This window comes from Sylvia atricapilla, chromosome 19 (assembly GCF_009819655.1).
Source record: "Sylvia atricapilla isolate bSylAtr1 chromosome 19, bSylAtr1.pri, whole genome shotgun sequence".
NCBI lineage: Eukaryota > Metazoa > Chordata > Aves > Passeriformes > Sylviidae > Sylvia > Sylvia atricapilla.
In genome coordinates, this window is record NC_089158.1 from 2,433,515 (window position 1) to 2,553,607 (window position 120,093).

The 120,093-nt window shown below is 46.4% G+C and overlaps 1 protein-coding gene across 1 annotated transcript; it reads left to right on the forward strand.

The window, feature by feature from the left end:
* Positions 1-19,114: 19,114 nt before the first annotated feature.
* TNC (tenascin C) lies at positions 19,115-91,940 on the forward strand. Its single transcript, XM_066332469.1, is given in 30 exon segments — positions 19,115-19,266; positions 42,321-42,907; positions 44,452-45,672; positions 47,228-47,491; positions 48,465-48,580; positions 48,658-48,814; positions 49,403-49,672; positions 50,701-50,886; positions 51,656-51,745; positions 53,030-53,293; positions 59,307-59,476; positions 59,478-59,709; positions 60,543-60,545; positions 62,295-62,564; positions 64,476-64,748; positions 66,047-66,319; positions 69,017-69,283; positions 70,847-71,119; positions 72,536-72,808; positions 77,321-77,443; positions 78,640-78,783; positions 79,973-80,092; positions 80,606-80,749; positions 82,375-82,505; positions 83,466-83,598; positions 85,426-85,577; positions 86,624-86,720; positions 87,289-87,450; positions 89,199-89,362; positions 90,578-91,940. Coding segments are annotated over 29 exon segments (6,546 nt in total). The 5' UTR covers positions 19,115-19,266; positions 42,321-42,444; the 3' UTR covers positions 90,689-91,940.
* The last annotated feature ends 28,153 nt before the right edge of the window (positions 91,941-120,093 follow it).

Consider the following 120,093-nt stretch of genomic DNA (forward strand, 5'->3'; position numbering starts at 1 on the left):
TGACAGGAAAGGAACAGCTCTGCTTCATATCCCCTGGGCTTCCTCAGAGCAGATTTAAACACTGCAGGGAAATAACAAACCCTGCAGGTCCTGCGGGAACCCAACTCCCACGGGCAGGGGTGGTGTGGGGAGGGAGCAGGAATCACTCAGGGATTTGGGACTTATGGTCTCCGCTGCGTGCAGATGTTGGGAAAACTCCCATTCCCTCCAAGCAGGGAGAGGAAAGTGTGGAGAGGCTCTGCTAGGAGAGCTGCCTCCTCCTCCTCAGCGCTCAGAATGCCTCACAGGCAATACTCCTCACAGGAGCTGGGCTCTGAGGAGTTATTCCAACACACCCATGGCAGCGGTAGGCTGGAATTCTGTGTGCAGTCAGCAGGGTCCTGCCTTTAAACCCACATGTGAATGTGCTTCAAAATCCCAGGGTTGTGGAAAATGGGGGTTTATGGAGTTGATTCTTTCTTTTTGACACTGAACTTCATTCTGATTTGATCCCTGAACAATCCCTGATTACTGAACAATCTTGGTCAAATATTGTCCTCAATTCCACTGGTTTTACTCGTTCCTTGTCTTACTACAGCCCTGCTTTAATCTGTTGTGTTATGGGCAGAGGACCTGAAAAGTTGGAAGAAATAAAGGACAGATAGCAGTGGATGAGGAAACTCAGGCACAAAGAATATGAAATTATTTTTCTGTGTCTTGGAGGTTATCAGGGCATTTATTGCAAGATTGCCTTTCCTCATCCTCCTGAACTTTGATCATATGTAATATATTCTGCTTTATTGATCTGTTTTGCCTTTTGATTTAACAAGGAAAAGCAACAAAGAAAGCACAAGTAAACCTGAAATGGATAAAATCTTTACACTGAAGATGTAGCATGCCATCCTCTGAAGGACCTTTCATCTAAATCCTGGGAAGCTGGATTACCACTACAAGGAATTACAAAGAAATACTTTTATCTGAAAGTCAAGGCAAGGCGAGGAGTAGATACACAGGAAAATGTGTGACTCCTTTCAGGGCAAAGCTTTTTTTTTGTGAAAAGCAGCAAATTTGGTTCAGGGAATTCCAGCACTACTTTTCTCTTCATCTTTATGAGAACTCACTCTTTTCTTGATTTCTCTCCTTTTTTTTTTTCCCCTCTCTGAATATTGTGAAACTGAACATTGTGTCATACTTTCAACTGGAATCCAACAAGCTGAAACTTTATTTACATTCAGGATCAATGAAAATAAATGCAGCAAGCCAAAACCTTCATTAAATGGCAATTTCTGTGTCCAGTGGGCAGAAACACAAAGAAGCAACAACTGGAGGAGCTGCTGAAATCACATTAGTCTATTTATATTTAATAGCTGTATTTAAAAAAATATATTCTTATCAGTAACTAGAAATACAGGACAAAACTGAGGAGGGTAGAGCCTAAATCTCTAAATAGATATTGTGAGAAAAAAAAACTGGCTGCTGCTCCTGTAGAGTCAGCAATGAGGCCTCAGGTCTGTTTAATTTTCTGTGAGGAGAATGAAATGAGAGTGGACTCAGAGCCTTCCTCTTCCCACCCCAAAGTTCTCTTCCACTTGTAAATAATCTAGGGGGAAAAAACTTAAAGCCCTGGGCCCAAAAGTTAACCCAGAGTTAATCCAGTTTGATCTGTGCCCTTGGAGAAAGCTCAGGTGTGACACTCAGAAGGGGTGACAGGCTGGGTGAGAACCCCCTCAATTCAGGAGGGGCTTTCTTAATTAAACCAGGAGAAAACCTCAGCAGCTGCACCAAACACTGCAGGTCCTGGAGCTCTCACAGGACACCAAGGAAACAAGAGTCGTGGTGAGGTCCTAAATGTAAAATATACACAAACCCTGATCTGCAGCTGAGGAAAATTGGCTGAACTCTCTTTGAGCACAGTTGAAGTGCGTTGCTTTATATTTGGTGGAGTTCTCTGCATTTTGGCAGGGCAACAGTTTAGGCTCCCTGACACACTTAAGTGTGGATGGGTGGATGGAACAAAGTATGATTTCATTCAGCCAGTTGTAAATATTTATGAACACAGCCATCATTGGTAGGGAATGCGCTGTTCCTTGGCATTAATAATAATGGAAAGGGCAAACATGGCTGAGGGTTGTGAGGCACATCTGGGGCCAGTGAAATTGTGTATTTCCCCAGATTTCTGATACCTTTGTGAAGCTCTAGACAGGTGAGCAGCTTTGCAGTGATGTAGATGCTCATTTCAGGCTGAGGATTATTCCTGTGTTGATATGAAGGTACTGAAGAAACAGAAAAAGTGTTTGGGGTTTGTTGAGGGCAGGAGTTTGATTTCAGTGATGTGTTTGTTCCCTGCCAGCTCTAACGATCTACAAGCTTCATTCATTCTTGTGCCTGTGGCCCCAATGAGCCAATGTGACACCAGTGCAGCAGATTTGGTGATGTGGTTGTAGCTGAATGTGTGTCTGCGAGCTCAGGCTCTGACAGACATCAGGAGATGATGCCTTGGGGAGGCTGAGCTGGAACAGAGACTGGACAGAGCTGGAGGTTAAAGTAGGGCTTTATTGAAAGGCCTTTAGGATCCACCTTGGGCAGGACAAAAGCCTGGCCAGGGCTACACCCAAGATGGACCCAAAATGGACACAAAATGGACAAACGGTCAAAAGATCTCACACTTTTATAAGTTTTGGTCCATTTGCATATTGGGGTTTAATTGTCCAATTCCAGCCCCAGGCTGTGAGGTCCCATCCTGCTTGCCCCTCCCTCCAGCCCACCCTTGTTTGTGCCTTTGGGCTGAAAGTTGTCCTTGGTGTGCAGCAGGAGAAGGATTTGTTTTGTGTCCCTGCTGTGTGCAGAGCTGAGTGACACTGACTGTGAGCTCAGAGCTGCACCCCTGGGCACCACAGAACATGAAAATATGAAAGCTAAAGCTTTAAGGCATCAAAGACATTAGAAAAAAAGTAACTTTTACCTTAAAATGTGGGAAAGGATTGTTAAGGTTGGTTCGTGTGCTTTTTGAAAAGCTGATTTTTTTTTTTTTCCAGATATGTCCATTCCAAAGAAAGTTTCCTTCTGGTTCTGCCTTGCCCAGAAGCCATACATTCCACACAAGCCTTGAGAAGTGCTGGAGGGTTTGGTTTGGCTGAGGATCCTCCTGGGTGCTGGGAGCTCTGCCACAGACACCCTGTGCAGCCTTTTCTATGTCGCAGGGTGGGCACCAGGCAGAGGATTTTGAAAACTCAAGGAATAGATTTATGCACAATTCACTGTTTTTCAGGTACAACTTTGAAACTTAGCCTTGATTTATTGCAGGGAGGATTTTCTGCTGTTTGCTACACCAGAAGAACAAGATTTGTATCCCAGCTCATTTATTCTTTCTCCTTTATGAAACTCTCTCTACAAATATTTCCATCTTTCACTGCACGACTCCAACACTTTGATACCTTTTTGCAGGAAAAAACTGCCACAATAACCTGAAGCAAAAAAAGCCCAAACCGAACTGAACTGAACCAAACCAACCCAAACCGAACCAAATCAAACCAACGCAAACCAACCCAAAACCAACCCAACCCAACCCAACCCAAACCAAACCAAACCAACCAAACCAAACCAAACCAAACCAAACCAAACCAAACCAAACCAAACCAAACCAAACCAGACCAAATAGAACTGAACCAAACCAGACCCAATCAAACCAATCCAAATATCTTCCCAGCCTGGCACCTTTAGAGCCAGGTTTGTGGGCACAACTCCATTTGTGTGCTCTCCTGGAGTTCAGACGGGTCAGTCTCCTGCCACCCCTGCAGTTCCAGATGTGCTCAGCTCCTTGGCTCGGTGTCCCCTGGCTGCCAGAATCGATTCCTGCAATGGGAGCCCGGGAAGGATGTCACCCCTCATCACCCTGTCACCTTTTCCAGAGCCATCCTTCAGCTCCCAGCCTGTCCTGCAGCACCTTCCCGAGCAGCAGCTGATTCCTGGATGTCTGGGCTGGATGAAGGGCCTGGCCAGAGCCTGGCCCGTGGGAGTTGGTGGTAAACATTCTCACGAAGGGCTCGCTGTCTGTCACAATAATTTGCTAATCTGTTTATAGCTGGGATTCCTACAAAATGAAATCAGTCCCCCATATAAGCCTCTGATCCAAATGTCTCCAAGAACTAGACTTGATGCCTTTGATGAGATCACTGTGCTTGCTGCTGCTTGACCCCGTGACATTGAGCAATATCCTGCCAGGATTTATCCTACCTTGGAGCTCACAAGGTGTAAGAACAATTAAATCCTGCATCCTGTTACCTTACTGCAAGAGAGCTCTGAGCTGATGATGGCACAAGGTTGTCTGCCAGACACTGGCTTGCAGTAAATGCTGCTCAGACAGTGGAAATGGGAGCAAAGTGATACTTGTCAATACATCTGAAATTTGAGAGAGTTGGAGAGTTATGGCAGGGGAACCACTGGGAGAGGAAGGGATTGAGACCAGCCCTGGGAGAGGGACCTGGGGCTGCTGTGGGTGAGAGCTGCAGCTGCCCCAGCCCTGAGCCCCCTGCCCTGGGCTGAGCCCCAGCCTGGGCAGCAGGGGAGGGGATTGTGCCCCTGTGCCCCTGTGCCCAGCTCAGAGCCCAGCTGCAGAGCTGCCCCAGCCCTGGGCCAGCACAGCAAGGACCTGGAGCTGCTGGAGAGATCCAGAGGAGGCCCCAGGGGGATCAGAGGGATGGAGCAGCTCTGCTGGGAGGAAAGGCTGGGAGAGCTGGGAGTGTTCACCTGGAGAGGAGAAGCTTTGGGTGAGCTCAGGGTGGCCTTGCAGGGCCTGAAGGGCCAACGGGCAAGATGGAGAGAGAAGATTGATCTTCAACTGCTGTAAAAGGACCCTGCACTGAACTCATTCAGACCCCACCTGTGCTGTCTGTCCTCCTTTTGGCCTGCAAAACAGAGAGCTGATAAACAAAAACCATCAAAGGGCAGGGTTTCCAAGTGAGCTTCAAAATGTGTTGTTTGTATAGTAAAACACATTAAAATAAGATGAGATTTTAGCACTGGACTGTCACAGTCTTCAGCAGACCCTCAAAGGCATCGCCAGTTGTAGCCAAATCCCAGCAGCACCTCCTTGTCACAGCCTTTGTCTGTGTCACTGCTGGGACAGCAGCAGAGGAAGTTTTATCTACATTTTGCTGTGCAACTGCATCCCACAGACGTGTTGGGGTGTGTGAACAGGACTCTTTTGAGCAGAGATCACAAGGCCAAAGATCCCTGTTATTCCAGGACAGGGCTCACCTGGGAGATTCTGTGAAGGAGTTGATGCTACAGAGCTCAAGAAATCACTGTCAGTTTAGAGGGCTTCCAGGTTGCTGCAATTTTTTCCACAGGAAAAATTTTTAGAAAATTTCTGCTACTCTGTTATTTATATTCTAGGGATAAAAAGGGATGAGTTTTACAAGCTGTTCAGAGCTTTAAAAAGATCCATATTTATTAGCAGTCCCCAATTCAGCTGTCATGTTCCTTTCTTTGGTGCTTAAAGTGAGTTTGGGAGTTCTCAATAACTCGAGGGAAATCACCCCAGCCAGGCAGGAATGCTCATGAGAAGAGGAAAATCCCTAGAAGTGAGACAGGACTCTGCACAGTGCAGAGCTGTCCTGCCTGCTCTGACAGAGCTTAAGGTGCAGTCTGGGCCCCTGGCAAAAGGAGAAAGCACTGCCTAGAAGTCACTCCCAAAAATATTTTACTTGCTGGGAGTCTCTGGTATTTGGCAAGTACCTTTAGCTTTTATTTTCTCTTTTTATTTGAAAGAGCCAGACACTTCTGAGGAGCCTTTGGGGATGTCTGTACTGCAGGTCAGTGCTGGGAGAGAAGCTGAACCTTGGCTCAAGTGCAGACAAATAAATTCCCCAGTTCTGGGGTGCCTAAAAAGGGCTTTGAATACTCCTGGGGTTCTGAAACACACTTGTGATGTGAGGCAAATGTTACTAAATAGTCTGTACTGTTAATAAATAGTAAATATAAATATAAATACTTGTTAAATTTTTGTTAAATCAAATAGGTATTTGATTTTCTGTGCCTTCACACCTGTTCAATTCCAGACTAAAACCAGTTGGCATCAGCTGCTCTCACAATTTTTAATTTGCATTTTTCCTGGACATCAAACCATGTTACATCTTTCAAAGGGAGTAAAGAGGCTGCAGCTGACTGGAAGATCAGCTGTGTGACCATGGTGGTTTATGAACACCTTTACAAGCTTTTCTAACCTTTTCCCTCGATCCCAAATTCAGGTTGAGTGAGGAGATAAATGGCTGAGGGGACAGAAGGTACCAAGGACCTGCTCCTCTACCTCTCATTTCCACTGCAGGCAGGATCAACCAGAGGGGTTGGACAGCACAAAGAGTGTAAAATGAACAGGGAAGGATTTTCTCTGACCAGATTTTGGCAGCAGTCTGGTGACAGCTGCCCATCCTGGACAGGTTTGTCCAGGGCAGGAGAGGGATTGCTGGGAGAGCCATTGGTCCTGGGGGTGACAGAGATGTTGAGTCCATTTCTAAACCTCCTTCCTCCTTGATCTTGCTAGTTTGTATGCAGGCCTTTGCTCCTGGAAAACATTATTTCTGTGGATAATGATGCCAGGATCTGGTGAGGGACACTTGAGGCCTATGATATGATATTCTGGATTATCCAGCTCTGGGAAGTCATATGAAGAGCCCAGTGGTTTCTAACATGGTGGTGTGCCCTCAGACTTGCAGGACCTTGGGGGTGTCACCTCCTATCGTTTGCCCACCCTGTCTGCGGGATGGATATCTTCGGTTTTCCCCACCAAGACCTGACTCCAGGATGGATCTGTGATCAGGAGCTTTCATCTCTGGAAAAATAAGTCATTGTCGTGTTTATGTAATCTTCAAAACCTCCGGTGCAATTAGCATTTAGCAAGGACAAGAAACCCTTCAAATTATGCTCAGCCAGTCTCTGAGGAGAGCTGGGGGTCCTGCTGTGCCCAGCCTGCCTTCCAAGCCAAGCTGACAGGGGGCATTTGCAGAAAGCTTTGTAGAACGGGCCAGATTGTTGACATTTCTCCAAACAGCCCTATTAACCTGTGCAGGAATTTGAGATCCCCACACCCCCAGCCCTCAGGGTCTCTGAGCCACGTTCCCAATGATGGCATTATTCCTATTCCTGAGGTGAAAAAAACCACCCCAGCAACGAATTCTGTCTGGCCTGTGTTTCCTCCTCCTGTACAGGAGCTGCACTTCTGCGTTTCTGATGTCAGATCTGACCATAATCAGAAAGTTTCTGTCTCCAGGTGGAATTCAGTCTATTGACACAGTTGGCTTTTTGCAGCACAGTGAAACATTAACCACTTCCTCTCCTCCTCCCAAACTCTTGTCCTGTCATTTAGGGGCAAAACTCATTTACACCAATCAAAACCTGAGTAATGACATGTTTTCTCAGCGAGGCTATTTTTGACTTATGCTCCCCTAAGAGCAGAATTTGCTCCTCAGTGCTCTCCTTCCTCTCAGCCTCTTCCTGCCCAGTTAAAACATTGGGATTATTGTAGCTCCCACATTAAATCCCAGCAACCTGGAGGTCAGGGAGTCCTAGGCCGTCGTGGTAAATATATCAGCTCACCCTGAAATAGATCTGCCTTTCATCAGATTCTTCTTTAATGAGGTAAGAGATTTAATTTCACAGTTAAAAAGCAAAATGAAATAAAGGACATGTGATACATGAGCAACTCCATTAGACCCCGCAAGGAAATGGGAATTGCCAGACCAGGTCTAGACAGCAGCACAGGCAGCGTCTCTGAAATGGTTAATTATGGAACAAAGAGCTCACTTTGAGTGCTGCCTTGAGAGGAATCCCTCAGTCCAGGGCCTGCAGAGAAAATTCCTGTTGCAGTAAGTGCATCCCATTCATTCTCCCCTTGGCAAAGTGCAGCTCAACAGAACCAAGGTGAAAGGACTGGAACCAGAAAGGGAAAGTTGAGTTGGATTTTTCTGGGCATTTCTTTGCTGTTGTGCTTTCTTTTATTTTTTTATACACAGTACATAAAGTATTAATTCTCTGGATTGCTTTCAGAAGAGAAATCCTGAAAGGCTCCTGTTGTTCCTCAGTATTGCTCTTACATTGACTGCATCCTTTTCAGCCAGCTTCTGGACAGGACATGAGTTAAGCTGCAAAACCCAGAACATTCTGTATGTTCCCTGCTCTCATTACTGGGCTGTTTGCTTTTGTCTGTCAGTCGATGTAAAGAATGTAAAATCATTTTTTCCTCTTTTACTGTGGGTTATTTTATTCATCTGTACCACAGCACTGGAACAGGCACAGGTGCCAAGAGTCACGTCCAAGATTTTATTTTAACAACTTCCTCAAGTGTCCATTAGCCTGCAGATGCAAATTGCTTCACCAAGGCACTACTTGTTACTTTTTCTGTACTTATTAAATCTCATTTCTGGAGCTGAGACCCCCTGAATCCAAGTTTCTGCTGTCTGAGCCAGCTGCTGAAAGGAGTAAATTCTATTATTTTGTCCTTCCTCAACTGTAATGTCTTTAAACAAAACTGAGAGCCCTAGGGAAAAACAAAAGTCATATTTTTCCCAATTCCTTGTCTGGCTGCCCCCTGAGGAGCTCCTTACCTGGATGTTTTTCAGTGTTGCAGAACTGTGACATCTCCACTAAACAGGACATGGGCTTGCTTATACCTGCTCTCACTCCTGACTCATTAAAAACCTCTATTAAACCTGCTAATTGGAAGTGTTGGAGTGAGCAATGTTGCACTCACACTGCTGTGCCAGAGGCACAGGGCATGCTGCAAGGGTTAACCTGCCCCTGGCAGAATTCCCTGCCCCGAGGTCAGGAGCAGGGATGGGATGGGATGGGATGGGATGGGATGGGATGGGATGGGATGGGATGGGATGGGATGGGATGGGATGGGATGGGATGGGATGGGATGGGATGGGATGGGATGGGATGAGGAACAGGTCATATAAAGATCCCTTCAGGCTCCTGGGGGACCCTCTCTGTGGGAATCCTCAGCTGAGGGAAGAGCAGGGCTGAGCAGGTCCTGTGGGCACTTGGTTGGCCTGAGCATCCTCTGCTCCAGAGGGAAACGTGTTCATTGTGGCTGCTCCCAAGGGTCTGGGATGCTCCAGCTCACTTCCTTATAATCTCCAGATCCCAGAGGTGGGCTCTAAAGAGGAGGACAGTGCATTTCCTTGGAAAAGGAAACCCCCAGCCCCATTTGGCAGCTCTTTGAGCACACAGTATCTTTGTAATTGCCAAATGTTTTTCCTCCTTGCCTTGGGATGGGCAGGCAGGAGAACACCTGCGGAAAACTGGGAACAAGTATTTGTTTGCAGGTAACTGAGACAGGCAGCAGCTCTCCTGCAGAGTCCACACATATCCAACAACACAGCCAGCCAGCCGGGGTTGGGATGAAACTTTCACACCTGTTTCTCCAAATTCAATCATAATAAAACAAAAAAATTCCATGTGAGCTCAAAGAAGGCAACATTCCAGTAACGCTTCGCTTTTACTGACTGAAATTTCCCGTAAGATGGGCCTCTGGCTATAGTGTGGAAAATGTGTCCTCACTCTCTTCCCCCAGCCCTGGGCAGACCTACAGACACTCTGCTGGGCTTTTGTCCCTGCCAGGGCTGCCCTGGGCTTGGGGATGGCTGGTCCCTGGAGTCTCTGGTGCCACCAGTGTCCCCAGGAGCACTGTGAGTGGAGACTCTGTGTTTCTAAACCCTGGGTCACTGCGTTACACAGCAAATTGGGAACAGACTCTGTTCATGTAGAGAGAAGGGGGGGAGAAATGAAAATAAAATAAAATCCAGAAGTCACAATACGATCAGAGAGATGTGTGTGAAGTCCCCAAGTGCTCCTGAACCTTGGCCAAAAGCCAGTTTGAAATCCCAGACTCCTGATGTGCCGAATTCCAAGTTTCCCACCCCATTCCTCCTTTTTTTTTTTTTTTTTTTTTTTTTTTTTTTGTAGTTTATTTTCATTTAGCAACACATAGTGAGATACAAACTTTGCTGTTGCCACGCTGAGGCTGTGGAAAACTACAGTAGGAGGCCCTGGGCTGAATTTGGCTATAATTGACTGGAATTCATGACATGAGAGTATCTTTTGTTGGCTTTACAGAATGGAATCACTTCCTAACAGTAATGAGCAATCTTGGACAGGATCATTTTGGGATAGTAAAGCTCTGGCTGTGACACCAGAGCTTCTAAAACTCCTTGCACAACGGGCTTTGTAAAAAGCTTTTAGGAGAGAAATAAAATATTTGGAATTTGATACCTGTGGGGGTTCTGACTTCTCTCTGTTCTCCAGACATCAGTTTGAGCCTGGTGGGAGGCACTGTCTTTGCCAGAATAAATGCAGTTTAAAACAACAGCAGCACGAAAAACCCTCATATGCAGATATTTGTCCTAAAAAACTATTTTAGATGAAAGCACTTAACTGTGCTCTCACAAATCAGGGCTGTTCTGGAGAGGAAAAATTAAATTAGAGATCTTATTTACAGCAGCAGGAACTGGGCTTAGTTTTTTTGGGCGGGTGGGGTTTTATTTGGCTTTGTTTTCTTGGTTTTTTGGGGGGGTTTTGGGGGGTTTTTGTTTGTTTGGGGGTTTTGGGGGGGTTTGGGGTGGGTTTGTTTTTGAGGGGTTTTTTGGTGGGTTTTTTTGGGGGGTTTTTTTTGTTGTTTGTTTTTTTTTTTTTGTTTTTTTGTTTTGTTTGGTTTTTTTTTTTTTTTTGTTAGATCCACGTTTTAGTTACATGCTTACCATTTGATTAGGACAAAAAAACCTCCTTGATTTTACCCCTATATGACAAGACTTTTCTGCTCTGTCTTGGCCATTTTGGAAGCAAAAGTTATTGTTAAATTATTGACACTGATGTGCAACATCAGCAGGGAAATTACAAAAAGGAAATGTCAGTTCTTTTGTGACAGAACTGGTGCATTCAGTTAACTCTAATGCTGTAAATGAAGTTTAGGAGGAGTATTTGTACAATACTATCACAGCACTGGCACTCAGACAAATGGGGATAAAAGGATTATATTCAGAATCACAGCAGTTTACATGATGTCTATTGTTGCACTGTCATAAAATCAACCTTGTTTTAATGTGCAATGATTTGGATTGTTCTCTCCTGAAGGTTTGCTTTGTGTGCTGGCTCTGAAACAAAGATAAACTGAAATGTGGGCTGGGAAAGGTGGTGACGAGCAAGAGAGAACATTTAAACTAAATTTGTGCTTGTGTGTTGATGTTGAGAGAGCCTCAAATTTGTGAGGAGGTCACAGGATGCTGCTGGGGTCTGGAGAATGCAGGGAAGGCAGTTGGTGTAGGGAGAAGTCAAGCCTTATGCTGCTTTACTCTGGTGTATATTTTTCTTTTCCTGTGCTATTTGATGGGCTCTGCTCTCAGTTTAAGCTGGATGTGAAGAACAAAGGGATTATTCTGGGCTTGGTTACAGACTTACATGTTTTTGCTCAATTCATGACAAATTCATGACAAATTCTCTGTCTCGTTATTCTTTTATTCCTTCCCCTTCCCAGTTCTTGCCCGGTCTGGATTTCCAAAGGCCCAGGAGTGACGTGAGCAGTGAGCTCACACATCTGAAGAAGTCTGGGATTCCAGCTGTGTTTAATAAAATCTGAGTTAGCTATAGAGAATGTAAGTAAGCTAAATCCCATCTGCTTTGAGGTTTCCCTTTGGTCCCTGAAGAAGCCAAGAGCAGGATATGAGCAGAGGTGTCCGGGCTCCTTCCGGAATGCTGGGAAACAGGCGAGGAGGAAAGGGCTCCCTCTGCTCCTCTGCTTTGGTGATGGGACTCTGCAGAGGGCAGAGCCAGCTCCAGCTCCCCTCACTGCCAGGGGAACGGGCTCAGAGCTCTGGGAACACACAGCACCTCCTCTCCCCTTGCTGATCCACAGAAATCCCAGATAAATGGGGCAGCAGCGGGCTCTGGGCTGTGCTCCCCTCCCTTCAGCCCTGCAGATCAGCAGCTGCTCAATCCCCACATTTCTGAGGGCTCCTGTCAGGGAGGGGGATAACCATGAGCTGCCTCTTGCCAGTGCTGAACAGTTTGGATGTGATATTCCAGATGGGAAGGGAGAAATTCAGGTAAAAAACAGAGGAGAGAGGGAGAAACTACTTTGAACTTTCCACTCAAAATCAAGATTAAGCTGGGAAATCCAGTGGAAATTCCCACAAATCTGCTTTTCCTTGACCATGTTTTTTGTCGTATTATCACTCAGTCAGGAAATAATCAGGAAAATTTAGCCATAAAAGCCTCCTTGTTAGTAATTAAGGAAGCCCAAATTCTGTTTTAATTACATGCATCTATTGTTCCAACAAGCTCCCTGCCCCTGGCATACTGCTCTTGGACATGAGGTTCTGCGTCCAGAGTTTAGTTCTTCCTTGGAAAAGTAGAGATCAGCTCTAGGTTTCACACAGAACTCTTGTGCCACTGCTGTGCTCACTCAGCTCTGCTCTGCCATTCCTGGGACCCCTTCAGCTCCCGCTGCCCGCAGAGCTGGAGAATTGCAGAGCAAATGCTCAGTTCTCCATCAGCCACATTCCTGAGCTCCCCTGATGTCTTCATCTGCTGGATGGTGAGCTTAAAGATCCTTTTTTTCCCCTGATCTGTGACCATGATTTAAGGCTTTAAAACAATTTTTGATTATGTTTTGAAGACTAGAGACTTCAATGTCTAAGGGCAACACAAACAGGTTTTTTAGTTATTTGGGGATTTTTCTTGTCTTCTCAACCACACCTAGATATTTTCAGCACTAGCAGACAGCTTCCTCCTGGGGGAGATTGGTTACTATAAGGACAGACAGAGAGACAGGTCCCTTCTGCTCTCATTGGAGTGAATTGAATAAAAATTGGAGTGAATTGAATAAAAACCATGAGATCCCAGATGGGTTGAGTCGGGAGGGACCAGGCTGGATGGAGCCCTGCTCTGGTGGAATGAAATGAGCTTTAATGTCCCTCCCAAGCCAACCCACTCCGGGGTTCTGTGGATTTCCATCACATTTTCTATCAAATGGATGTTCAGGTGTGCTCATGTCTGTGTAATTATCCACTCTTTGGTCTTCACAAGTAGCAGGAATCCTCTTCCCTGTGGGGCACAAGCTGGTTCTCATCTTATTGGAACAAGTCTCTTCTGGAATGGATAAGAGCTACGGGGTTTTTTGCCTCATTGTTTTCCTTACTTAAGCTCCAGTAGGGAAACTGTGCCTGCAAGACATTTAGGGATATATTTAATATGATTAGCTGCAATCTTGACACCAACAATCTTAAAAACATGATTGCAGCAAAGTGCATGTAAGTATTTTGGGATGTGGAGAAGCACTTGAACATTTTTATAAACCCAAGCACTTAGAGGGTACAAATTGCTGTGGCACAGGAGAAAACCTTTTCAGCAGCTGAGCTGTTTTCCTTGTGCCATTTCTGGATTAAACACTCAGGAGTGATGCTAACGAGCTGATAAAGCTTTACACCAACCCACAGAGTTTCACTTGTTCCCCCAGTCCTCAGGGATTTGATGTTCTCTTCCTTGTCAGTTTTCATACCTTGGTGCATAGCCAAAGCCATATTCTGTCTCATAAACTTCTAATAAATCTACTGCAAAGCTGATAAAAGGCAAAGAAGTCCCTGTGTCTCACTGAGTCTGACACCAGCAGTTTGCATGGAAAATATTTATATACTGGCATAGTCGTCACTGTCTATTTATTTTTTTTAATTTTGATTTTTCTCGAGGGAGTTTTGCACAGAGATTTTCTTTGTAAATGTTTGTGCTATCACTAACAACACTTTTTTTTTTTTTTTTTTTTTTTTTAATGTCTGGTGATTATCAGTGTTCTGATGCCTCTCTTGATGGCATCAAATGACTTTTTATGGATCAGGGCAAGAGAGGATCAAGGTCAGCTGGCAGCCAGGTCCCACTCTCAGGGATCCTTTGGGATACTGCTGTGATCAGAGAGCTGGAAATCATTTCATTCAACACCAATATTTGCTCAATTCCTGCTTGCTTGTCGTTAAACTTGTGGCCTTCCCAGGTGGGCAGACACAGGCAGGACATTCTCAGCTCTTTGGAGAGGGGCATTTGTCACAACCCTTGGGGGATCTGCTCCCCAACAGCTGCTTCCTATTTCTTCATTTTCCCTTGGGAAATACCCTGACACAAGCAATAAATACAAATAATAGAGGAAATTTCCTTCTGCTTTTTGGAGAACATCCCTTGAAAACTCCAAAATTGTTGAGTATCTTTTTCTTTGTGGGTTTGTTTTTGTTTTGTTTTAGTGTTTGATGTGATATTTAATATATCAGTGAACACTATGAGGCCTTGCCTTTACAGTTTTTTACGTCTGCAGCAGTTTTAAACTCACATCTTCAGTCTCTGCATTTTAGTGGGCTCAGACTTCCCCAGGGTTAAGAATGAGCTTCTGCATTCTCTGATCCCAAACCTGTGGCCACCTCCTAACACGGGTTGCAATTGTCAGGATCAATCCCTCTCCAAATTAATGTTGTCCTCAGCATGGGAGCCTGACCACTACTCATAGTATTTGGGAAAGCTTTATTAATATATAATTATATAAAGTATAATTGTATAAATTTGTAAATGAGGGTTTTCACTGGAGAAGTGGCCAAAACTCTGCAGTGTTTAGAAGCCCTTCTGAGTCATCTCATCAGGGAAGGGGGAATATTGGTGTAGAAATTACGTAAATTATTGTAAATACGTATTTAAAGCAATAATTGGGAAGTTTTCTGGGGGAGTAACTTGAAGTGTCTTGTTTAATAGCGCTGAGTGGTTGCAAGGAAATGGTCCCATAAAAATCACTTTGTTTGCAAATAATTGTCAAAGATGAAGCAGCAAATGGTTTTCTGCAAATTCCTGGGAAATCAACAGCAAAGAAGCAGATAAGGTGGTAATCAAGAGCCCGAGTTTTAGCAGGATTGCTGGAATATTGCTCAATATGAACCACAATTACCTGAGCTGTATTTGGCTACAGCCGTAGAGGAATGAAGGCAATGCAGGTGGAAAGACAAAAGTATTTTGATCTTGGTTCTGTGCCAGGGAAATCTTGTGAATATGGTCTGGAAAGACAGAAAATTTAGGGAAAGGATACTCAGTGAAAAAGGATCAAAGAAATTGACCTAAAATTATAAGAATGGGAAAGGATCTCAAAGTCTCCTTAAGGATCAGCCCTGTGATATCAGAGTCTGTCTTTAAATCTTGAGTTTTCCTCTCGCAGTTAAAGGAGTTGTTCTGAGCAGGATGATTTCCTTGGCACTGCTCTCAGGCTTGGCTGTGCTCTGTCCTGCCCTGTGCTCACATTCCTGAGGCTGCCAGAGCTCCAGGAGCCTTTGGACAGGGGTGCCCAGGGGATTGTTGGGGTGTCTGTGCAGGGACAGGGGCTGCACCTGGACAATCTGTGTGGGTCACTTCCCACTCAGAATATTCTGTGATTGTCTGGTTCCATTACAACATGAGTTTTCTCTGATAAATATATTTTCTTCCATCCACATGCAATGAAGGCTCCTAAAATCGTTCAAATCTTGTTATTTATGTTTCAGATGTTGTATTCCAGTGGCTCACTGCATTCCCATCCGTGTGCTCCTGAAATTGGCTGCACTCTGTACATGGCAAAAGATTCTCATGCTCCTCTAAGGGTGCTGTTAATTCACGTTGAGGTCAGCTTTCACTGTCAAATATGCTGCTACAAAGCAGATTATTCCTAGGGCTGGGTGAACCAGCACAGGTATTACATTGGAAATAAATCTAATTACCTGTGTTGTAACAATTCTGTCCCAAGGTAATAATGAGGAGGCTTTTTACGTTTCACTAATATTTCCCCAACAATTACTTGGTCTCTTTTAGGCTTTCATAAATATCAATCTGTTCCTCGATTTGTTTATAATTTATGACTTTCCACAGATCTTTGAATTTCATCCCTAACACTGACTTGCAAGCACATAAACCCACAGCGACAAACTCCAGCATATTCAGCACAGTGTTAATTTAATTCCTTCCTGTTCCTTTCATTAAAAAAAAAAAAAACAATCAATTTCTATCCACATTCATCTGATGAAAGAGGGCACCGCAGGGCACAGAATCCAGTGCTGGTCCTGCTCGTTAGAGATCACAACCTGGAGCTAACTCTCTGATTAAAATACATTTCCCCTGTTCTTTCATGTTATCATTTGTTTCTGACTCAGTCAATGGTTCAGTGCTTGCCACAGACTGTGATTAAGGATGGGTGAGCCCAAAAAAGATGTAACAAGAACAAGCCTGAGCTCTTACCTGGAACTTATCTCCTGTGGCATTTTTATTTTTTTTTTTAAGTCAGGTAAGTGGGTGGTGAATTATTGCAGAAGAAATTAGTTTAACTTTTGATTCAGCAGCTGCTGGTGGAAAAAAAGGCCTTAGCAAATGCTCCCAAAATAAATCCCACAAGTTGCTTCCCAAAGTTTGGTGTTATCTTGTGGCGACTCGTGCATATGGACAGAGAAATAAAGTGTTTTGTAAATGTTTGTGAAAGAACTACTGAAATAAGAGACAGGGAATGGTTCATTGGATGGAGAACTGTCATTTCCTGAGTCTCATTCTGATTTTATTGGAAAAGCTGTATTACATCTCCCATGCAGGTTTTGGTCTTGAGTGCACACTTCATTGCATTATAAATCATCCTTAAATCACAGAGTATTCTGAGCTGGAGGGGACATGCAAGGATTGAGTCCAACTCCTAAGTGAAGGCTCAAACACCCTCAGGGTTATTTCACACCCTGAGCTGGGGCAGAGCTGGCCCAGGCTGGCTGCAGGACCAGCTGGAGAAGATTTTAGGAATTACACACAAAAATTGGAGACCTGCTCACCACTGCATTCAACAACCCCACTGCCTCTGAGGTTGGTGGAGATGCCCAGAACAAGATGTTCTTCTAAGAAATCAGAGCTCAAGGAGGGTCCAATGCCTTTAGCAGGAATTAAATAACATTTCTGACCCTCTTTCCAGTAAAGCTCATTTCATCTCTGAGAGCACGACTGTTATGAAATGCAGCATTTCACAAAATGAATGCAGAAATTGGAAATGGATGTTCATATTTGGAAAAGACTAAAATTTGCTCCATGTGCTGGGGAAGGGAGCTTGGGGTGAGCTCAGTGATCTCATCAGACATAGGAGCAGGCACACAGGGGGTCAATGTTACACAGGAAAGCCACAGAAAGAAGGTTTAATTAGTTCAGTGGGCAAAAGAGCTCTGTATATTGTGGTCTTCTAAAGTGGTCAGAATTTCAGGGTCAGGGATTCCCCCATCCTTTTCTAGATGTGTAGGATTGGTAGTGCTGTGGAGGAGCAGAAAGGAAAAAGCTTCTGAACCACACAACTATGGAATATCCTGAGCTGGAAGGGACTGAAGGGATCACCCAGCCCGTGTCCCTGCCCAGACCTCCCACCAATCCCACCCTGGGCATCCCTGGCAGCGCTGGCCAAAGGCTCCTGGAGCTCTGGCAGCCTCGGGGCCGTGCCCATTCCCTGGGGAGCCTGGGCAGTGCCAGCACCCTCTGGGGGAAGGACCTTTCCCTCATCTCCAGCCTGAGCCTGACACAGCTCCAGTTGTTCCCTCCCAAAGGGACGTTTCCTTGGAGCCAGCTGGGAGGAGATGTGTTCAGAGACGAATATGACCCAAAATTCCCAGACAACCCATTTTTACCCTTACGAGCATCTTTGCTCCTGAGGAGGATCCCAGAGGTTTGTGTTGTCGTTGAGATGTTTGGGTCAACCTTGCTTGCTAAACCATCCAACAGAAGAGTGGTTTCACCTTTTATCCTGGAAGGCAAATCTAAATGTTCGAGATTAATTTTCCTCTTTCCTCTTCTGCCACCACTTCCCAAAAATAGAACCCAAAGGAAAGAGAAACGCAGTGCACAGCGGGCTGGGGGACAGGTGGGGCGAGCCAGGATTTTGGGGTCAGGAGGAGGGAAATCGGTGCTAATTGAGAATCTTTTACCTGTGATCTTCTCTTTTCTGCCACAAGGCTCGGGTTCAAGGGTCCCCAGAGGCAGCGAAGAGCCCTGGGCAGGTGCCAGCTGGGCGCTCTGTGTGTCACTGAGAGCCCCGGCTCAGAGCAGCCCTGAGCCTCGCAGGAGCGCCCGGGTTATCTGTACACACAGCCAGCCACGTAATCTCCTCTTATCTCATCTGAGAGGAAAGGGAATCCCTCCTGTGTTGTCCTCTTCGGGCTTTTATCTCTCCTATTTTAGTTTGGAGGGGTTTTTGTGGTTTGTTCTTGTTTGGGTTTTTGGGTTTTTTGGTGGGTTTTTTGTTTGTTTGTTTTTTGGTTTTTGGTTTTTGGTTTTTTTTGGGGGGGGGGGTTGGGTTGTTTTTTGTTTTGTTTGTTTTGTTCTGTTTTGTTCTGTTTTATTTTTTTTTTATTTTGGTTTGGTTTTGTTTTTGTTTTTGTTTTAAATACTCAGGCTACGACTCTGCTCATTTTTCTCCTGGATTCCCCCCTCTTCTCCCTGCGGCTCTTCGAGCAGGAGGGCAAAAGGATGCAAAAGAGATCACAGGCTTGAACAGATGGGAACACGCCAGATCCTCTGTTTGCGTAAATCTGAATTTTGCCATTGATTCCAGTGGAGTGGGGTCTATTTACCCCGACATTAAACTCATCAATTTCTGTAGGAGTCCCAAGAATTTAAACCCTGCTTGTGACTCCCCTGACTTTCACGTAAGCTTGCTACTATTTCGCAAGGTTAAAATAACGGGGGTGAGGGGATTAAAACTCCTGATAATGCACTCCGCTGATGCTGTAGGGAAAATATTCCGCTTTCTGAGTCATTTGCCCTGAGCTGACTTTCTTTTTTGAATGGTTCAGGGGGTTTCCTTCTTTAGCCATAAATCGCATGCAAATTCCTTGGGGTGTGTGTGTGTGAGCCCGAGGATGACAGCACGAGTGTGCCAGCGTGTGTGTGCGCCTCAGAAGCCACGCCAGAGAGAGAGAGAGAGGCTGTTCCTTTAAAGCAAAACCGAAAAAAAAAATTGCCTTCAGGCGTCCTATTACAGTGGAACGAGCCAAGGATCGGGATTTGCAGCTCAGCTATATAAACCCGGCAGAATCTGGCTGCTGTGGCCAGTTTGCCTTGCTGTCAAAGCTCGCAGCCCTGCGCTCGCACACGGCTCCGGACAGCGAAAACTCCGCCGAGTTTTGACAGGACGGCAACAAAGTCAGGAGCGCCGGGCTGCCTTTGAACACCTATTTATTTCATGGAGGCTGCTCACAGCGGGATCTAAGCTCTGGCACAGTGTCTGAGGTAAGTCTGCTTCCTCCCTGAATTGAGGAGTCGGGAGCTGCTCTCGCACACAAGCCCGCGGTGCCCCCGGCATCCCTGGTGGCTGTGACCAGCAGGTGAAGGGGCAGGGATGCTGTCAGGAATGATTCTGGATTGGAGCATGCCTGCCTTACAGCCTGTCTGCACTGCTCCGTGTAATGGTGTCAGAAATGTCTCTTTGACATCCATCCCGCCCGATGAATGAATGGAGCAGCAGCCGGCTCTGGGTGCTCCACATCCACACGAGGCAGGGTAGGAAGGCAGATTTGGGATTTCCTCTTGGCTCCTGGAGTGCTGTAAAATGTTTTCCCCATCCTCACCTCGAGAACCAGGCTAAATCCATTGGCAGGTTTTAACCCTCCCAAGCAACTCTTCTGTGACCTGGTGGGAGCCCTGGCCCTTCCTGCTGGTCATTTGCTGTCCCCACACTTTTTTTTTTTTCTTTTTTTGCCTTTGTCACCTTCGCCCCGCCTCCACCAGGCTCCAGTTTCTTCTAAAAGTCCGGTAATATTAGCCTGCAGTGGGGAGCAAAGCACAAAGGGAGATTCAACTGGTATTTGATTACCAGTGCTTGGCTGGGTGGGTTCTGGGAGCAGGAGGTTGAAATTCTCCATCCTCATGGAAAAACAGAGGCAGCGACTCCGTGTCTCAGCTCCTTGCTCCCTGGTGCACTGAGATTTTCTGCATGACTGTGTCTGCACTTACCAGCGAGGCTCAAATTGGCTTAAAAAGGAGAGGCTGGCTGGGAGAAGGTGAACACACTTAGATTCATTTAGGAGCTCAACCCACTCACTCAAGACTTCGTGTTACATCACCTTCGCAGAGTTTTCCCTGACTGATTTTCTGTCTGGCTACTGGGACAGAGAGCTTTTGGCAGTTAATCTAAACTTCTGAAAAGTCTGTCTCATACTATGGAAAGGAATGTTCAGATTGAAGTGATGGGGATGTGTTGCATTACACAGTGGAGATCTAAATTTAAAAAGGGCAATAAAAATATTTATAGAAATCTTATTCATGAAAAAACAGAAAACAATGAGGTGGATGTGATTCTGTGGTCTGGGTAAAATCCTTGCTGTCCAGCTGTTTGGTTTGATTTTCTCTCTTGGTTTATTTTTTTAAGACCACATTAAATATTGGGAATTCATTTTACACACTTCCTGATGAATGTTACATGTGGGAGTTGTTTTATTGTGCTGGGTTTGTGTATTTGCCTTTTAAAGCTGTGAAATCGTGGAATGGTTTGGGTTGGATGGGACCTCGGAGATCATCCAGCTCCAGCCATGGCCAGGGACACCTTCCACTAGACCAGGGGTGCCAGAGTTTAAAAATGAGGTGGACAAGGGGGATTATGGACCATCCTTTGAATCCTAGGGAAACCTGCAGAAATGTGATGTCTTTTGGGTTGTTTCTCACTGGTCCAGGGAAAGCAGGGGCAAATTGAATCTGAAGAAGTTTGACCAGAGCAAAGTGTTTAGCCAAGAGAAGATAACTGGTCTGCCTGCAGCTCAGACAAATTCCCCTGGCAGGGAATTAGGGAAGCAGCTGGGAGCGCTGTCAGGGTGCTCCCAGTGCAGGAGCTGCCCCGTGCTCAGCAGGACGTGCACCTGAACGGAGCAGAGGAGTGGGACAGGAGTGACAAGGGCTGTGCCTCCCATCACTGACCCAGCCACAGCCACACTCCCAAATACCAGACTCACATTCACTTCCCATATTTTTTGCTCATTAATTTTGTCCTCTGGCTCCTTTCAGCCCAGAGAAATTTCTTTGCGAGTCCCAGCCCTTAATCCTCTCGCTACAGTTACTTTATCAGTGCTCCCAGAGCAGTGGAAGAGCCAAAGGATCTCCTGGAAAGTCCCCAGACCTCAGATGGGAATGTCAGGTCTCATCTGGAGAGAAAGCAGAAATTCTGCCAAAGAAACCCCTGCCAGGTACACGGTGGTCATGGGCACATGGAAAAGACAAACGACCAGACCCAAATCTCTTGTTGAAATAGTGATGCTTAATGAGGTTAGAACTTACTGGGAAGGTCCCTAAACACAGCCTAAAATGTGCTCCACAAATTCTGAGTAACTCTTAGCTGGAGACTCTTTGAAAGCCACCCTCTTTTATTATCCCAGCTCTTTAAAACTGGATCATTTCTCCTCAGTATTCACTCAAACTTAACTATCATGTTGCTATAACATCATTTCTGAAAATGTTTGACGTTCAGCTTATTTTTCATATTAGTGCTTTTTATGAAATATCTAAAAAAAGCCAAGGACTATTCATGAGTGAAGATGTTCTGCTTGCTATAAAGAGACTGTCAAAGTTTGTTCTTGAGCATTGTCTCACTTCTTGATAAGAAAATGAGATTAAATGGCAGGGTCTCTGCTTTTTTGGGACTTTCTCATCCTTTTCAAGAGTGAGGCAGAAGTAAAAAGCAGAATTGTCTGCGAAACAGTGATGCTGCTTTGGAGCCAGAGCTTTAACCCCTTCATCCCTCCTGGCAAAACCATTTGGAAAACCAGCTGGGCCAGTTCTGTTTTCCTGGTAGAACACCACGGTGCCTCTGCCCACCCAGCCTTGTAGGATGTGTCCTGAGGTTTAAGTGGTGCTGATGGCATTTGATTGTCCTGGGCTGGACAACGGGTGTCTGGTGGAAACGATGTAAGGGAGATAGGGTTTCCATCCAGTCCTGTGTCCCTTAGAGAGCCCTGGAGGAATATTACCTTTGGAACGGAGATTAATGCTTCGTTATCAGCTACACATTTACCTGTCCAACCTCTGTGCCATGGGAGTCCAGAGTGGTTAAATAATTACTCTCATTTGAAGCCTGTGACTTGATAAATTCCTCCTTGGCCTCGTGCCATCGCAGTCTGCTAAGCTGAAGGGCCACTGACAGTTTTAAGGTCTAGTGGCTCATAAAACTCCAGGCTTAGGAGTGGATGATTTACATCCCTGGAAAGCTCGAAATCTCAGCTTTCCAATAATAAAAGGGATTTGTTTTGAACTGTGTCAGTTTGAGATACAGGGCTTTGAGACTGGGATCTGATTTACCAATGTGTGCTTTCTCAGACTTAATTACTGGTGTGAGTTTAGCACATCCTGCTCAAAGACTGAGCTCTGATCTAACCCTGTGCTTATAAACGGCAGAAATCTGAAACTACTGTAAAATGTAATAGCTGCTCTTAGTGGTTTTGAGGAAGCTGCTGATGTCATATTGCAGAAGAAATTGTCGCTGAAGTGGGAAACTAGGGAAGACAGCAATTGAAGTGAAAGGAGTTAATATTTTGTCATCTAGCAGGCTCAGAAATCCTCAAAACTGCAAACAATTATAGGATTAGTAACTAATGAGTTCTGGACAGGAAACACCATAACCTGAGGTCAAGAGCTCAGAATAAGGGACATGTACAGATTGCTTATGAGTTTTTAAGAGGCAATACAGTTCATTAAACTGCTTGATATTGAAGAGAACTATTTGTCCGTGGCTTCGGTTGGTTGATGTTGTAATTATTGCTCCAGCACTTTAGGGCCTCACTGTATTAGATGGAGTGAGAGGTTTTAATAAACGATGTTCTTTGTCACAAAAGCCTGCAATTCCTTTTATTAATTATTCCCAAAAAGTTCTTTTTATAGTGCAGAGAAAAAAGAAATAGGAAGGCAGTTCTTTGAGGAAGGAGACTTCTGGGAAGCAGAGAAGTGAACAACCCCGAGGGACAACCTCAAGCCGTTGCCATTTCCACCGAGCTCAGGGATTCTGCGAGTGTGAAACCTCCCCTCTCTCAGCGCTCCCTGTCCACTCGTGTGTCTGACCCTCTGGCCAGCCAGAGCTGGACTTAAAAGCCTTCCACATGTGGGAAAAGTTAGAGACTGGGCTTTGTTCCAGCTACTGAAATCCCTCAGTGCATGATGTAACCCCACGGTGTGGAATGGGCAGACTGGGAGGAGCAGTCAGTGGGATCCTGCCTGACAAGAGGTGGCTCTGGAGCCTGCAGGAAGTGTCTGGCCATTGAAACAAGGAGTAGATGTAGATCTTTCTGCTAAAAGGGCAAAGTTTGAATAATTTAGTGTCACTTTTTAGCATTGTATGAAGGATAGATGTGCCCTCATTACTAGAGCTGTCCTTAATATAAGATTTTCCTGGATTTCTAAATGCATCATTTCTCTCTCCTACATGTGGCCTGTCCTGCTGCTGACCAAAAACACATCAAAAAACCTCCACCTATATCTTCAGAGAGTATATCCACATGTAGAATTTGAATAATACTTACTAATACAAATTATACCTCCCAACACACCCCTCCTGAACCAATGTGAGACTTCGCCGCTCAGGTTGGCGAGCCAACGGGAAATAACTCCCCGTTTATGTTCCTGCTTGGCTTATGCATGAGCCAATCACCCAAGACAAATCCATCCTGAGCTGATCCCGTCGCAAGAAATTTCCCCAAGCTCCCATCCTTAATTGTCTGCCGTTTCAATTAAACTGAGGTGGGATGGTGCCAAGTTTTTCAGCACTTCCAACGGGAGAGCCCCGGTGCCCAAATAGGCGGCGGCATTTTGTATTCTTTGGGGAGCGGAGGGCAACGTTGCCAAGTTTGCATTCAGTCATCCATCACATATTAGCCCACTGGAGGTCCATTCTTCCCGAGCAATGGGGGAGCTCTGCTTCCTACTTTGAAAGATTACTCAGACAGAAAGCCCTTTCCCCAAACCCAGCCCCGCACAGCCCAGAGAAAGGGAGCTTTTCTTCGGGCCATACAGGCGCTGCCTTTCCAAACTCCCCACAAAAATCATATTGTTTCATGCTCAAGAAAACATATTCTCCTCAGCAACTGAGGAGAAAGTGCAGGGTGGTAGGACAGAAACCTTAAATACAGATTTGGTTTTTTTTTTCCAAAAGTGCTAGCTTGAATCCTGGGGTCCACAAAGGTCTATTGTAGTGGCTGCCTCTTCCCATGGCAGGCTGGAGCACTGGCTGTGTGTGGAGAGATATTGGCCAGGAGCCTCCCAGGAGGCTGAAACTGAGAGCCTGGGGAAATTCCATCATGATGATTTGGGCTTTAACTGTGCCCAACATGCAGCAGGACTGTCTAAGCTCATAAGCCTAAAATTGCAAATGCTAATATTGTTATGGAATTAGGATATTTACCAAAATATTAATCTAAACAGTCTTGATTCTTCTTTAAATTTATCTTCTTTTCCACCGTTCTGGCAGCACAAAGCTAAAAGGGAACATAAATTTCTTCTTCAGCTTATACATGAAAATTAAACTGTGAGATCCTTTCCTTGTGTGCCCACAAGAACTGGCTAAAGAGTTATTTCCACCATTAATGAAAGGCTGGAAAAGGGCTAAAAAAAGCTTTATTTCCAAGACATGAGTTCACTTTCCATTGCCAAGAAATCAAAAGGCCTGGCAAGAGGCAGATTTTGTTGGTCAGTCTGGGGTTTATCTCGGGCACAGGAGGCAGGCCAGCAAGTGAGAGAGGCTGAGGACTCCAAGGACTCTGGGGACTGTGGTTTTGTGCCTCTTTGCCGTGATGAAAAGCCTTTATTTGGACAGGAAAGGGTCACTCTCAGTGTGTGCTGAGCACTTCAGCACCAACCCTCGGTGGTTATCTCCCTCCTCAGGATTGCATCTTGTCAGGGGCTGTTTGTTGGCCTCTCAAAAGGAGCTCAGTGGCCACTTTGCAGTGGCTCTTTGTCTCTCCTGGTTCCTTTGGAAGGCCAGCCTCTTTTGGATATGCTGAATCCTCCTAAATGGCCTCTCTGTGCTGTGGGACAAAGGTCTATGCCAAGAAAGATATAAAGGTAGCTTGTGATCTGCAGGCAGCCCATTCCTCTTGGCCAGAGCCTGTGTAAAGCATATTTTCCCTTTGCTTGTGGCTTGTACTTCCCTCCTGCACTGCTTGTACCACAGTAATTCAGGGCTGACTCCTGATGAATGCTGCACACTGTGGGCCACAAGGCACAGCAGAACGGGATACATATGAAGGGAAAGTTCTCAGATCATTTTTCTTATTGAAGGATTTTGGCCATGTAAACAGTTTCCAGGAAAAAAAAATAAACAAAACCAACAAACCTCTGGCATTTCCCATGGCGAGCCCTCCTTATGAATGTCCTATCTATTTTTGCAGTTTGGTGGCCAAGTGGAGTGTTTGGAGGAGGATATACCACCTACAAGCCAGGGAATTTATATTTCCACTGCCAAGTGTTAATTATGATGTCGACTTAGCCACTTTACAGGTTAGCAAGTCAATCACAGGGAGCCAGCACTCCAAGTGCTGCAGCTCCAGGCTTGATGGAAAGCCTGCAGCACCCAGACAGTGCTGTTCTCAAACACATCAGCATTAGTTGTGGCTTTATTTGTCATTCTCTGGCTGTTGCTTCATATATTTTATTTTTCTTAGGGAGAGCACAATGGGATTTGCCAGGGTTGCCATCAGAAACAAGGAAATTCAGTTTATTACCACCAGCCATGTGGCAGGGACACCTTTTTGGTTGTTCTGATCCTTGACTCTGAACAGTTTTAGAGATGGGGAATCCACAGCCTCTCTGTGTTAGATATGCCCTATATATCCTGTAATCCTATGTCCTAATATCCTAGTAATAAACTGAAAAAAAGGACTAGGGGGCTTAATTTAACTAAAAATTAAATTAATTTAACTGAAAACTGAGTCTGTGGTGTCCAGCTCCACGTGGGAGAGAGCTTTTCCTGCTGACAGGAGCAATATGGAATCCCCTTTGGCACGGGGTGTTGAGTGTCCATACAATACACATTGCCTTAATGATACCTTTTTGCACAGGATGCCTTGGGCTGCTCCAGTTTGGTCCGTGCTCATATAGGTCAGGAGTGCTCATGGAGCAGCACAGGGACAAAGCCAGGCTGCCAGAGGGGAAATTAGAACCCACGGAGCATTTTCCATGCCCAGAGTGGCCCTGCATTGCCTGCAGTGTCCCCTGTCTCCTCCAGGCTGCCCTGCTGAGGGGATGGGTTTCTCCTGGGCAGACTTGAGGGGCTGCCAGCCAAATTCTCATGTGACACAATGGCATTGATTTCACTGGGGATCTGGTGCTGGATAATTGAGCTGCATGTCCCTCCTTTCACCATCCCACGGCTCAAATTGCTGCCAGCCAAGGCTCCAGCATAGGCAGGGCTCAGGTCACCGTGGGTTAAGAGAACGAGGTCAGGGTGGTGATGGTGGAGGTCTCTCAAGCCTCCCATGAATGCGGCAGTGCCCAATTTGCTGACATTCGAGGCAACAGTGCAGATTTCTGCCCGAGTTCAGTCACTAATCACTGCTCAGGGCTGTGCTCATGGCTGTAATTTCCATTACATTACATAAGTGCCTCTGCTTTACATCAGAGCACTGCAAACATCCCCAGACTGGACTTTTCAGAAGCAGCCTCCTCTCTTTTTCCAAACGCCTTGCACTCAATTTGTCTCATATCTTGTGCCTCTCATTTGTACTTCACTTTGCCTTGCCAAGCCATGGCTGATTTCATTCCATCTTCTCCTCATTATGTGTTTTGCTCTGCTCTGAGTTTGCTACCCTTCCCTGGGCTGCCAAAGATGCAAATTCTTGATGCTACCACATGTGACAGAACTAGGCCAGGCAGATCTGCAACCCGGGGGCGATTACTGGAAGTCAGATTTCAAGGAACTCCTTCTGTGGTCTTGTGAGATAGAAAAATGTGAACATTCTTGTGTGTTTGAGGTGCTAGTACCAAGGACAGAGGAGCTCCAGCAGGGAGGAAAAGCTGCCCAGGGAAACTCATAATTGGTTTCAAAGCAAGGAACTGCCTGGCGAAGGGTTACCCATCTGTTTCCTCGGCTCCTTTTAAAACCGTGCCCGAAGTCTGCTAATGACAGGAGGCAAGGAATGATAATTCTGGTTCCCAGGAAAAGTGCAGGCTTTTATGGCTGAGTCCTGAGTCATTTGAATAAGTATATGGTTAAATCAAAGTAAAATTATAAGGCACATGCAAATATTCATAACGAATTCTGAAAGTATCCCGCTGCCCACTGACCAATATCATCTGCAGCAATCCCTACAATTAAATACTTTCCCTTATTCCAGACCAATATAAATGTAAATTGTTCGTGCTCTCGGTTACAGCAAAGCCATTAAAAGGGAAGAATTCCACTTCTCTTGCCTCTGTACGTGACATTCCTCCAGCTAAAATGATTTTAAATATGGAAAAGTGTGGGGCTGGGTGTGTGGAGCAGAATTTTGGCTCATCTCTTGCTCCTGACCTCCAGGAGAAATTTGAAAAACAGCTTCCTCAGAGGTGCTGTACAAAGCAGTGCTGTCTCAGTGCCTGTTCACTGTGTATTTGTTTAATGTGTCAGTAGTTTATGGTTCTTATAAATGAGCTTTATTTCTATGGCAGAGATTTCACCAATATTTTTGGTAAATGCATTAATTTGGCATCTGTTTTTTAATTAGCAGATCAGCTATTCCGTCGCCTATTGTTATTATATTTATCAAGAGTATTGATGCCTTATTTCCTACCTCTCATTATCAGTAAAAAAGGTGACGTTTGATACCTAAATCACGAAATTGTGAAACAAATGACTCTGGCCAAGTTCCCACCTCCAGGACTGGCTGCTGCTTTGTTCTCAGCAACTCCGGCTTGGCACGAAAGGAGTGGGAAGAAAATTCCGAAGTTCTTGAATTTCTGCTCTTCCCATCTCATCCCAAACCCACCTAAAACTTTGTGAAATGGGCTCTGGAAAATTTATGGGTGGTTTTGGAAGCACCAGCGTGGAGAAGGGGCTGGAAACGAAGGCGGGCTTTGTGTGTGGAAGGAACAGGAGTCGCTGTGTGATTCATGCGAGCGAGCACACGAACCTCACGGTCTGAAACTGCATCAGCAAAAGCCCTCAAAGTATTTCAAAGCGAAGCCTCCAGCGTCTACCCAGAAAATAATGAGCTCCTGACAAAGTGTAACTTGGCAGAGAAACTTTCCAAAGACAAGTTTAGAAAACCGTAGATCTTTTCCAGCTCCGCGTCTTTGCTGCGAGGGGGAAAAAGCCAAGAGCCCGAGCAAATGCTTTTGCTATTAGCAAAGGCTTTATTAAAAGGTGCAGGACGTACTTCAGAGGCAGGAGTGCTTTCTGCTGGGGGATTATGCTCAGGAGCTGCTTTTGCTTCGAAAGGGGGGATTTTATATTGGAAAAGGTGCTAATTGAGGCTGCTGTGTCTGTGGCAGCTCTGCCCGTTCAATGTCCCGAGTTCTGCTGGTGCCTTCGGAGAGTGATGGGTGAAAGTCACTCCTGTGCTGGAGATGCAGACAGGAGGTTCAGGCAGAAACCAGGCAAAAGGGGGGTGTGACCCACCCACTCTGCTTTCCATGAGTCCTCCGGGTGTGTCCCATTCCTACAGCTCTGCTTCTGTGGTTAGAGCAGAGCCAATTTTTCTGAATCCATAGTTGCCTTTGCTCTTCCCATCTCTGGTGTGCTCTGCTGTTTCTGATCCACAATTCTTGTCTAGGCTGTATCTGCCATGGACAGATGATGTCTGATACTTTCTCTTCCCCCTCTGACAGCTACAGCAAGAACAGAGGTTGCTTTACAGATGTGAGAAAAAAGTATTTAGCAGATGGCTTTTTCTCCCTCCCTTCCCGAGTTTGTAGCAAATTGCTCCACTTGGCTGATTGCTGCGCCTCCTGCCAGGAGCCTGAACGCAGCTCCAGAGCACCCCACTGACCTGCTCGCTTTGTTTCTCTTTTCTCAGCTCCCATTTCCAGAAATTGATGCTCAAGTGTCGGAGCCCTTAACAAAAATCTAAGTTCCAAGGGCAGACTGAGCTCCCTGTTAACTTGTGCCTCAGCCCAGTGCCTGTGGGTTAGACCACCTGGCTCTGGTGTGAGCTCTGCCATGGTCACCTCTTAGAACGCTGTTGCTTTTTTGTTTGTCTTGGTTTTTTGGGGGGTTTTTGGGGGTCTGTTTTGTTTTGTTTTGTTTATATGCAACACATTTGAATGATCTGCTCTATAAAATAACCAGGCTGTTTCTCATGGCTGGTGTAAAATTCCTCCTGTGGTAGGAGCTGGATAAAGGATTCTCCTGCACCTCCCATCCACAGGGGTGAATCACTTGGATTGCGTAACAGCAGCAAGCATTGGCACACCAAGCTGCAGGAGGACCGTGCACATGTGTGGGAATGATCCCTCTGATCCCATAAAATGTCCAGAGATTAAAGGACTTTCAACTGATGTAAGAGAATGAGCTGGACTCGTGCATTTTTGGTCAGATGCAGATTTTTCTCAAATTCTCTGGTGTCTTTCTCTGTGGGTTTTGGTAACCTTGTAATTTATTTCCATGGATTCATCTTCTCCTTGTGGTAACAGGCCTGGCACATCTTCTTGACTTCAGAGTAAAGCTGCAGTTTTCTATTGTTTCTCCAGAATTTCAGGCAGTCCTGTGGCTCTTGTGCATTTGTGCTGCATTTTCTTATTCAGAGCAAAAGATTTCAGAGAAGCAGGGAATGACAGAATGGTTTGGTCTGAAATGGACCTTAGAAGGGACCTTAAAACTCATCCCATTCTACCACCTCTACATGGGCAGGGACACCTCCCACCATCCCAAGCTGCTCCAGCCCCAATGTCCAGCCTGGCCTTGGGCACTGCCAGGGATCCAGGGACAGCCACAGCTGCTCTGGGCACCCTGTGCCAGCCCTGCCCACCCTGCCAGGGAACAATTCCTGCCCAATCTCCCATCCAGCCCTGCCCTCTGGCAGTTTGCAGCCATTCCCCCTTTGTCCTGTCACTCCAGGCCCCTGTCAATTGTGTCTCTCCATCTTCCCTGTTGGCCCTTCAGGCCCTGCAAGGCCACCCTGAGCTCACCCAAAGCTTCTCCTCTCCAGGTGAACACTCCCAGCTCTCCCAGCCTTTCCTCCCAGCAGAGCTGCTCCATCCCTCTGATCCCCCTGGGGCCTCCTCTGGATCTCTCCAGCAGCTCCAGGTCCTCGCTGTGCTGGCCCAGGGCTGGGGCAGCTCTGCAGCTTTCCCTTTCTCTCCTGCATTGCAGGGATAACACTCCAGCCTTTCGCTTTTTAATGATGCATTTTCTGACAGTTTTACAGCACTCCTCAGGAAGATGTTTAATTATGGAAATGAGGATTTGACAGCACCTTTCCTGTGAGGTCCTTGGAATATTTAATTCACAGGGACACAAATTGCCCCTCTGGGGTTTTACCAGGGGTTAAACAGAGGCACAGCTGATGATTTGTGAAATAATTTCAGAGCAGGATGCCTGAGTTTCAGCCCTCGGTCCTAACCATGGGGCCACACCATCAACCCCAAGGTTTTGGGCACTTTCTGGAATCCCTGCAGAGAGCACAAGGTTTTGTGGCAATTCCATGGGTCCAGCTCTGCTTAGCTCCATTTCTCTTGGTATGGAAAAGGAGACTTGGGGATGGCAGACCCTCAGTCAGGAAGGTTTTATCTCAATCTTTATTGTTGAGTTGTAGTTTTTCCAAGCCTGGGGAATCCATTCATTGGGAGACCTGTTCATTCCCACTTTGCAATGACACGTTCTGTGCCTCACCATTCCACTGAACTCTAATTCCAAGGTGAACACATTCCTTTGGCTGCCCTATTGGTTCACCTCAAACTTTATTCCAATTTAGATTTCCCCACCATTCAGCAGACTCCCTGGAAGGCCAATCTGGCAATTTGTATTCCCAGATTACATGAAGGAGAGTTTGCCCTCTCCAGAAAGTTCCATCCTCACAGCACCACAATCCAGGGCTCTGTGGTAAAGCACAGGTGAGCTCTGTGCCCCCTTTGCTGTCCATCACCTTCCCCAGGTCCCTGCAGGACAAATCCACAAGGAATGTGCTCCTTTCCTTATGCTGCATGAGAACCAGATTCAAAATCACACCCACACTGCTGGAAATGTTAGCTGAAATACCTTCTAAAAAATGAGATTACTCCAAATGAGCATTTGTTTGGCTTTTCCAGCATTCAGAGTTTCACCTCCTCACATCCTAAAGGGAATAAACCTAATTGTAAGAAAAACCTTTTGCTTCTTATAGATGCAGCTTTTTCATTTCCTGGGCTTTACACCTCTAAGAAAGAGCAACATAAACCATGAGTGAGACATTACTTCAGCCATCCTGTTTCAGGCTGCATTATTCCCTTGAACTCATTCAGCAGCATCCTTTTTGCATGGTCTTATCCATTTTTTTTTTCTCCAATAAAACCAGGATTTTTTAAAGCATAATAATACACAAACATATTTTTAGTTGCTGAGAATCCCTGCAGTGACATGGGTCAAATCTACCAGCTGGTCTGACATGTTTGGGAGGCACAGGGGAAGTGGAGTTGTCTAAGACGCCAGAGCAGCACCATCAAATCCCAAACCTGAGAAATCTCAGTGTCTGTCTCCCATGCTGCCCCTCCCCAGCTCTGCTCTCTTCCCTTTCCCCACTCTCCCGAGCTGTTTGTTTTACATCTCCAGCCAAGATGAATCCCAGCCAAACATCCTTGGGGGGCAGGAGGGTTGTTATTGATCCAGAGCTACAATCCTTTGGTGGATAACGAGCAGGATTTGTCTTGGGAAATAGAGAGTCCCTGTCCTTGGAGATGGTAACAAGCTGAAGGTAATTGGGCAGAGCAGCCAGCAATAAGGAGCCCTCTGGCTCCTGGACCAGCAGGTTTGATGTATTTTGCTGCCTGAAAGTTCAGTTTGGTGTTTAAAAATGTGCTGACACGTTTTACTCCCCAATGGGCACAACTCTGAGCTTTTTGAGGTGGGAGTGAACATGAGATTCATTCTTTTTTCTGTCCTGGGGTGCAGGAGAGCACGAGCACTGTGGGTTCACTTTCATAAATTTTCACTTAGTAATTGAAGGCCAGGCTGCTCCAGCTTTTACTAGCAAAACGAGGAGGAATCCTTTGAAGAAATGATTGAGGTGGTTATTCTTTCAAACAGGCCATTTGGTTCAAAGCAAGCCATTACTGGTTTCAAAGATTTACAAAAAAGATTTGTCAGGGAATTTTTTTCTCAAGAATAGGAACTCCTGAAATGCTGCTGACTCCCTCTTAGTTTCCTTCTTGCTGAGTCTTCAGAATCAAATGACAAATGGCACCTTTCAGTGTGTTGTGAAAAACTTTCAAGCAGTTGTACCTGTTACTTTATCATCACTTGGCTCCAGTTTTTTATGGAGATAACTTTTACACTATTTTTTTTAACATCCAATGGAGAAGACGATGGAGGAAAATAGTGAATTAAATTATACAAAATGAGAGGAGCAAAGAGAAATATTTTCTTCTAATATAGGGAACCACTGATGCCATCAAATAAGTTATTTGAAATACAGAAAACATTCTAGTAACTACAGCAGATATCATTTATAAATATCCTTGGGTGCTTACAGAGAGATCAGTGTGAATCAGCCAAGTCTTTCTTCAAGTCAGACAGCATCTGGAATCCAATTTTAGTTTACCTCCTCCATAAAGGGTTTTGCTGCTGAGGGTGACTGCTGGGTCACTCCTGAAGGGAGAGGTGTGGGGTGGTTTGTACTCTTTGTGCTGCATTGTGGCCTCCCAGGTGACACTTGCCACCTGGACAGGTGTAACTGCTGTCTGCCACAGGGCTGCCTCTGTAGAAATCTCCAAAATAGGTGAAGATTTTTGTTCTGTCATCTCAGAACAAGGAATCAGTTTCTTGCCCCCCCTTTCCCATCTTATTCCTCCTCTCTTTGCCTGTCGGGCAAAATAAAAAACAAAAAATCACCCACAAAAACCCCACAAAAAACTCCCCAAACTCAATTTACTTATTCACTTCTCAATTCTGCCTGAGCCTGTTTTTTAAAGACCCTTCTTTTGTGAGGTTAATCAGATGCTTGATAAGAGAAGAAGCGTTGCTAACTAGCGGGCTACAAAGCAGCCCCTTGAGGGAACACATGACCTCATCCCCAGGATTACTCCAGCCCAGGAATTCAGCCTCCAGCACACCCAAAATAAACCTTTGCAGGGAAATGCTTTATCCACCTCCTCTTGGCTGGGCATAGGCTTTGCCAATGTCCTCCTCAGTGGCTGGGACGGAAGCCGTATGGAAATTCCGATTTTCCTGCTCCCCAGCAGCCTGCCCTGCTGGCTGCAGTTGCCTTTGGGCCACTGCCCGGCTGAGCAGCCAGCCCTGGCACAGGAGTGCACCCATGGAGCAGGGCTGGTTCTCTCTCCCAGCCCCCTTTGTGTGCTGGGCTTTTGTTGGATGCTCGGAGCCTTGGCAGGCGGTGGCGGCTCTGGGGTCAACACAGAGCTCCCCAAACTCACCCTCTGCCAAAAAGGGGCACAAATCCCTCCCTGATGGATGGGAAGTGACAGCACTGCGTTGTCTTGGTGCTCTGAAGGCCTTTAGCACCTGATATTGGACAGCACCTATATCCCAAGGGTGTCACCCCGCTCAGGAGGCTGGAGGGTTTCCCGACAGGTGCTTTGGGATCTCAGTCTGGGTGTCAAGACTCAGCTCCTGCTGCCTCTGTGATGAAGAGGAGGGTGTGGTGAGCATCTCCCCACCTGGCACACTTGCTGGACCAGGAAATGCAGGGAGGACTGCTGTAGTTCTTGAAGTAAAATGAACTAAAAGGCGATAATACCCTGTCACATCCCAAGCTGAGGGCCTGGTTTCAGCCCTGTTATCCCTAGTCAGGAGCTCGTAACTATGCTGGAAGGCAGCACATCTGTGGCTCACACTGAGATGTATCATTTATTTGTTTCTAATTATGCACATCTAGCAGCAAATTACATGAAAGATTAAACACCACATTACGAGTGTGGTCTGATTAATTCTGCGCCATGCTTCTCACTCACTCAGCAATTACCTTCTCTCCTTTTTAACACGGATAATTTTATTAAATCTGGCAGTACCAAAAATGAGTTAAGAGCTTTGGATCCCTGTTTTTAGTGTGGTCTCTCCCCGAGGCTGACTGCCTATATATAATTATTACATAATGCCACGTTGGATGCTTCTCATTTAAACAACAGCTTAAATAGCTGCAAGGCTCTGACATGAGCCAAGGCAAGCTGGGACATCACAAGGTTCAGCAGATGCCACTTCCTTTGGGCTCTGCTCCTCTAAATGTGAATTTTTCATTGTGCTTGGCATACCTGTTGGAGACAGATGTTACAAAGCCTCGAGGTCTGAGTTTATTCTACAAATAATTGGCCTGAAGAGTAAGTTCTGCCCTAAACACCAGGGTGATGGTGTCAGAGCAGCTCTGCTCTGGCCAGATACCATTTCCAAAGGTTTCCTTTGCCCTCTTCACCATCATTCTTGTCCCCACCTCTGACCTGTGTAGAGGGTGACTGATTAAACCTCATTAAGAGCTGTAGCCACTTGGCTCCTCTTATTTGACACACTTAGGGTTTCCTCTAATCTAGGTGATGTATTAAAAGAATTAAGATGTTCTAGCATGAAGAATGTAGAGTTTACGCAGACAAATTAGGAGCAGAGGAAACCTTTTCGTAGGGGTAAACTGAAGAATCTTTCTAGAGCAGCTGGAAATGTAGAATTAGGAAGTTTAGTTATTTGTACTTTGTTTAGACTTATTAGAAACCAGGGTGAGAACTGGCAGGGCTGAAATGGCAGAACTGAGGGATGATCTCAGCTCTCCCAAGCCCCAGCTCCCAATTCCCACATTCCTGGCTCTCCCCTGCTCCTTTGCTGCTGATGGAGCAGCAGTAGCAATGGTACGTTCAGGCAGTGTTTCTTTGCTTTTCTCATCATCAGCCAGGTAATTCCTAAGGAAGATAAATCAGCAGAGTCTGTAGGACCCAGAGACTGGAAGGCACCTCTTGGTTGCTGAGTTCCACATCCTGTTATTGCAGGCACCTCGTCACATAATCTGTTTTTCACTTGTTTAATTATTGCGTGTTTTCAGCAGCCATTTTCTCCCAGCTGTATCTCTGCCAGCTGATTTAATTTTTCCTTTAATTCATGAGATTTGCTTAATATATTCAACATTTCATTGATCAAAGGTGTCACTGATACTGCAATAAGACCACCTCTGTTCCCTGAATTTTTACTCTGAAAAAGAGCCAAACTCATTGTTTAGTTTGGAAAGTTCTATTCTCTCTCTGAGATCTTGAACAAGGATAGACCTGGAGAGATTTTCCATGGCTAAGAGGACAAAGCTTCTGAAACAAAAGTAGTTTACAGTGGAATAATCATGCTAATTTACCTCAAAATAGTCACTGTACAACAGAAGGTTTAGTCTCCCATGGGTCTCCTATGCTTATCATTCAGAATTTAGCAGAGCTCTTTCACATTTTTATGGATGTTGGCTTCAGTGGGTTATTTCTCCTTCCTCTTTGTGGCACTGTCATGCTGATGGCTTTGAAATATGAGCCTTTGCTCAATTCCAAATTGTACACAAAGCAATTAATTAAAATTCCTTCCCAAACAGCCCTGGCAAAGCCCTGTCAGTGCTGTTTTCCTGCCACGGTAGAAAGGGTGGAGGCTAAAATGCATCCAAGTCATTTTATTTCAAGATGTTGTACAGTATGATCTGTGAAACAGAGACCCCAAAACAGGAACATCATCTAAGAGCTGTGGCCAAAGGTGGAAACTGAACTGGAGTGAAGAGTTCAGGCTTAACTGAGTGATATTTATTTAATGCAGGACTTCAGGGGCTGCATGGGGCAAAAAGTACCCATTAATTGTTTTAATTGCAGTTCTGTGAAAGGGTCTGAGGTATAAATGCGATGACAGGACCTCTCATAGGATTTGAGATACTCTGAAATTCCCATTGTTTTTATGGCTAATTCCAGTGGCATGGGCAAGGCGCTTGGAATGGAGGATGGATAAATTCTGGGCTGGAAAATTCTATTCTGTGAGAGCTGAGGGATCAGTCCTGAGTTAACTGTGCAGGGCAGTTCCCATCCCTGCACTCAGAGTGCTCCTGGCTGTGTCTGCCCTCAGCCCCACTGAAATGTGCAGTGCCAGCACCAGATGGGACACAGATGGCTGCCAGGGTCACCCCGAGCCCTGAGCTGTGGCTGCTCACCCACATCAAACACAAACTGCTGGTTTGCCCTGAAATGAAAAGGATTGAAGTCACAAATGCAGGCACATCCAGAGCAGAATGTGCTTTTTTAATGGGCTTTAAGGGCTATAAATGCCTTCTGGGAGGTGTTTGAACCACTGTGGTGGGACTCAGCACAGCTGCATCAGCTTCCTCTGACTTGCAGTGGGTAAAATACCTCAGCAAAAAGGGTCCTGGGGAGTTTGGGAGTCCCAGTGTCAGGCTCTGCATCTCCCAGTTTTCCATATTTTAAGTGGAGGAGTGTGCTTTGTTTATCCATTGTAATTACAAAAGCTTTGGGAGAGGAGGCTCTTTGGCTTCCTCCAGCACATGTGGATGCCAGGAGGCTCCTCTTGTGGGGCTGTGGACACCACTGAGTCCCTTCTGTGACAGAAAAAGTGGATTTGTGTCCCTTGTATCCCTACACTTAACTGCTCTAGTTTAACTTTTAAAACTCCCTTCCCAGTTGTTTCCTCTCTGCCCCTTTATCCGTGGAGTTTTTCCAGAGGATGCTTTCTTGCTTTTTCCCTCTTTTTTACTCTGCACTCCCACAGACAGCCAGATTATTTTGGTTAATGCTTATCTCCCTTTATAATTGGGTGGCAAAGGCTTTTGATTCAGCCCTTTCACATTTTGCTGTTTATTAAAGGGAGGTCACTGAGCCTGGATCCATAGTTTTGTGGGGGCTTTCCAGATGTGGGATTTCTTATCTAGAAAACTGTGGAGCATTTGCAGGGTGTTTATTCTTTATGACCTGGCCATGGAGGTAGAAATGAAGTTGTTTGAGTATAAATTAAAAGTAAATCCTCAACCCAGAACCTGGATGGATTCCTGCTTATCACTCTGCACCTTATCTGCTAGAACCACTGAAAAAAAGGCAGTCAGCTTCCTTCTGTCCACTGTGAAAGTTGTGACCCTCTTTTCACCTCTTCATACAGCCAATTGAAGACTTCCAAGAAAAATCCCGAATGATGAAAATTTTCATTTTGGAGTTTCACACCCTCAGGGCCTGCTCATATCTGTGGGGTCTAATTGGGGTTGAAACAATTGCCACACCTCTCTGCACACGTCGGATTTTCTGAATTACTCTAAATTCGGCTGCCTTAAAATTCCTCTCCTTAGGATGTATCCAATGTAAATAAAGAATAAGAGAAAAAAAAAAAAAGGGGGGGGGGACAATTTGGCTTTGATCATTTCTGCCGAAAAGATTCATGGCTGATGGCTTGGGACTGTTATGAATTTCTGCTCTCCAATGTGGTTTAATGCAGTTTGACCTGCACTGAGTATCCCTGCTGATTCCTTCACCCTGTTGGAATAGGGAATGGAAAGAAAACGATTTTCTGCAGTTATGAACGTGTGAAAACAGCAGTGAAAGGTGACAAAGCCAGAGCTGTTCATGGTTTGGCCCAACACACCAATATTTCCCCAGTCCCCCTGCCCCTTGCTTTGAGGGCATTTCAATCGACTCCAGACTCAACCCGCTCCTGCTGGAGAAGATTCCCGGAGCCTGGGGAGTCACATCCTCTTGGCAAACCCCCCCAGCACCCCGGCCTGGAGAGGGTGCATCTTTGGGGCCTTGCCTTGTGAAAATTCCCTTGCAACTGGTCTCAGTTTAGGGGTTCTGTGGAACAGCGCTGCTTGTTATTCCTCTCAGAAAACGCCCCAATTCCCGCTGTCTGCAGAGAGGGAATGGTCCAGCTCACGTCAAATCGCTGCCGTGGCTCTTTGTGGCAGGAGAAAAGGAGAAGGGCAGTGCTAACGTGGTATCAGAGCATCCCTACCAGCCCTGCTGGGCCTTGGTGGAAACTCTGGAAACATCAAGTTTCTGCAGTTGACAGATCACAGAAAACTTTTTTGAGGTTAGTAATCGACAAACCTCAAAATGCTCCTTGTTGTGTTCCCTGGAGAGGGTTTTGGCTCTTCTCCAGCTCAGTCTTCCTCCCTGTCAGAATCCAGCCCGCTGCTATTTTACCCAGATTTTAACAAGATGTGCTTGAATCCAGTATGGTGCTGACAAATATTTGATCCCCTCCTGCTGAAAAGTTGGAAATATCTGCTGAGACAGGAATTGTTCCCTCTCTTTTTTCCCTCTGCCATTTTTATGTCTAATTTCCAAGTCATGACATGTAGAGGATGTCTGAGCAAATCTAATCAGCCTTCTGCCTTCGTTAGGAGGGACAGCTGAGATCGTTTTTAACACCTCCATTCCTTCCTTGCTGCAATCTGTTTTGATTAAAATTGCACAGGGCTCTCATCTGCATATTTATCATTCCACTTACCCACAAATCATCTCCCAACTCTGCCACTCCTGAACGTTCAGGAGAGACTGGAGTGCTACCCCAGGACTTTAAAGTATGCAGACATTAATTTAGTTTCTCACACCTGCTGCTTTCCAGCAAATATGGCTTTGGGGAAGGGAAATATCCATGCATTAGGTTTGCTTAGTATTCCCCAGCAGTCAGGATTCCTGGGGGGTTTTTTCAAGATTGATTGAAAATTTCCTATTAAGAAACAAATTTCTAATTAAATGCAAAGGTCCTGAAAAAGTTCTGATGCTGGGAGGGAGCCAGGGGAAGGGGAGACGTCTAAACAAAGAAATAACCCTTTTTAATAACATTTTTCCAGCTTTTGACAGCCAGAGTGTGATGTGCTTTCAGATCTTCAGATGAAAGGGCTGCAGTGGAAATGAAAATTATTCCTTCCCTTTGTGCTATTGACAGTCCATCTTACCTCTATCACATATTATTAAGTGTATCACCAGGCAGTGATCAGGTTTTTAAGGAGTGTTTTCTAGAAATATCCTTTTTCTGCTCTTCGGTTAAAACCTAACTTTTACAGTTCATGTTCATATAAGAAAATCCTTCTTTTACCTGAATTTCTTTTGGCCCAGCTGGTACTGCAGAGATGCTATGATTTGCTTCTCAATTAATAATCTCTGTTTTTTAATCAGATATTTAATATATTTATCAGATATTTAATAGAAACCACAACACTTTTTCTTCTTCTTTATATTGAGATTGTGCCTTGGGAAGCAGGAGAGCAGAAAATAACTCTTGAGGAGGGTGGGAAGGAGCCAGTGACCAGATTGGGAGGACACGAGCCCCAGATTTATTGTCCTGCATGACAAGCAGAACATTTTGCAGCTCATCCACATCATCGTGCCCAGGATTTTTGTAGTCAGGGTGGCAGGCAGACCTGAGGGCACAGCTCATTAGGATGAGAGATGTTCCATATTAGACAAAATATTTGTGAAAATAGACACTCTCTGGGTCATACAAACCTCTCAAAGTCCTTGAGAGATGTCAGACATCACCCAGCTCCTCTTACAGACCACTCATGTTGGGAAGGGTCATTTTTTGCCAACCTTTCCTGCAAGACTTTCAGGTGCCCCTAAATAATCCAGCAGCTGATGTCTGCAGGGAAAACATCAAGAGGATTTCCCCAAGAGGCAGGTTTAAAACACAATCTACATGAGCTGTTCTGAAGGGGGGACAAGGGGAAATGAAGGGACAGCAGAGCCTGGCAGTGACTGTGGCTTCATTCCCCTCCTGCTCCCGGGTGGTCGATTGTGTTCAGAGCTGTTGTTTGGATATGTCTGAGGAGCTGGGGCTGGAGAGAAGGATGTCCTCTTTGTTCTCCCAGCCAAGACCATGGCTAATGTATAAACAACTGGAGGAAGGTGTCTTGTTTTGTGGATGTCAGATCCAGGAGCGGAGCTCAGCTAACCATGCTGGGCCCTTGGCAGATTGGATGGAAACACTTGATGGGGGTGAATTAGCTCAAACATCACACGAGGTGTCAAAGCACAGGGGTCACAGAGCAGGCTTGGAATGCTGCTCCTAGACCACCACGACGTTTCTCCAGAAACCTCCAAAGGATGTCAGCCAAGATACATTCATTCTTCCAGTATCATCTATGAGCTGAGAGGTTTGGCTCCCTTTAATGCAGCAAGTGTCCACTCAGAGTCCTGGTATTTGTGTGGCTTTCATCAGTAGTGAAGGTGACAGTGACAGTGGCCCTTGCCAGAGCAGGTTTTTCATTTTCCAGGCATATTAAAGAAATCACAGTTTGCACCATGATTAAGTGATTTGTCAACTCACACTGGTCAGCAGAAAAAAGTGCAATTTCCTTGGTAATCCTGTAGGTTGGGATTTACAGAAACCATAAGGAAATGGATGCTCAACTTTCACTAAAATTCAGTGAGAATGAGATGCAGAGCTGCCTCCAGTTTCTTCCATTTTCCATTGGTGTTCCATCTGTCAAGCAGCCTGTCCCTTTAATGACTGCTTGAGGGTTAGGCACCAGTTTTAGCAGTATGACCTTGTCCTGGGGCAAAAAGGTGTATAGCAGCACATGGAATTGCACAGGAAGCACTTTGCAAAGCCCAGGTGGGAGTGACTAAAATCTCACTTCAAATACAATCCTGAACACACTTCATGAACTAGCAGCCCAGTTTAGGGATTGAGACAGAAATGAGACCTGTACCATGCCTGTCTCTGTTATTCTTAATTAACAAGTTTGTGATCTCTTCTGGTACACGCAGAGCTTGCAGAAATATTTGAGCAAATGGGGTAAGTGTTAGAGATACCTTAAAGCTGAATGGTTTTCCATAACAAGGAAAAAGCCTTCCCTGCTGCTTGTTTGCTTCTGATTTATTCCCCGGTAAAAAGGGGCGAAGTTTGCCCTTTGTGAGCTCAATGTTTCCTACAAAACCCACTAAACTCCAGGGAAGTGTCTGATGTGTTATTGTCATTCCTTCACAACAGCAGCTGGGATAGAACAGGAAAAACAATCCCTCCACTTTGGGGGAATCAGAAGGGTGGAAGAGGCTGGTCTCTCATCTGACAAATAAATTAGCATCAAAGCTATGATGTTTAGAGAATAAATTGCTGTTTCCTCCATTCACTGGTATTTCATAGCTTGCAACCACCGAAAGCACAGTCACTGATCTAACCATTAAGCCAAGCTCATCTGGGAGTGGGAAGGAGAACAAATGCTGAGATGACATTTATTAGGTGTGCTTGTTCAGGGAGTCCATTACTGCTTTGGCTCCTCACTCTACGTGCTGAGGGGCTGATCCTGCATGGAAGTCAGTGGATGTCCTTCCACTCCCCTGGCTCACTCCATTGAAAAGGAACATGCAGAGACTGAGGAGGAAGAGGAAATATTGGAGCTAATTGAAAAGAATGAGTTGCAGGAGGAGCTGTAGAGCCCAGCCAGGTGCTTGTAACTGTACATGAGTTATTGTGTTATAGCTGAGGAAAGATCAGTGGGACATGCTGCCTGATGGAAAGGGATACTGGCTGCTAAAAAGGCATTTTTACACATGTAGTTTTATTGCTGTCTCTGTTGTTGGAGTCTCTGCTTCTCTTGTGTCTCACTACTTTTATACTGAAATATCTCTGTAATACAAGCACTGACACCAGAACCTTCCACCTGCAGAGAGCTCCATTTATCTTAATGCTCTTGATAAATCATCATATAGTGGAACTTACTACAGAGCTACAAGCCCTAGAGTTCAGATTCCACAGCAATCTTGGAGTAATTTAAAATATACAGAGAAGAGGTGGAATCAGCTTGGTGGTGTTGATGCACCTCTTGAAATGTCTCAAGTTTCTTACATGGTCCAACCTTGAGCAGCCTCCAAGCAGTGGAGGGGTGAAGGAAATACAGAATTTAATACAGAATACATATTTATTTTATCTACCTCTGTTTTCAGTTGGGCTGAAACTCAGAAGGCATCTTTGCCCCAGTCTTCTGCTTGAAGGAGTTAAACTTTCTAAAACCTGCTGTGTTTGCTCTAACCTGGAAATAACATTTTTCTTCATGTCTGCTGACATTTCCTTCAGAATCACACTGAGATCCTGGAAAACCCCTGCTATTATACATCAGAGCAAGCTCAGCAGCTTGGGTGCAGTGTGATGGTCCTGTTCTCTGGGGATGCAGCACACAAGGAGAGTCACACCCTTGTTGCATGGTGCAGCCACTGTTAGTCCCTTACACTGTTCCTTCCTCTTTTAGGGAACAAACGCACCAGGAAAGAAAAGGATCTCCAGTTTGGTTTGGCCTGGCTCTCCAATTTCTGCTGCAGATTACAAAGCAGACCTAAGCCTCTCTCAGCCTCGAAAGGGAAGCAGGCACCACAATGGGACTCCCCAGCCGGGTCTTGGCCTGTGCCATCCTCGCTTTGCTGTCCCAGCACGCCTCTGGGGGACTCATCAAGAGAATTATCCGGCAGAAGAGGGAGACTGGGCTGAATGTGACCTTGCCAGAGGACAACCAGCCTGTGGTTTTCAACCATGTCTACAACATTAAACTCCCAGTTGGCTCCCTCTGCTCCGTGGACCTGGACTCGGCCAGCGGCGACGCCGACCTGAAGGCGGAAATTGAGCCCGTCAAGAATTACGAGGAGCACACGGTGAATGAGGGCAACCAGATTGTCTTCACTCACAGGATTAACATTCCCCGCCGGGCTTGTGGCTGTGCAGCTGCCCCAGACATTAAGGATCTGCTGAGCAGACTAGAGGAGCTGGAGGGGCTGGTCTCCTCCCTGCGCGAGCAGTGTGCCAGCGGGGCTGGATGCTGTCCTAATTCCCAGGCAGTAGAAGGTAAGGCAGGCTGGGGAGCTGCTCTTGGGGGAAATTCTTGTGCTGGCTGTAGATGTTGTTCAGAGTGATACTCCAATCTGCTTCAAGAATGAGCACAAGTCAACTTGTTAATTTGAAACATAATCAAAACTGGGAATGTGTTTGGCCAGCGTGCAAAGTACATTCATTCCCAGTTGCACGGATTTATGGATCTGTGGGTTAGGAGGTGGCCTGGGACCCTTCGTAGCTGTAGCACTGATCATGGACAGCACTTGGGCATGGTGATAATCTGTGTCTGAGTTAAAGTTTAAAACTCACACAGTCCAAGCTCTTGGCTCCACTTTTTGTCCCCTTGAGAAAGCTGCCAGTGTAACCATTTTTGCTTCCAAGTTTTCTTTAGTAGAGACCAATAAAAATACAGCAGCACATAAGGCAATAGACAAGCAGAAATAGTTACAGAAGAGGGAAAAATCTGTCTGTCTGGTTGATTTTTAAATTAAGGGAAGGGGCTGGTCATACAAGAGAAGAAACACAAGTCTTCTTCAGAGCAATGTGTGTCTCTGAGCTCAGAGCAGCCTCTCGAGTTGCTGATACAGCAATGACACAATGCGCTGCCTGACTTTTTGTGTTCTGGGGTGAATGGATGAATGCTGTTCCATGGTGCATGCCCTAATGAAGCACTCAGGAAAGCTGCTCAGTCAGTGGAAGAGGATTTTGAGAAGGCAGGAGGAATCCAGCATGCTCAATTACCAAGTCACTGGCAGGGGCTCTTCCCTGGCATTAGAGCGAATTAAAGCTTTCGCGGTAAAGTAGATCTAGCTGGAGAAAGAAAGAGAGATTCTCATTTAAAAACTTTAAAAACCGATGTTCTGTAGGGAACTAGAAAAATCGGAGCTTTTTTGGGTCACGTGTGCCACGCTGGCCTGAGGCATCCTAGTGCCATGGGAGTAATTGACACAGCCACTGCCTCTTATGAGCCTGGCTAGCCTAAGCTGCTGCACCAACTGTGCCAGGGGTGATAGGGGCTGCCCCAGGCCCTCTGTGGCTCAGGCAAGGAAGGAAAGAGGGACTCTTGTCTGCTGTGTCCAAGAAAGGTTTATTCCAGTTGGGAGGACAGGGACAAGAGCCCTGAACAAAGGGGAACATGGGCTTTTAACTGGAGGAGGTATGAGGGGTGGGCACTGAACACAAACTAATCCGGGGAAGCCATAGGAGGACTCAGTCAGGAACAGACAGATAAGTAATCCAATCATGGGGGAAGGGAGGGGGGTACATAGCCAATGGCTTATCAAGTGCAAGAGAATTTTCTAGAGGGAGAGGATGGGTTCAGGGAGGATTGGCAACTGGGTAGGTGTTGCTTAGGGAAGGGACCAGAACAAGGGGCTTGAACATAGATAAGACTGACAGGGGAATGCTCAATGCTTGAGGTTGGAGGATACCAATGGGAGGCAGGAGGAGACTTGAGAGGTACCAAATAAATAAAGAGGTACTGAACAGTAAAGGAACTTAAACTGATTAATTAACACACTACCACAAGTAATGAGCTTTTGGGATCGTTGGTACAGGCCGCCTGGACACCACACCCTACTGCAGCGGGCACGGCAACTACAGCATCGAGATCTGCGGCTGTGTCTGTGAGCCCGGCTGGAAGGGCCCCAACTGCAGCCAGGCCTCGTGTCCCTCCGACTGCAACGACCAGGGCAAGTGCGTGGACGGGCTGTGCGTGTGCTTCGAGGGCTACACGGGCCCCGACTGCGGCCAGGAGCTCTGCGCCCAGGGCTGCGGCGCCCACGGGCGCTGCGTGGGCGGGCAGTGCCTGTGCCATGAGGGCTTTGTGGGCGACGACTGCAGCGTGCCCCTGTGCCCCCACAACTGCCACGGCCGCGGGCGCTGCGTGGACAGCGAGTGCGTGTGTGACGAGGGCTACACCGGCGAGGACTGCAGCGAGCTCATCTGCCCCAACGACTGCTACGACCGCGGGCGCTGCGTGAACGGCACCTGCTTCTGCGAGGAGGGCTTCACCGGCGAGGACTGCGGGGAGTTCACCTGCCCCAACGACTGCCACGGCCAGGGGCGCTGCGAGAACGGCCTCTGCGTGTGCTATGAAGGCTTTGTGGGCGATGACTGCAGCCAGAGGAGGTGCCCCAGCGACTGCCACAACCGCGGGCGCTGCGTGGACGGGCAGTGCGTGTGCCACGAGGGCTACACGGGCGAGGACTGTGCCGAGCTGCGGTGCCCCAACGACTGCCACAACCGCGGGCGCTGCGAGAACGGGCAGTGCGTGTGCTATGAGGGCTTCATCGGGGAGGACTGCGGGGAGCTGCGCTGCCCCAACGACTGCCACAACCGTGGGCGCTGCGAGAATGGGCAGTGTGTGTGCCATGAGGGCTTCATCGGGGAGGACTGTGGCCAGCTGAGGTGTCCCAACGACTGCCACAGCCGCGGGCTGTGCGTCAACGGGCAGTGCGTGTGCGATGAGGGCTACACAGGCGAGGACTGCGGGGAGCTGCGCTGTCCCCACGACTGCCACAACCGTGGGCGCTGCGTGGAGGGGCGCTGTGAGTGTGACAACGGCTTCACGGGCGAGGACTGCGGGGAGCTGGCCTGCCCCAACGACTGCCACGGGCGTGGGCGCTGCATGGACGGGCGCTGCGTGTGCCACGAGGGCTTCGTGGGCGAGGACTGCCGGGAGCGCTCCTGCCCCAACGACTGCAACAACGCGGGGCGCTGCGTGGACGGGCGCTGTGTCTGCGACGATGGCTACATCGGGGATGACTGCTCCGATGGTAGGTGTAGTGGCCCTCTAAGCTGCTTCCCCTTGGGCCATCCAACACTCCCTGAAGCTTCTCTAGAGAGCTGGGCCCTGTTGCTGCGTTTCCAAATAGCAGGATCAGAGAGGTGCAATGACACCAGTAAGCTCTTGGCATCTTGAAATATCAGGGCTGAGTAGTGTAGGAGTTTCTGGTGACTTTTGGTGGTCATCAAGACAACAGGCTGCTAATGGTGTTGTAGTGCCTTTGTCACCTCTATCTCTGCTCCCACCACAATGTCACTGGTGCTGTAGCCAGCATTGGCAGGGATTTGTCACCAACACCCTTTGGTTTCTCATAGCACCTCTTTCTGCTAGGAAAGAAAAAAAGCTGAAACAATCTGTTTTAGCAAAGTAGAAAAGGGAAATGTTCCAGACATTCCTACTACACATGTGTGTGTATATATATCTGATGCTGTTGTACACCACAAGAACACAAAGACTTCAGAAGGCTGAAAAATGACTTCTTTTAGTCTTGGGATATGTATCCCTTTTTATACTATTCTACAGACCAATTTGATGGGTGACAAGAAGACAAACTTCTTCAATCACATTGGTCAGACAGAGGGACATCAAGAAGAAGCTCCTCCTAGGGAAAGAATGTAAACATGTCTCTTGTTTACAGAAAATTCCCTGGGAAAGGAATTTCAGAAAATCAAAACATCTCAGGCATGAACCAGGACAATATATATCTGTATCTATATCTATATCTATCTATATCTATATAGATATGGATGTATGTCTATTAGATCTCACAGAAGCTTAAGAGGAAAATCATGGGATCAGCTGGAGTGGAAACTTAGCTATAAAGTCACATGCTTGGTTTCCCACGACCATTGACTCTATGGAAATTGATAGAAAAATTTTGGCATCCTGATAATGACAGGCGATACACCATAAATGAGGTAGTTTTCTTTAGTAGATCCCAGGGGAGAAATTGTGAAACTAAATTTTGGTAGAGTAATCAAAGAGTACTTTGGGGTTGGGAATACTGTAAAGGACAATGAATACCCACTAAAAGAAATTCCCATCTTTCATCTCTTCCTTCTGGAAGGTGCCTAAGCCCTGCTTTGCAGTCTTGCACAGGTAGATCTATTGCAAGTATTTACTGAAATAATAATGTTTTATGTTACTTTGGAAAATCAGTGCAGATCCCAGGACTTCTAGCTCTACAATCATTGGCAGTTAAATTAAACATCTGTATCCCTTGGGATCCAGCTGTAGCAACCTTGTGCTGCAGCCATGAGAGGAGCAGCTGGAACGCAGTCAGCCAGAGGTTGTGTGCAAGTGTGAGAGCAGAAATTGGCCCATGGCTTCTGGAAATGTCTGTAGTCTCCATCAGCTGAGCATTCCTTTCCTCAGCAGCTAATTTGTGGGACATGCCTTCTCCATTCCCTGCGTGCGAGATTGAGCCGTAGCAACCGCTCCTGGGAAAATGTGGAACTGGGCAAATCATTATTTCCTCAGCCTCGAGAACTTCTTATAACTTGGGTTTGGCTTTTTCTTTTTTTTTTCCCCCACCCCATTCCCAGTGTCTCCTCCAACTGAGCTGACTGTGACCAACGTGACGGATAAAACTGTCAATCTGGAGTGGAAGCATGAGAACCCCGTCAACCAGTACCTCGTGACCTACGTCCCCACCAGCAGTGGGGGCTTGGACATGAATTTTACTGTGCCAGGAAACCACACAGCTGCCACCATCCATGAGCTGGAGCCAGGTGTGGAGTACTTCATCCGCGTCTTTGCAATCCTCAAAAACAAGAAGAGTATTCCAGTCAGTGCCAGGGTGGCCACATGTGAGTTTAATATTCCCTGTGTTTATCCTTTTGTCTGCTCCGTTTGCATCCCTTTTTTGGGGTGTTGCTTATTTTGTATTTTCTGTTTTCCCTTCGCATGTGTTGACTTGTATCCCTTTTTTGGGGGTATTAATTCTGCATTTTCTATTTTCAGTTCAGACATATTGATTTACATTTCTTTTTTGGTATATTATTTCTTTTGTATTTTCTGCTTTCAATTCAAATGTTGGTCTGGAAAAAAGAGACTTCTGCACTTCCATTTTCTACTTTTTCCAGCACCAGGAACTGTGTTAAAAGCACAGTTTACAAGCTCTTCTGCTCTCAATGTCTCCCAATATGGGGTTTTTGTGAATTAAGAACCTTAGCTTCTTTATTAAAGTGCACATTTCTTTATTATAATGTTCATTTTAAAAATTCTGGTAATTTTTCCTGAGAAAAAAGTAAAAATGTAGCAACATGTAAAAGAGCAATATGAAATCAATCGGATACAAACCATTTTGGCTAAAATGGAGGCTATATTTGTTTTACTACATCTTACCTTTTATCTCCTTGTCTGTCCTTCTGTTGTTCATCTTCCTTCTCGTTTTGTGCACATCACTGTCATATCTAAACATCCCAATAGCAAAGGATGCTCTTTGACTTCTGTCACTGAGCTCATTTCTGAAGAACTGGGGCAGGATTCAGCTCTCCTGACTTCCAAAGTCAACACCAAACTTCTTCTAAGAGGGCACAAAAAAGAAATTTCGAGGGTAAAATTAATTTTATTCTAAGGTGACACATAAACCAGCTCAGGAAAGTCTCTCCACAGCCACAATAACTGGATCTGAGGAGAATTTAACCAGAAGAGTTCAACCACCTCAGCTGAAGATCCCCACCTCACAGATATTTCTAGAGGTGGAAAGATATCCCAACCTGGTCCCTTATTTATGGGAATTTGCAGCCCATGTGAGAATATCCCTTTCTTCTGCCACAGATCTGCCTGCCCCAGAAGGTCTGAGATTCAAATCTGTCCGGGAAACATCCGTCCAGGTGGAGTGGGACCCTGTGAACTTCTCTTTTGATGGCTGGGAGCTGGTCTTCCATAACATGGTGAGGAAGCAGTTTCATGTATAGAGTGAAAAATCCTGGATTTCTTTCTTGGTCACTGATTGTCCCATGTGTTCCAGAAAAAGGATGATAACGGTGACATAACCAGCAGCTTGAAAAGGCCAGAGACATCCTACATGCAGCCAGGCTTGGCACCTGGGCAGCAGTACAATGTGTCCATCCACATAGTGAAGAACAATACCAGAGGACCAGGACTGTCCAAAGTCATCACCACAAGTAAGCACAACCTGTGTTTGCTCTGGTTTTAGCTGGCCACCAACAAAATATCTGCTGTTTGGGTTTTTTAATCTAGAGAAAGTCAAGTTCTACACTGAGAGTTAATAGTTGGGGGGAAAGGAAATAGTGGAGTTGTTAATGAATACATGAGGAAACAGTAATTCTTCCCCACATTACCTGTTTGAAGGAGAAAGGAAATTTATGTCCACCTAGAGGGTAGCAGGCAGTATGAACTTTTATTCCTTTTTCAAGACATACATCAGCAGGAACTGGAATTTCTCACTAGAAATTGTTTCATCCTGGTGATATTTGCATAAAGGGTGTGTGAAGGGGGGGGAAGCTCTCAGGGTTCCTGCTTGTCTTTCTCCTGGCAGCTTCTGATTTGAAGGAGTTTTGATGGATTTGCTTCTGATGGGTCGATTCAATTTGCAGCCTAGAACTATAGGAACCAAAGGAAGGGCATAAATGCGGGTACTAATTTTAACTCTGTTCTGAGTCACCAATTAAAGGCATAAGAGAATATGGGTGTTTTACATGGCAAGATTTCTTTTAAGAGCCCCTTTTCCGCTCTCTTTTGCTTGGTCACAGAGCTTGATGCCCCCAGCCAGGTGGAGGCCAAGGACGTCACCGACACCACGGCTCTCATCACGTGGTCCAAACCCTTGGCTGAGGTTGAAAGTGTGGAGCTCATTTATGGCCCCAAGGACACTCCAGGGGACAGGACCAGCATTGGCCTCTCTGAAGATGAGAACCAATATTCCATTGGCAACCTGAGGCCGCACACAGAGTACGAGGTGACGCTCGTCTCCCGCCGAGGGGACATGGAAAGCGACCCTGTGAAGGAAGTCTTTGTCACAGGTGAGGGGCTGCCACAGGGACCTCCCATCCTCCTGTGCTGTTTGTGTCTTGTTGCTGGAGTGGGCAGTTACTGATCAACACAAAATCAGCCCAGTTTTAGAGGTACACGAAAGAAGTAAAAAATTGCCTGTGCCTTTTATGTCTTGTTGGCTCATCAAAATACTTAAACCACCCCATAATAATCTGAATGTGTTTTAAAATTGGGTATTAGGTTATTTTGTCTCTTACCCTAAATCCTTATTCGAATAGCAAATTCCTCTGGATCATTTATGTGTCAGATGAGCTCAATATCTTCCATAGTTCCTGCTCCATCTTATTTCTCTCGGCATAATTAGTTTAGAAGCAGAGAACTGGGTTTTTTCTTCTTCAGTTCTGCAAATATTTCCTGCCATTCTTTTATAAATTTACTTTGCCCCTCAGTGATTCTGGACATGTTTTTGAAAAGTGTGGGTCCTTTAGCAGGTTATCAAGACTTGATGAATTAAGAGAGCTGTGAATTACATACCTTTATGTCTTTTCATTCTAAAATACAGTTGTTATTTTGGAGCAGGATTCGAGGCTATTGTAGGTGTGAAAAATGAAAGCTCATTGAATTTCTTTATACTATTCACTTTTTTTTGAGCTTTAGAGTTCCTTCCAGCAGTGAATGCAAGATGTTATTGAACAAAAGTTTTAGAGATGAACAGTTCTTTTTTTTTTTTCCTTTTGAAAGCTGAGGTATTTCTAAAGGAAAGCAGTATTTTCGTCCAAGTATGTTTTTCCACAAACCTATTTTTATAACAAAAGCTAATTATTACAAGTAAAATGTTATTTTTGTCTCAAGAGACAGAAGTTAATTTTTTTGAACTGAATCTGGTGATCTCTGCATTTCATGCCAGAAGAACTCTGGTTTTTTTAGTTAAGATATAACAGGATCATGTGAGAGGAAGTTTTATGGGTCATTTCACCTTCTGAAAAGTGCTGTCACAAGAGACTGCCGTCAGAAGAGAAATATTCTTAATTATTTTTTATTGCTTGGTTGACTCCAGACCTGGATGCTCCGAGGAACTTGAAGCGGGTGTCCCAGACTGACAACAGCATCACCCTGGAGTGGAAGAACAGCCACGCCAATGTGGATAATTACAGAATCAAGTTTGCCCCCATCTCTGGGGGGGACCACGTGGAGATCACAGTGCCCAAGGGCAGCCAGGCCACAACCAGAGCTACCCTCACAGGTAGGAGGATGGAGAGATTGTCACTAATGTCACATTGTTTTTGTCATCCCAGGGCACAGGACATGGAGAAAAAAATGTCCTTGTGGTCACCGTACATTAGAGGGACCAACAAATCCTGAGCGATCTCAAGCACATTTCTTTTTGGGACAAGAGGTTTCAAATTTGAAATTAGATTTTAGGAAGGAATTGTTTCCTGGCAGGGTGGGCAGGCCCTGGCACAGGGTGCCCAGAGAAGCTGTGACTGACCCTGGATCCCTGGCAGTGCCCAAGGCCAGGCTGGATGGGATTTGGATCACCCTGGGACAGTGGAAGGCATCCCCGCCCGTGGCAGGGGTGGAATGGGATGAGTTTTTATGCCCCTTCCACTTCAAACTATTCCATGATCGTATGATTTGGAGTGGACTAAATTGAATTGAAAGCCATGTGAAATGGATTTACACACCTGCAGGTGGATAAGCAGCCAGCAGAAAGTGTGTAACCATTTCACTTCCATGTGCATCCCTGAATCCAATGAGCCAGTTCCCCTAATTCTAAGCAGCTTTGTGGAAGTTGCTTCTCATCCTAAGCCCAAAATGCATTTTCGTGTGCTAGGGGTAGGATTCACTGCTGCCAGTTTGCAGCTTGTCAGCCGGAGGGTCAACAGAAACTTCAATTCTCTGCATAGAGGAAAGCAGATATCTTTGAATCCATTCAGCCTTCCTCATTCCAACAAATGCCTGCAGGCATATTCCATGGACAAGAACTCATATTTCTTCTCCTCATCTCATAGGTTTGAGACCTGGAACTGAATATGGCATTGGAGTGACAGCAGTGAGGAACGACAGGGAAAGTGCTCCTGCTACCATCAATGCTGGCACTGGTGAGTGTCCTGACCCCACCTGAGCTCTGGAGGAGGCAGCAACTCAGCTGGAGCCACCCTTTCATTTCTAAGAGATACTGGAAGAGATAGTTTAGAAAGTTTCTGGCTTCATTTTGCTACATTTCCCCCTAAGGAAATGAAAAAATTCCCACAAAGGTCATGATCTCTGAATCTGACTTCTTTTTCCTGCTCCTCTTGATGTTCTGGGAATTTCATCTCCAAGTGAGCTCCTTAATGATAATCAGGCTTACACTGATCACTCTGGCCATCCTCTGTCTGTGAGGGTTTCTGGCAGGAATGGTGGCCAAAATGTTGATGTGACCAAGAAATGTTGCAGTACTCCTGCCTGACCTTCCAACCCAGAACTTTTCACGCAATTCCCCCTTTTCCCAGGCAAATTATCTGAAGGCTTCACTTCTGCCTCTCGATTGTAAGTGGGGGGAAATTTGTTTTGGTTTTGTCTGTAAAGGAGAACATCACCATCCTCTACCCATTTCAAAAGGTCCCAAAGGTGGGCACACCCTGAGCTGCTGCCAGACTGCCAGTGGAGGTGCTCTATCGTTAGCATTCAGGATGGCTCATGTAATCACACAAAGAACTCTGTTTTCTTCAGAGGGCTTAGAGCAAAGTGTATTGAAAGATAGATTATTTTTATATAGAGTTTGGGTACAATGAATAGGATTGGTCCTTTAGGACACCACCTTTTTGTAAACATTTTTACCAGCAAACAAGTTGGGAAAACACCAGGTGTCAGGAGGACAGTATTTGCAGGGATTGTTTTGGGTCCCTCCTTATGACTTCCCAGGTCAGACTGAGAGAGTTCTGTCCTTGGCTTTCTCCCACAGGCTTCAAGGCACTGCCTGGAGCCTAAGAATCCATTTTCTGACCACTGTCAGTTCCCACAGTGTTCCACTAGTGTGGACCCAATAGTTTCTGAGCCTGAGAATTGCTGAGCTCTTCCCAAGGGAAACTTTTCAGCAGTTTTCTTTTCCCCAAAACAACCTTGTGTAAACAATATTCCTTTCCCATAACAGGAGTTGTTTGCTATTTGTTTTATATAGCCACTGGGAAAGGTGTCAGCCCTATGGACCAATTACATGCCTTCTTAACACAGGATGTTATAAAAGGGCTGAACGAATTGTAAATAAACCTGATTTCTGCTGCCTCCTGATTGGAGTCAAGCATCTTTATTTCGTGTCCTATTGCGACACTCTAGAGGCACCTGAAAAACCATCTCAGGGCAGTTCAGAGACACCTCAACTTTGCTTTTGTCTCATCCTGTAGATCTGGACAACCCCAAGGAGCTGGAAGTCAGCGAGCCCACGGAGACCACACTGTCCCTGCGCTGGAGGAGGCCGGTGGCCAAGTTCGATCGCTACCGCCTGGTGTACACCGGCCCTGGGGGCAAGAGGGGCGAGGTGGAGATCCCTGTGGACAGCACCTCCTTCCTGCTGCGGGGGCTGGACCCCGGCACCGAGTACACCATCAGCCTGCTGGCAGAGAAGGGCAGGCACAAGAGCAAACCCACCACTGTCAAGGGTTCCACGGGTGAGTCACGGCTTTTGGTGGTCGGTGGGCGAGGACTAGCCCAGGCTTCACCTGGTTTCCTAATCCATGTCTGGGGGCAGCTCTGCCAGCACAAGAGAGGGAAGGATAGCTCTGTATTTCCCTCCTTACTGTGTTCACCTCCACTGTTTCATTGTTTCCAATGATTTCTTGCTTATCCTTTGAGAAGCCTCACGAAGAACTCATCCACTGGCCTTGCGTGATGTAGAACTCATTCTTTGTTTTAGTCCAGGCTGGGTATTTTTGTACGTCATGTACTTCTAATATGTTTTGCTTTCTACAGAGAAAAAACTAAGAGGAAGAGCAACCAGAATGTGTTTAATATTGTTTGTTCCTGCCTAATTGATTCTCTTCACAGCAGGCCATCATCTCTCAGCAGGACCAGTGGGGCTCTGATGTTCCCCTGTTTCAGTTTTCTCATCCAAAAGTGAGAAAGGCTCCTGCCCCAATCTGGTTCCAGCCACCATTTCCACTGGGTACTGTGACTTATATTTGTCTCTTTCTGCCATCTCCATTTGTGCAAACCACTGACCATTATCAGTGATTTATTTATCAGTAACAAGGTTTTATACTCTATGAAGCATTCTGAGCCAAAGTGTGTTGCATAGAGAATTAGATCTCAGTATAGAGCACAAGTAAGTCCTGAATCTTTTGGTTTCTCAGCCTAAATCCTGTGAGGCAAAGCCTTAACAGGTCTAAGCAAGCAGAGATGGTGAAATCAGAGTCAGCTGGGCTACAGTTATTGTCCTTAGCAGATACCAAGGCGTTTATCCTTTCTCCCCAAAGACCATCTGTGAGGTGAGCACATGCCAGGTGTTGTAGATTTTACAAATTAATAATTACAGCTTAAATGATCAAAGCTGGGTTCATATTCCCTGGCAGTGTTCACACCAGCACAACCTCTGAATGCTTTATAGATCCAGTAAACCATCAGAGAGTTACATGGTCTGGAAACCATCAGCCCTGAATGAGTTGTTTGATGCCTAAGTCAGGTCTCTGTCCAGTGCAGGGAAAAAAATTGGGAAGCCTTGAGGCACATACAGCAAAAAGGAAGCTGTAGGTTCGTGTGGCAGGAGTGAGCAGGCTTCAATTTTCCACTTTTCTCTTGGAAAAGTTCTCCCCTCAGCTGGAAGACTGAGAGGTTTCAAGGAAGTCTGCAGAGATGGTGAAGAGGCAGAACCAATGTGCTGTGGAATCTCACAGCCTGGTCTTTGCAGCAACAGCCCCCAAAGCTTCACAAAGTGAATTCTTTATCCTGTTTTACCTTCTAATTTTTTTTTTTCTTTAGAACTACTTTCATCTGGCCACTGTATTTGTTTTATGTCTTTACTCAGAGCACCAGTAAACAAAGAGGGCTCTGCACTGGGCTCCTGGGAGCAGCAGTTGACATAACCTGGCTCTGTGACCTTTCTCCTGCGTAGGAATGGACAATCCAAACACAGAGCACAGGCAGCAGAAATTCTCTGGAAGCCTGGGCAGTATAAGTGGTCTCTCTGCAGTTTGCTTTTCCATCTATCCTCAAGCCACTCCTCTTTATCCATGTTCCAGCTCTTGGGAGGTCCCAAGTGCTCAGGCTAAAGCCAAACAATCTTGTTTCGCCCTCTCTAGTGGAGGCAAGTTGAAACATTCAGAGCTCATGAACCTCTAGCAAAGGACACATCACAGAATCTTCCACGGTACAGGATGGAAGCTTCTGTCTCTTCACAGGGAGGAAGTGCAGCTCAAGTGACAAAGTAGTTTTTAGCTGATCTCCTTAATCCTGCGCTCAAGGGATGGCAAAGATTACAGAGTGTAGTTTGCTAAATTTTGCTGAAAAGGCAAGACTGAATATTTCACATTTCTGTTTGCTTGTTTGTCTCTTGTAGCTCCATGTAGTGTAACCCTAATGCAAGCGTTGAGTCTTGACCCAGAGGAGCTCCCTGAAATGAGTAGTTTTGCTCCAGAAGCTTCAGGAATGCAGGAGAATTCCGTGAGGGACCTTGCGGTCCTGAGGGGAACAGACCACACGGCTTTAGGTTCTTGTGGTGTGTGAATACAGGAGCCTGCAGCAGTTTTGGGCTGGAGCACACGGAAGTGTCACAGCAGAGCCCTGCCTGCCCAGAGAAGCCCTGGGAGCTAGGACTGACAGCCTCCAAACCAACACTTCCTATAAAACCAACCTTCTATTGGCTGGAGAGCAGCACCCTGCTCCCCTGGGAGCTGTGGCTACAACAGGAAACTTCTTTCTGCTCTTAGTGAAGGTGTCACAAGGGTCCCACCTGGCTTTGCATGAAGGTTTGACTCAGCTATTAAAGAAAATTAACCATTTTACTCCTTGGAGGGGCCTTGCCTTGAGCATGTCCCCCCAGATCAGCAGCTCATCTGTAGGGTGAGCACGTAGCCCAGCCCTGGGCAGCCCAGCACTCAGACTGCAGCTTTGTTCTCTCCTGCTCTGCTCCTGGAAGCCTGCCTGCAGAGCACAATGTGGGGCCTGGAGCAGGCTGGATGGCCACACATCAGCCATGAGAGGCCTGGGGAGATAAATGAGTGAGCAGTCGAGAAACCAAGAGCCAAACTCAAATTCCTCTGCTGAAGGACCCAGATTGGGCAGCAACTGTTGATGAATGGTGGATGTGATACTGTCTTGCCTCTGGAAGTGAGTTTGTACAGCAGAGCACGGCTTGCAGAAGTAACTTTTCCGTTCTGCTGAATGTTTTTCAGAAGATTTATGCTGTTTACCAAAGGCCCTTGTCCATGTTGTGCGTCAGCCCCTCTTCCTCTCCTGGCTTCTCCAAGGCTCAGATTGCGCCACCATCTTTATACAAACTCAAAGAAACATCAGCAAGAATGATTAGGTGAGGCAGTTCCATGGGAAAGTGCAGTGCTGACCACTGGGAAACTAAATTTGCCAGTGAAGATTGTCCATTTGTTCTGCTGAACAATCCTCTTTGGGGAGCACCTGGCGCCTGAGCTCAGGATGAGGATTTTTAGTGGTTGCTGCTGCTCCAGTATTTCTGGCTTGTGATGTGCTGCAGTGGTTTCCTCATGAAATTCAGACGTGCATAGGCACTGCAAGCCCAGCTTAACCTGCTGATTTAGGTCTAGCTAAAGGGGACTAAAAAGAAAATCGTGCTGGGTCATCATGTCACCATCTCTCACATGAGAGATTGGGAAAGATTGGCTGAGAGCCCACCTTGGGGAATAATATAAAATCCCAAAATCAGAAGCAAAAAATAACACAGGATACTGCTTGCTCTGTCCCAAGAAGCTGGGGATATGTCCTGGCAGCACATGAGCATCCTTTTTAGTAAAACCACCGGAGAAACATTCCAGTGGAATTCCTCAAAAGGCCAACACCACACTGCAGACATATTCAGCCTGGAGATTTTACCAACAGATATTGAGCTATTTCCTAAGCTGACAGTAAGAAGTATTCCAGCCTGGGAAGGAGTGGATGCTCATTATCCATCCAGTTCGCCTTTCCCACAGCTTTCATCTCTGTTCATTCATCTCACCACTGAATCATTCTCTGGCTGTCACCCACCCACCTAAAGCTCCCAGAGCTCTCTGTTTTTCCTGTCCATCTATTCCCCTCATTGTTAAATCAAGGGTTTGAGTTCCACTGTTCTTGTTAGTCTACAGTTTATTTTCCAGATTTTCCATCATGTGTTACAGCATTCTGCCTGCTAAACAAACAGCACTGATACTGTCTGTGGTATCAGAGTCCTTCCCATGTATTCATATAATTTTCATTTTTCTATTTCCTGTTTGTTTGTACACAAATCCACATATCCCCCTGATGCAAACGAATGTAAGGTGGGATATATCTGTGTTAATATCTGTGGTAGAGGGAAACAACTCCTTTTCACCCACAAATTCCTTTGTGGAGTCATTAAGCCCAAGGTAATACTCAGAATTTCATGCCCTATGTTCCATGCCCAACCTGTACATGGCAACCTCCATGCAGCTGCCAGAGTTGGCTCAATAAAATAAATCCACTTGTGAATCCAGCAAATTTCTGGATTCAAAGCTCACACAGGTGGTTGATCCCTCAGGGTTTTTTTATAATGCTTGAACTGCTGCTGCATTTTCCATCCAGATTGGAGTAACTAAATCCTTGTGTGGCTGTGCTAGAACTGGCACAGAAATGTGGGGTGGTCAGGGACAATGAGGGACAATGAGGGGACAATGAGGGAAAGTGATGGAAAATAAGGGAAAATGAGAGGACAGTTTTGACTGATCTTACACAGGGTTTTCTCACACACCTTCAGTACAGCAGGAGTGTAAGGACACCCTAATTTTATCTTGCCTCCTGTATTTTTGAACGTTTTATGTTCAGTTTCCAGTTCAGTGTTGAGTTTCCCAGGGGACCATCCAGGCACGGAGCTGTCCCTGTGGGATGCACTGCTGCTCTCCTCCCCGCTGGGCTGCCCACTCTTGTCCTCAGCAGGAACCCTCCCAGGAAAGCCCAACCACCTCTGTGCCTGTTAACTGGGCAGCTTTTAGACTAAACAAACGCCAGTGCTCCTGATGCCATGATTTCTGTTCCCAGAGCAGGAAATTCCTGCTTGGCACCTGCTGATGCACGGGCAGCTCGGAGTTGCAGGAGGGTTCCAAACTTTCCTGCTTTGTTCCAGGAGCTGGGCAGCCCTGGAGCAGTCAGATAACAGTGCTGATGGTGGTTCACTGGGGAAGAGGAGGTGATGACAGTGGTGACCATTGTAGCTGTGCTGGTGTGATGCAAATATCATCATCTCCAGGCTGCAGCACAGACAGGGCTTGTTCAGCTCATGGCTGGGCTGGTTTGAGGGCTAAACCTAAATCAAGAATGTCAGTGACACATGTAAATATAAATATATATATATTATATAGATGTAAATCACCCTTTGCCTCACAGGCTTCTCTCCCTCCTGGAGGTGAGCAGAGAACAATGTTTTCACACCTGTATTTGACCTGAGATCCTATTTACAAGATAACATTTCTGCATCTCTTTGAAAACATTTCTAATTGATTTTGCCCCTCTGAAAATGTATTTCTTTGTGATGGATGTGTGAATTGGGGGACATGTAATGAATCCTGAGTACATATTTGTGCTGAGCTGATGGATGGTGCTCCATGACTTGCTCTCTCCTTATTGAATGCAAGTGGAGCATGAACTCAAGGAAGTCACCGAGGTGTGAAATGATGTGGGTTCCCACTAATGAGGAGATAATTCTGCATGTCAAAGAAATCTCCTGCATGGGGCCTTGAGGCTGGGATCAGAAACACGTTCCCTGTGATCTCCACAGCTCTCAGATTTCCAGGATCTGACTGTTCTACAGGACACACGCACAGATCATTGGCATGCTGAAGGCCAGGGCTTTCCCCTTTCCATTCCTTGGGATCTCTTACAAGAAATATTTGTGAAGTTCTTTCTATCCTAGCTTTTAGCCAAGAATGTTTGTCCCCTCCACTTTATTCTGCATGCATTGTAATGGATAACGGATTATAATGGATAAGCCTGTTTTTGGTAGGCTATGTGGAACCTTAGCATGTTTCTGCTGTGATTTCTCAGGCTGGGTCTGGACGCATTTGTGATTTTTGGCATGAATTCCCCTCACGGTTTGTATAAGGAGCATTCACTGATGGGTGTAGGAAAGACAAAGGGCATGTTTGGATGCTTGGGGCTCCAATGTGATGTAAATGAGCAAAGTTTTTTGGAGGTAATCAAAGAGAAGTGATTTCCATCAGCTGAGGCAGTGCCAGCTCCCTGCTGGAGGCATTCCAGCTCCTCTCTGTTTGCTGGTGGCTGCTCTGGATCTGCTGCTCAGGGCGGCTCTGGGAGAACCAGGCTGTGTGTCCTGATGCTCCCTTTGCTCGAGGCCTGGATTCAGTCTCCAGCACCAAGAGAACTCCTCAGTTTGCTTTGTTTTCAGAGCTCCCAATGCACAGCACATGGAGCGTGTTGGAGCAGCTGCTAGCTGTTGTTTTGGGGTTTTCAGCAGGAAATTTTAACTCGCAGTTTAGCTCTGTTTAGCATTTCTGGTCACCACACCTGGAGAATCAACCAATGGAACAGCATTTGGTCCTCCCAGCTCTCTAAGGTCCCCCAGCCCTGAGCCTCCTGCTCTGCTCTCAGTGCCCCCTCACCTGCCCAGCTCAGAAGTCACTGGGGCTCTTTGTGACCTTAAAATTACCCATTTAAATTATTTCCAGTGGTTTCACCCTGTCCTGGGCAGCACTGAATGAGGTATTTGATCAGTTCCTTATCACTCTGAACAGCCTGTCCATTTTAAACAGAATGCAGGAAATATTTTTCCTGGGAAATCTTGGAGAAACAGAAATTCCCAATCTCCCAGGTGGCACACAATTCCAGGTTAACACTGATGGAAGTACTCAAAGGCAGCTCTCTGGGTCCCTGGAAGCTCTTGCTGCTACAAGTATTTCCCATGGATTCACAGCCTTGTATTCCTTTTCTGCTCCAAAATGCAGAGTTTCATTTCCATGTGGCTTTGGACTGGATTTTAGGCTTTTGAGTGATGCTTTTCCTCTTGGATGGTTTATTCTTCCTTTTGCATGGGATGAAACTCTTACAGCTGTGGGATAAGAGCCTTGGGTGCTGCAGGACAATGCCCCATGCAGTTTTTAAGGTGATCCAGCATCAAATCTCTTTCCAAATCACATGCAGAGAGAGGCATTGATGCATCTGCTGCTGATAAGGAACGTGGGAACAGAGAGTTGCTGCAGGTGCTTGTCTGGATTGTGCTTAAATGCAGGAGGAGTTTGCAGCATTGGCATGGATGTGGTAATGTCAGAGAAAACAAGATTGTGACACATTGGGAGCTCAGCTTTCCAAAACTCCCACCTCTTACCCCTATTCCATTAATTTCATGAGCTGAGTTCAGGGCTGAGTTCAATAATGACCAAAGGATCATTAGCAACAGGGATTAGTGTGAGCTTGGATCTGGAGAATAAGGACTGTACTTGTCCATCCCTCAAAACCAAATTCCCAACATGAGCTGAACTATTTATGCAGAGACACAAAGATTATTTCCCAGAACCAGAAGGGTCTCACCTCTCTATGGTGCGTTCTCTCTGTTTTGTTTTGTTCTTCCTTAAATAAGAAACATCATCCCTTGATCTTTACCATGACACTGTGATGGCTTTGCCATCTGTGTTGGATGCTGAGTGGCTGAGGATTTTGGAGGTGCTCAACAATCCTGTTTGGTGCCCAATTCCACGAGAGAGTCCCTTGGCCCCTGGAGAGCACGAGAGGGTTGTTTGTGTTTCTGTCTCAGATACACATGAGAAACAAACAGCAGGAAAAAGGGGCTCTGCGTCTTGGAGGAGAACAAAATTGAGCATTTTTAGAGAAATCAGAATTGCTTTTAACCTGTGATGGTTCCTGCATTACTTATTATAACCAAGCTTCTATTAGAAAGATTTAACTTACTGTAACTTTAGTTTCACTTTCATTTTAGGGAAATGTATTTGTTTTATTTGTTTCTGTTGCCACCAACAGATTGTGATCTCTGATACAGCCAATTCCCTTTCTGTCCTGCTTTCTCTTTTCCAGATAACACTCTTACTTTGACAGAATTCATATTTTACCTCAATGAATGTCTTTTCTGTTCCTGATAAGGGAAGACAGCTCTGAATGAATGCATTTCTTTTATTGTTGTTGAACATTGTCATCATGTCATAAACAATCTCTTTCCTTCTAACAGGATGGGAAAAGCTCAGCAGAACTTGTGTTCCTGAATTGTATAGTAATTTACTGATTTGTTAATGAACTTTCCCAAAAATCATTATGATTTATGAGTGCTCAATCTCTGAAAATCCAGCCTCAGCTGCCTGCCCAAGGCTTTGAGCAGTCATGCAATAATCACTCTGGTTTTACAGGGAGAAACTTTCTATGAGGGATGCTGCTGAGCCTAAATTTCATTTATTCCAGGGCCCCCTTAGCTTTGGTATTGCAATATGCATGAAGCTGAAGTTTACAATTGACAAATCAGACCCATTTCCCTTCATGCAGCCTCTCTTACAAATTCTCAGTCATACAGAATACCATTATTCAGAGACACTCCGTTCTTACTATGGCACTTACATGTCAGCAATTCAAATAAATCAGAAGGGTGCTAGAAAATCATCAGGGGCCACAGGTCAGTGAGAGAGCACACAGGAGTTCCCAGGTGGAAAAACCAGGCGATGCTCTCTCATTTTCCCATCTGGCTGTTAATGTTAAGGAATCAGTTGTATCTCCTTTGTAACAAAGAATTTCCCATTCCTGCCCAGCACATGACCTCAGCTTTCAGATTTAGCAGCATCTCAGTTACCTCTGATGGCTTCCACCTCCCTTGGCCACCCCTGTGGGGGTTTGCCAGAATGTTAATTTCTGTGAATGAACGTTTTGATTTTAGATTAATATCAGTAACCCTGAAAGTCCTGTCTCCACCCACAGGAAGGTTCTGTGAGTAGAATAATGTGCTAAAAAAAGACAAATCCATTATAGACATGGAGAAATGGAGGCATTTTCCTCTTCTTTATTGTTTTGTATTAGAAATAGTTTGGAAGCATAAGCAGCATCCTTCAAGTGGATGCAATTAAAAGCTCAAATATGTGAATCCTGACTATTTAAACCCTTTGCTACCCTTACAGTTAATTCAGAATGGCAAACAGTGAGTAAAGTTGTTATAGCAATACCTACTTACCTCATAGGGAGTTGTAATTAATGTTACAAAACACTCACAGATGTAAGATTCCCTGTGAGCTGCTGTCTGTGAACAGCCTCTAAATATGTATTTATAAATATTAGAGCATTCTCTCACTGTCCTGTTTTGCCATGTCTCCAAAGTGACTTTATTGAAGTTATTTGAGGCAGCTGATAATGCAGATATGGGGAGGGGAGGAATCTCTGTGGCCCTGATTAGATGTGAAATTCATTAACACAGAACCTCATTAAATAATCCGACATCAGCACCACCCTGCAACCCAAGTAACAGACTGACTCTCTGTCCTTATGCAGAGGAACCTGAGCTGGGAGAGCTCTCAGTATCCAAGGCTGGCTGGGATGGTTTCCAGCTCACCTGGGCAGCAGCAGACGGGGCCTATGAGAACTTTGTCATTCAGGTGCAGGAGTCTGGCAGCCCCGAAGACACCCGCAACGTCACAGTGCCGGGGACACTGAGCTCTGTCAATGTCACCGGCCTCAAGGCCAGCACTCCTTACACCATCACCCTTCAGGGCCTCACTCGGGGCTACAGGAGCAGCCCCCTTTCTCTTGAGGCCACCACAGGTACCTGTCCTGCAGCCCCACGTTCTTCCCGACAGGGATGTGAGCCGCGGCTCTTGGGAGTGCTGGGCAAGTCCTGCTCTGCCTCAGCCTGAGCTCGTCAAAGCTTGGCTGAGCATCCCCGCCATGGAAATGCCTCGTGGGCAGGCTTTCCAGAGCTTCAGTGCCCTGGTGCAGCCCTTCTCTCCCTGCTTTACCCCAACCCCTGCCTCAGAACAGCTTTTTTTTGGTTTTGTTCTCTTTCCTCACTTACCTGGCTGACACTAACAGCAAAACCCAGCTGGATGTTGTACCTGCTTGGGAAAGGCCAGGCTGCCTGGTAAAATTATAAAAATCTTTCCTCTATTAGCCCAGGTAATCAAAGCCTGAGAGTGGGGTCAGTTTTTACCCTTCAGAAGCTGCCTCTGAAATTCTGCAGCAGCTTCTATGTGAATTTAGACTCAGTGTGCTTAAGTTGTGTGCACCTGACTCAGGGCAAGGACAAACTCCTTCTGTATGTTCTCATATAGTAAAGGACACAAATTAATTCCTCATAAGTCTAATAAAATACATTCAGCCATCTAAGATCATGAACCAGTCTGATTGGTGTAAAAAAGATATAATGTAAAAGATCAAATTCAGCAGAACTACCCTGGCATAAAACTGCCCTGAAGGGAGGCAGGTGAGCTCTGTGCTATCAGCAGCTTGCATGAAACTCATCAAGAGCCCCAAAATAATTTTCTGGCTGATCATGTGAAAGGCAACAGTTTGAAACAAGAGCTTATCACAGGCTTTGACCATGAGAGATAGATGTGTATTTACATGTCTGCTGCATGGCTCTCTGATCCTCCAGGTTTTATGATAACTGTAATGAACAGTGTGAATTAATTGGCACTAAAGGGGCACCAGTGGCCTTTCCTCTAGATAATTCCTTGTAGATAATTTCTTCTGCCTCTGGGCTCCCCTACAGCCGTTTCAACCTCCTGTCCGAGAGCTGGCTCATGCCAGCTTCCCCCAGGCACACATTGCCCAGCACTGAAAGGGGTGAGAGCACCTGTGAGAACTAATCAGAATTAAAGCATGAAGGGCAGCAGAGCTGGCTCCTTTCTGTGGTGCTTTAAGCAGCCTGGCTTGGGCAGGAATGTGTGTTGTGTCCCTGTGGGAGTGCTGAGCTTTGAGAGTCCTCTCTGGGAGCAGATGCCCGTGGAGAGCAGAGCAATGTGCTGGACAAAAGGACAGAGCAGGAAACACATCATGGGTGTCCTGCCTAAATATGCAATGTGCATATTTAAAACAGTAGAAAATGCCCTGCTGAGGTTTTCCCTTCCCTTTCTGGGTCAAGCTCAGCACCCAGCTTTTCAAAATCTTCCCTTCTGGGGGCTTCCAATTGTTAGAAGAATCTGAACCTTCCTGTAGCACTACAGGGATGTCTGCAGAGAGGAAGAAACCCCCAAGGCATCTCTCCCTGTTTTGCATTTTGGCTCCAGCTCCAAAATTACAAGCCAGCTTTCATAGACTTAAGCTGAAAGGGAAAGTAGAAGAGTAAACAAAACACAAGATTTTCCTTTGGATAAAGCAACAGCTTTGGTTTTAGCTTGTCCTAAAACTGGAAGCCGTCTTTTCCAAATGCCCCAGGGGCATTCAAAAAAAAGTCCTTTTGCATCTGCTTTTATGCTCAGACCTCAAAGACATGGCTGCTCCTGCAGGGAAAGGGAACTAGCCATAGTTGTAGATGTTATTTTAACTTTTTTTTCCTTATCTAACATTTTGCGATGCTTTTGTTCGATTTCCTTCCCTTAGTACCTGTCTGCTTGTAGCAAGCTTTTACTCACCCCCTGTTCCCCAGCTGGGAGTGCTGCCAGCATGGCAGAGAGGAGCCTTTGAGAGCAGGAGGAGTCGGGGGGCCCTTCTGACGGGTGTTGTTTCCCTCCCCAGGAGAGCAGCCCGCCGTTGCTGAGCTCAAGGTTTCCGACATTACCCCCGAAAGCTTCAACCTCTCCTGGACAGCCTCCAATGGGGACTTCGACGCCTTTACCATTGAAATTATTGATTCTAACAGGTTGCTGGAGCCCATGGAGTTCAACTTCTCAGGCAACTCAAGGACTGCTCATATCTCAGGGCTTTCTCCCAGCACTGATTTCATTGTCTACCTCTCCGGGATCTCTCGCGGGTTCCGCACACAGGCAATCAGTGCTGCAGCTACCACAGGTACACAAAACCTACCTCAGTGCTAACTCGGCTTTTCTGAACTCTTCCTTACAGGTTGTGCCCCCTCCCCTGCCCTCAGCTGCCCCAGCAGCCCACCCATTTCCCTCTGCCTCTACGCCTTCCGAGGAGACCAGCCGGGGACATTGGGAGCTGGGCATGTTGAGCCACCCTCCCATCCAGCAAAGCCAGGCAGTCACACCGTGCTGGGATTTCATTCACACAATGAGTCTGAACATTAAGGTTGGGGCAGCCTCTGAGGCAGATGAGAAGCAAAGAGAATATCCAAAGAACCAAATGGGAGATGATTACTTTTGTTCATTTTTCAGCCTGTGTGAAAGAGTAAACGAAAGACAAGATTTTCCTTTGGATAAAGCAACAACTTTGGTTTTAGCTTCTCCTAAAACTGGAAGCCGTCTTTTCCAAATGCCCCAGGGGCATTCAAAAAAGTCCTTTTGTTTCTGCTTTCATGCTCAGGCCTCAAAGACATGGCTGCTCCTGCAGGGAGAGGGAACTAGCCAAGAACCCAGTGGGAGATGATTCCCCGCATTCACCTTTCAACCTGTGTGTGCGCCTGTCCCGCAGCACAGAGCAGACACAGTTTCTCTCAGACAAGCTGATTTCTAGACACAGATTTACCCTGATTCTCCCAAAAGATGTCAGGCACGTTTCAGTCTGTGCCAGCACAATTCTGCAAGGCACATTCACTGCTTGAATTCAGCTTCAATTATTCAGGTTATGTTGGGTGAGAGATTGAAAAGTCCATCTGAGTCGATGTCAGAGGATGGAATAGGCAGGCACTGGGTTGTTGGCACGTTGCACATTTCAAGGTTTTGCAGCTGACAGTTTCCCCAGAAAAGACAGGGAAGTCAAATGTTCAGCCTGAGAGTGGGAAGGGAGGACTGGACTACAAAAACATTGTTATTGCTGGCAGATAATGGCTCATGTTGTGATTGTTTTACACCTCCAGCACATTTTGCCCCTCTAGGAAAAGTTACCATAGTGATTTGTCACAGGAATGGAGTAACGTGGTCAGTGACAGCAAGGTGTCAAATCTCAGCTATCAGATAATATAATATCAGTTTCCAGCAGCAGCAGACTGAGCAGCACAGCTCATTTGATGATGGGTGGCAGAGCCAGGGTGATGGCAGGGGCATGGGGAACACAGGGAGACACAAGGCTGGGTGACCCTTGTGACTTGTAGTCGTGCAAATTCAAACGTCTCTATTAATTTATTTTATTTTATTGCTTTGGCTTTTAATAACTATGATACATTTCCATTTTTTTTTTTCTTCCCATAGTAGAGGAACTTCTCCTTAGCAAACTCAGTGTATCAAATGCTACCTCAGCCAGCCTGTCACTCACCTGGGAGGCACAGGACAAGGCCTTTGACCATTTTATTCTGGAAGTCAGGAACTCTGACTTCCCCTTGGACTCCCTGGTGCTCACAGTGCCGGGGGACTCCCGGCACTCTGTAGTGACCAACCTCAAAGCTGCCACTAATTACACAGTCCAGCTCCATGGGGTAATTGATGGGCAAGGTGGGCAGACCTTGACAGCCATGGCAACCACAGGTATTTTACTGTTTCACCTTCCAGGTTTGCTTTTTGTTCTCCTTTCTCTTGCTGTTCACTGAACTGCTCTAAAACGTGGCTCTAACTCATCGTCGTTCCCTCGGGGAGTTATAGGGAAGTCACCATGAGGGGAGGCTGAAATGCACTGAGAGGGCTTGCAAAAAGACCTGCAGCAGTGGAAAAGGCTGAAAAAGTGCCCCCAGCATTAAGAGAACCAGCAGTAAACCGTGATGGTTTCTTTATATATACACACACCTCTCTGCAAGTTCAGTGTATATATAACTATTGCCTTGCTCCAGATGGTTCGTGTGTTTCACTCAGCATCTTTGCACTTGATCTTGAATGAAGTTGTTCATCCCACCCCGACTTGCTTTGCTGGGGGTGGGAGAGAGACCTTTGTGTTGTTCTCAGCCTGGAGAGGCACCTGCATGTCAGTTTTGTCCTCCTTAAACCCAAGTGTCTCCTGAGGCATTTCCATCTCTGGTGGGCGTTTCATGCCGCATGTGAAATGACCAGCCCAAACTGCATGGAGTGGTCTGGCCACCTTCTGCTGGTTCTGGTGTTTTTTCTGCCCAGGACTTTTATGTTCTCAGCACAGAGCAGGGCTCAAAAAACAAATCCCCCTTTTTCTTGGTGGTCAGCCCAAATTCCCTTTTCTTGGTCACTCTGTCCCTTGTCTTGCTCCCTTTGAGTCTCCAGGGCCTGTCTTGTTTCCCTGGGTGTCAGAGCTTTTCCCGTGGTGGTGATGGTGATTCCAGGATGGCAGGAGATCACTAAAGACTTGCCTGAGGATGTGACTCCAGCTCATTTTGCATGTAGCATTCCTGGGAGTCAGGCTGTCATGATGGGAATGCGCCTGACCATGGATGCAGGTGGCATGTGAAGGAATGTGAATCATGCCAGGATGAGGTTGGAAGGGCTCCCTTTGCCCTCTCTGAGCTGCATGTGGGGCTGAGGGCTCAGTTTTCCTGGGTTTTCCACCCAAACCTGTTTGCTTTGTGGATATTTTCTCATCTCCTTGCCTGCCTTCAGGAGCACCATGGTGGCACCTTCCCTGCTGGCCATGAAGGCATCCATGGTCACTGGTTGATAGCATGACATCTGTGACATCTGTGTCCTTAATCGGGGCCACTTCCATTCACCTCTTCCCTGACAATTCCAGAGAAGGAGGCGGATTATTGTTTAAAAATCATTTTAAATAATGAAGGACAAGACTAAAGGTTGGAACATCTTGCAGCAGTTCTTATTTTAGCAAAGAAAAAGGTTTCACTCTTTCACCACTCTCTGTTGGTGGGATCCCCTCTCTCTGACTTTCCTCCCAGCATGGATCACTTTTCCATCGTTATTTTTCTGTGTCTCACTGGCTGCATTTCTCAAGGTGTTCTTGGTTCCTACTCAATTGGCAACGTAAAAAATAGAAAATCAGCCCAGAGAGCAAACACAGGGCTCTCTGACCCTCTGACTGTGGGGTCGTGTCGGTTCTCTCTCTGGGCTTTAATGAAATTTTAATGATTTTTGTGCTAAGTGTAAGAGGTTTAAAAGAGAATGGGTAAGGAGCTCTCCCTCTGCTGAAGGACAAGTTTCTCTCCTGGCAGGATAGAGAGAATTTGAATTTCCTCCAGCAGAAATGGAAAGTTTTTGCTTCTTAAAGAGGTGCCCTGACCGCTGAACAGTCAGGAAGGAGCACAAGAGCAGTGTTGTGGGGTTTATTGTTCATTAGACATTCTCTGATTGTGCCTAATCAGAGGATGAGGAACACCTTATCTCTGGAGTCCAGGGAGGTTTTGGCCTGAGATTAGTGCTGAGATAATCCCTGTTAGGCCTGAAATCCCTTATAAACCTCAGGGCCCAAAAATAGCAGCATCTACAACTCCAGGCAACAGAAACACCAAACACAACCTGGAGTGTGGTTTCAAGGATTCTTGCCTCAATCCTACTTTCTCTATTTTGGAATTGCTGGGGGTTTGTATTCCCATCCAAGTCTCAGTGTGGGATTCCTGCAATTTGGTGGTGGTGATGCTTCTATAAACCAGGCCCACATTTCATTAAGGAGGTTGAGTTTATTTAAGAAAATTTATTGAAAAAAAATACAAACAAGTAATAAAATATAACAAAATATATAAATAAATAAAAGTCAGCACTAATTTCAGTGGCTTCTTTCCAAAACCTGAGAAAATAGCTGTTGCAGTGCTGCTTTTAAAAAAAAACTTTTTATATTTTATTTTACCTTACTTTATTCTATTTTACTTTATTTTACTTTATTTTATTTTTTATTTAATTTTAATTTTATTTTATTTTATTTTTATTTTATTTTATTCAACCACAGCAAAACAAGATTAAGACATTACTTTGTTAAAATATTATTTATGTTAAAACACTTATTTTATTTTATCTTGTTTTACTTTATTTTATTGTACTTTATTTTAATTTAATTTAATTTTATTTTTTATTTTACTTTATTTCATTTAAATTTTATTTTAATTTTATTGTATTTATTTATTTTAATTTTTATTTTAATTTTTTAAAATTTATTTTATTTTATTTTATTTTATTTTATTTTATTTTATTTTATTTTATTCAACCACAGCAAGACAAGGTGCAAACATCATTTCTGAGCCCCCACCACTCGCCCTCTGCTGATTCCCTCACCCCCCTGGACTCAAGCCGCCTGCTCACGTGTGTTCCTTTCTCCCCCAGAGGCTGAGCCACAGCTGGGCACGCTCACCCTCACAAACGTTACCCCCGACAGCTTCAACCTGTCCTGGAGCAGCCGCGGCGGCCCCTTTGGCACCTTCGTTATCCAAATCCGCGATTCCCTGGCGGCACGGGAGGTGACAGTGCCAGGGGACACCCACAGCGCCCACATCTCGGGGCTCACGGCTCACACTGCCTATGACATTCACCTCCGGGGCACCACCCAGGCAGGTGTCCCCACTGAGCCCCTCACTGCTTTTGTCACCACAGGTACCTGCTCCCAGCTTCGGGCTCCCTCGTTGGCTCAGGGAAATGTGTGTGCCCACGGCACACGGAGTGCCTGGCCAGCAGCCATGGGTTGGTTTAACAGCTTGGTGCAAGGAGGGGTCAGAACAGGAGTGATGGCCTTCAAACAATTCCCTGGAGCAGGAGTAGTTTAAAGGCAGTTAAAAGGCCAAGTTGGATGGGGCTCTGAGCGAGCTGGGATAGTGGAAAGTCCTGCCCTTGGTAGGGTTACAACTGGCTGAGTTTAAGGTGCCTTCCAACCCAAATTATTCTGTGATTCCATGATTTGGTTATTCACACCCCTCTGGAGCCTTTCGCCCATGCCTAATAATCTCTTATATCTCCTGAAGTTTGAGGGAGAAATTTGGCTAATGCTCAGCAGTTCATCAGACAGGACTGGCCCGTGGAACATCTCCTGTCCCAGGATGTTCCCTCCCAGGGACATACCCAAAACAGGAACCTTGGAGAGTGCTTGATTAGAAGTAAATAAGATGCAAAAAAATCTCTAAAATGAGTACTCAAATGCGTGAATATTAACACATGAGGACATCCAAATGATAATTCTTCAGGGGGAAATTTTTATGCCAAACTCTAACAAAATCCATTTCAGCATTGGTGAAATGTCAAAAGCAAACCTCAAGCCCTCTCCAGGAGGAGGTTCTGCCTTTAACTAACTGGTATTTTCTGAAGTGAGTGGAATTTTGAGTGGTTGGAAGATTGGCTGAATCAGCTCCTGAGCCCATAGAGCAAGGCTGGACAAATACTGTAGAGAGACACAAGCAAAGCCTGAGATCCAGGATCAAGGGCAGGGCTTAGCAAAGCCACCTGCTCCTCCTATTTGACTTGTCAGATTTTGAATGAGCAAAGTACATTGAGAATCTTGTGAAACTTTGGCCTTTTTTCTTGCTGAGACTTAGTGGATAAATTTTTGAAGCATTTTCTACATCTTTCACTTTGACAAATGTCACACTGATGTGAAAAAGACTCCTCAGTGGAATTTCTTTAAGTTGTCAACAGAACACAGCAGCAGCTGATTTGCACTGGCTGTGACCCTGAGTGATTAATGTTCCTGTTCTGGCACCTCTGGCCCCTCCAGCACTGAAAACTAAAGCTGGAGATATTCACATGGAATAGGTGAAGAAGTAAAATACAGGAGTTGTTAGTGCCCAAACTGAGGATCGTCCCTAAAGCACTGATGGTGGAGAGAAGTAAAAATAATTGAAAGATTTAAGTGTAGCATTTCTAAAGCAGTTTTGGTGATAACTTTCTTACAGTCCAAGGGTAGAAGCAGAAATGTGCTCACACAGGGAGCTTGTGAGGGGTTTTGATGAAGCTTGTGAGAGGAGGTGCTGAGACACCCTTGAAGAAAATTCAAAATTGACCTCCACTGAAAATCCTCTTCTCGTGGTTCTTGGCTATTGAATCCACACTAGGGGGAAAAATGTGATTTTTGTTTGGTGGAATATGTGACTCTTTCTAATTTGCAATTTTTTTTCACTTCTTTTTTTTGTGTATGTGTGTGTGTTTTTGCACCTTCCCTTCTTTTAGAGGCCATGCCCCCACTGGAAAACCTAACAGTGTCTGATATGAACCCCTATGGGTTCACAGTGTCCTGGATGGCATCGGAGAATGCCTTTGACAACTTTCTAGTAGTCGTGGTGGACTCTGGCAAGCTGCTGGACCCACAGGAGTTCCTCCTTTCGGGAGCCCAGAGAGAGCTGAAGCTTAAAGGCCTAATTACTGGCATTGGCTATGAGGTTTTGCTTTATGGGTTGGCCAAGGGGCACCAAACAAAGCCCCTGAGCGCTCTGGCTGTTACAGGTATTTCAATGTGAGCAAATTGTTCCCTTCCACTCTCTTCTTTCTCTCTTTCCTTCTCACACGGAAGATGTTTCGTGCAAACCTTGCCTTTTGCATCCTCCTCTGCATCGTGGCTCCACGTAACTCCTTATGACTGATGGGTTCACCAGTGGAATTCTGTTCCCTTTAACTTGATGTTTCCCTCTGAGGGATCCTGTGGAGGAGCATGTGGGGGGCTGAGGGGTGAAAGTTCCTTATGGTCTTGCAGGTACCTCTAACAAAGTCTTGAAAGAAGAATGGCTGCATGCAGAGCTCGTCTTGTTAACAGCTGGGCACATCAGCACTCTCCAACAGCATCGTTCTCCCATGTTCCAGCCATCAGGACCTTCAGGAGGAGCCATGGACTTCTTCCCATGGCTTCCTCTCTTTCCCTCTCCGTGTGGGTTCCACCCACAGTAGGATCATTGCCACCCCAAAGCTGGCACCTCTCTCCTCAAACCAGCTCATGCTTCCAACCCCATCAGAGCTGCTGTCTTCCAGCAGCACTTGAGCTTCCTTGGGAAACCATTGCAGGCTGATTGTCCAGCCCCAGCCCCATCAGTTCTCGTCTGCACATTCCTGTCTGGGCAGCAGGGAAGCTGGGGGGGATCTGGTAGAAGATTTGAGGGGAAATGAATAGGATTGGCTGTGTGTGGAAGGAAGGATTGCATTGGAGGGGCTGTAGGACATAACCACTCCAGCAGCATTTCTCTAGGTAATTGTGCCTGGGCATAATGAGTTAGAGGTGTTTTGCAGGTAATTAATAACTTGCAGCCCTTGGGATTGTTCTGAATGGGTTCATTAACTGAAGGCAGCAGCTCTTGCAGTTAGATTGAAGGGTGCTGTTTAAGAGAGGAATTTTCATGATTCTCCTTTGCTGTTCATTAGCACAGTAAAGAACTCATGGGAATAGAAGCATCACAGACCCAGAAGTGCATGAAATAAGGGGTTTGCATGGAGAAAAAGAGTTTTCAGTGGCTTCTGTGTTGTACTCCTAGCAGAGGGAGGCCTGACAATGTTCCAGACATGCAGTCCTGTAACAAGAGCTTGTTTTTACTGGCCATAAAGGTGTCACACAGGTAGGGAGGGAGAAATGCCCAGGAAACTCACCTTTAGCATGTGTAACTCTGCATGTGGGAGACAAACTTGTGTGTCCATGCAGGAGTCTGCTGTTCAAGAGTGAAAGTCGGAATGGGCCTGCACACACTCACATTTATCCTGTTCTGTATAACACTAATATTTATTATTTTTTTCTTTTTAATAGCTGGCAGATTGTTCGCCTTGCTTTGAACTGTGGTCGGATTCTTGAAGCGTGCTATAGCCAGACCTCGGGCAGGTCTCTGATCAACTGATTAACAAACCATTTCTTTTCCCCACTGCTATCTTCTCCTTTTTTAGAAGCAGAACCCGAGGTCGACAACCTCCTGGTTTCAGACGCGACTCCAGATGGATTCCGTCTCTCCTGGACTGCAGATGACGGGGTTTTCAACAGCTTTGTTCTAAAAATCAGGGACACCAAAAGGAAATCTGACCCCCTGGAGCTGATAGTGCCAGGCCATGAGCGCACCCAGGATATAACAGGGCTGAAGGAGGGCACTGAATATGAGATTGAGCTCTATGGAGTTGGCAGTGGACAACGTTCCCAGCCCGTAAACACAGTAGCATCCACAGGTATTGTCTTTGCAGTGGGAAAAGTGTGACATTCCCTGCTCCTTTCAGCAGCTCCTTTTCACAACCAGCTCATGCTGTTCCAAAGGTGTCCTGAGCTGTTTCCCCTGCATGTCCCTTGTCCAAGTCACTGGCTCAGTGTGGTGTGGTTATTTGTGATCAGTCTCAGCTTCCCAAGCTTCGTCACTGTCTATTTAATGTGGTTTAATTGAATTACTTTAATGATCAGGAATTAGGCAGCAGAGTGTGGCAATTAAAACGCTGTCTTTGAGGGCCAAGAAATATTGTCTGTGCATCAGCCTTTTTCAGTGATTTTCTGTGCCTAATTATATCTCAGCTCTGCACAACAATTTTCCCCCCTAGGAAAGAGTTATGACAAAATGAATTTACCAGAGCTATGGAGAAGTTTATTTATGGCTTGGCCAGTAAAGGCCTAAGCACCATTAACTTAGACTGATCCTACCAGGAGCAACATGTGCTTGGGAATTCAAATTGACTTGAGTTTCTTTGCAAAATCAAAGCTTTGATTCAGGTTCATAATTGAAGCGTTTCAAATTTTGGCATTTTCGAATGAAGCATATATTTTTTTTTTTCACACCAAAACCATAGTTTCATTCTGAAAAACATTCAAACCTGAAGTATATAATACAATGTCTCATGAGCCAGATTTGGTCTCTAAAAAATGTTGAGCTCACTGATGTCAAAATGTGGTAATTTGAAATCAAATTGATTATGGGAGGAAAGGAAAAGGATGGGTAGAGGAAAGTGAGGAGAGATCTCACTAGGGGCTGCAGCTCCTCCCGAGGGGCAGCTCCAGCTCTGCTCTGGGCCAGGGACAGGAGCCAGGGAAGGGCTGGAGCTGGGCCAGGGCAGGCTCAGGCTGCAGAGCAGGGAAAGGTTCTTCCCCCAGAGGGTGCTGGCACTGCCCAGGCTCCCCAGGGAATGGGCACGGCCCCGAGGCTGCCAGAGCTCCAGGAGCCTTTGGCCAGCGCTGCCAGGGATGCCCAGGGTGGGATTGGTGGGGCTCTGGGCAGGGACAGGAGTGTCACTGGGTGATCCTGGGGGTCCTTCCCAGCTCAGGATATGAATCTAAATTCCATGAGTGAGGAAACCAACAGGAATGCCTAAAGGAGGCATTTGCCAGCCAGCACCCAGGAAAAGGGCAGCAACAACCCAGTGCTGAGCAGCTTCTCCTGAAGCAGCCTCAGAGCCCTCATCCTCCGCCCTGCTGCCTGTGGGCTCAGCTGCACTGCTGCCACCACAGCCCTGCAATAAACAGCCATGCAGCAGAACATGCAGCAGCAGCCCCCCTTGGGTTCCTCACGTTGACTCCTAATGGAGAGGGATGTTTCAAGTCCTCTGCACTTGTTAGCAGCATGTCTCCATCCTCTCTGACTCCCGGGGGCTTTAAGGGAAGCCACTGAGAGTTGTCATTTTCCTCATGACCATGTCCCTGGGCAGCCCGGCAGGGAGATTTAGCACATGTCACCTACTGGAGCCAATAGCCCAAGAGATGTTTGTCAGCTGTAAATAGCCCATGAACAATGGACAATAGAGCCACAAAACCCCAGCTAAATAATTCGGGCTGCAGGTTACACCACACTGGGTGGTTGGCTGCCAAGGCAGCCGACTAATTTCTTTTTTAGGAGTGGATTATTGCACAAACATATGGATATTTATAGCATTTCAAGTGTGGTTGCAAGGAAATATTTCTGTCCCTGAAGAGGGAATTTATCCACTGCTGCTCTCAGAGTTGGAGTCTTTTGGAAATTTATCTGTAAAATCTCAGTTAAGGTGCAATTTAACCCCCACTGGGAGATCACAACACATCTATGGACCAATTAATATCCTTGTGGGAAGTGGGAGCCTCATGCTGCTCCTCTCCTCTTCTTCCAGTGGTGTTTTGCCACACTGTGACAGCATTTTTTTTTTTCCCTGAGATGATCACAAAACACTTCACATGCTCTTGATATACGATAATGCAACCTGCTGCTGCCTGTTGATTGGGAGAAGAAAGCCAGGGAAGAAATTCTAGTCTTCTAGGAATAAAAGAACAATTTAAAAAAAAATCCCTAAAAAAATAGCTGCTCTCAAGTACCATGAGTGATTTAGCAGCCTCTCAGAAGAGTTTCCTGTTTCTCATTCGCCTCTATGGGGATGATGCTGGAGGATAAAGATAATTTGCCTGTGCCTGCCCAACACGTGAGCTGAGGTTCTCAGTGAGTGCCAGCTCAGGAGCATGCTGGCTGCTTTCTATGCCTGCTTAAATCTGGCTTTCAGGTAGCCCAAGAAGATGATTTCACTCACTTCTTTTTCATTTCCCTGTGCTCAAAGGTGCAAATCTCTCCATCTCTGGGGCTCATCCCGGGACAGATGCTCTGATGGTCCATTATGTTTATAATTGCCAGGTTCTCTCCCAGGAAAGCTGCAGTTGGGGGACTTGGGGATGTGGAGAACTCACATCAAAGCTCTTCTTACTGCTCTTTGTCATGCAGCTCACCTGGTGCAGAAAACAAGCCTGAGGCCCATGGAAATGTGCACAGCAAATGGATTGGGGATTTCATTTTCTGGGAAAGGCTGAAATTCTCCATGTGTATGAAAACCAAGTGCTGGTCCATCTCTTTGGTCTCCAAAATCACCCCTAACCTTTTTCTTCAGCCACTCAGGCCACCTCTAATGTAAAGCAAAACCAAAGTGATTTTTATTTCTCTCTCTTTCCCACATATCAGCAGCACCTTTTTGTGCCCCGTAGCTTTTCCAACCCCACATTGCCTCTTTTCTTATCTGTGATTCTTTTCTTCCCTTGGCTTGTCCACGTGAGCAAACCCCACCAACACAACACTTCTGGTGAGCTCCAGAGACAGAATTTACATTTCTCTCGGGAGCTCAGTTGTTTTTCTTTCCTTGCCTTTCAGTTGATTTAGTGCCCTGCTGCTTTGGGGACACATGGAACAAACAAACTCTGACTCCTTTCCCGCAGGCACGTTCTTTCCGAGCTATTTCAAGCCTAGTCCCTATTTTTTTTCCTTCCTCTTGCTCCCCCTTCCCCTGTCTCCACTCCTCTTCATGTGGGTCTCCTTTGGGATCTCTCCTCTTTGTACCAATGGCCTGCTCTGTGTGTGCTGTTTTGTTTTTTTTTTTAACACCTCAGGGTTGTTTTGGTTGCAGCCAAAAAAGCTGGGAGCATTAGAAGTGAGGTGCTCAATGTAAACCTGGAAGTGGCAGCTCCCTTTACCACATCCCTCCAATGCCTTTTCCAGGCTTGCTCTGCAGGATCCTAATCAAGCCTCCAACTGGAATGTTTCAGAGACACGTTGGGTTTAAGTTTGGGTTATTTTTAGAAAAATCTGGGCTTTGTTTGCCCAGCTTACTGGTTGAATTTACACGGGCAAGTGCAGTGCTCAGGTTTTGACAGGCAAAGGCTGAGTTTTATGACAAAGAGCTGCACTGGAGCCACAGGTGCCTTCCTCATGATGGTTGTACTTGGATGTTCTCTGATGGATGTGCTTGAAAGAAAAATCATGGTCTCAGAGATTCCAGGAGGAAAATCTTGTTGCTTCTGGTTTGAAGCCAACAGAAGTTCCAAGAGTGAGTCCTTGAGAGGAGCCTTGATGGACTCCCACACCCGAATCTCCTTGGAGCATCCTGCAGTAGGAACTTTATGCTCAGGAGAAGAGATCTGTCCATGGCTGTCATTGCTGTGTGTTACAGAGGGCTCTGGGACTCAGTGGAAGGCCTAAGAATCCTCCAAGTGTAACTAGGGTAGAAAAAAATCTTAAAACCAGCATCCCATGAGGAGCAGGATGTAATTTCTGTGCACGTTCCTCCCTTCTTTTCTACAGCACTAAAATCTCTGTTATTCCTTTATGTAGATACACGTTGGGTATTTTTAACCTGTGCAATACTGGAATAATCCTGAAAAAAAGGAAAATTTGGACTAAAAAGGTCATTGCTGTAACAAAACCCTTCAGTTTTGTACCCCCTGCACTAATGTTGTTTGTCTCTGTAGGACACAAAGGAAAGATATTAAAGATACTAAGACTCTAAATATTTCAGAAGGCAAAGAGCATAAAAAGTTTGATTATCTAAATTCTTACTACCTTTTATAAGGTGTTACAATACAGATTTAAAATGGTTGGTGAATAGAAATGAGACCTCTCTAATGCCATTGGTTAAACCAGAGAAACAGCAAAACACCACCTGGAGAAAGATGGTTTGGAGAAAGGAGAGTTGTTTGCCAAGATTGTTTTGAGAAGAAACTGTCTTGAGAAATTTTTCCTTGGGAAAAAGTTATCAGCTGCCAATAGGCTGAAATCTCTCAGACACAGAAATATCAGGCCCACAGTTGTTAATTATGTATATTATTGTTAATATTGTTCATATGAGCAGAACATTGACAGCATCAGCTTGTGGTTTAGGGTGATAAAACAAATCAGTTTTCCCACACCAAGGACTCACAAACAAACGATTTACCTTTTCTTTCCATGTGGTGTGTTCTCTGCTCTCCCCTGACAGTGGTTGGCTCTCCCAAGGGAATTTCCTTCTCTGACATCACGGAAAATGCTGCCACAGTCAGCTGGATCCCCCCTCGCTCCCGCGTGGAAAACTTCCGCATCTCCTACGTCCCCGTCACAGGAGGTGAGCAGGGACAGGGGCTGGCAGGGACAGCAGGAAGGGTTTGCTGGGCTGCCATCCCTCCTTTCAGGGCATCTCCCAGGTGATCTTGCACAGATCATCTCTTTTTTTATTTTTTATTCAGGACTGAGGATGTGTAGCCATCCACGTCCACATCCCATGGGCAGGGTTTGTAAGGCAGCCCAGAGGTGGATGCTGGAGTGGTTGTACTGCTAAAAAGTCTTTGTCTGAACATCCTCAGCAAGGATTGGTTTCCAATCTGTCATTATTTTATAGGCATTTCATGAGCTGGGCACGCTGGAAAAGATGGCCCTTAGAAATAATAATCCTAATCCATAATTATAACAATTTTTAAAGGCAGTGATTTACTCAGTGCTCCCCAATGTTATCTCGTTCTGGTTTAGTGTTCAACTGCAAACTCTTCCTCTACTTCAACCGATTTTTAACCTAATTTAGAGACATCTCTGAAGGGAAACAGCTAAAGAGCAAACACTAAACACATCAGCACCAAAAAAAGTCCTGCTATTGACTGAGACAAGGAAAGATTTAGCTTTTTAGACAATATAGCCTGTAAGCACGTGTACAGCTCTAAATACAGTGGTCCCACAGAAGAAAAGGAATCCAGTCATGAAGTTAGGCACTTGTCTAAGTGCTTTCCTGGAATAAACCCAGAATTTGGAGTAAGTGCTAAGTCTTCAGCCACACACAAAGCACCTTTTAAAATACAGTATCTTTATTCTAAATGAGTGGGGGAAAGGAGACTCTCCCAGCCCTCCCCACAACCAGGGCAGATCTAAACTGCAAGTCCCATCCTCAAGGTGTCTGAACTCCCATCTAGAGACTGCTGCGGTTTCTGCTTACACCTTGTCTGGGAAATTGTCATTTTCTGAACAGAAATCACAGGATGGTTTGCACAGGAAGGGATCTTACAGCTGATCTCATTCCAACTCCCTGTCACAGACCGGGACACCTTCCACTAAAAATGTTCATTTTTCTTACTGAATTCAAACCAGTGATTTAGATGTAGGTGTCGTGGCAACAATATTTGACACCAGTGGTTGTAGCTAACTGGGGAAAATTCATCTCCTGCTGTAGAAGCACATCCACAGTGGCCATAATGTCTTTAACTTGAAAAACACCCTCCGAGCATTTCCTGGAGTATTGTGGCACTCATCCCTTGGCATTTGGCCTCATCCTAGGTACTCCAAATGTTGTCACAGTGGAAGGGAGCAAGACAAGGACCAAGCTGGTGAAGCTGGTCCCAGGTGTGGACTACAACGTCAGCATCATCTCTGTGAAAGGCTTTGAAGAAAGCGAGCCCGTCTCTGGCACCCTGAAAACAGGTAATGATATAAAAGCAGGAAATAGCAGCTTTTTAAATGGATCATCTGGGCTGCAGGAGAGACTCAGGGACTGGAGCTGCAGGTTCGCCAAGATCCCATTTTTGCTGCCCACACAAACTGCAGGAAGCTCTTTTTCCCACTTCTTTGTCTTTGCCTTTTATGTGAGGATGGAACTTGTCAATTTGGTCAGGCTTCCATTTGCTAAATGCTAAATGAACCTGTGAGATGGAGACAATTCATGTATTTACAGTTCTGATTCATCAGAAAAAAAAAAAAAAGCCAGAAGTTTGTTTGATTCTTTTTTAAATTAATGCTGTTTTTGAGATGAGAGAGCAAAGAGACAGCTCAGCTGAGCAGTTCTGACCAGTTTCTGGTGTGGACTTCACAGAATTCCAGACTGTTCTAAGCACAAAAACATTGTCTCTCCTGATTTTTTCTTCAATGTTCTCTCAATATTTTTCTCAGTCTCCAGATTCTGTCTCCAGATTTTTTTCTTTAAATATCCCTGCAGGAAATGAGGGTCCACTCTGCTCCTGCTGACCCCACCTTGTATTCTTTCTGGAGGCTAACAAACATTCAGTGACCTGAGGAAAGAACAAGATGATGAGTATTAGATAATGACAGGAGATTTATAACCCATTCCAGCTATTCTGGAGATGAAGATCCATCTTAATTCAGGGAGAGCATAAACCTGTGTGAAAAACAGAGTCCTGTGAGGAGGCAAGGCAGGACGTGCGGGGATCTTGGATGCCTGGCTGGCTGTGGGATTGGTTTGTTCCAAATAAGCTGCTGGAAGGACACAGAGCCCATTAGCTGCCGTCACTTTGGTTATTTTTTCCCAGCTCTGTCTCCTGAATTAGTTCTTAAAAAACAACCCAGATTTGAGGGTGTCGAGAGAAATATATCAGCTTTGACAGAGCTGTTGAGATCGATGGTATCAAGAGTGATCTGAGTACGTGGTCAGTTCTGTTTGCTCCCAGATTTTCTTCCCTTCCAGCACTGACCTCCCTCTCCAGTGGAGCTTTTTGGTGTCTCTTCACAGGCACTGACGTCTTTCCTGCAGAACTCCACTGCTCCCAAGGGAGCCATAAAAACTGCACTGAGTTTTGGGCATTTTCTCTCCTGAATTTCCAGCAGAGCATTGCACTGAGTGTTTGTCAGATTCCTTCAGTCTGTGTTTTTCTTGCAGCTCTGGACAGCCCCTCAGGCCTGGTAGTGGTGAACATCACGGACTCTGAGGCTCTGGCAACCTGGCAGCCAGCAATTGCTGCTGTGGATAACTACGTGGTGTCCTACTCCTCTGAGACAGGTGAGGAGCTGCGGCTGGGCTGGGGAGCTGAGGGGTTAAAGCTCTCAAGGGGTGCCCATTGTGACTCCAGGAAAATCATGGAATATCCAGAGCTGGAGGGACCCACAGGGATCACCCAGTTGGAGCACAGACCCCAACAATCCCACACTGGGCATCCCTGGGCACCCCTGGCAGCGCTGCCCAAAGGCTCCCGGAGCTCTGGCAGCCTCGGGGCTGGTGTTTGCAGGAGGAGCTTTGCTGAGAGCATTTAAACACGGATCATTTTAATTCGACACTGTGAATCCAGCCACGAACAGAGATAATAGCGGTGTTATAATCCCTGTGAACACTAGAGAGAGCTCACACTTTTGGAGAAAGGGCTCTGCTGTGACCCAGCCCCAGCAGAGATGTCAGCACGGGCTCCGCGCTTGGATCAGTCTGCACTTGCACCAACCGGGAATGAAACCAACCAGTGAACAGGGCACGGGGTTGAGCACATCACGATGTGTCTTTTCCTCCGTGTTTCGTTCTCAGAGCCAGAAGTGACGCAGCTGGTGCCGGGGAACACGGTGGAGTATGACCTGCAGGGGCTGCAGCCCGCCACCGAGTACACGCTGAGCATCCACGCGCAGAAGGACGCGCAGAGGAGCGACACTCTCTCCACACACTTCAGCACAGGTGCCACTGCCACCCCACAGCTGCCTCCCTTCCAGCCCCACCTGCCCCCTGGTGCCTTTGTCACTGGAAACCCCGATTTCCATAGTGTGTGCATCAACCTTCCTGTGCTGGCAGCAGAAGGGGTTTTCTGTCAGCAGCTCTGCACATCCTTGTTGAGATTTTGGCGTGTCTTCATTGCAGACTGAAAGCTGGGTAGTTGTAAGAGTAGAAGTGTTTGATTGCAGGGTTAAATCAGCCTCATGAAGGCAAAGTTACAACAGTCTGTGTGCAGGAAGCTTTCCAACAGAGTCCCTAAGGCCCAAGCAGAAGCATTTTATCAGTGATAACAACAGCAGCAGCAGTAACAGCACCCGTAATCTGTGTTCCATGAGCGTGCTAATCCTCAAAGCAGTGCATTTTTATTCTATTTTTAACCAATCAGGTAAAACCACCATGTTTCTACAGCCTTGCTGGACCTATCCCAAGCTGAGATTGATGTATTTGTAATTTCTTACACAAATTCTACACATATGATTCTATCTGTTCTGTAAGTGTGCTAGCATCCTCAAAGCAGTGCATTTTTATTCCACTTTTAACCAGTCAGGTAAAAACACAATATTTCTTGCTGGACCTATCCTAAGCTAAGACTCATGTGTGATAATATTCGTAATTTCTTACACAAATTCTGCGCATGTAACTCCATCTGTTCTATGTAGGAATGTTTAGCAAGGCTACGTTGTTTTCATTATGTCTAGAGCTTGACTAACTTAGCAAAAGGCAGCTTTAAACTAGGTCTTAGGTTCTTTTCTTACTAACTGGTTCAGTCTCTTATTTGTTTAAGGGCACTTAAAAATTCTCTACTTATTTAAAACTGAACTCAGATTTCTACCTCGTGTCTGTGTGGATTTGTGTATCTCAGTTTCTCTGAAGGTTTTAATTCAGCCCTCCCATCCCTGGACACCCCCGGGCCTGTGTGGATGGGGTCCAGGGGGATTTGTGTGCCGACAGATCCTCACACAGAGCTGGAGCAGGGGCTCTCCTTTGGGGGCTGTGCTGGCTCCTGAAGGTGCCCAGCTGGTTTCATACTCGTGGTTTTCCATGAGCAACAATGAAATCAGGGATGTTCCTCATTTTCCTGGCTTGCCTTGTCCCAGGGTGTTAATTAGGGGCTGAGCCACACCAATGCAGCCCTATAATCACACAGGGGAAGGGAAGCAGGAGCCTGGAGCCAGACCAAGCAGGAAAGGTTTTCCTGTTCTAAAAAGGTTTCCTATTCTAAAAAAGCATCATTGGAACCAATAAAACTTTTTATTTCCTGGGAATATGTAAATACCCATCTGTCTCCTTGTGAGAAATAATGAAAGGCACAGTTTTGTCTCAAAAGATATTTCAGTGCAAAAAAATAAAATTAAATGCCTGGAAGAAGCCAATATTTTAACTCAGATAAAGTTAACACCTTTATTTTAAACTACCAATGGGAAAATTAATTCTTAACCACAAAATTCAGGTTGAAGTGTTTTTTCACTTCATATTTCTCTGGAGAGGAGGTTTGTTTTCCTGGCTCATTTTAATATACGGCCCACAAGATAACCTGTGGAATTAATTTCGTGTGGATGTGGTTGTAAGTGCTGTGGTGCCTCCTGCAGGGCTGGATGCTCCAAGGGATTTGAGTGCCACCGAGGTGCAGTCAGAGGCGGCTGTGATAAGCTGGAGGCCTCCCCGTGCTCCAGTCACTGAGTATCTCCTGATGTATGAATCCTCTGATGGCACAGTCAAGGTAAATACACCTGAGGGGCTGCTGGGCCTCAAATCTGGGCACTGGAGATGCTCTGAAGTGTCCAGCAATGCAACATAATCATGTGCCTTAATTTAAACAATTAATCTAAAACTACTAACTGCCTCTGTCAGTGCTAGACTGAACACAATTGCATTGAAAACCTGCTATAGGACTTTCTTACATTATACCCTGAAACAGAAGCTCCACTGCAGCCTGGATTTTGCCTTTCATCCCTCCACAATACAGATAAAAGCACAAACGTTTCCCTTCATTCCAAACAGGCAGCGTGGAGCAAACTCCCACCCTCAACCTGGGATGTGATTCACTCTTCTAAACTCAAGGGAATCCCTGTGCAAGGGGATGTCTAAGGAAGGATGAGCTGCCTGTGGAAGTGCCTCTTCTTCTGCTATAATTTTATTTTCTTCCTCCATAATTAGATTACACTAAATGCTTAAATAGGAATCAGGGGAATCCCAGCCAAAGGAAAAATTTTGGATGCCCAGCCTGGGACATAATGGAGATGATTCTGATTTTCAGGAAGGCAAATTCCCCAAGCACACTGAGTATCAGTCTTTTAATGGCTCAGCAAAACAGCCTTTTGAAGCCTGGAATGCAACATTTCCTTGTCCTAAATGAAGATTTTCCCAGTTTTTTAATCAATTTCACAATCTGTATGTCCAGGGCACGTGCACATTTATGCTGCCTTGCTTTTAAACCTCCCAGCTTGTACATCATGATGGCAAACACTCATTTCCAGGCTGGCTTTATTGAACTTTCAAAGATTAGCTTGGTAAAAATCTTAGAGAAGTAGCTTTATATTAATTAATTTAGATGGTTAAAGACACCATCAATAATTATGACAAAAAAAAAAAAAAAGTGACAGGCTGATATATGCCACCATTCTGGTCATCATGATTTATTTCTCTGAGATTTCCCTGTGTTATTTTTTTTTCTCCACAGGAACTGGTCCTAAAACCTGAACCAACCTCCTACAGCCTGACAGAGCTGAGCCCCTCCACGGAGTACACGGTGAAACTGCAGGCCCTGAGTGGGGCCCTGAGGAGCAAAACCATCCAGACCATTTTCACCACCAGTAAGGGCATTAGACACAGCTAAAATAATCCACATTACTGCTCTGGGGACAGAGCTGAGCTCTGCTGTGAGGGCACACAGACCCCACACGAGGTTTTAATCTGTTTGTAGGGTTGATGCAAAGTCCCTGTTCCCTCATTTCTGTTCTCCCTTGGCAGGATGAACTTCCAGTATCCATCCACATCACCCTACAGTCCTTTCTCTAGTGAAACATCCATGTGAAATGTCAGCAGGAATTCTTTAAAATCCAGCTGACACCTTCGTTTCCCCTGCACTGATCCAGGAAAACAAATCAGGGTTTGGAGCTGGAATGAAGCAAACCACAAAGGCACACACAGATCAGTGCTGGGGGCTGAGGAAATGCTTCTCTGGGCAGGTTTTTCTTCCCTCTCTGAGATGGGCTGTCTCAAAGCCCCTCTGCACGTCAGCTCCAGCCCAACAGCACAGCTCTGCAAGGATAAATTGGCTTCTCTGGAGGTCACTTCACAGCTGACATTAAAAAAAAAGAAATTTTTCAATATTAGCTGTGACACTTTGCCTGTCATTTGTCTCACTTTCCCCAGTTTTCAGCCTTTCAGGCCCAGCAGGACCTTCAGTCATTCCCAGTCCCCCTCCTGCTGCTGGCACCAAGTGCAGCCCAAGGGCTGCCAGGAGTCATCCAGCCCCAAGGCTGCCCTGAAACTCCTTGTGCAGGGCAGGATGAGCTCCACCAACACATCCACAACGAGGAGCAGAATTAAATCTGGGTGTATTTAGGTGATGTTTGGCTAATTGACCATGCGCAGGGACTGAGCAGGTGACTTCAGGCATGTGAATAATTCAGGCAGAGACTCAAACCTGGCCTTAACTCTAAAAATACATTTGTGTCTACTTACTGACAGGGAAGGACTGAAGGAGTCCCCTATAGAGCCACTTTTCTCCAAATCCCAAAGCTGATGGAAACTTGCATGGCCTTAAGTCACACCAGGGAAGGTTTAGATTTCATTTCAGGAAAAATTTCTCCATAGAAAGAGTTGTAAAGAATTGGAATATGCAGTGCTGCAGTATTTCATCCCTGGAAGAAACCAAAACACCTGTGGAGGCAGCACCTGGGACATGGTGGTGAACATAATGGTGGGACCGTGTTAATGACTGGACTTGATGACCTTAAAGGTCTTTTCCAACTTTAGCAATGTCATAATTCTGTGAAATTCTCTGGAGCTGAAGCACAGGCAGGGATGTGTAACACTGGCAAGGACCAGCAGCCACTCTCTGAGAAGCTGCAGGCAAAAACTCTCCTATGGAGACACCTGGAACAACACTTAATTGGCTGAAAAGGTTAATGACCTGAGTGAATTAAAAAAAAAAAAAAAAAAAAAAAAAAGCTTTTTTTGGAGGAGTTAGAAATTGTTCTGACTACAATAATTTTATTGGTTGCTGTTTGCTTTGGTTTTTAGAAGTGTAGCTTTATAACACATTTAATATTGTCCTTGCTAGCAAAACACTCCCAATTAATTTATTTTTGATTGAAGTCCTGTCTCTGTATCCTCTCTCCATTTTCTGTCACATAATCAGAGATCAATAGGTTCAGTTTTCCCCCACAGTTACTGTAACACAGCTCCTGAATTTCAGTCTTTAGCTGGAGGATGCACTCCCATCCTGGCAGGGAGCAGTTATCTCACATTCCCAGCACTTCCAGAAGTGTAGACGGTCAGGAAAAAAACACATTCAGAAGAAGAATTCACCTCATCAGCTGTATCCTATGGATGTTCTGTATGCAGGATGCAATTACAAACCTGTTCTGGGATCTGATTTCCTAAGGAATGCTTTCTCTTCCCTGTGTGTGCAGCTGGCCTCCTCTATCCCTACCCCAAGGACTGCTCCCAGGCCCTGCTGAATGGAGAGGCCACCTCTGGGCTCTACACAATTTACGTGAATGGGGACAAGGCTCAGCCTCTGCAAGTGTTCTGTGACATGGGCGAGGATGGGGGCGGATGGATCGTGAGTATGGGGCCAGGGGCAGCACATCCCATCCCTGCACATCCCACCCATCCCATCCCTGCACATCTCACCCATCTCATCTCTGCATATCACTGCACACCCCACACATCCCATCCCTGCACATCCCACCCATCCCATCGCTGCACATCCCACCCATCCCATCCCTGCACATCCCTGCACATCCCACACATCCCATCCCTGCTCATCCCTGCTCATCACTGCACATCCCATCCCTGCACATCCCATCCCTGCACATCCCATCCCAGCCCTGCTCATCCCATCCGTCCTTAGATTGCTGTTATCACAGCAGGGTTGTCTTGTCTCTACATTTGGGAGGTTTTATCCTGGGTAGGACATTCCAGTGCTCTCTGTGTTGCTGGAGGAGAGAGAGGTGTCTCCAAGGGGCGGGTCACACCCTGCTTTCAGCCCTGATCCCTCTCCACTGGTGTAAGGGCTGCTGAAATGACCATATTGGAGAATGCATTTTCTAAATAACCAAAAAGGAAAGGGGAGGGTGAACTGACTCTGTCTGACAGAGAGGGAGTGAGGGAGGTTAAAGCACAGCCCAGAGGAAGCATCCACAGGGTGCAGTGGCTTCCAAAGCCACAGTGCAAGGGGCACATCCCACCCAGACAACAAAGGAGTGGCAGTAAAATGCCACCTCTCCACACTGACATCCCCAAATTTGAACATGGCAAAGGGACCCAGGGCACAGAAAGAAAGAAGGAGTTGGAGGAATTCTTGGCGGGATGTGAAGGGATGGAGAAATCCTTGGCTGGGAAATCCAGAACTGCAGGATGAGTTTAAAAAGGCAGAGAACAGGAACTGAGAGGCCACATCATGCAGAGGAGCCTGAGAACCCAACAGAGAAATTGGAGACCTAAAATATATATGGAGCATCCAACAGCCTGGGTGCAGCTCAGTTCTTGCAGTGAGACTCTTCTGGGAGAGGAAAGGGCAGGGCAGGAGCAACGCTGAGCTCTGTGTTTGTAAAAGCTCTTTCCCTCTGGCCAGGGCAGTCTGCCCATAACATTTCTTGCTTTCAGGTGTTCCTGAGGCGTCAGAATGGAAAGCAAGATTTCTACAAGAACTGGAATACTTACGTGGCAGGGTTTGGAGATCCTAAGGATGAATTCTGGATAGGTAAGTGCTGAGAATTTGTCTTTTTGGGAAAAAAAAATAGAAAAAAAGAAAGACAAACAGCCCCAAAATCCAGGAGCCACTTAGAGCCTCCATTTGGCGCTGTCGTAGTTGAGACAGCCATGCACTCAGAGTGCCTCATTAAAAACTTCAGAAGGCTTCAAGCATCAGCACCATGTTATCTAGAAGTCCTTCATATCTTCTCTATGTAGCAATCCTATGGGCAGCTCCACACAGCTCTGGCTCTTTCTCTCCTCCTTCTCTCTTCCTTCTGCAGCTCCAGCTCACTGCTTCCTGTCCCGAGCATAGCCACCTAACCCTGCCTGTCCCTCATACAGTGGCTCACTTAATCTGTCCCTCCTGTCCCTTCCTCCTCACAGCATGGCCAGCAGACTCCAACTAACTCTCTAAGTCACTCTTTTATCATTCCCATAGCTGTGAGGACAAGGCTGTTCCCTCTCTTTGGTAACTAACACGGCTGCAATGTACCGCAGGCAGCATTGCCTTTAGCGCTGTCCCTGTCTGTCTTCCCACACGGCACCATGACAAACGTTCCTCTCCATCCCCACAGGCCTGGAGAACCTGCACAAGATCACCTCCCAGGGGCAGTACGAGCTGCGGGTGGACCTGAGGGACAAGGGGGACGTGGCCTATGCCGTGTACGACCGGTTCAGCGTGGGCGACGCCAAGAGCCGCTACCGGCTGCGCGTGGATGGCTACAGCGGCACGGCAGGTGGGACAGCCAACACTGACTGCTCCTCCTCCTCCTAGAGCCCCTGTCCTCCCCCCTGGCTCAAGGGAACCTTGTGAAAGCTGCAGATCAGCTGTGGGTTTCTTATCTGCTTTCCTTCCTGTTAGAGCCAGGATTAACGCACGGCAGTTGCAGTCCATGTTTGGTGTTTATTGATGCGTATCTGTAGCACAGCCTCGCAAGTGGTGAGCTCTAACTGACAAGGGAGAAAATGGAGGTGTCTCCAACTCTTTCCAAAGAATTTTAAGTGATAATTACCCAACTGGACTCAATGTTTATTAGTTCTTATCTATAGCACAGTCTCAAGAATCGTGAGCTCTAACAAGGTAGAAAATGGAGGTGCTCGAACTCTTTCCAAGTACTTTTAAACTTTAATTACCCAATAACGAGATGACACCTGTATTATTTATACTTTTGACCCAATAATGACCACCCAAGGTCTGCAATATGGGCCTTTTTCACCCAATGAGGAAAACCACCCAAACCCATGAAGAAGGTGAAGAAGGACTTAGACAACGTCCTAAATCCTCCATCTTGTCCCACATATATTACTATATTCTAAACCCTTAAATCCTAAGTTTTTCACCCTGTGATATCACACAATACTATTCAAACTCCACACCCACAGCCCCAGTGCCATCACTCAGTTTTGGAAGTCTGTTCCATGGCCTCAAGTCAAATGTAGTACTTGCTTGAGAGTCAGTGCCTTTTAGCACAAAAATCTTGAAATTTTCAGCCTCCAGGGTTCCAACAATCTGCAGGTACCTCCCCTGTGGGAGATGTTTGAAAATCAAACATACTGATGTATTTTATGTTTCTGTTTTATATCCTCCAGGCGTTTTGGTGCCATATTTTATGGGCTGCTTATGGCAGGATTGAAACCAGTGTATTAAACCACAATATATCTCATTTGGCCAATCTTGGCTGTCATTTATACAGCCAATAATAGCCTGGCACAGCTTCTTTTCTTGTCAGTAGAATTTGCAGCAAAGCGCTGCAGCAATGTGATTTAGAATTTTGCTGAACAAATCATCTGCCTTTTATAATCACACTGGGGCAAACCTTGCAGCCCTTGGTGAGTCCCCTTCAGGGCTTCAAAGGATTAAGAGATAAATCCAGTTTAACAATATGTCTAAAAAGGAGATAATTCCACACTGCTGGGTGCATCCACCAGAGCAAAGGTGTGGGTGTGAGCTCTGCCCTGTGACCAGCACAGGAGCTTTTACCCAGACTACAGAGACAGAAAGGAAATGCAGCAGCAGAATTAATGTCTGTTTAATTTAGATGGGAGATTGGGCAGGAATTGTTCCCTGGCAGGGTGGGCAGGCCCTGGCACAGGGTGCCCAGAGCAGCTGTGGCTGCCCCTGGATCCCTGGCAGTGCCCAAGGCCAGGCTGGACACTGGGGCTTGGAGCAGCCTGGGACAGTGGGAGGTCCAGTGGAAGTGGAAGTGGAAATCCAGCTTTTAGCAAAAAGTGCATTAATTGAGCTGCATAAAAAAAAACCCACTTCATATACTGGGGATTAGAGACCACCTGAAAAATATTTTGATTTGCCTGAAATAACAGAAATTGTGCATTTCCTTCTGCATTAAAACAAGTCAAATTTTAAAAATTTAGATGCAGACAGGGCATGGCACAGTCCAAGTATTTTCTGCAGAATGGGCACACCCATGAAATCTAAACCAGGCCACCCACTGACCTTGCTCTTTTCTTTTGTCCCCCCATCCAGGTGACTCCATGACCTACCACAATGGAAGGTCCTTCTCCACCTTTGACAAGGACCATGACTCTGCCATCACCAACTGTGCTCTGTCATACAAAGGAGCTTTCTGGTATAAGAACTGTCACCGGGTCAACCTGATGGGCAGATATGGTGACAACAGCCACAGTCAGGTGGGTTTGGCTCTCAAGGCTTCTCGAATGCATGAGAGGAAGCAGAAGTGCAATTGTGGGGTTTTCTGATGGTTCAGCCAGTCAAAAAAATCACAGCATCCCCTCCTCCCACTCTCCAGGAACACAGGGAAATGTACAGGCAATCTCTAGCAAAACAAGAATTTAACATCAGCTGGTGAGATCTTGTTGGCTTTGTCTGATTTTCCAAGGGAATATCCCAAGTGTATGGGGAATAATTGTACTTCTCAATATGTGAACCAAAAATGTTCTTCCTGCCACGAAAGCCAGGCAAGGAGGGACAGCTCTGAGGGACAGAGGTTTAACAAGACCAAGCTCAAGGAGCTGCCCCTGGGTCAGGACAAGTCCCAGGATCAATCCAGGCTGGGCTGAGCAGAGGGAGCAGCCCTGGGAGAGGGACCTGGGGCTGCTGTGGGTGAGAGCTGGAGCTGCCCCAGCCCTGAGCCCCCTGCCCTGGGCTGAGCCCCAGCCTGGGCAGCAGGGGAGGGGATTGTGCCCCTGTGCCCCTGTGCCCAGCTCAGAGCCCAGCTGCAGAGCTGCCCCAGCCCTGGGCCAGCACAGCAAGGACCTGGAGCTGCTGGAGACATCCAGAGGAGGCACAGGGGGATCAGAGGGATGGAGCAGCTCTGCTGGGAGGAAAGGCTGGGAGAGCTGGGAGTGTTCACCTGGAGAGGAGAAGCTTTGGGTGAGCTCAGAGTGGCCTTGCAGGGCCTGAAGGGCCAACGGGGAAGATGGAGAGAGAAGATTGACAGGGGCCTGGAGTGACAGGACAAAGGGGGAATGGCTGCAAACTACCAGAAAATAGGTTTAGATGAGATACTGGGAGGAAATTCTTCCCTGGCAGGGTGGGCAGGGCTGGCACAGGGTGCCCAGAGCAGCTGTGGCTGCCCCTGGATCCCTGGCAGTGCCCAAGGCCAGGCTGGACATTGGGGCTGGAGCAGCCTGGGACAGTGGAAGCTGCCCACACCAGGGGTGGGAACAAGATGAGTTTTAAAGTTTCTTCCAGCCCATCCATTGTGTGTTTCCATGATTCTGTGACCTCACATGGGTGGATTTGCACAGGCTGGCCATTTCACAGCCCCTGTGCTCCCCAAAGCTCCTCGGTTTTGTGCCCAGACCAGAGCCCTCCCCAGCCTGAACTGGGGGCAGCAGATGGAAGTGTGACTGACCTCTCACCTCTCCCTTTTGCCTCCGCAGGGCGTCAACTGGTTCCACTGGAAGGGCCACGAGTACTCCATCGAGTTTGCAGAGATGAAGCTGAGACCCTCGAGCTTCCGGAACCTGGAGGGGCGGCGGAAGCGAGCGTAGGGCCGGGGGGCTGCGGGCAGGGCTGGGGAGGGCAGGGATGGACACAGGGGTGTGGGGAGACCCTCGGGCATCGCTGGCCTGGCACAGGTGGGAGGAGCCGGGACTGGGACCGCAGCATCGCTGACCCGTGGCCCGACACAGGCTTGGCGGCATTCCAAACGATAAAAAATAAAAAAAGCCTTAAAGCATCCCGGAGTTTCCAGCAGAGCAGCTCCAGCTGCCCACCAGGAACATCCTCCACACCAAAGACAACGATCTCAAGGGTTCTGTGTTGTTTTTATTAATTTTTTTTATTTTTAATTTTTTGCCAGAAAGCGTCTGGGATAAAGTTCTTCCAACGCCTGAGGATCTCTTGGGTGGCCCAGGGGAGGGGAGGGAGAACAGCTTTGTACATTGGTAGTTTGTTTTAGAACCAGCCATATTTTACACACAGAAATGTGTAAGATTAATTATCATTATTATCATTATTATTATTATTATTGTTAGTTATAAGAGAAAATAATCGGTGGTTTGAATGCCTTTCTTTATATATATATCAAGTATCCCAGAGAAGGAGGGAACAGGAAAGGAAAGCAGTATGTTTTTGGACTTAAGCATAAGATTAATATTATTAATATAAAGACAAAGTAATAATAATAATAATCATAATAATGATAATAATAATAAGCTACATTTTGTCATTTTTAAGAGAACCAGGCTTTTGGAAACACAGCAGGACAGTGTCTGATTGTAAATTTTTTTTTTTATATATAAATAAAAGCACAATTACTTTTAAATAAATTTCTACCATTTTTTTTTTTTCATTCATGTGGAGTTTGTGCATGTCCAGGATATATTTACATAGATGAGGAAATAAAGACAGAGTGAGAATAATTAGGCTGCTGAGCCCCTACTGAAAACTGTTCCTTTTGTCAGTGACTGGTTGTAATTATTCTGGTGGGTTTGTTGCAGTGAAATGCCCGTGAGGATTTGGGTTCTTTCAGAACGTAATTCTTTTTTTTTTTTCTTTCCTGCCCAAAAGCTTTTCCCATGTTTTTCTAAGTGTTACTGACCAATGCTTGCTCCATCTAGGTGGGAAAAACTAACAAAGCAAAACAAAGAGAACCCAGAGTTGTTGTTCAGTACCATGGGCAGCTTTGAACACTTGTGTAAATAAAGGGCTCTCTTTTCTTTTTTAATATGAATGAAAATCCATGTAGTTCCTCTGTATCACACTCTGCAGTTCAAGACAATAAACGATCTCTTGTTTTAATCGAGTCTCTCTGCCCTACTTCAAGGTTGCATTTTGCAAATGTTTTGCAAACATTTTGTAAATGTTTCTTGCTTCCCTCCTGGCTGAAGTTACACTCTGAACTTTGTGTTGCACGGGGACCATAAACCTTCTTCGACCCTCCAGAGCACTGCCAGCACTGTATTAAATCAATTTTCTTTAATTAATCACCCTTCCTTGGTGTTTCTCACAGTAAATGATGGGCAGCAAAAAGGAGAACAAATCCAGTAATGAAGAAATATGCTCTGCTCTCCAGATGCTTTCCAAGCTATTAGGAGATGGCACTGGATCTGTGTTTCTGGGCTCTTGCAGTCTGTTTGCAGACAGTCAGGGGAAGAAGTGACATTTATGGAATGATTTCCTCATTTCCAGCAGCATCCCAGAGCTGCCTGGCTCTGCCCCTGGTGTCATTTAACCTTGGCAGCTCCAAAGAGCTACTGGAGACAGGCTCAGGTTTGTGCCTCGCCCCAGACAAGACCCAAACACCCTGCACAAAAGGAAGACGGTATTTCCTGTAATTACTCACTGACAGATGCCCTGCTTGATATTCCCCGTGATCCCTGCCCTGAGAGGGAAGCTGGCAAATCCTCCGAGTCAGACCTGCCAAAACTCCCTTCAAAGCTGACACAAGCTTGATTAGGGACCAGCAGCTCCACCACGGGCTCCTGGAAGGGAAATTCACTGTCTTTCCCCCCTTTCCTGTTTGTAGCTCGTGAGAAGAGTTTAAAAACATGCTCAGATTTGAAATCTGTTCATGAACCTGCCAAACCTCAGCGGTGCTGTTCATCCTTAACGTGATGAAGCAGTTTGGGAGCCTCAAGGGGGCAGGAGAGGAAGGGCTTCAAAAAAAAAAAAAATTCCTCAGCCAGATTTAAGATTCTAAAGGCACTAAAGGGGATATCTGGGGCCACGAGAGGCGTTTATGAGGTCAGGATTCTATCCATGAAGTTTTTTTGAGACACGAGGATGGAAAACTGCTTTTCCAGTGTCACTGTCCTAACTTTTACTACAGCCTGAGTAAAATTTCAGGCTTGGATTTCTTACTTCAGTTTAGGAGAAGTGAAAGCTTCAAGCCAGGTGGGCAGAAGTCAGCTGGATGCAGTCTGGGGGAATGAGGCTGAAGCTGATGGCAGCTTTCAAGTTATTTAATCCCCTGGCTTTTGGTGAGACTGGGACTGTTGTGGTTGTTCCTGACTCCAGGCATGAGTGTGCAGTGATTAGAGCACTCCCGGGTGATGTGGGAGATGACAGATACCTTAAATTCTTCCCTCTGCCAAAGCAATCCCTTGGTGTCAGCTCAGCTGGAGCACCCACATCTGCTGCATCACCTCTGGGTGCAGCTCCCTCACCTCCTCTCCTGATGTAATTCCAGCCAAGGGAACTGACCTCACCCATTGCTGGGCTAAATGTCACCAGAAAGCCAGGGAATCTCACCTGAGCCTGCAGCAGTGAATAAATAGCTCAGTGATCTGTGACAGAAAACACAAATTCCCCATCTTTCCTGCCCAAGGATGTCCCTTCAATCAAAATTACAAGTTTGGCTTGGTTTGCTTTAAGAGCAGCTGAGCATAACTGAGGGGCAGAGAGCATGAAAAACAAGAAATTGAGTACACAGTGATCCAGTGGCTGCCCCTGCTACTCATTTGGTCTGTCTTCACTACCTGAATCCAAAACTGCAGCCTTGAAAAACCTCCTTACAGCTGCCATGTTAATCCTGGGGCTGTTAAAGGGGCAGTGTCTTTTTTTCTTTGATTTTTTTTCCCCTCTTCTTTTTCTTCCTTCTTCTTCTCCTTCTTCTCAGCTCTCTTTGTGCTTGACCCACTGAACACTCTCTACCAGAACTTGGTTAGAAAGGAAAGCAGAATCAAAATGTGTAGATGTCATCAACAAGCAGCATCTTGATCCCAGTAAATGGCAAAGAGGTGGCATCAGTCTCACAGGTACCTTCCACTTCTTATTTCTGACTTCCAGGGATGAGGACAGGATGACCCAGGGTTGTCTGATATCAGAGCTGGGGATGCTGAGATGATGCTTGGCTGGTTCCTGCTGGTTCTCTGCACTCCACCAGGAGCTCAAGGCAGAGTGGAATGCTTCACAGAGTGTCACAAACACTGGGAATTAATTACAATGTTTGTTTAATGGGACAAAATAATGTAAAATGAAAATAAAGGGGGAGACGTGAACCCCGCAGCAGCTTTGGAGCCCCTGTTCAGCACCGACTTAGCATTTTCTTTGAAAAATGTCAGCTCCATCTTTTGTTCCTCCACCTTTTCCGCGGTGATTTCCCCAGCAGGTACAGAAATCTCAGCCTGCAGAGCTCCAGCAGCTCTGTGTGTGTCCAACATGTGTTGTGTGTGGTTTGTCAGCAGGAGACTGCGAGCAAAGCTCGGCCGCAACTGCACGGGTGATCTTTATTCTTGGAGGGCCCTGGAAAAACACACATCCTAATCAGGCCTGCAATCTGAAGATGAAGGAGTTGGTGTAGGTGAGAGGGAAAGACAATTCTCAGAAAAAAAAAAAAAAAAAAAAAAAAAAGGGAAAAAAAAAAAAAGAAGAAGAAAAAAAACCTCAAAAAACAAAACCAGAATCTAAGATGATGTAAGAACCGCTCTGGCTTTCTGGGTCACCCTCGCCTGCTCACAAGCTGTTCCTGGCTCCATCCCAAAAGCTTCAGGAGTAGAAACACAACCTGATGATTGTACAGTGAGGTTTACACTTGACTTGCAGCCTTGGGGAGGAATTTCCACAGGGCTGAGAATGAGTCTCCATCCGGGCTTGCATCAGTCGTGTTCCTGCAGCAGAATGAATCAGGCCTCTTGCATTTTGCAGTGGAAACGAGATCCTGAGTGGAGGCTGGAGCAGGAAAATTTTAACCACACACGGGCATTTATTTCAACAGCTCTGTAAGCTAAAGGAAGGTTTGCTGCAGGGGGTAGGAGTTATTGGATGGGGAAAGTTATTGCAAAATAACAAGGCTGGTGCTGTGCTCAGCTAGACCATCTCTGTGTCCCTTCCACTCCTACATTTAGACCCACTCAGCCGAAAAATCCACTTCAGCTTTAGTCACTCATGAGGTGTGGGGAGCTCACAAGATGGTATCTGCAGGGCTGATGACTTGCACCCTTCCACGCTGAGGATAAAGGTTTGGGTTTTTAGGGCAAAAGTCCCCTTTCAAGACCTCTGAAATTTCGGAAGTCTGGGCTGAGCTTTTCCAAGGGGTCTCACAATGGAGGGGGCCCAGGTCTCCCTCCTTAGTGCTGCTGTTTGCCTTTCCCAGCTCAGCTTTGTGGCAGCCTGTGGGGAAGGGACAGGTTTGGAAGGGCAGCTAAAAATGTGCCTGTCCCTCCCTCAGTGGCCTCTTTTGTCCCTGCCCAGGGCCATCCTGGCAGCTTCACATTCCCTGGGTGCCACTGTGGGCAGAGGGACTGTGGGGTTTGGTGCACAAGGTGCACCAAATAAATATATATATATCTGCTGTTATTCACAAATCACCAGCTGCTGCTCACAAACTCAGGAATCTCTTTTCTGGGATTGCTACAGAGGTAAAAGCCAAGCCTCCTGTACCAGCCTGCCTGAGCTGGCAAAAAAAACCTCCACAAAGGCGTCTGGTTCCAAAGCAGCACCTGCCTGAAACCAGCACTGCAGGGATGGCTCAAAGGGCCTGGTGATGACTCTGCTCCTTCACCTCTCCGTCAGGTACTTTCCTCAGAGGAAATCATTCAGCTTCCTGTGTTTTTACTGTAAATTCTGTGCTGCAAAGAGGAAAGAGAGAAAGAGACCAACACAGATGGAGAGATGAGGCTGGGGGGGAAAACCAACACACAGTGGTTTCAGGGCAGATAATCCCTTTCACTCCCACTTTTGTGGCTCCCTCAGCCAGAGGCATCCCCCTGTTCTGGAGCAGTAGGGAGGGTTAAAAGCAATATCTAACCTCAAAATTGGTCCTCTGCTTAAACTGAAACAACTTTCAGGACTCAAAGTGCTCATTTCCTCCCCGCCCTTCCTCTGCCTCTTTACTTTTACTTTATTTTGTTCCTTGTCCTTCTATTTCTGTGATTCTGTGAAAGTGAGAGGAGAAATAATGTGAAAAAAGGCTGGGTTTTGTCCAAGTGAAAGAAAAAATGCCTGGCTGTGTCACTAGAGAGCACAAGCATTCAGATTTAGTCTGAGAGATAATTTCCACTTTGTCATCACACCAATTGCAAAAGCCACAGCTTTAGGAAGAGATGGGACTTTTTTATTAACAGGCTTTTGATGCAAATAGAATTCTGCTTGCAAAGAAGGTACTCAGCAAAAAAAAACCCCACCAGGTCTTCCCTAGAAAAAGGTTTTAAAGAACAATTTTGAATGTTTCAACTCCATTATGATCAACCAAAGAAGTGTAAATTGCTGAGAGAAATTTGAAATAAAAGTAAAAAATAATATTCTGAGTTGCCTTATATCCTGAGCCATTTGACTTTTCCCTAGAAAATAAATAGTAAAAACTGGATTGGACCCTTGAGATTATAATTTTTATTTGTTTTCTGTGTAATCTATGCGCATTTTCTGCTTTATGGTAACCAGACTACCTGGAAATGACCCCTCCACACACCACAGCACCAGCACAGCAGTCAAATGAATTGAGATTTTTTCCTGATAAAAAGTACATGGAGGTGGCAGCTCTGTGTTTTGGCAGTCTCACATCAGCCCTGAGGAGTCTCCTCTGTGTGGGAATATATCCCAATCCTGGCTGTACCTGGATTCATGGGCTCTGCTCTTGGCTTTCCATGAGGCTGTCCAAGCACTCACAGCTCCAGCCACTGCTCTAAACTCCTCTCACTGGAGTGGGGAAAAGCCTCCCAACCACCAACATTCCAGTGTCCCTGAGCAGTTCTGAGCCCAAACCATCTCCCCCATGCCAAACCCATCTCAGCTCACTTGGCCTTGGAGGGAAAAGCAGCTCCTGGATGTGATGATGCCCTTTGAGGCTTACAAAAAAAAAAAAAAAAAAAAAAAAACCAAAAAAACCCCACAAAAACCAGAAGCCAGACAAATTTAAGGGAATAAAAAGCAGGTAAAGTTATGGAAGGGACTTCAGGTGCATTAGGGCAGATGAAGCCCCCCAGGGGCTACACCCAAAATGGACAAAGGGTCACGGGTTTTCACACTTTTATCAGTTTGCTCCATTTGCATATTGGGGGGTCAATCTTCCAATTCCACCTTCAGGTAATGAAGTCATTTACCCCCAGTTTGCTGCCCCCAGCTCACTTTAGTTTCCATCTCTCAGCCTGAGGCAGTGAGGGGTCCTTGATCCCCAGGCCTGGAGAGGAATTGTTGTGTCTGCCCAAAGTGGGGCAGCAGCAGCTCACACTGTGTGTGGGGTTTGGAGTTCTACACTAAAGAACTGCAGGGTTACAAATATATGGACAATATAACAGCTGAAATCCTGAGGGATGTGCAGTGCTGAGCAGTGGGTCTGTCCTTGTCCCCAGGGAACAGGATTGCTGTGAGTGCACCAGCAGAGCTGCCACAGGGCTCTCTGTGTGTGCCACAGCTCTGTGTCCCCTCCTGCCACCAGACCAGGGCAGGACCCTGCAGAAAACTGCCCTGGGGACACTTGGGTGAGACTGCCATGGGGACACTCGGGTGAGACTGCCCTGGGGACATCTGTCAGGCCTTTGAAGGGACATGGTTTACATCACCATGCCGATTTCACTGAACACGCTGCTGGTTTATAGACTTCCAAGCATCAGCTAAAGCAGTAACAACCACATCTGTGTTTCTTAGGGACAATTTAAGCTAGTTTAGCTTTACTAACTCAGCAGTTATACACATCTGGGCCAGCACAGACTTGTTCAGGCCTGTACTCTCTTGCATACATACATTCACCTTTATCTTTTCCTCCTCCAGTCTCTTGCCTTGACTTGCCAGGGCTTGTAGCTCTCCAGCACATGACTTCTGTTAGGAGTTCAGCAGTACTTTGAGTCCTGCTCCCCAGCTGCATTCCCACAGAAATCTCTGCTGGAGGATGGAAGGAGCCACTCCAGGTGACACAGCCCTGGTGGTCCTGTGTGACACACCATCCTGTGCTGCAGAACATTCCCTTTGGGCTGTTTTCTTCCTGCTTGCCTTGGGAGAGCTGCTGTGGCTTGGGAGAGGCCCTGGTGATTCCTCAGCACGTTCAGATTTTTCATATATTTGTAACCCTGTGATTCTTTAGTGTGTAACTCTAAAAGGTATACGGATGCAGAGGTGTGTATACACACGTGAAAACTACCCGTGTCTGTTTGCCCACAAACATCCACGTGTCAGTATAAAACTAAACATGAACATAAACAAGAACCATAAAAACATGATGATTTCCAGGCTGGGAGCATCCCTGAGACTGAGGCCCCACAGCACTGCCAGCTCAGCAGAAATGTCAGCTTAGAAAGCAAGAGGAAACCACCGAGGTTTCAGGTGGCAGCAGGTGCTGATCTGAGCTGACAGCACTGCCTGGGGCTGCTGTGGCCCTCAGCCCCACACTGAGGCACTCAGGGATCACCAGCACTCCCAAACAGTGTGCTGGATGCCTTCTTCCACTCCGTTCTAGTGAGTGAATAAAGCACAGCGCTCTTTCTTGTTAAGGTGTGATGATGAGTAGTTCTCTGATTCCTGTAGAATCACTGATGTCTGTGCTTCAAAGGGAGGAAAAGAAAGAGAGAGCCAGAGGGTGCCTGTGTCCTGGGAGGGATTCAGCCCAGATCAGAGCTTGTGTCGTGTGCCTGAGGCTCGAGCAGGTGGTGAGCAAAGTTAAAATAAAGGAGCAGTAACCGTGTACTCCCAGCTCCAGTCCTCCTATCTGGAAAGTTCTCAGTCTCTTACAGAAAATTTTCATCAATCTGTGCCCTCAGAGCTTCTTTCCTTGCTGCAGTTTGGCACTTCTGAACAAATTTCCCACCTCAACAGAGCATTGATTTGGGAGGCTTTGTGACACCCAGGCTGCTGGAAAAGTCTGTGTTTTTCCTCTGAGCTGCACACTGAATAATCACCACCTGATCAGGGTACCTCTGTGGGTACCCAGGGAACGCTGCAGTGCAGCACAACTGAGGACACACAGCACCTCTGGGACAGGGAAAGAGCAATTTTCATCTGCAGTAAAAATGAGGATTTTTCCCTCAGCTCCGTCCCAAAGGCACCAAAAGCAGAGGCAGCTGCCAGGGCTGGGCTGTCTGGAGCTGGAACAGAGCAGGAAAGCAAATTGTGGGCACACTCAGCTGCCTGAGCAGCAGGGGCTCACATGAGAGGGGATAATTGTGTGTACACCTTGCTAGGCCACAGATCTGCAGAAGAAATAGCAGCAAGGATGCACTGGCTGGCAAGGAGCTTTTATTCCAACTGCAGATTGACAGCACATGGGGAGATTTCAATGTTTCTGCAGCAAAAAAAGCTCTGAGCTTTGCATCTGCCACTGGCCAAAGAAACTTCAGCTACTTGGCTTCTCATTTCAAGGCTGCATGAGCAGCTGCAAAGGCAGAACCTTTGCCAGGGCTTTGCTGCCTCCCAGACTGCCCAGGGACTGCAGGTACAGCAGATTTCTGGGGGCTGTTCTGCACTAAGAGGCCATGAAGAGATTTGAAAACCCTCACTGAGAACCTTGTTTTATGTTAGTTCATGGAATCACAGAACCACAGAATCCCAGGCTGGAGGGGACCTGTGGGGTCACCTGGGGCCGCCTCCCTGCTCCAGCAGGGCCATCCCAGGGCACGGGGCACAGGACTGATGGTTCTGGAATATTCCCAGTGAGGGAGACCCCACAGCCTGCCTGGGCTCTGCTCAGGGCTGACACTGCCCAGGGCAGGAGTTGTGCCTCCTGTGCAGGGGCATTGCTGGGCTCAGCCCTGCCCATGGCTCTGGGGCCATCGCTGGGCCTGGAGCAGAGCCTGGCCCTGCTCTGCCCTCCCTGCACACAGGGACAGACATGGGGACAGCCAGGGACAGATAGGGACAGCCAGAGACAGATATGGGGACAGCCATGGACAGATATGGGGACAGCCAGGGACAGCCAGGGACAGATAGGGACTGACATAGGAACAGCCAGGGACAGCCAGGGACAGACATGGGGACAGACAAGGACACTCAGGGACACCCAGGAACACTCAGGGACATCCAGGGACACCCAGGGACACCCGGTGACTCCAAGGGCTCAGGGCCCCTCAGACATCTCCTGAGGTAGGTGTGGATGTGCACAGAGACATGGACTCAGGTAAAGAGTGTACATGAAGTGAATATATGATAATGATGTTTTGTTTCATCTCATAAATAATTTTTATTTCAAATAAATGAGTTTTTAAAGATGAGTTTTAGATCTTTTATTGGTGACATGACTATATGGACAAGTATAGGTGTATGAATATATAAGAGAGACTACAAAAGCAAGTAATGAGAGGACAAAGGGGAATGGCTTTAAGCTGGCAGAGGGGAAATTAGGGGATTTTGGGAAGAAGTTCTTCTTTGGGTGAGTGGGCAGGCCCTGGCACAGGGTGCCCAGAGCAGCTGTGGCTGCCCCTGGATCCCTGGCAGTGCCCAAGGATAGTGGAAGTTGTCCCTGCCCATGGCAGGGGTGGGATGGGATGATCCTCAATGTCCCTGCTGCCCCAGGCCATTGTGTGGCTGTCAGGATGTCACAGAGAGCTGTTCTGTGTCTCCTGTAAACAGCCCCAAAAATGCCCCATCAGCACAAACGTGAGCAGCACCACGAGCAGCCGAGGACATGGTGTGGAGAGCAAACATTTCCCAGAAGGCTTTGGTTGTGGTTATCTGCCCTGCAGAACTTCCTAGAAGCCCTTGCCATGGAGAAGGTGAAGCTGCTCAGCAGGGCTGCTGTGGGAGCTCCTCACACCCTGCCTGGCACTGGGCCCAGCTGCCCCTTTTCTGGGAACAGCAACTCCCAAAAAGGATCTGAGTGCTCCATCCCTCAGTGGCCAAAGCCATCTCTGCCCGGGTGTTTTCCCACTGACAGATCACCCCAGTGCCTGGGCTGCTGTGGCACTGCCACGTTCCTTTGAAAAACAACCTCTTCTTCTTCAAAGCTCGGTGATGTCAGGGGTCAAACCTGCCAGAAAAACAAATGGGCCAAGGTTGTTTGTGGGATCTGAATGGAGAAACGTTTTGTGGTCATCCCCATTGACCCCAGCAGAAAACAGCAGAGGAGCTGGCAGGTGTTGGCATCTGCAGTGGGCAGAGTGAGAAAATAATAAAGGAAGGCAGGCTGTCAAAGAGGATTTTTAGCACCCGGCACTCACGTTAATCCCCTGACCTACTTTCTGAAAGACCTATATAAGGAAGAACATTCTCCACTGAGCAAGCAGCTAATAAGCAGTGCCAGCATTTAAGAGTTGGGAGTGCATCAGTTCTGAGATTCAGTTATCTCTTCCTGGAAAAAATTAAAGCAGAGAAAACAAACACTCTTAAAAGTAGAAAAAAAAAATCCACTCGCCCATTTATTTCTATCGAAAGCCTTGCACCTCAGCAGGGCTGTCAGTTGGCACCACGGTCCCAGAGGCTGTGTGCCCAATGGGCCTCACCAGAAAGAAAAATTCCTGCCCTCACGTTGCCACAGCTCATTGCCCTGGAGTTGTTGCGAGCATCCTCTGAGGCACAGGCAGCCATGGTGCAGTCTGGGCACCAAACTCTCCAAGTTCCCTCGTGGGCTTGGAGCAGGTCCAGAGGAGGGCATGACACTGGTGAGGGGACTGGAGTACCTCCCCTCTGGGACAGGCTGGGAATGTCCATCCTGGAAAAGAGAAGGTTGTGTGGACACCTCCCAGCACCTGGAAGCCAGAGAGGGACCCTTCATCAGGACCTGCAGTGATGGGACAAGGGAGAATGGGTTCAACCCGAAAGAGGGGAAATTTAAATTAGATATTTGGATGGAATTCCTCACTGTGAGGGTGGGCAGGCCCTGGCACAGGGTGCCCAGAGCAGCTGTGGCTGCCCCTGGATCCCTGGCAGTGCCCAAGGCCAGGCTGGACATTGGGGCTGGAGCAGCCTGGGACAGTGGGAGGTGTCCCTGTCTGTGATGGTGGATGGTCTTTACTGTCCCTTCCAACCCAAACCATTCTGGGATTTTATGATTCTATTACTCTCCTATTCTATTACTCTTTCCTTTTGTTATGATTTCAAACTGCATACACCTCTAAAGCCTACAGACCTGTGGAGGAGGCCCAAGTCTCTCATTCATCCCCTGTGACCACACCTGGGGTTTTGGGAGCCTTCATTCCCACTTGGCTAAGGTGAGATGTTTCAAGGGCTCTTTCTCCAGCCAGCCTCAGATATATACCTCCCCTCTGACTTCCAGTTTGGCTGAAGGTGGTCAGCACATTATTATGAGGTTTATTGGACTTCAACCAGCAGGATACATAGATTTATTGTCAAAATCAGTTCCTTTTTGGCCAGTTTTCACATCTGGCTGCTCTCACTTCAACACTCACATTGCTTCTAGACAGTGGACAGCAATAAATTGCATTGGGTTATTTATGTTTTAATAATGTAAAGGCTACACCCTTAGTCTTAGAAAGAGCCACAAGATTATTTTTCACATCTTCATCCTTTCAAGAGTTGTTTCCCATGTTGCAGAGCAAGAGGCACTGCAGAGTCTCAAGGCTGCTCACCATGATTCAGGACAGAGAAACATCAGAAATCCTACAGAAGTGCCTTCCCTGGTGAGAGCCCAGTCCCTTGTGAGTGCAGAAACCTCAGCTCGAAGCAGCCTGGCCCTCAGGGTGAGGATGTTTGGGAGGCCCCTGGGAGAAAGTGAAAGTCCATTGTGTGGTGCTGTGGTTAGGGCAAGGCTGGGCTGGTTCCTTAACCAACCAGCGCCTCTACACCTTTCTGGCATTTTGAGTTCTCCTTGCTCTCTTCTAGCTAGGGAAGAGGGGTTTTTTTATGGAAAAAGCCTTTCCTTCAAGCTTTGCTTGTATTACTACAAAACAGCAGAGCTAAATAAGAGGTGTCCACGTGGGCATGGCGAGGAAGGTAAAAGAAATGCTCCTAATCTTTCTTCTTCTTCCATTAAGCTTTTTCTTCTCACAGAGAAATCTGCTGGAAAACATTTCATATTGGAACCCCTCAAACACACCAAATCCTGGGGATTTCCATTTCCCCTGTGTCCAAACTTGAGCAGAGACACAAACCAGCTCAATACACAGAGAAATCACTGACAGAGCCCAAAGCATCATTCCCTTCCCCCCTGCACTGCCATCCCCATTCCTTCACATCCCCACTCAGGGGTGGGCAGAGCTCAGCAAAAAGAGCCTGCCTGGCTCCTGCTGTAATAATTTCCACCCAATGTCCTCGGTGAAAGAGAAAAAAAAAATCAAAGAAAACAACAGAAACTACATTAAAGTTTTTTTTTTTCTTTTAAAACTGAACTCGCCAGCCCCAGAGGAACATCTGACACAACCAGCTCCCTCCTCCTGTTCTCTCTGCATCACTGTGTGCACACAGGGTGCCCTGTGGGAGGCTCTGAGATGAATTTGCCACAGGTGCTGGTGAAGACAGATCACGTTCTCCTCGCAGCTCCAGAACCTCACTGGCACATCCCAATCCCTGAGGGGCCACAGGGAACCTCAGTGTGGGTTTGTGCCAGGGGCCAGCAGGTAGAACTGACCGGGGCAGAGGCACAGTCTGTGTCCCTGGGTAACCTCTCCCTGCACTGACCTGTTTGTTAGAGCATCACAGCACCCAGGCACTTGTGGGTTTTTGTAAAGCTGCAAAACAAGAAATGTCCCCTGATTCTCAGGAAACCTTACAAAACCACACCAGAAATCTGTGAGGCAGCCTGAGGTGTGTTCTCGCTGTGCCTGCGTCTGTAGGGATGGGAGAACTAACACACATCAAAATTAAAAATGACCTGGCATCCGCTGAAATGAAAACAAACCTAAAAAGCTGCCTCAGCTCTTTTAACGAGCAAATAGCGTTTCATTTCAGTTTTTCTTCATGATTTCGGAGTTTTCTGCTCTCAGATAAACCTGTGAAGGCCAAGCAGAGCTGCTCAGTGCCTCCCAGCTGGGCTGGCCTTGGGAAGGGCTGCATCCCTTCTGGTTCTTTGTGCAGGGGATGAGGGGCAGCTCTGGTTCCCCACGGGGCAGGGAACTGTGCTGCCTGTGCTGCTTCATCCTAAAACCAGCAGAGACAACTTCCCCTTCCCCGGGCTCACTGGTGATGGCTTTTGCTCCAAGGTGAAGCTCAGGCACTTTCTGTGATGCTCCCACAGGGGTCACAGCCCTCCAGGCCTGGCTGCCCTGCAGGATTCATATCAAAACCACGTCTTGCTTTTGATTTTCCTCCTTCATTCCCACTGTCTGAGAACTTCAGGCAGTGCTGGCCTGTCCAGCCAGGCTGTGTTTGCCCAGACACTGGAGTGTGCCAGGGATGGAGCTCTCTCATCCAATGGCAGCAGAGTCTCTGGAGAGGGACAGGACATGAGCCACCCTCTCCTGAACCAGAGGCATTAAATAAACTGGAAAATCCCCTTTGGAAAAGTGCCATTTCTTTCTCTTGATTTCAAAATAGAGAGATTTCAAAGATCCCTGTTAAATCTTGACTGAGAGGAAGCAGCAAGGCAGAGATGAACCCAGGCCATAATCCAATGAACCTAAGGAGCATGCCAGGAAAATAAACCCTTTAGTATTAAAATAATTGAAAAGAATGTTTGTTTTCTCCATGGCACGATTAAATTCTGGATATCACTGTCACAGGGTGTTACTGGACTCAAAGAGGAATTCACTCAGGTGAATTCCTGCTGTATTTTAGCTGTTGTTTTTCCTCTCTCCCAAAGCATCTTGGACACAATTATTGCTGGAAATGTCCAAGGCCAGGCTGGATGGAGCTCTGAGCATCCTGCTCTTGTGGAGGGTGTCCCTGCCCATGGCAGGGGGTGGAATCAGATGATTATTTAAGGTCTCTTCCAAACCATTCTGGAATTCCATTTATGAGGTGGCTCTGAACAATCTGCCCCTGCTGGGTTCCAGAATGGTTTTATTGTATTTTTAATTTTTTATTTCTGTTTTTAAAAAAATATTTTATTTATTTATATTGTTTATTTATTTCTATTTTTTATCTGTATTTTAATATGTGTTTATCTATTTATTTATTTATTTATTATTTTAAGTATGTCTGGAAGACACCTTTCTGTGTCTATTGCTGCTTCTGGCATAAAAATAAAGATAGAACTTTAGGCCAAGAGGGAGTTTCATCTTTACTCAGCTAATATTGAAAGGGTTGTTGATCTCCTGTTGAATCCAGGTCATCAGTGGCTGAATTCACAGATTCCTCTAATACATACTCATTCTGGGAGTCCCAGGGAGGGAATTTTGGCTCGCACTTTTCATGGAATTATTATCAGGTATTTTCCTGTGCTTTCAGTCAGATTATGGTATTCTAATTTGTGCATGCTGTCACAGTCATGATTTCTTGAAGATGGGGGAAGATTGCTCAAATCTGTGTTCTGAATTACTCAAAGAGGAGATTACATCTGTTATTATGGCACCCGTTGGTAAATCAATCAGCCTGGTAATGAATGAGGAAAAATACTTCCATCACCTGTCTCAGGTTTTGGCAAGAGCCAAACCAAGCAAGCAATCTTGGATCTAAACCACTGCTGTATCTTGTATAATTCTGACGTATCAGCACTTCCAGACCTTGTGGTTTCACCTCAACCATTCAGCAAAACCCAACACGAACTCATGAACAGGCTTGGTCAACCCGAAAGTTCCTTTTCTAATGAATCGATGAATCACTGAATGATTTTTTTCTCCCAGTTTTAGAACCCCAGCATTTCATGGCAGGCAGTTCTTTGCTCACAGAGATGGCTATCACAGCTCACTCTGCAGTGGGAGTGTTGAAAGCTTGGGCTGTGGGCTGTGCAGCTGTCTAGGACTGTATCCTGTGCTAACCTGAGCTCTTGGGGCACCTCCTACCTCTCAATTAGTGCAACAGGTTAATTGTCATTCAGTGGCTGCACCCAGTGAACTGCTCCCCGGGGTTGAGGTCACCAGTCTCTGCGTCTGTCTGGGATTTGTTGTGACTCGCAGGTCCACAATGTGCTCTGTCACTTTGGTCTCCACCCGGCTGTTTTCCTTCCCTTCGTGCTGCACACTCAGCGGCAGGCCAGGCTAAATATTCAGATTTTGACACTGTAAGAACAGAAGCCTCAAAGGCTGCCTATAGAAAATTCCTTTCGGTGTGGAGAATCTCTGATCCAGCTGTTGGCTTTAATCAAAAAAAAAAATGGTGCCCAGAAGCATTGCCTAAAGAAATTCAGTGGTTTGGTGGTCTGCTGGAGCTGCCTGACCTCTGCCTCCTCCATCCCCTGTAAGGATGGGCACCTTTCCTTGTGCCCAGGTCCCATGAAACCCTCATGACAACATCCTTCCCATTCTCTTGGACCCACAAGTTTAATCTTTAAACCACCTAATCCTCACTTATCCCTCCATCATCCTGTTTTTCCTGCCTGCAAGTCCCTGTCCTCTCTTATCCATCATCAGCCAGTCCTTGCTCCACTGAGGAACACTTTGTTTCTTCAGCAGACAAAACAAAACTGATCCTTTTCCAAAGGGTTATGAAATCCATCAGATTGGCAGTGAGGGAAGGCTTCCTGAATTGCTGAATAGAAGTGGTGACAGAATTTTCTATCACTGAAAAACTTCCAGTGATGCAAATCTTTCATCAGGAATTAATTAGCTGCTGTTATGTTTGGTTTGTAATGAGGCAGTTTAAGAATGAATTCTATTTACAAAAAAAAAAAAAAAAAAAAAAAAAATCCTAGAAATGTATCACGAAGGAAAAGTCCCTTTCTCTACCACTAAAATGTGTAGCAAACATAGATGAAAAGTCTTAATTTCCCCCATAGTTTCAAGCTGAATACATTGAATAAATAGATTAATAACAAGTGGAGAGTTCCAAAACAAAATATCATTTTTATAGGAAAATGAAATCATTCTATTTCCCAAATGCTGAACTTGTATCTTTCAAGCTTATTGAAATAAAAGGTTCTTTTTCTTTTTTTTTAATTTCTGAATAATTTTATCCGAACGATCATCTTTCGAAAATCCAGTTTGGCTTTGAGTGAAATGGAATTTCTGAGAGGAGGGAAATGCACTGCAATATTTCATAGAATCCCAGAATGGTTTGAGTTGGAAGGACCTCCCAGCCCATCCAGAGACACCTCCTGCCATGACAGGGACACCTCCCACTGTCCCAGGCTGCTCCAGCCCCAATGTCCAGCCTGGCCTTGGGCACTGCCAGGGATCCAGGGGCAGCCACAGCTGCTCTGGGCACCCTGAGAAACTCCAGCTGGTTTCAGACCTGATGGTTGAGGTTACCCTGAGGGTTACTCTAAAGCCTCCCGGGCCAGATGTACCCCCAGTACATCTCAAATGTGCCCTGGCACCCACAGGGTTTGTGGTGTCTTGGCTTTGCTGATGCAGCTGGCACAGATTTACCAGCTGGCACTTGCTGGGACTGTCCCCCATGGCCACAGCTCACTTGGGTATGTGCAAGTGCCTTGGGTGCCTCAGAGCCCCAGCTCCAAAGGTTTCCTCTTTCCCTCTCCCCAAAGGCAGATCCATCCCCCACAAGATCAGCACTGAAGGATTTGCTGCCCACCTCGGGGATGCTCAGGAGGACAAAGGCAGTGCCTGCACTCCCTTGGGACACAGAGCCTCAAATCCCTGATAAATGGGCTGTGCTTCTCCTCCTCCTCATCCTCTGCACCACCTGCTCAGGCTGCACTCACCAGACTAACCCGGAGTGTTTGTGCAGCACCCAACCACAGGGCTCCAGTGCTGGCTGTCACCACGACACCAGCAAGGCTTTGCCAAGGCTAAAACACTTCCTCAGGAGCTCTGCTCACCCTGTCCAGCTGCTTGGCTATGCCTTTATGTCTCATTTCTGGTTTTTAGGCTTTCAGGTTTTCATGTGTCTGCCTAAGGTGTCTGTTGGCAAGAAAAGTGCTGGTAGGGATATGAATAATGTCACAAAGCAGCAACAATCCCAGCCTCAGAGCAGCAGTGTGATTGTGCCCTCCCCTCTCTCACCTATATTTGGGTTGTGGGGAGCCCAAACCTGGCTCATCTCAGCCTCAGCCCCTGCTCTCCCCAGCTTCATATTGATTATTAATCACAACAACTTCTCTGTGGGCTGCTTACCACCCACAGCTACCCGCCCCCAAAAAGCCCCAGAGGAAATAACACGGCGTGACTTGTTGTGTTTTCTTTCTATTTATAAACAGAACAAAAAGATGATTCCCAGCCATAAAAGAGACTGAGATGTTTATCTGCTACGGCAGAAATGTCGAGTCTATTTCTTGAAATTCCAAATGTGAAGTTTCCTCTGCTCGTGTAGAAGCTGCTTCATGTTCTCTCACAACCTACACCACCACCTCCTCACCATCTTCACCACATCCCTCCCTCATTCCTTGCCTTGCCCAGCTCGGGCTCAGCTGGGACAACAGGGACAAACCCCTGTCAGAAATGCTCCTGGAGCTTTTCTCTGGCCAAGGATCCTGTTGGAATTCAGGGATGAACCCCACTGCAGCTCCATGGACCTCACTCACCCAATTCATCTGGCAGAGCTTTTGGGGAGTCTCTGCTCCATTTTTCACTTCTCCATCCCCTGCCTGAGATTTTCTGTCTGTAAAAATGGTAAAAATCAAGAAGATTTTGCTTCTAACAGGATTTGAGCTGTGAGGTGAAAACAGCTGGATTTAGACAAGTAGATTTTACCATTGTCAGCTGCTTCTGCATGGAGCTGGGTTCAAACATCTCCCTTCCCAAGGTGTCCACAGAAAAGTGCAGAGCACATCCTTCCTTACAGAGTGCTCACTGCTCCTCTCCAACTCTTTTCCCTTGGGCTTCTGGCCTAAGAAGCTCGAGGCAAAGCCCTGAGTATCTCCTCTAAAAGGATGCTCCACTTCCAAGGGGTGCTGACACCTTCCCAGGTGGTCGTGCCATGCTCCTTTCCTCCAGAGCCACCAGGGTGGGACACGGTGGTGACACAGCCCTGGGCAGGGACCTGATGTGAGACCAGATTTCCTCCCAGTCTGGGTTTTTCCCACGGGCCAACTCCTCTAGAAAATAGTTCAAACCCAACCAAACCAACCAAAAGCGGAGTATCAAGACACATCCTGAAACTGCCTCGTTACATTTAGCAGTGGCCACAGACAAAGGGGATATTTTTTTTGCATCTGAGTGGGTGCCTCAAACTCTCAATTGTTTGCTGTGTTTTTATTTCATTCATCCAAAACACTGTTTGAAGCTGCATCTTCTCATCCTGCATGTTTTGAGAAGTCACTCTTTCTGCTCAGCAGGGGAAATTTGGTACAGATTTTCCCTGCTCAACAGGAGCAGGAGTGAACAAATGATTTGGGGTCTAGAAAATACCTTTACTGAGAGAAATTTGAGCAATTTGGTTTCTTTCTTTCTTTCTTTATTCCAGCTGGGGAGAGAAGAAATCTGAACCTGGGTTCATGTGAATTTAGCTTCAAAAAAATAAAGTTTTGACCAGTGGGAATGAGAGTTAATGACAGCAGAGGGAAAATAATACACAAGGTTTTCCTCTTTTCCCTCTGGCTCTGTCAATCCAACAGAAAAGAGAAGAAAATCCATGAGAGTTGAGTTAGTTAAACATTGTCATATCCTTGGAAGAAGTGGCAAGTCCATTCTGACTGGAAGTCTTTGAGGTGAAACCTGTCTGTCTCCTAAAATGAAATCTTCCAGTCCAGTTGAGTTTCCTGCTTCAGTTGTGCTCAATAAGGTAATTTTGATGGAATTCAGCAAAATGGATTCGTACTGATGTGTCCTGGATGACAGAATTGGCTCAGTAGGTGAGACACAGCCTTTGGAAGCGTACCCAGGAGAAATACACACATTTGCTTGTGTACCACTAAAAATGAGACATATTTCAAGACAAATTTTCTACAGATTTTCTCCAGTGTTGCTCACCCTCCATCTCACTCATGTTTTCATTTCTCTGCTATTTGATTGTCACAAATCCAAGGCTGAAGTTGTCTTTCACATGAACGTGAAACCCTGAGTTACCAAGTGCTTAATCATTTCCCTGACTTAGAAATGATCCAAGTTTTAATCTCCCCTGGAAGAATCCCCAGTTATTCAGTAAGAGAGAACACCACAAGACTCTTGGCATTTCCTAAATCTGTTTAAACACTGAGATACAGAAGATGTAGGCTTGGCTATGCCATACCTGCACTGATTTCCCACCTTGACAAAGAATTCATGGATTCTGTCTTCCAGAAATGGATTGAAACCATGCCCAGAAGACCAAAGCAAGGGCCAAAACCAAGCTCAAAGCTCAGGACCCAATGAGGGCAAGTCAATCAGTCAATTTTCACTTCAAACCAACTGGGGAGCACAGAAATGTCTCTTGGCAGCAAAGATTTCCCTTGCCAACCATTCTGTTCCCAGTAGGCAGAAGTGGACAGGTCACAATTCAAAGTCTTGTGTCTCTTATATTTCAGACTCTATGAGATTTTCATAATGAAACCCTGAAAAACAAGGCGAGCAGCATGGTTTGGCCTGGAAACCATGAGCAGTTCTGTGGTTTTGCTTAGGTTTGTACTGAAACCAGTCCGAACTGGGGAGTTTCTCTTTGCTGAATATGACCTGAAGATATTGAATTCATTCACACCTGAAACTGAGAGTGAAATTTGGGGGGCATGAACCCACGCAGACTCAAGGAAGGAAAAGGGCTTTGCATGAAACCGCAGGGCAGGTTTGCTCACTGAGTTCAGCATCACCTTGAGCTGCTCATCACCTCAGCTGCTGCTGACTCAGCAAAGCACAGCTCCTGGACCCCACAGGGCTTCAGCTCCTTGGGAATTGTCAGCTCTGGGAACACACAGGGCCCCAGGTGCTGCTTGGTGGCACCTCTGCAGGCGTGGCTGAGCTGCCCCTTGGGGCATTCCTCCCTCTGGGAGAAGAGAAGGCTCTGGGGAGATCTTAGAGCACCTTCCAGTGCCTGAAGGGACTTATGAGAAGCTTGGGAAGAGACTTTGAGGAGGATAGGTAGTGCTGAGGCTACTAATGGGGAACGGCCTTAAGATAAAGGAGGGCAGGATTAGACGGGATATTAGAAATAAATCCTTCTCTGTGAGGGTTCTGAGGCCCTGGCACAGGGTGCCCAGAGCAGCTGTGGCCGCCCCTGGATCCCTGGCAGTGCCCAAGGCCAGGCTGGACACTGGGGTTGGAGCAGCCTGGGTTAATGGAAGATGTCTCTGCCCATGGCAGGGGGTGGGACCAGGTGATTTTTAAGATCCCTTCCAACATTAACCATTCTGAGATCTGTGTAGGCTGCCAGGACTCCAGTGTGGAAAATGTAATGGAAAAGGTTGGAAAAGTAGAATTGCCAGAAAAACACTTGCTATTTGTTACAGTGACTCGTGTCAATGGGTTCTCTTGAGAGTCCTTCAAGCATCTCAGTGCCCAACTCTTCCTGGACAGGGGAAAATCCTACTTTTCCACCTGCAAAACCTGCTGTGTGTGCTGTGCCCAGGTAGCCCCAAGACATTTGCACAAAGGCATCAAAGAAAGGAATAAGAAGGGAGCAAAATTCAAGAATGGACAAGATTAAATTGTTCAGCCTGTATAAGAGAGTGACCTTGCAAAGATTCTGGGGTTTCATTAATTCAAGAGAAGCTGGAGCAGAAATGATGTGAATATCAATGGGAATGCAAGAGCTTTTGTGGGCCCTGATTTGAAACATAGAAAAATGCCAAACTTAATTCCACGGAGCGCAAACCAAGCAGGGTCCAGAGTGGATGTGCCCTTCTCGTGGCCAAAAGCAGCCCTGAAAAGGCTTTGGATAATTTCAGGGTAACTTCAGGTAATTTCAAGGCACATTCCGGAGAAAATGCTGGCAAATGCAGGATTTTACCTGCAGGATTTTCCCTGACAATTACCTCTCTAGGGACAAACAAAGACTGTCACTCAAGGCTGAATATTTTGATTTTCTTTTTTCCATTCTCCTGTGATTTATACATTTTGTGGCTCATGTAAATGAGCAGGCAGTGGTGATGCCCTGGCAGTCATGGCTGTTATGTGACACAGGGATGCCCCAATTCCCTCACCCCACTGTCACTGCTCCTCCCTGGATGTAGCCAACTCTGATGGCTCCCAACCCCTGAATCATCCCTGTTCCATGACAGCCTTCCATAATTTCATTCCGAGGCAGGGTGCATTATGCTAATTTGATAACTGCCACCCTCAGAAGGGTGATGGCAAAAGCTGGAGGTGATTTTTCACAGGAACCATAATAAACCTCCCACCCTCTGCCTGTTAATGAGGCTCCTGCTCCCAAATAAGCTCCTTCTCCCAAATGCCCTCAGTAATTTTCCCTGCCTTTAGCTATCTCAGAAAGATCTAGACCAAAGAACTTGCCTGGGCTGTTTCTGCACTCAGCCCTGGTATTGGTAATTACAAACATTACCAAACTGATCAGCCAGATAAGGCAGCATGAATCACTTACCAAGAAAGCACTGTCTATTTACACAGATGCCACCGTCAGAATTGGCCTGGGGAGCTCAGAGTCATTTAATCCCACATGTTTTTCAGAATCTTGCCCCTGGTGAATGAGCAGAGCCTGTGAGAAGCCCAGCACATGTGAAAAAGCCCTGCAGAGCGAGCTGCACTGATCCAGAGCTGTGCACTGGCACAGCCCAATTAACAGGACCATTAATTGGTGAGGGCTGGGATCTCCACTGCTGTGGTTGGAGATGTTGGTCAGCCAAGTGCTCAGCTGCCCCCAGAGGGAACTTCCAGCTTTTCTTTTGCCTTTTCTGGTGATTTTTGTCTTTAACTGTGCTCATGGGAGACCAAGAAAGCAGCTACACCTTGAAGGTGTCCCAGGCCTCAGCTCATGGCCAAAAGCTCCCAGCCGCTTTAAACTGACCTTGTTCCAATCGCCATGAATAAAAAGCTCCAGCTTTTTAAGGCATTTTAGAACATCATTCTTAAGAGTGTTACCAGTTTCACATGTGGAGAGAAAGCTCCTGTTCCCTTGAGGAGACAGGTTATATTGCCTTCTTTTAACATTGATTTTTTAGAGGGGGATTTTGACAGCACTCCATCCTTGGCTGCAGCTTTTCCATGTGTGCTCATGCTCCTGAGTGATTTACAGTCTTGGGGATTGCTCCAGGGAGCCTTCAGGGGCACAAACACCTAAAGAGAGTCCTCAGACTGGAGGGCACAGTTGTGTTTAACACTTGAGGTTGAACAGAGGCACTTGCACCTTCTGATGCTTCATCTCTATCTTTTAATAGGGAGGTAGAGGAGGAACCCCAACAGTGACCCAACTCAGCAGCTGCTGTGAGGATAAATCCAGCCTGCTCTGAGTAACAGAAGGTGGCCCTGGCACCTAAGGCACTCTACAGCAGGAATTTTGCAAGATCTTTCCTTATTTGCCCTATAGGGATGGAAAAAATAAACAACTTCACAGTTCCTTGCCTGAGCAGAAGAGTGATGGAGTTTTCTTATTTTAAGAAAGGTGAACTAACAAAGCCTTTCAACCTGCCAGAATCATAAATAGACTTTCACCCCACATTCCTGCACTTCCCTTGATGTACAGACTGCATCTCAAGCTAATGAAACTTGGATTTTTCAGTGGTTCCCATATTATCCAGTAGGGTTCAGTGTCTGAATGCTATGCTGAGCTCTTTGTAGGACACAGGGAGATTTAAGAGCTGTCAAATGCTGAATGATAGCTTTTGGGGGGGGGTGGGGGGGAGTTATTTCTAATCTGGATACCTTATGCTGCCAGGTGAATTCAGTTGTGAGGTAACTCTGCTCTCCCAGTGAAGGCTAACCAGAGATGATGTGGTCCCTAGAGAGGTCGGGTTGTTTTCACTCTGACCTCAGGTTTCTCACCTCTCTTTTAGCAAAAGCTTTCGGCACCAATGCACAGGGAACACAAATAACAGCTTCTTCCCTAAATCAGATTGGCCAGTCTTTAGTTCATAGTTCCACTTCTTTCCATGGCCAGTGATTAATTAATTTTATAATTAAACAGGGGAAAATTCTGATTATTACAGCTAAACCACCCCAGAGCCCTGCTTGTCCTAACCCAGACCTGTGTCCCAAAGACACCCAAGCTGCCCTTCTCAGGGTCATCACTTCCAAAACCACTGCTCATCCCCACCCCTGGGTGCCCACAGGCCTCTCACTGTCCCTTAGGTGGGTGACAGGGCCACATGCAGGTGCAGGATGCTGCTCCAGCCTGATCCTGCCCCACAGCTCAGCCCCACCTGATGCTTCCCTGCCTGGCTCAGCAGCTGTTACAGTGCTGGTTCCTTTTCCTCTGATGAGGTCAGGGAGATGTAGATGTTGAGTTTGGACTTGGATGTTCATTGTTTCTTATCTATTTAAAGTCTCACAAGGTGTGAGCTCCAACTGGCAAGTTAGAGAAATGAGGTAAAATCGAGAGCTTCTAACTCTTTCCAAGGTTATTGAAGTGCCAAATACCTAATAACAAGATGACACTTAAATTATTTATGGTTTTGACCTAATAATGATTACCCAAGGCCAGCAATGCAGGCCTTTTTTACCTAGTTACAGAAAACCACCCAAACCCATGAAGAAGAAGGAAGAAGCAGTTGAAGAAAAAGGATTTAGACAACACCTAAAGCCCTTCGTCTTAACCTACATGTACTGCTATGTACTAAAACCCCAAAGCCTAAGTTTCCAGAATTCCAACAGGCAGCATTCTCATTTTCTTGGCTTTGGGATAAAACTCTGTGCCCTTTCCGAACAGTGTGTCAAATTATATGATCTAAAAGGCCCTTTCTGGCTTAAATTCTGTTATTGTCCTGTAGATTTCATGGGTTAGATCCTTTTCAGTGATGCTTCTGTGGTGGTGCTGCCCCTGTGTGCCAGATTAGGGGCTGTGTGCCCCTGTGCCAGTGTCACTGCCCCTCACAGCACACGAGGCCCTGCACTGGTCTCTGCAGACCTCACCCAGGGTGCAGCAGGGTGAAATGGCCTCTCTCTTCATGTCCCTGGGCTTTAGTGGTGGTTTCCTCCTGCTACCCAATTCCACACACGAGCACTCCCTCCTCCTGACCCAAATCCATCTCAGCATCTTCTCAAGCCAAGATTTTCAGGTGTACCCAGAGACTCTCAGAGCCACACTCACACCAGCAGGCGTAAATGTGCTTTTTCTTTCTCTTAATGAACTTGAAATTGACACAATCCTCTTCTATTTTTTTTTTAATTAATTAGATCCCAAAGTATGCACTGAATATAATTCTGTATGGCTCAATTTTTTTTATTTATTTATTTTTATTCTGTTGAAATCACTCAGAAATAGCCTGGTTTTCAAGAAATTATGAGATTCATGTGGGAAAAAAAGTTCTTCTGGTGTTCCATGACATAATAATTGGAATTTCAAAAGTCTAGAGTTATTTGAAATCTGAAAATCTCATTCTGAATAACTCTGTGTATTTTTTTAAAATTTAAACTATATTAATTATTCCATTTCTACCAGCTTTGTAATTCATGCATTATTTTCTTCTGGTCGTTAAGGAGAACACAGAGGGGTTTAATACCCAGAAATGAGTTTTCCACTGGGATTGACTCTCTCAAGTGCTGCTGAAAGGCACCAGAGGCTTTCCAGCTCCCCACTTTGGGGGATGCCACATGGGAAGGACTCTGTGTGTTTGGGCAGACAATAATTCCCACTGAGCACACTCTGACAAATGTGTGGAAGTTATTGCACTTTTATAACTGTTCCATTTGTATTGTTTTATTATTATTGCATTTTATTATCCCTCCTAACACCTCTGCTTTCTACCTGGGCTCCAAAGGAGACGGATGAGGCACATCCACTGCACTATCAAGACGTGGGTTTTTTCGCCCATAACCAATTTTCAGCTAATTTAATACACCTGATTGTCCATATTTTACAAGTCTGAGTGATATAATTCTTCTGAGCATGAGAGGCAGCAGCACAGCACGAATAAACCCTCTGCAGCTTCCCAAGGAGATAATAGCGCAGTGCCAGCTTTAACCTTTCCTTTTTTCCTCTCATTTTCCTGCTGTCTTGATATCTATTTTTATCCAGTGATCTTATGTGAGAAACAAAATGAGTAAAGAATGTTGCTATTCTTGGAAACCTTCCAGGAGGCTGGGATGAGAGATGGGAGATAGGCAGCATCTCCCTCAAAAGAGTGTTTTGTGCTGGCAGCCAAAGGGATCCTCACACAGCCTTGGGACTGAGATATTGGAGTGTCATTTGCTTCGGCCAGAGATCAGCTTTGCTCAGGACCACGTGAGTGGGCAGAGATCCGAACAAATGCAGTTCAAAAAATAAACCCAAACAACTTTTTCAGCCTTGAGCTGTGTAGTAGGAACACCACCCCGCAGTGATTCATCGGAGGAAGCACAAAGCCTCCGACAAGGTGATTCATCCCCTCAGCACTCAGGGTGTTTTGCTGCCACCTCAATTTACTGATTTTGCATTTCCATATCAAATGCTCTCCACGTGTGCTCACATGTTCGTGTGTGTGCCATCAGCTGCAGCTCCGAGGGGTCTGGAGAACCCTGCAGCCACTGGGGTCTCTCGCTGAAGAGAAAGGATCTTGGAAATGGGAATCTTGGATCTTGGAAAGGATCTGAGCAACTTGGGATAGTGGAAGGTGTCCCTGCCCATGGCAGGGGGGAGATGGGGTGATCTCTAAGGTGCATTCCACCCCAAACCCCTCTGTGATTCCCTAACTGCATAAGAAGCCCTGCTGTCAATGACCCCCAATTAGGATCATGGCAGGAATCACTCAAGGTGATAAAACAGACATCATGGTTTATTTTGTCCCTTAGATCTTGGATGAGGTTCTGGGAATCAACAACTGGGATGTAAACAGGGCTTTGACAAGAAATGGACATAGTTCACATAAACCCAGGAACCTCTGAAGGCACCTACACTCTTCACCCCCCTGGATTTCAGTGGCAACTGGGTGCCCACACACCTCTCAAAAATTGGGCATTATTGTCTATGATAAGGGTTTCAGTTATCACAACTTCAGTAAAAGGTGAATTTCCAGTGACCCCATGGATGGGTTCTCAGCTCTCAGTGAGTTCATTTCCTTTCAGCTGAGGAGTAGAACAATAAGTACTAACAGAATATTTCGTGTTTCTCCTGACAAAGGCAATCACTTGCATTCTCTACCAAGAAATAATTAGAGCTGCTGGTTTTGTGGTTCACTTGTTTTCTGACTCCCTGCCCTTTTATGAAAAGCTCTTTGCTGCAGAGGACACAGCTCATGCTGATGCAAATTTGGGGCAAGCACCTGCTATTTAACGTCTTGAACCAGAGCTGGGGAGAACTGATGCAACACTAGTCAGAAGAAACAGTGAACTGTGCTCTGGGAATCAGCATCATCAGGCAGGTGAGAGGGTGAAGGGTGTGCAGGGTGATGCTGTTGTGTTTGAAAGCACATCACCACCTCTAAGCTGGAACTTACAGCCAGAGTACCCCAAAACATCTATTTAATGGGGGGTGCCCCTGGATCCCTGGCAGTACCCAAGGCCAGGCTGGACACTGGGGCTGGAGCAGCCTGGGACAGTGGGAGGTGTCCCTGCCATGGCAGGGGTGGGACAGGATGAGCTTTAAGGTCCCTCCCAACCCAAACCAGTCTGGGATTCTGTGATTATAGGACCATGCCAGCAGATCCCAGCCTTTCCAGCTCACCCTGTGGGTTTGCAGTGCTTGTGGGACCAGATTCATCACAGAAAGCCCCAGGTCTGGTATAATCTGGATTGTGCTTGTTTGCACAAATTGATCCCGTTTTTTCTCAGTGACATTCATTGATCTCTTTTCCTTTTGCAGCCATCACCAGCAGCTGGTTGTTCTCCCATGAGTTTAGCACAGGTGTGTTTCTGTTTGAGGAGCTGACCTGCAATCCAGGTGTGAGTGTAAAAGCCCAAGAGCTGGCTGAGAACTGGACCTTCCCCACGACACCACACAAGGTGACATCCTCCAAACTACAGCACCATTATCCTCTGGAGTATCATCCACCCCCGTGAGGGATGTATCTGCTCAGCTATGAGCAGATGGACTGTCTGCTCTATTGGGAATTTGGATTTTCCTGCATTCCAGAGCTGTCACACTGTTGAGGAGGCCTGGGGAGAAATTACTTTGGTAGGGGATCTCCATGTGCTGTGTTCCAGAGAGTGGATTTGCTGCTCTGCACTTGCTGCCTTAAGGGGTCAAGTGAACTCTCACAGGCAAGAATTTGTCAATCTTGCCTTTATAATAAAGATTAATTTCCAGAACAAGAATTTCTGCATCCATCAAGAAGGACCCAACAGGTGAGGGTCCACCTCATCCAACCTGTCAGGTTCTGACCAAGTGAGACCATTTCCTCATCCCTTTGTCCCTGGTTAAAGCAGGTTGTGCCTGTTCCCATGGTGATAAGGGATGCTCTGAAAAACACTGCTTTGCAAATCTGGAGAAGTCTTTGTAGTGCTGTGCTCCAGTGATTTTATTAAAGGTAGTGGTGATGGTAGGAAAATGCCACAACTCTGCAATGCCAGGGGTGTAAAGAGCAATTGGAATAAAATTGAAAAGTCCTACCTTTTATCTGGGAGGCCACAGGCCCAAACCAGAGGAAACTGGGGAATTGCACTCAATAAATGCCTGTTTTTTTCTGTTCTGATATTCTTCCCTAGGAATTTCTTGTTGCCCTCTACTGAAGGCAGCGATGGACCATTGGTAAGATCCTCTTTGCCCTCTCTGATGTCCTTGTAATATCAAATTGGGATTAGCTGAGACAAATAACCCAGGATTATTTCCCTGTTAAATAAATTAACTGGCTTGAATGGATGTGATTCAAAAGGGGACACACATCCAGCTGGGAACACTGTCAGGAAAACTCAGCGTTTTTTGACTTGGACTGGCCAGAAAGTCAGAAAACAGAAACATGTTTCCCACAGAAAACACGCAGGGACCTTTACCACTGGTACAGAGAAGGAATGATCCCAGATAAATCCCACTTGAGTTCTGTGCAAAGCCAGGCTGGTAGTCCCACAGGACAAGACAGAATGAGCAGCAATTCCCTGATGAGCCTGGGATTACAGACACGCTCTGTGGGCACATCCCAACCTCTGCATTCAGCTGCTTTGGTGTCACCACTTCCTTTTTGCTCAGAACTATCAGAAACGTATTTCTGACACATTTCTGTGAAATTCTTCCTTGAAAACCTCACCCAAATATCCACAGACCTCCACAGACAAGGGCAGACACAGAATTACAGAGTATCTTGAGCTGGAGGGAATCCATAAGGATTGAGTCCCACCTCCTGCTCCTCCCAGGAGTGCCCAACACAAACTCCTGTGGCCGAGAGGATCATCCAGAGGCTTGGACAGGGTTAGGGGCTGTGGGGAGCCTATTGCAGTGATCAGCCACCTCTGAGGGAGGGTGTCCACTCTGAATGTCCCCTGAATGTCCTCTGAATGTCCACTCTGAATGTCCACTCTGAATGTCCCCTGAATGTCCCCTGAATGTCCCCTGAATGTCCACTCTGAATGTCCACTCTGAATGTCCCCTGAATATCCCCTGAATGTCCCCTGCTGCAGCTCCACTCTTTTTACCCTGTCCTGGTCACCAGAGAGGGGACCAGCAGCTCCTGCCCTGCTCCTGTTGTGGGGACTGCCATGAGATCCCTTCCTCCCCCATCCCTTCTCCAGCCTGAACAAACCCAGTCACCTCAGACGTTCCTCCTGACTCCTGCCCCGCTTGGTGGCCCTTTCCCCACCTCGGCTGCCTGCCCTGGACACACTCTGGGAGTCCGCTGGGCTTTGTCCTGCTGAACTGCCCCAAAGCGCTGCCGGCCCCGAGGTGGGGCTGCGGCAGGGCCGGGCAGGCAAGGACAGGGCAGGGCAGGGAAAGACAGGACAGGGCAGGCAAGGACAGGGCAGGGCAGGGAAAGACAGGACAGGGAAGGACAGGGCAGGGAAGGACAGGGCAGGGAAGGGAAAGACAGGGCAGGGAAGGACAGGGCAGGGAAGGGAAGGACAGGGCAGGGAAGGGCAGAGCAGGGAAGGGAAGGACAGGGCAGGGAAGGACAGGGCAGGGAAGGACAGGGCAGGGAAGGACAGGACAGGGAAGGACA